Source organism: Onychostruthus taczanowskii, unplaced genomic scaffold (assembly GCF_017590055.1).
Source record: "Onychostruthus taczanowskii isolate IOZ18803 unplaced genomic scaffold, ASM1759005v1 scaffold17, whole genome shotgun sequence".
Taxonomy (NCBI): Eukaryota; Metazoa; Chordata; class Aves; order Passeriformes; family Passeridae; genus Onychostruthus; species Onychostruthus taczanowskii.
Window position 1 is genome coordinate 10,617,809 of NW_024498906.1, and position 144,179 is coordinate 10,761,987.

The following is a 144,179-nucleotide window of genomic DNA, read 5'->3' on the forward strand; positions in this document are numbered from 1 at the left end:
TGAGCTCCAGACCGTGAGCTGTCCGCAGTATTTTACTATTTGCAACTCAAACTAGCCATGAACAAAGAAATAAAGATAAATAAGCTGTTATGCTATTACAGCCTGTGTGTAGAGCAGGGGGAAAAAAACCCTAAACCAAGTGCACTTTTTAAAATGGACTTGGCTGTGTACAGTGTGTGTGAATCAACTCAGCCCCAGCTATGTTTTACTGCAAGATAAAACAGTTCTGAAAGCAAAACTTGAAGGATCCAATAAATCATTTCAATATTTCCAATTCACACAGCAGTCTTCAGTGCATGAGAAACTAGAATGCAGTGAGGGGAGCTCTGCACAGGACATATATACTCCTGAGTATCACCTTGCAGCTGTTAGCTATGTATAGACTTGCAGAAAACAGGCATCCCATTTAAAACTCTGCTTTCTACAAAATAGGTGTGCCACTAGGCCATTGTTTAAACCCACTGAAACTGCACTGAATCATTTCCCTGCATAGCATCACAATGAAGTGGGTGTGTTGTTTTTGAATCAAGGTGTCTGCTAAGCAAGTTCTTTTAACAATTTCTGATTATCAGCACATCCCAGAAGCATAAGACCCATCTCTGAAATCCCACAGGAATTAAACTTACAAGCATAAGATGCCAAAGAAGCAGCTCTGCACCAAATAGATCAGGGAAAGTAAAGGTGGGATTCCAGGAAGAAAACGCCTTTGGTCTAACTCCAGAACCATGCTGCTCAGGATATCCATCAGAACCTTCACTGCTCCCATCTCACTGGGCTACTGAATGCACCCCTTTACAAGCAGATTTACCTGACATCCCAGGAACAGTTTTCCCCATGGGTTTGGCTCTCCAGGCTATCACAAAGAAGCAATTTTATCTACAACATACAAACTTTTTGTTTGGGGTTTTGCCTCCCTCCCCTAAATGAATATTCAGCTAAGCATCCTTGCCCATATCCAGGCACCTTTTAATTGATGTGTATTTCTGTGGTATTGAATTGCACACTGCTCCTCTACCATAACATTTCTTTTAACCTCAGCCACGAAATAAGAAAGTTACAGTAAGGAAATTTATCAGGCAGCAAAAGCATATTGGAGGTGTTCAAACCAAACAAGTCAATCCCTGAAGTTACAAATTATTAAGGAGCATTCTGACTATAACATGCAGAAAATCTTGGGGAAAATATAGCATTCATCTTGGTAATACAGCTTTTTTCCTCCCTCTCCCTACCAGATCAGGTAAGCAAGAAGATGAATCCTGACAGAAGAGCAAGACATGCCATTGTACTTCATACTTAAGAGGCAATTAGAGAATTAATTCAAATACATTTCCACCTTCTGTACTCGTTTTCTACAGTATGATCCACACATGTTTTTAGAGGATTTTGGTTATATAATAATGATACTAAAACACATCATTGACAAGAAAGAGACACCTAGATAAGGTAACAGTCATAAGAGCTTTCTTTTGTGGTGTTAGAAACAAGTGGTACATTTCAGTTTCTTCTTACATAAAGGTTTCTCCTACCTTGCTGCTATTACTGACTCACCTAGTGGAAGACATCACCTTCCACATTCAGGAAAGAGCCATTCCTCCCCATCACTGAGCCTACTGAAAACAGCTGAACAAAACCAATGAGGCAGCTACAACCTGGAGCAGCCCCCTGACGCCAGCACATTTTCACTAAGTTTGTATATGGATTTCAGAGCCTCAGAGCTTCATTCTTCCTACAGCCATAAGCTAGCTGGGAAGAAAGCACTTTGATTTTCTGAATGTGACAGGAGATTTTTGCCTTCTCCAGCTGCTGTACTAAAGAAGGCTTTAGTGAGACCAGACAGGCAGGTGATCTCCCAGGTAAAGTGGTGTCACTAGTGAGAGACAAGCTCACACTACACCTGCCTGACAAAGGGCAGCATTTTTATGTTCTGTATGTGAAGATTGGGTATCATCAGTGATTTCAACTTCCCAGCCATCTGAGCATCACAGAGCAGGGCTACACTCCTGTAGCTGGCAACAGTGGAGGAGACTGGACCACTGCAGCACTCAAGTGAGGAACTCCTTTACAGGACAGATAAATCACAGACAGCTTCCACCAAAAGATTGCCTGGGCTAAGCAGCAGAGTGGAAACAAAGCAGCCACTCAACTTCCAGTTCCTCTCCCCAGCCACAAGGCACATCCTCCTGTCTGCTTGCACCAACAGATGCTCCCAAGACACTGCACTGCAGCTCAGTTCAGCTGGCACCTACTAAAAGAAGTAAAAAATCCTCTAAGGATGCTCAGGATCTCTTAAACAAGGATCAGTTCCCTGATAAAGCAGCTTAATGCCTTCACAGTCCATACTGTGGTTGTTCCTGAGAGCACTGAGTTTCTAACACCTCACTCTCCTCGTGCCCTCCTCAGGCTTTCCCTATCACAACTGCAAACACTATTATGCAATGTACGTGAGTGCTACATTTCCTATAGTTTCCGGGAGAAAGAATAAACATTGGATTTCATCCTCATTCCACAGCTGCTTGTGGGGAGGGAGGCCTCCCGTCCACTCCTTCCTCCCCTGAGGAATTTCGGAGGAGGCGCGGAGCTCTCCCGGCCAGGGCTCCAGCTCAGCCCCTGGTTCAGCTGCTGCCCACCAAACCCTGGCACTTCATCCCTGCAAAATACCTGCCTGCTTAGGGAGCTGCCACCCTGGAGGCTGATCTTGCTGTTAGAGGTAAATTGGAAGCACTAATTATTGATGGTAATCTAATTTTTTTTCACTCACTAGGGACTACGTCAAGAGCAGGCTCCCAAAAATAAGTCTATTTGTAAACACAGTGCAAAATTGATTACCATTAGCACACATAAAACATATCCAGCAGAACACTTTTACCCTCATTTACTTATTGAGAAGTCAGTGCTTTATCAGGCACCTAAACATGCTCAAGCTTTACCAGAGACATGCTAAACTGATTTCAAAGACTTGTGCACTGATAAGTGATTAGTGATGCTACAAACATAGTCATTAATGATGAATACTTACATATTCATTAATTCATCCAGAAGCTTAACCAAAGCCATAGGTCTGAGGAGTTAAACATTTGCTGATGCTACATAAGCATCTCCTCCATTCAAAGGCTGTCATCTTACTAATTAGTCAATTTGGCTACCACTTGCAAGATTTGTGTGTAAGTTGACTCTTCCCACAAGTTAAATGAATTCAGGAAATAGTTCAAAACGCATCAAATTTTCAATTCTTTTCATTTCCACAGATTCCTCCTGAATCAGAATGGTCAGTATCCCAAATTTTTTCACCCTTTTTCCCCTAACTTGCTAGCACACAAGCTTCCCCTTTGCATCTGCAGGTAGATACTGCAAATACCTCCAGTTTTTACACAAAACCAAGGATGATATCACGTGATCACATTCACATGACCATCTCCCATTCAAAGCATTCAAATCCCATTCAGTAAAGCACACCTTCAAATGCTGAGCCCTCCTAATTACAACATCATAATTTTTAACTAAGCCTGAAATTTAAAGCAGTATTGGGCATAAGCATTATAAAAGTTTGTTCTTTTAAATGTTGCTATTCAGGTGTTTAATATCTGTTCCCTCCCTCCCCAAGTATAAATTAAAAGGACAAAGCAAAATGGGTCTCTCAAATGAACAACTACTCCAAATATTTGCAGTGAAGGTAGAGAATACAAATCATTGCCAATAAAAATCATTTCAGGTGTGTTGCCCAACCCCACACTTGTTAGACAAGGGCACCAAAAGATTAGCAAAATACAAATATTTAATTATTCACATGCCATCCAGATCTGTGATGTTTTCCTTAAGGTGTGAACAGCTGACTACAAAATTTAGACCAGATGTTGCTCTTAAAATGAGCACTGATTTATAAACACTCAGTTTCACCATGACCAAGACAGCTACAAAACCGAACAGCACTATGCATCTATTTATAGGAGATATTTCTGATGGTGAAGAAAAGTGAAACATCTGGTTCAAGATTATTACGAAACAGACAAATCTCATCACATAATAACTACAAAGCATAACTTTTCAAGAGCACAAGCTGATGTGCAAAAAGGAACCCAAAACTGCAGATGTAGTAGGCAGAATTATTGTAAAGATGGAGTGTAGAGTGATCATTAGAAGGCCAACAATTTTTTTCAGGATGTTGACTTTGATATCTCATTATGCAGGGAATAACTCCAGTCTGCAGATTCACTAGGAGGGTTGCATCACTGCCTAGTACTAAAAGCAAGCATGTACTGTTGTAACACCAGAAAAAGCTGACATATTCAAAATGAAGGGGGTTTTGTTCTCCCTCATCTACAAAAATCTTTGGGAACAACCAGAACTTTCAACACAAACACAGCCACAAGTAAGAGCTGGCCTAGAAAACTTACTTCTTGATGGCTGAGATGTTCAAGCATTCACTTGTGCTGTCACAGAGAAATAAAGCACATTTTAGAAGTAGGGAAGAATCTGAACAGGGCTATACAAAAAGGCTGTATTTCCTTTTGAGAAACATGCTGCTTGTGCAGTGTTTCTAGGCAATAATTCTGTCAGATCATTTGTTTCCCTGGCTCAATACCTCATAATACATAGTATGAGCTATGCCAATATAGTATTTTTTTTTTTTAAAGAATGACTACAGCTTCTTCCCTGAACTTGGATGCTTACAACAGCATATCTGGCTGTTGCATATTATAGTCAAAGACAGAAGTTTTCACCTTTATAAAGAAATCAGACTAAAAATAATTTCTAGGAGAGCATGTTCTCCTGTGCACCACACCCAGTCCCACCTTTTCAAATCTCTGTTTAGGCAACACAATGATGTGACTTTTGAGACACTGTGGGGATATAATAGTACACAAACTTGAAAAGGAGGTTTAAACTGTTCTTCTTGGACAAATAGTTTCAGTTCAAATTTATCTCCAGGAATAGTCAGATTCAGCAGCATCTGTATTGTTAGGCAAGCCTAGACAAGGCAAACTTTTTTGCTGGGAGTTGCACAACAGGGCTGTGTCAGTTATCTCTGAGAACAAGTCAGAAACACAGCCATCAGGATCTGCTTGAAAACTGTCAGCCTAACCATTTGGGCAGGATGATGGTCCAGAGAATCTCCTATGTGGCAGACAGAAGGTGTGAAAGTGAAAGAACAATTTGTGGGTCACCACTCCATCATCAACTTCAAAGACATCCAGCAGCTCTGTAAGGTTGCTTGAGTCAATTCACTCTTGACATCATCCAGCTGAACCATAAAGGCAGATTTTCTGTCCTGGGACTGCTGAACTTCTAAGATACTGCTATTTGTACCAGTAAATCACTTATTTAAATCTCTATTGCTCATCAGCCTTTATGAGCAATACTAGATCTTCACAGAAATGAGTTGATGATGATGTTCTGGCATTATGAACTGAAACCAATGATAAATCTTATTTATCATATGTAGGAGACAGGAGAATTTAGATATGCACTCCACCTCTGTCTGTCCATGCAGCAGCTTAGGTTTAAGTTATTTTTATTGGTGTTGAGGATTTTCAACAAGACATTTAAAGAAATATTAACAGCCTATCACAAGCCTATAAAATTGCTACATCTCTTACACGTGTTTTTAAAGATGTCTCATCTTTCTCATAAATCCCAAGCAAATAAGTAATGCCAGCTCAACTTTTCATCTGTGTCAAGTAATTTGTAAGAACAAATCAAACATGATAACCCCGAAAGAAAACTACTTCAATCATGTTACACTGCATTTCTAACAAGTATAGGGGCAGAAGAACTATCTGCAGTACTAATATTACAGATAGATGAACAAAGTGTTTCTGCATTTGTAAAGAACACATTCCCCATAAAGAAACCAGTTTCCAAACCTCAATACAACTAGAATATAAAGGGGAAAAATTTGCTCAAAGAACTGCAGTGAAGAAAAGTAATCTAAAGGGCAACTCCTTCCTTTGCCATGTAACAAATGTAACATATCTTCAGGGACTGGAAACATGCATCCTTGCCTATTAAAATCCTTCCCTAAGTTAAGGCTAACTAGAAGTGCAGCAGCTAACCCAGGAATTGAGGGCTGAAAGAGCAATGTCTAAGAGACAGGGAACCATGGTACTGCCAAAAGCAATCCCCCACTGCCACACTTGAGAGTGTGAATGTGTGCAATTCAGACACTGAAATGACCCATGGAACCCAACCTGTTCAAGATGCTACAGGGTGAGGGTGGTACACATCACACATCTGAAATTTCCATGGTTCACTGTAGCTATTATAACAATTTCTGATCTCCCACTCAAAAAACCCATTTAGTCACAAAAAGTTATCGACATCCAGGAGGCCGGCGTGTGTCATGTGTGAGAGAGGAGAGCAATGTGACATGCACCAGCACATGGTCTAAGAACATCCAAATTTATGAGTCTGGAAGTTGCTGCTATCTGACAATTCTGGGTGTCACCATGCAGTGCTGTTCTATCACACATGTGGAGGTATCTCCACACTGTCTTGCTGTCCACATAATCAAAATATTTTACAGAATCCAGACACTGTTCAAGTGCTACCAAACAACTGAATAAATCAGGGACAGAGGTGAACCAGCCATGTAACCCTTTCAGCATCTAAGCTGACACAGAACTACAACAATCCCTCCCCCCGAAAAAAGCTGATTTTATGCATTCCTCATGTTTCCCATGTTTGCCCTTCTCTATATCAGTCAAGCAACACCACTTGCAATAATCAGTAAGAACTGTTATTATGACACATAACAAAATTTACTTGCTGCAGTTAAAATTTCAGATTCCCCCAAGCATTTTGTAATTCCAGGCATTTTCTTTTTTAAAACAAATATTTTCATTATATACGCTCACAGAAGTCAGACAGCAAAAAGTTACTAACAGAATGAGAGTAAAATGTGGTTTTGCATGAGATCATATACTACAAAACGTAAGGGTTTTTTTTAATGAATAAACTGGAACAGTCAACAGTATGACACAAACCAAAGGACAAGTAACAGACATGAGCTAAACAGAATTTGACTGGAACATGTTTATTTAATTCTCAAAATTTCAGCTTATGCTTAAATCAGTCAGCCCTCACCTCATACAAGTATTTCAAAATAGGTGAGCGAAACCCAGTGGGAGGGGACTGATCATTTTAATAATAGACAACAAATCGACTACAGTTAATTTTTTTTTCAAGCACTGACTACTTAAACAGAGTAGTATGTGCTTTTTATTTTTGGGAGAGTGGGGGGAAGGGAGCGGGGGGACCTCTGGGAAGAATGCTAACCTTATGAATTCTTCCTCTGGAATTTTAATTGGTAAATCTATAAGTAAAAACGTACCCAGCTGCAGGGAGCTGCTCGCCAGCCCCAGCACAATCACAGAACCTCAGAGCAGTGTGCTCAAGCCTGAAAACAGAACATTTCCCTCAGATGGTGCCCAGCCACACCTGAGCTAAGGAGGGGACTCCAGCAGAAATTGGATTACGCTCTTCCCGAATGGTGAAGCCAGAGTGCCTGTGGAAGACACGCTTATCTCACCATCTATTCTTTTTATTGCTGCTCTTATTAGACATTTCCTACTCGTTTTTGCAATAAATTTAGCTACACAACAACCTTGAGCTCTATATTTATACATAGCATTGTTCAAAGAGCTTCCGAAAATTGTATTAGGAAAGAGAGAAAGGCCTTTGAACAACCAAGACAAGCTTCATAATAGAAATGTAATCTCAACACGAGCTAGTCTCTTTTTTCCCTTTTTGGAAAAACCTTCACAGAGGGATCTCAGACAGATGAAAGCAAGAGATTTAAAATCAAGAAGCAGCATTTTATGCATCAGAACCAACAGGGAAGACCATACTCTGCATGACACCTTTTAACCTGTAACCAAAGATCTATCCAAGTGCACATTGAACAAGTTACAGCTCAGAAAGAAAATAAAGCTTACAAAGTTTAACAGCAAATTTGAAACACAGGTTACAACTTCCACATAATATATCCATTTGTTACTTATTGACCAAACGCAAGGTCTACAATGTATTACCGGCACTACTGTTTCCCATCTGACTTGCAGGCAGTTTTCAATGTAGCAGCTAATGTACAGCATTTAAAAATAATTGAAGGAGTTTTTTATACGCACTCGCACAGTAACATGGTTTCTAGGATCACACTATCTTGTAAAAACTAACATTCTTGATATCTATAAGTATTTATATACCACTACATTTCTGCTTTGAAGAGAGTTGTCTCTCTGAAGTACATTACTTTTTTTCCCCCCTAAACACTGAGAGGATATTAAGTAACAGGCACGTGGGAAGTTATATCTAGTTTTAACACGCAGAACGCGAAGCGATCACGCTCAGCTCGTGATTTAAAGTCACTTCAGTTTCCACACACGAAAAACAATGGCAAAGCAAACTCCCAGCGCCTGCAGCCCCTTCCTCCCCCCGCGGCACACCGGGCACCCTCCCTTCGCCCACCTGAGCGCCGCGCTCCCGCTCCCACCTCCGGGCAAAGAGAAAGGAGTTTCCCCGCCACGAGGAAGTGGCAGACACACGTGCTAGGGGTACTTTTATCCAGACGGGGTTCCGAGAAACCTCCTCCGAGGAACTTCCCCGCTGGGCCGCAGCAGGAGGAGGGGGGGCGGCCGGCAGCACCCCCGCGGCCCACAGGTGCGCCCCTGCCTTCCCCAGCGCGGCTCCGCGGCCCGGCCGCTGCGCCCCGCACTCACCGCGGCCCGGCGGCGCTCCCCGCTGACAGGCGGCTCCCGGCAGCCCCGGGGGGGCGGTGAGGGCGGACGGACAGACGGATGGACGGTCGGCCCCTGCGCGGGGCCCGGCGAGGCCGCGGGAGCGGCGCGGAGCAGCGCCCGCCGCCGCCGCGCTCCGCTCTTATAGCGACCCGCCAATTAAGGGCGGCCAATCGGCGGGCCCGGGCCACGTGACGGGGCAGTTCCAATTACGGCGGAGAATTTTCTGAATTAGCGGGGTTACACAAAGGACACTCATTGAGGGGGAAGGAAAAAAAAAAAAAAAAAAAAAAAAAAAAAGGGCAGCGAGCGGGAGCGGGAACGCCCAGCCGGAGCCTGCTCGGTGATTTAAAGCAGGAAACTCCCTCGCCTCACACAGACACGGCCGCATTCAGCACCGGCCAGCATCTCCGCGGGAGGAATGTCTGGCGCACATTACGCTAATCCTCGCCCCCGAGCTGGGGTTTGCACAGCACCGCGGCCATCGCCTCGCCCAGGGCAGAGGCGCAGAGCGGCACCTCCCGCCTCGCCCCAGAGAAGCCCTGCCTGTTACCTATACATACACAGATATATTTTCATGTATGAGCTGGAAGCGGCTCGCAAAGCAAAGGCTGACGGTGAGCGATGTGCCGGCGCTGCCCTGAAAAAACTTCTGCGCCCGGCGGATGACACGAGTCAATAAAAAACCGGAATTAGCGAAAGGCATTATTGTGCGATTAGCAATTAACAGCCCCCCGTGCCAGAAAAGGCTCCCGCAAGAAAAAAACCCAAAAAACAAAAACAAAATACGCCTGTGCTAATTAACGCTTCACGTTTTAATTGTGAGGAATTGCTGCGAGAAGAGGCGAACAGTGTATAAAAAAACAAGCTGGCCCAAAAGCAATGCTGAAAACCTCACCTGCCCACAAACCCGTATGGAACACAGGCCAACACCTCCTAGCGCCCGCCTGAGATGCCACCGAGCCACGCTGCATCCTGGTTTTCCTGCCCTGGAGAAACACGTGCGGCCGCGAGCATCACACGGGCGCTGCAAACGCCGTCCGGAACAAGGGCCAGGCTGCCTGCCACCGACAGACCCTGCCAATCCCAATTTATGGGCAGGAAACCTATGCCAGGACAAACCAGCCGAGATGACTCAAGTCGCCTCTCCCCCACCCTCCTGTTCCACAGAACAACAGCCCTCTTTAGCAGCGGGGAGTAGGATCTCTTAGAGGAATGACTCAAAGTTGCTCTCAGGGGTAGGGGAAAAACCCCCACAGAAAAGAAAACACCCAAGTCCCTCCCCACCCCCTCCTCTTTTTCACATTGTATTAATTAAACACACAACAACTGTCTTGAGGTAACAAATACACTCAAGAGAAATCTAGTTGGACCACAAGATAAGTTTACTGAGGTCAAACCCAAGGGAAAACTAATCTAACCACATTTTCAAATTTTTTGGACTATTCCATAGACCAATAAAACCATAAAATGACAAAAACATCCTATCCTAGAATAGCATGAGGATACCAGAAGATGTTATGTTTAATTAAAGGCAGATGACTTAATAAAAATTTCACACTGTGTACATACATAACTCAGTATCACTTTTTCATCTACTGTAATTTTTTAAAAGAAAATGATCACATGTTTTAAGCTTTTGGGGGTACGTTTTTTCTTTGATTTAAAGTTGATTAGAATAAAGAGATCAGAATACTTTCTAAATCTTGTCTATGAACATTACGCCAGTAAGTGATTTTAAATAACAGATAGATTAGTTTAGGGAGAATAACATGTTCCATCTTCTTAGCAGACAGTGAATAAATCTCTCCTAAAATAGCCATGGGTTTTCTATTAATAAAAAAAATGGGAGAGACACTGTCCACCTTCACTGGAACTTTAGTGATAGATCACAGCATTGAATATGAGACCTAAGGTAACAGGTGGAGCTGCAGAAATCAGGAACTGGAAAGTAAACCAGCCAACACCCCCCTGAGAACTCCATAAATGTGACTGTATCCCCATCTTGAAAAAAGTTCCACCTTCCTCACAGCTCCTGCCATTGAAAGGTTGTTCCAGAAGTCGCTTCTGATGGTTTGGACCTTCATTTTTTTTTTCAAAATTTCCATCTTAAACTTATTCAGGGCCAGCTGCTGGCACAACATGAAGTGATCTGCATTGTCCTCTCTTTGCTAGAACAGTGCTTTTCCTTTTCCTGTGCTGTGCCACAAATGCCCCCATTCTTCCATTCTGCAGCTCGCTGGTAGGCAGCAGTCATATCTGCCTTTGACTCTGATGAGATATTTTATGCTAACAATTTTATCATGCTCCATCTCTGAGTTCTCCCCAAAGCATTTATTATGAGGTTCTTCATGAAAATAATTTAGATTGAAACAATCAGTTCTTTTTGAATGGAAACCGTGACTCAGATGAGCCAAACACAGAATATTCCACCAAAGTATTCTATGTATAGCATTTGTGTGAATTCGTGTGACTGAAGCCAGCCAAATAACATAAGTACTCCATAATGGAAAAGCTGATTAACCATTATAAATACTTCAGAAGTACATTTTAAGGTAAATCCTCATAATATCCCTGTGAAATGGTAGTCTTTAGTCTCCTTTAGAAAATGAGAGGCCAGGAATACTTAAAATGTCTTGACCAACATCACAGAAGTTTCCTTCAGGAAGTGAGCTGCACCTAAGGAGCTCTTGGCTCCCTGTGCCATGCCACATCTCCTGGAGCACACTGTGCATCTCATTCCAACCTAGTGCTGAGCTGGATCACCTACAGTCACCTTCTATGTGGCAAAAACAGAACATTGAAAACTTACAGCAGCTGGTTTCTGATGGGGTAAGAAGTGCTTTCATCGTTGTCCTCACTGTTGAGAAATACTCTTTTTGGTAAAGTCAGTACAGTTGGTGGTGGTGGCATTTTTGGGTGGTTTTTTTTGAGGGTCAGAGGCTGAGACTTTCGTCCTACTGCAGAATGAGAATGCAGAAAGGTGCATCACTGAATTGCTGGCAGAGATGGCAGCTCTAATTTCAGGAGCTTGGCCATTCAGACATGACTGAAGTTCATCTGCATTCCCTCTGTTGTGTTCTCTGGCTGCTTTAACACAGAAACCCAGCTAGGGCAGGAAGGCAGAGAACAAGGAACGTGTGAGGGAAGGCACTGTTTTCTTCACCCTGCTCTGTGCACCCTCACAGACAAAATCTCCCACCTATTCTCCCTCTTCTGACCATTCCCTCAGGAGTTTCTCTTTATTGTTTGAGCAGTTTCCTACTGAAGTTAGCAATTGTCCTCTCCCAAATATTTTTCTCTTCTGACTTTGCCACCTTTGTGTCTTGGTCCAAACATGACAGATAAATTGCTTGATTGCTTTTGAGATGCTTGTCATTGGTGTTGGACACAGGGACAGGACAACACTGGCACTGGACACTGGTCACTGGTGTTGGACACAGGGACAGGACAACACTGGCACTGGACACTGGTCACTGGTGTTGGACACAGGGAACATCCAGCTGACAACATGGACAAGAGGGACTGATCCTGTCAATATTTCAGCACTCCACAGTGCTGCCAAAGGCCACCAGCCACCACCCCTCCGGGACTCCTGTTTCCCAGGGGAGTTAGCCCAAGCTAGACCGTTCCCATCTGACATCAGGCAGGAGAGGGAGAGGAAAAGGCAGCACTGAGACCTCATGTGCAAGACTACCTGTCACGATAGGTCAGGTTCATTTACAGCAGTACTTTGTGACCAGGACTGAAGATGTGGAAGAGCTGAAGATCTCAGGACTGGGGAAAAAAGCAGACTCTCGTGTTTCCCTGAGGAAGGGAGTGAGCTCCCCAGTAAAGTGACACCACCCTCAATGCTAATTGCACTGAAGGCCCTCCTCTGCCGCAGGGGAAGAGCCCAGCCCACGGGGAAGCTCCCAGCACCACCGGGACGTGTGAACCAGGAAAATCACAGACCACGGATGCGTGTGAATGTATCATTTCCTTATAGCACCATGCAGAAGCAGAGGATGTCAGGAAGAAGAGAATAAAAAAGAATTTTCTCTTTTCTCCCCTAAAGATCCCCTTCCCCCGTCGGTATTATTGAAAAAGTAAAGCTTGTAAGTACAGGTATAAAGAAACATGCATCATTTAACTAGAAAGTGAGCAAGTCTATGTTTGTTTATTTTTCTCTTGGGTAAACAAGTGATCTGGGCTCTGAGAACCTTTTTATTAAAAAAATCCAAACAAAACAAAGAAACAAACACAAAAAAAGATATTAAAAAACCAACACACCCTAAAATTCAATCCTTTTTGATATTTACCCTCAAGGTATCTCTTATTTGTCTGTTTTAGTGAAAGTGGAAGGTCTGTATTAGTGTGCTTGGCTGAAAATGCACCTTTTCCCACCAGCTTATGCAAGTGATGGTACCTGCTGTGTCTGATTCACAGCATCAGTGTGCAGGAAGTCCCTCCGTGCCCAGTGTTATACACATAACACACGTCAGTTTTCAGAGGCACTGAGCTGCTCCTAATTTCCACTGGGATTGTTGGACTGCATCACCTCTACATTCCAGCTCTCTGTAAACATCTCTTTTTCATGTATAAAACATCTCCTCTGAATGCTGGCAGTGTCTGATCACAGAACCTGAGCTGTGCTCAGCATTCAGCTCTCAGGGAACACGGCTTGTCAGACACAATGATGGGCAGAACTGTAACATTTGTGTTTCCAGCGGTGGGTGAAGACAGGAGCTTTCCACCACCCATCCACAGAGGAATCTGGCACAAGTTTGTAGGAAACACAGCACACTGCTACACATTTGTGTAATGAAAGAACAGCAGCTTTTATCTCTTCTTGGGGAAAAGCTTGTTAAGGACACAAAATTAAGATTAATTAAGGAAAAAATAATACTGAAGTAAGGTCTTCTGGTGTTCCACTTCAACAAAAAAAAAAAAAAAAATCCCTATATATGGTTTTCTCAAATAATTTTTTTTTTCAAAGATAGTCTCATAAATACAAGAACCTGACCAGTTTTAGCATCTCTTGCTGCAGCTCTGCTGAGCTGCTAAAATCAAACACAACTCAAGACCAACGCAGTGCTGTTGTCTGCTAAAGTAACAAGAAAACCAGAGTACTGCTGCTGCCTCTATGGCACTTGTGGAAAGGAAGTCTTGTTAGACTCTTATCAACATAAGTAAAACAGCAGCTTGAAGAAGGATTTCATTTGCTCCATTTCTAAATCAACTTTTTCAGACTACGGTGACATAAATATACAGTGGGTGAGGGTGGGGGAGGTTTGGGTGGGAGAAGGGGAGGATGGAGGAGGACAGGGTTTTATGCCAAGAGCTGAATCATAACCATGTGAGTAATTTTGTTGGGGTTTTTTTTTTTTTTTTCGTAAGGGTATGAATCAAATTAAATTTGTTTTGCTGTGGGTGAAGGAAGAGAGAATATAATAGCATGAATCAGAGCTATCATCAAATATGTGGCACAGACTAAAAATTAATTACAATTACTGCGTTCTTGTAAAAAGTTTCTGCTGTAAGATGCAGCAATTTTGTTAATCGATATAATCCATTTTAAAAATTCACAGGAATTAAAACCTTTCAATTACTTTCCTCTTCCTTTTACTTTTTTTCCCCTATTATAACAAGGAAAACATGAGCATCTTTGAACAAAATCTTTCTTAATCTGTTAGAAGCCCTTTTGCTCCAGTGGTAAAAAGACTGCTGCTAATAATGAAATTATTAGATATTAGACCACATATACTCTCTTCAGTCAGGGCTAGCTCAAGGATGCAAGTCCAGGGAATTTACCACCTTAGCACAGATGCTTTATTAGAGGTTCTAATAAAGACAACTTATTTAGTGAATAAACCAAACAGAAAAACACTCAATATCTCTTTGTCTTTTCCTGTAAGAGTGAGATAAGGTCATGGAAAAATGAGTGTTGAACACTGGATATTTTACACTTTGGAATAGCCATTGAACTATGAGATACTGGGTAAAGAATAAAGAGATTCGACCATAAAACCTCTTTTAAAGAGGCCAACACAAATACTTGGGAATAAACCCATGCATCATTAATTACTAGTTAGGTAGATAAATAAGGATATATGTATTTTTGTACTAGTGTACTGATTTTGATAACTACAAAGTTTGCCTCCAAGCTTCTAGTATGGACAAAATGTTATTTAATTCCCTGTCTGAGAAACACAATAAAGCCTCAGCAAGGCATCATTTGGAATCAATTCCTCTCCCTAAACAACTCCAGATCTTTCCCATAGTAATTCTCTTGCACGTGCCCAGTAAAACTCTCTGTATAAAGGACGGGTGTACAGCATGTTCAGGAATTCAGCTGAACCACGAGCCTTAAGGACACGATTCCCAGACAGACAGAAAACTTCTGTCGAGCCCACTGCGGCTGCTGTGACTTTCCAGTGCTGTGCGTGGGGGAAGGAAGAAAACGGAAGACAATTCCCTCAGCCATTCTGGAAAACCCCCTCTGACCATCTCAAACACGAAGCTGCTGGCCCAAGAAGCTCCCTGCTGCCTCGTGGAAGCTGTTCCTCCTTTTCCATCAGCATCACTCAGTACCCAGGCTCACCCAAGCCTCTGCCAGGCGGGACAAAAGCCCAGACAACTTTGCAGTGCTTGGTGAGAGGCAGATTCAAAACATCCCATGTGGATTATCCCAGCCTTACAGCATCTCACAGTCTCACCTCACATGCAGGACATGTGAGGGGGAACAAAATAACTCAGAAGATGTCTTTGACATAACCACCTAGGACTGAAAGATTAGACAACAGCACAGGCTGGAATCACTCTCTAGAACACAGCAACTGAAACTCTCCAACAATCCTTGAAAGTCCCTCAAAACACAGCAACAGAAATTCTCCTGCAAAGAGATGAGTGTCACTGTGGCAACCAGTATTTTGAGATGGTCTGGTGGTATAATAAGAATATACAAATTTTTTTTCTTTATATTCACAAACTCAAAGAAGGCCAATTCCCCCTCACTTGCCTCAAGACAAAAATCACTGATGTTCCCTAATTTTACTTGAAATGAAGAATAAGCTCTAAGCAGAAATAAAATGCAAGCTGCCAGAAGTTAACCAGAGAAGATGCTTAATATCTCTTCCTGAAGGATAAATCAGCATTTTTACCATAGCTGTGGTCATCTTTATTTATTACACAACAGATTACCACAGGCTGTGGGTTGTTGGGCTTTTTTACATTTCTGGTTAAATTATTTCTCAACTACTGTGTAGAAACCAAACTTCTCAAATGTCCATCCTCCTTATTTTGGCATACAATGGCAGAGCTTAGTAGGGACTTTTACAGGACTGTCCTATATACACCACTTGGTAATGTTAATTCCCAGTTTTCCATGGCAAATAGCTGCCATTTCTTGCAGTTGTTAGAAAGGTACAGAAAGGAAAATAATATTTTTCTTTGGCAAAAAATGACTGTATACCAATATTGATCAGAGCAGTAACATTCTCAGCCACTAAACAGAAAAGCTCTTTCATCTCAGTCCCAGATATTAATCATGTTTTAAATATTACTATTATATGCAATATAATTTTGTATATTTTATCTATGAGGTTTTTAAGTAGCTGCTAGAACATATCTTTTCTACCAGCTCTCCTCAACCATCTCAGTGACAAATTTCAAAGAAATCCTCCTATCTAGGCACTTGGCTACAAAACCATATTAAGGGTAGCAAGTAATTTTTATCCAAGCACAGAAAATAATACACTTATGCACTTAGCAAAATCATTAGGGATTTATCTAAACACTACAGATTTTTTGTAGAAAACCTCCTGTAAATGCAATAGCTTTAAATTAGAACACATATTACTACTATTTATTTACTCTAATGGCTTAAGAAATATTTTTAAAAATAGCCTTTGAAAACTGAAATTCTCTTTTGGTTTCAAAGGAGTCCACACATCCTTCACATTTTCAGAACTGCTGGAACAGTTCAAGAAGCGATGATGGGAAATTCCATTTGAAAATGCCAACACTTGCAAATAAAATTTGAAGCATGGGATGGGATCATCAAGAACGAAGAACAAATATTACTCTACAATGGCACGTGTTGTTTCTCCAGTCCTATGAAGAAAAGCTATAGGAAGGGGCAGTGCATGGGGATGTGAGGAAATGGCAGCTGTAGTCAGGAACATAACACACCACTCATAATGAAATATAGAACTTCTTTCTTTCAAAACTCACAGGCACAGTGTGCCATGGGTACAAACTACGCTTGCCCTCCAGTGCATTTTTTATTCCTGCCCTGTTAAATTTAAAAGGCTGTCCAGGATTATGAGTTTTTGTACTAGTATAGACTTCATAATGGATGCACATGTGAGTTTTAAATTAGCCTGCAATTCCTGAAACCCATTCTTTGAAATTTGTTTCAAGGCACGCTCCAGGAGAGAGAAGTCTTAGCACAGACAATCCTGATCTGGCACCTTTTACAGAGCTAACAGGAGGCACTTGATTTGCATGGATTAGTGACGCCAGTGCAGGCTGATTCTTGTGCCTACAACAGCTTCTGCACCCCAGAACTGCATCCAGAGGAGGGTCACAACACTAATAAACGCAAAATTAATTTCACACCTCCTAAATTACAAGGCAAGTCTTATCAGTGCCAGACTGCGAGCTTCTAGGGGCAGAGACAGCCTTGCCTGTCTCTCTTGCAGAGCATTAATCATGCTGTGGGTGCTCACGGCTAATAAGACACACATAAATCTATTCTGATGTGGTTTTTTGCCACTTCAGACTCGAGGAGAGTCACACACACAAACATAATCTTACCTCTCTACCTAACGATACACTAATGCACCTAATTGAAAAAACAAGTCTTGATAGGAACAGAAAGGCTTTGTTTTTGTTTATGCCACCCAGACAGAGTCTGTGGCTATACAATGCAAATAGTTGGCAAAACCTAAACCGCAAATATGCAGCAGCACTGTGAGTAATAAAGATAATGTTTGTATTTTGTTTATGAAGAGTCCTAACCAAACACTAAAGCAAGCGTACCGAAACCAAACAACACTCAGATCTTTAGAAAGACTTCAGAGGATCCAAATAATATAATTTAATCACTTTGTTCTTTAACAATCTAAACATCACTTAAAATTTACAAGCAGTAATTCTGTGTAAGTTCTCTGAGCTGAAAAATGGGATGGAGCCAGTTGCCTTTTTCTACCCCAACTATTAAAGTTCAAACAAATGAAGCTCTATTACTGAGGGAACAAGAAAAAACACCTTACAAAATTCCCTTGCCCCTAAGGTTGAGAAATGCTGTATTGCTCAGCCAGCATGGAATTCCTCCATCTCTGGAATCATGTGAAAGTACGTTGCAGTTACTTCACTGTGCTGAATAATCTGCATACAACTTTGACAACACACCTGTACTTCTGTGTGGAGTGCACATAAGAAAGGTATAAAATGGATAAGAAATGTATTCTACATTAAAAAAAAAAAAAAAAAAAAAAAAAAAAAAAAAAAAGAGATGCTGAGGTAAGGCTTCTTGCTAAAAGATAAAAGGCAGATGGAAAACCTAGGATCCAACTGGTTCCTCCCCACAGGGTGCACCAGAGGCAGCTGTGCATGACTGTCCCTGAAAGATGTTGAGCAAAAGTGCCAACACATACCTTAAAAAGCAGAGTCTGGTCTGTAATATCACTCTTTCCAACCCCTGTGTGTGACATAATTGATGAAAAGAGCCAGCACAATCAACCCTGCAAGGAGCTGTCTGACAAAACCTGGGGAGTCTGGCTTGGAGAAGTCCCAGTAAGAGTTCACCTAGAACTGAGATGTGGAACAAAGCAAGAGTCAGCTCCTCCTGCACAGAGCTGAGACACTTCAGGTTCTAACTCATGGTTCTGAGCTTCCACAGGCAGCCCAAACCCCTCTGCAGATGCTGCCAAGCAAGACTCAAAACCAGGGCTGCAGGTGACCCAGACCTGCCCAGCAATCAGGTGCTTAAGCAGGGACAATGCTGACCTCCTGTCACCTGCCTGAACGCCAGGTCTGGGTACATCACCCTGTTTTATACCTTGGCAGCTGTGACATGACTGTGACCAAGTCTGCTTGGGCAGAACCTTTTCTCTAGCATAAAATGACCACAAATGACATCTCAAAGAACTACTCTGCACACATGTGGAGAAGATCAACAGAAACATTCTCTTCCAAACCAAAAGCACTCCAGCAATACTAAATCTTCTGCTCTAAGCTGGCTATCTTGTCCTAAGGAAAACCTTCTGGCGATCTGGCTAGGCAGGACTTGGAGAAAGAGCAGAGACTGCCTTATCCTCATGTTATCCACCCTGAAATCACCACTGTATGAGAGGTTGTGTTGGCCGAGTCTGCTTACAGGGTTTCTTAGGGAGAGCCTTGGCAACTATAGCACTGGGAGATAACATCCCTTCTCTGATTATCACCCCCACACAATAAGGGACAATTGTGAAACACTCCTGTGGAAATCCTATCAACCTGTAGCTGGAGAGGAAAGACCAGCATGGGATGTGTGTGTGTGTGTGTGTGTGTGTATGTGTAGGAGGGATCATCAACAGCAGAGCTAACCCAAGACAAAAAAACCCTAAACCAACAAAAACAAACCCACCCAAAAAAAGAAAGCTCCAGAAGTAGCTGACAGGTTCACAAGGATGATTTCCCTCCTTCTATACCCCTAACATTTCCTTTCTCTTCTGCACCCACCTTGCTTTGCAAAGGGAGCCACATCACAGCCATTACTGCAATTAAATGGGCAGACTGGGAGCTCTGCACAATCTTTTTTTCTGGCCAATACTCCCAAAAATGTCACCTTGGTAACTCCTCATCAAAGCTCTTTAAGCTCCCTGTTTGCTCAACAGCCTGAAGATGCCATTCATAGATCTCTGCTGGTAAAACACATGTGAACAGCTACTAAAACCCTCCAAGAGCAGACAAAAAGTGATCAGCACATCTTCCTTCCTTCATGTCACAGACATCAGCTCTGTTATTGAATGTCCCTTGGCACCAACACCCAAATTGCTCCATTTCACGAGGAGAATGCTTTGGTTAAACCCTTCCCAAAGCCAAAGTGTCCCTGCGTATGGATTATCAGCACTCCCAGGGCACTCTGGCACATGCAGAATCTACACATAAGGGAAGGTGGCACATTTAGGTGTTCCTGGAGCTCTGCTTGCACCTTCCTGCCCCACAGCAGCCCTCCCGTGACACAGATGCAGCACAGTTTGGCAGGATTATTATACCCCATGCCCAGGAATCTTTTGATTTCCTGCAGGCTCTGAGTGTCCTGCACTTAAGTCCAGGACAGCTAACCACTCAGACGCCTCCACAATTAAATGTTCTGGGAAGCAGGTTAGATTAAAAATACACTGTAACAAACATCTTAAAATATGTCTGCTCAGTCAAGTCTGAAAGGCAAGTGGTGCTGGTACCTTAAAGTATTCCTGTTCACAGGGTAGCTTAAAAATACCTGATTTATTGCTCTTTGGCAACATTGTGTCTAGAGATAATCAACAGTCTGACCTCTCCTACACTGAAAAGACTGCACAATATCATTCTCAGGGAAATACTGCTTCACTTTTAGATATCTTGTTCAAAGTATGAATGGTTAGGTTATTTTCTCATCTTAATAAATGATGCAAAACCTCCGGACATATGGTAGCATTTGTATGCTTTTAGGCAAGCAGTGATAACTTTCAAATGTTACTTCCCCTCCTCCTCCTCCACTGCATGAAACAAATATACTGGAACCCATTTAAATCTTAGTGACAAACACATTTAAGAGAGACTAATTCCAGTTAGAGTTTCCAAATGTCAGATGAACACGTTAAATAATTACAACAAAAATGAAGAGCAGATGAATTCTCATTCTCATCATTGGTTGAAAAAGTGCCTGTATATTTCCAATAAGGATTGCACAACTTTATGAGACAATGCTTGTGCCTAAATTAGCAAGGAACAAACAAGTGTCAGCTCATATTTACAGGGACATTTGACAAGTATCATTCATGCTAACTCAACACTACCAGATTAGAGGATTGCTGCTGTCTCATTCAGTTTTTGAGTATCAATCCACAACTGCTTCATTTTTTTCTAGTTTAAGATCCATAGCAGAGCTCATTTCTGAAAAATGGCTGCAAACTGTCTGGTGTACTAAGGCTTAGGTTTCTCTGAAGCAGAAAGCCACAAAATTCATAAATGAAGGTATGGCACCAGACATGTCAAGGTACTTAATTAGGAGGAGAAGTCATCTCCAGGAAGAACATGGACCTGTTGCAGCAAGTCCAGAGGAGGCCATGAAGATGATTATGAGGGTGGAACAGCTCTCCTGTGAGGAAAAGTGGAGGGAATTCAGATTGTTCAGCCTGGAAAAGAGAAGACTTTGAGGTGACCCAGTTGTGGCACTCCAGTACCTGAGGGGAGCTACAAGAAAGACGGAGAGGGATATTCACAGGGACCTGGAGTGACAGGAGAAGGTGGAATGGATTCAGACTGGAAGAGAGGAGGGTTAGATCTGAAATTAAGAAGAAATTCTTCACTGTGGCGGTGGTGAGGGCCTCGCACAGGTTGCCCAGAAAAGTTGTGGATGCCCTGGAGATATTCAAAGCCAGGCTGGACAGGGCTCTGAGCAACCTGATCTAGTGGAAGGTGTCCCTGTTGGGGATGTTGGGACTAGATGATCTTTCAGATCCCTTCCAAACAAACCCTTTCTATGATTCTGTGATTCTAAGCCTTTGCCTGCTGTGTTCTTTGGAAAAACAAAGGTGCATTTCCCCAGGAGCTTTTTGCATTTACCAGATTCTCTCCTATTATCTAGAAACACACATGCCCTCCCCAAAGCACGCAGCAGAGTCGTGCTGGAGTGGTTCAGGCGTCCTCTCTGATTGAATGCTGCACTGTCATCCATTATTACTCAAGGCCACTCATAGCATGCATTAACATTTACAAAGTTGGAATCTATTCAGCCTGTCCACCCAATAGCTGACTAACTGGATGTTATTACTTGAAAAATAAATCTCACAAAAAGGGAAAACAAAATAACCTGGGTACACAGAATAACCCACTCTATGCCTGCATTTTCTCTAACACAAGCATTACTAATACTGAATAAATGGACAAGCATTTAATCTGTAACAGCTTCTAAGCTTCTCACAGAACAAGAATGAAGACTACACACCTAATATTATTTTGCACTTTCATAAGTGAAAGGAAAATTAAATAGGGAAATACTTTCTACTAGTTAGGGGTTAACTAGTTAACTTATTGCTATTCCTTTAAATAAAAGAAGGTGCTGTGTGCTTCAGGGGGAAACAGGCACCAGTAGCAACAAGCTGTTCAGCACTTTATGCCAAATGCTCACAAGAACCCTGAACAGAGAACACATCCAGAGCTTCAGCAAGTCAGGCTCAGGAAACCTAAAGGTGGAAGAAACACATCTTCCACCACCACGACCAAAATTAAAGAGAATAAACCTTACCCCAAAATGTTGCTTACAAGGGCTTTGCTTGCAGCAAACACAATGCAAATTTGCTTGAAGTTAATTGGAAACCAACAAAGGCTGCACCCCTGCACGGGAGCTGGGCAATGTCGGGTTAATGCGCAGAACCTTTAGGCGCTGCCCAGAATTATTCCTGCTCCTGGAGCTCGGCGGGCTCCGCTTTAAAAGGTGTCGGGGGAAGCGCGGTCGGGACCCGCCCCGGGAGCCGCCCCATCCCGTCCATCCCATCCCATCCCGTCCCGTCCCGTCCCATCCCATCCCATCCCGTCCCGTCCCGTCCCATCCCATCCCATCCCACCCCATCCCATGGCTCCCCCGCGGCCGCCTCCGCTCCCTCCCGGCGCAACCCCGTCCGGTACTCGAGGTCCTTCCCGTGGGTTTGGGTTTGCGATAAAACCTCTTCCAGTTAAAGACCTCAACCAAACAACCCCCAAAAGCACAGAGCAGCCACCGCCGCCCCCGGGCAGTAAATCCCCATCCTGACTCGCTGGGCTGAGCTCTCCCTGCAGACAGAGAGGTTTTTTTGAGGGGGATTCCCCCCCGTTCTCAGGAAACATTTACATCAGTGTCTACAAAGCATTCTTCAGAGACTGATTAGAAGTTCTAAAAAGAGCTTTGTCTTCAATTACGAAGAATATTCAGCTTTAGCACGTAATGTATGTCCCATATCAGCCAACGTTTTGCACAAGTGCCCACAGAACAAAATGTTCAGTGAAAAAGCTTCAACTCTATGGCTCGTTTTTCTTCAGAGGAATTTGGTGTGATGATGAACAGGTTGAGCTATAGGAAAGGCTCATTACATCTTCAGAATTCTCACAGCAATGTCTAATCTCACAACAGTGAGACTTTTTAATTTTAGTGAACCCCAGCAATTATTTTCTTCAATATTCTTTTTTAAAAATACTCTCTCCTATACATTTTTCAGATGGAGTAGTCAATAAGAGATCTCACATAGCCATTGCTCAGAACCACTGGAACAATCTGAGCATGCACAGATTAAAATACAATTAAAAACATAGTTGCCTGTTTGCAAGATTTATTGCAACATTTCAGACCTGGCCACTCCTCAGGAGCAAACTTCCTGAGAATGTTATACCCTGCTCCAAAAAGCAGCAATTCCCACCCAGTAGGAAGCAGTGGGCAGTCTTGGAAAAAAGCAATGAATTTGTTGCACAGATTAAATGTAGAGATTAGAGGATTAAAATTTTCTATCATGTAGTGCACACTTGGGTATTTAATTATTACATAAATGAGGAGAAAACAGTTGGAAAAGCAGGTCTTGAACTTGCATTGTTATGACAGACAAGATGTGTCATCAAAATAGGTCTCTATTTTTAAGGGGAAAAAAACCTAATGAAAACAACAACTTGAGCAGTGACACTGTGCAGTAGAAACTACATTAACTTGTCATAATATGTTGCTTCTATTGGTATGACTTTCAATTAAATAACAAAATAAATATGAGCTTCAGAATACACAGCAGTCCTTGGGGGTGCAACAATTACTCAAGTGCTTGGACTGCAACGCTTGGGGAGCACCCCAACATGGATTTTTCTGATTCTTGTTAAGATGTCAATGATTGCCAGCCTCAGCTGCAGGTCACTATTTTGGGGTTTACCCATATTCTTGTCTTACAAATGACAAATCACGACACTATTTTAAAAAATGCACACACAGAAATAAATTCCTCAGAAAAGGTGATTCAACATAAAGCCAGCTATGATCTGAATGAATGGGGAAAAAACCCTAAAACCCCCAAAACTTATTAAGATGCTGCTTGCTTAATTTAAATTGCAGCCTTTTTTTCTTCTTTATTTCAGTCATATTCTGCTTTCTGTGAGCAGGTACTGAGTCCTGATTTTGCTGAAGAATTTCGGACATCATTAGCATCACTGACTAACTCTTCTCATACTTCCTCATCTTTTGCCATTTTTATAGTATGGGATTTTTATGATGCTTGCTATGGCACCTTCTGTGTTCAGACTCACAGAAATCCTTCTCATCAGCTTCCACAAAAGTGCAATCTGCTGCTGCTGGTCCAAGTGGTGCACGTGGTGGCAGGGGAGAGAAAAGATGGCAAAAGCTGCCAGGGACAAATCCCATGCAAGCAGCTCCACATCTCTCTGAGCATCCCCCTTATTCTTAAGATGCTCCAAAAGTACAGAGACATTTTCAGATCAAGGATAGCTCCTTGCCTGTGCCTCTTCCTCAGGGAACTGACTGGATAGTGAGTTTGTGGAACTGAGGTTTGGAGTACATGGTGCAGCGACAGCTCTCAAATGAAATGTGTGTTGTGGCAGGACTTTCGCTTCTGAATAATCATTCATCACAAAGAGTGATTAAGTGTCAGAGCTCGTGACTCTTTTAGAAGCTTATTACTACTATCAGTATATATAGCACTGAGGGAATGTTTGGTTGGTTTTTTTTTTCTTCTCAACTCCTAAGATTTTGAGTTGAGAAGAAATTGATTTGGGAAGCAGTTCATGTATATTGATATTAAATATTAACATGAAACACTTGATTTGGAAAGCTTTGGGTATTTCCAACATTTTGTTACAGTCCAAAACATAATGCAAAGTTCACAAACAGCCTTTCCAATTGATCCAGACGTGTAAAAAAATCATTCTGCTTTTGCAGCAAGGCTAAATCTGTTTTGCTAACTTTAATGTCACATTTCAGTAAACACAGACTTTTAAAAATTATTTTTTTATTGTTTCAGCACATTATAAATTTTCATCAAGATGAGTGTTTTTAATATATGTCTCCAGAGTATTAATCACCACTTACAATGCATTATGTCACACAACCTGCAGCAATACAGAAAAAAATGAATAAAACCATAGAATCATAGAATGGCCTGGGCTGGAAGGGACCTTAAAGACCATATAATTCCAACACCCTGCCATGAGCAGGGACACCTTCCACTAGCCCAGGTTGCTCAGAGCCTCACCCAACCATGCCTCGAACACCTCTGGGGATGGGGCAGCCACAACTTCCCTGGGCAGCATGTGCCAGTGCCTCACCACCCTCACAGTAAAGAATTTCTTCCTAATACTTAATCCAAACTCTTTCTGCTGGAATCCATTCCCCCCTTGTCCTGTCTCTACACGCCCTTGTAAAGAGTCCCTCTCCATCATATCACGGAAAAACCAGAAACGTTGAACTTGCTGGAGCTGCCTCTAACAGTCTCTTTTTTTCATTTTCTGCGGGTGAATAAATAAAAAAGGCGGAGAAGTGATGGATCCATCCTTGGTTTTTCCAGCCGCGATTCCCCCGGGGCGGCGCGGCCGGTGCAGTACCGCGTCCCGCCGCGGGAGGGCGACAGCCGCGCTGCCCCGCCCGCTCCCCGGCTGCGAGCGCAAACCCTCGGAGCCAAAACGGCCCCAAAAAACACAAAAAAAACCACCAAAAAACCCTCCGGGAGCGCCCCAAAGGCACCAGAAGGATCCCACCAGGCCGCAGTGAAACCTCGCGGGGTTGTCCGAGCGTTAGTATGCAAGTGGAGCCTTGAGAGATTGGTGAATAATACCAAAAAGGTCTAAGCCTCTTAGCGGAGCAGGAGTGGAAAATCCCATTTCAGGCGTTTGTGCTCATAACTAGGAAAGGGGGGAATGAAGGGTTTTGGTTTTAAGCAGCTAAAGTGCTGTCCGACTGCAAGACAAGTGGGATGTAGCACTTAAGTAATGACTGTTTTGGTGTCAAGTTAAGCCCTGAAATGTACAGAGATCTTACTAAATGAGTAACATCGGGGTCTGCCCTCTATCTAGCAAAAAAAAAAAAAAAAAAAAAAAAAAAAAAAAAAAAGCAAAACAAAACAAAAAAAATAATTTTCCAAACTTAATAATAACAATCTATGATAAATTGTATAATAAACCAGTTCATTATAATAAATATTCCATTAAAATATTGTGATTCAACTTTCTCAAGGCTTTTTTGGACATTCTTAGACCAGTTTTATTTATGAAAGTAAGCATCTCTGTATTTAAAGGTGTTAAGAGCTCATGTTCTTGCAAGTTTACTCAGTACAGCTGTTAAACTCTTAATTCTTCTTCCCCTGCTCTAAGGAAAATTAAATGCTGCAGATGTTATCCTTTATAATGCCATATACACAGAATCAGTTCCTCATTTTCAGGGCAAGTTATTTATTTTTTCCTACTGATCTTCAAGGCAATCATGATCATTAGGCATTGCCAGGGTTAAATAAACATGACCTAAAGTGATCACAAGTCAGAAGTTATGTGAAAGAGATATTCTCATGTCAATAAGTGGAAATCTAGGAACTGCACTTGAAATATTTCAAACCAATCCCTCTCTTCAGACGAAAATGTATTAAGAACACAAGTGAAATGGTAGAAATAGACCTGAAACTAAAACATTTCCTGTCTCTGAGATATATTTGAACTAGACAGTCTATATTACTAAAGATGTTAGTGGTCACAGATAATCAATAACTTAAACTTCATCAAATAAAGGAAGTAAAACCCAAAAACCAAAATGGCAACAACAAGACCAAAAAAAAAAAAAAAAAAAAAAAAAAAAAAAAAAAAAAAAAAAAAAAAAAAAAAAAAAAAAAAAAGAGAAGAAGAAGAAGAGGAAGAAAAGAAGAAAAGAAATTAATATTCTTATACTCTCTGAAAGTTTTTCCCATTTTTCCCATTCCATTTCCACGTGTCTGACCCTCCTTCACTCCACAGCAGCAGCCCTGAGTGAGGACATGAACCCCTGGTGTGCCCTGGCAGCATTTCTGCAGCTGCAGCCTGGACAAGCCCACCTGCCAGGAATTCCCCTAAGGACAACTGCAAGCAGCTTAAGATTTGTATCCATTCATAAAAGACCCCTTTGCTTAAGATGAAACCAATGTGGAAGGGCTTGCAGGAAGCTGGGCCACTTTCAGGGCTATTGCCTAATTTTCCAGACACCCAAGCCCATGGAATTCCCAGTTCTCAGGGCAAAGGGGCACAAGTGTCTCTTTGTTGGCCCCCATGGCAAGCAGAGGAGCCACTGCAGAGCAGTCCCTGCTGTCCAGAACCATTACTGCCTGGCATTGGTTCACTCCACCAAGCTTTCCTCACCTTGTGAAACCTCTCCTCCTCCCATCCCACAAAAAGGGAAAAGCACATCTCGGAAACCTTCAGTGGAGAACTATTGCCAAGGATTATCTGAAGCCGAGGAGAGCTCTCTGTGCCATGATTAGTGCAAAACTCAACTTCACAGCTCTTAGACCGTGCTCTAAATCCACTGTTACCCTCAACCTCTCTGATGCTTCCCATGCTTTTGTAATTATCCTCCCAGATTTCCACTCAAACCTGGCTTTTTCCTCAGGCTTGCACATGATAAAGCTCCACTGAAGCCAACAGAAACGCTCCTCCAACTATCCCCCAACCTCATTCCAGGGTCTCCTCCACATCAAAACTCAGGATATCCGAACATCTAAGAACAAGTTGTTGTTGTTATAAACAATACCAACATCCCACAGCCAGCTTGTCACAAGCAGAGACTTTTTAACAATGAGAAAAAGAGAAACATCATGGAATTAAACAAAAAACTGGAAAGCCACGCATCTTTATTACTCTTCTGTATAGCATCAGCCTCTTAGAAGGTATGGCTCAAATATTTTTTATTTAAATACTGCAAATTAGTGAGCAGGAGCAATGCCACCAGTAAACCATGGAAATTTGTATGACAGGTTTTCAAAATAAAGTTTTCAACCATAGACCACGAGGAGTTTTTCAGAGCTCCAGGTGGGAGGTGGGAACTGCCTGCCTTTTTCACCTTAAAAAACTCTGAACACATCTTTAAACAGGAGTTATTCAGAACTTCAGAGAGTATCTGAGCTCTACTAGCAAGGAAAAACAACAGTAAGGAAGAAAATTTTGCATAGTAATGTTAAAAGAGAAGAGAGTGTGGCACAGTAGCCACACATAAAACCAGTTAAACCCCACTCTTATCTGTCACACTCACCAGGAATTTTTATTCTGTACTCTTTCATTTACAGTAAGTGCACTTATTACTGGTTTTGAGCCTGTTTTGTTGCTAAGACATTGTATAACAGGAATTAAGGAGCCAGAGCTCTTTGAAGCATCCTCTGCACATAAGAAGACTCATTCACCAGGTTGGTAGACATAATGAAAGAAAAGATGCATGAAACCAAGAGCCCTTGCACCATCCTCCTCCCCAGTCATCTGTTTCGTCTCTGCCACCTAACTTCTAGGTTATGGTCAGCAGAGTTTAAAGAGCTTCAGCCTTGTGAATCTTTGGGGGTTTTTTTAAGACATATTTTACTACCAGCATGTGCAAAAGCAGCCACCCAAGGCAGAACGGAGTTTTTATCCTGAACTGTTGTACTGGTCCTTTAACTTTTTATGACTCATAGTTCAAGTATTTGGGAATTCCCCTCTAAATATGAGTTTGACACACTTGCATTATGGAAAGTTATTTTATTCAAAAAGTAACAAAATGCAATATTCATGCAATACCCAGGTCTATATTTAGCACCACACAACTGTAGGTTTTGCTTCTAATTAAAGACAGATTAAAAAAAAAATCGAGAACAAGACTGAATAGCAGAAGCAGCAGCATTGAAAGAGACAATCACAGTGTTACACATCCAAGCAAGTCAGGATATTTTTTAACTATTCAAACAATGTTAGAGCTGTTTACCTCCTCCCCCGGACCCCCAGGTGCATGTAGAGTACACAGCTTCTCTCTTACCTGTGTGCTCAAGTCCCTTCTTGGTGGGCTGGCTACTCATCAGGGATCACCTGACTAAAGCCTGGAAAGAAATTAAAATACAATCAGCTGACCACCCTTGCTCACTGGCTTCCAGCTTAAAAACTCCTCTCCACAGCACTTTGTCATGTGAGGCCGGACAGAACCAGCTGTCATTGCTTCAGAAAAAAGGGAAATGGGCCCCTCTGTTTCCACCTCCTTCCTTCCTCCTCGCTCACTCTTTCCTATCTGTCCCTGCCTCCAACCTCCCTTTCTCATTCTTCCACTTTGCTCATTCACTGCCCGCCTGGCTGGGGTCTCCCAGGGGAAGCCGCATTCCACAACGCACAAGCATTTCCCCTGCATCCCGAGGTTTCTCAACAAGCTGCCTACACATTTGTACTGGAGGGAAAAAAAATAAAAAAATAAAAAGAGGGAAGGGGAAAAAAAATAAAAAGGGAAGGAAAAAAATAAATCAGAGAAAAACAGAGAAAAGGCACCGCATTCCACAACCCTCAGTCAGCCCTGGCAGACTATGAGACATTTTCAGTCACACAGCACAAAATGCATTAGTCAGAGCTGAAAGACCACACACTTTGTACCACTACCATGCTGACAGAGAATGGTCTGAGCAGAGCTACAGGAAAAAGGAAAGGAGGGGTTCCTATTGGTGCTTCCATTTTACATGGGGTGGTCACCTAAACACATGAAAAATCCGCAGGAAAAGGCCCAAAGTTGCCATTCCCAGCAGAAACAATGTGGACGTGGGCAGCGGGGAAAGCTCTCCGCTCACGGAGCGCGACCTTTGCCGCAAGGACTCCCCCTCCAGCAGGATGTGTTATCCCAAAGACATTATCTAAATCAGAAACTCTATCTCCCCGATGGTTTGTTCATAGGAAACACAAGCCTAGAAAAAGTAAAAGTAATACTGCATGATTCAGATTCCCCGAAACCACATATACTTTCAGTTCAGACTTCTCTCTTCTTCACTGCTCCTTAACAGCTCTGCAGCTTTATCCATCTATGGAGTTTTGTTTCCTCTACTTACGCAGTTTCAGCCCTCCGTGGTCGCAGGGAATCTGATCAGCAAGAAACGAGAAGGGAGCTCGGAGCAAAAAAAAAACCAAAAAACCCCTCCGTCCTCATCCCAATGACCTAATCACTCATCTATCTGCTCACTGCTTCCGTCCCCCACACGCACTTCTCTCTGGCTCAAAGGAATTTTGGGAGTGAGGACACGGCTGGGGAGAATGCAGCGCTTCCAAAATCACATCAGAGAGGGACAGCGCTGCGAGGAACACACCTTGGTATCCGCTGGGAACAGCGCCATGGAGCCCCCAGCCCCAAATTCCCTGCTCCCTGTCCCAAATTCCCTGCTCCCAGCTCCAATTTCCTTGCTGCCAGTCCCAAATTCCCTGCTGTCAGCCTCAAATTCCCAGTTCCCAGCCCCAAATTCCCTACTCTCAGCCTCAAATTTAGTACTTCCAGCCCCAAATTCCTGCTCCCAGTTCCCAAATTCCCTGCTCCTAGCCCAAATTTCCTTTCTGCCAGTCCCAAATTCCCTGCTGTCAGCCTCAAATTCCCACTTCTCAGCTCCAACTTCCCACTTCTCAGCTCCAAATTCCCTGCTCCTATCTCCAAATTCCCTTCTGCCAGCTCTAAATTCCCAGCTCCCAGCCTCAAGTGCCCTGCTGCCAGCTTCAAATTCCCTACTCTCAGCCCCAAATTCACTGCTCCCAGCTCCTAATTCCCGGCTCCCAGCCCCAAATTCCCTGCTCCCAACTCCAAATATCCTGCTCCCAACTCCAAATTCCCTGCTCCTCGCTGGACTGTCCCTAACACATCCTTCCAAGACCCAGGGGCTTAACCCAGAGTCAGGGAAGTGTAGCGAGGCGGGGGGAAGATGGGGAGAGCCCTCAAGCGTCTGCACTGGAATTTCTCTTCAGGAAAGTCCATGCTTTAATGAAAGACTGATACTAGATACCACAAAGAAACTTTTATTTCTCTATGCACATGACTCAGATGCATTTTCTTTGTGGGTTATGCGGTTGTGTTATGTTTCATCTTAAAAAACTGTTTCAAAGAGACCTTTAAACATTAGTTTAAAGAAAAACTAGATGTGTTTGTGTACAGGGAGTGTTTTTAAACTGCCTTTATTGCACAATGCTGTATAAAGCAGAGACACTAATGTCTGTTTTCATTATAGACATAATTTGAATCTAATACTAAACACAATAATCTGTAAAAATATTTATTTTAAGTTACATCCCTAAATAGTTGGCAGAAAAGTAAACAAACTGAACCCTTCAGCAAAACAGATCCCCTTAGTTAAGTATTGCTATCTGTCCTCTTTCCTCATGTTCTTGATTTTGAAAATACATTTACTCACTGCGTTATTGACTTAGATGCATTAGTTTATAAAATAAATGGTAGCTGCTGCTGTGCAGTATTTCAGCAGAGGAAGGCTGTCCAGAACTGCCTCAGAGACCGAACACTGTCGCCATTATAACAAAAGCATTAAAATGAATAATTCATGAGCAAAGGAAGTACCCTACCATTAAAAGGCACCGAGTATTTAATGAATTGTCCAAAAGCTACCCCTTTTACTGCCCAGTTCCTCTTACTACTTAATTATGCCACATTTTTCTAAAATGGCATCAAGTAGTAATGAGCAGAAACACACGGATCACTTGTAGGAGACTTTACTGAGGAGTAAGAAATAAAAGCTAAAAAATGAGCCAGAGAGAGGGAGGGGTGAAAAAGGTGTTTATGTCTCAAGATGGATATATTAAGGAAATGAGACTTGAAGGCTTTTCCAAAGTGTGCTTTTGAATCTTGAAAAAGAAGAGCATCGACAAATGTTCTTTGCAAAAATAAAGGCAATCAGTTCTTTGCCTTTATCTGGTACCTTCTTTTTCAGGATCCCAAGGCATCATGAAAATGCTCAGGAATGAAAAAGTCCCATTACTGAGGACTGTCAGAACTTTCCTCCTCTTTATAAGGTCTCAAGAAGACTAAATTATTTTCTCCAGGTCACACAGGAAGGCTTGGGGACTGAGGCAAGAATAGAACTTCATCTCCTGGTTACCAGTCCTGTGCCCAACAAAAAGAGCAACTTCCTTGCTTTATGCTAACAAGCATCAAAAAGTTCAACAGTCCTGCAGGTTTTAACCTAATGAAATGAACAGTGGTGCACAGGCATTTTCTGCAGGGATAAAGGAAAATTCCGAACAATTAACACTGTATGACACCAGAATTATGTGCAAACTTAAGTTTTGAATAACATATTTAAAGGAATTTGGCCTAGAGTAGCATCTGCTCATGTTTCTTTTAGCTGCTGCACAAAACACACATACAGAGCCTGGAAAGAGATTTATTTCTAACCTACACTTTCAAACTTTTCAAGACATTCAAAATTGGTACACTAACATCAATAAACTTCTCAGATTTAATTTGAACCAACTTCCAGTTCTTAAAATTGAAGAAATTGCATCTCTAAGACATTTTGTCAATGGGACAGCGTTCTATAATGTCAAGCAAAAGCCATCCTAAATATCTTTACTTACTCGGGTCACTTTTTAGCTGTCCTACTCTCTTACACTATTGGGAAGAGCTCAAAACACAATTCTTATTCCAAGGTTCTCATTGCAACAAGTTCACCAATTATGTGGCAGCAAGCCCATTAATACTGAGATACAAAAACCTGTCCCCAAGGCATCGTGGATGGAATGAAAACACGAGGTGCTGCATTGCAAAATCAGACACTGTCACTGGTCAAAACTGATGCTCCTGGGCTTTTTATTTAAAAAAAAAAATAAATGCTCTTGGCAGAGCATTGGTAAGCACTTTTTTGATGGTGACTTTCCGATTTCTAGGGTTTTTTTCACTTTTTAAAAAATTTCAGTAGCATCTACTTGAGAGAGATGCTCTGTTGTTCTGGTATTAGATGGATGACTCTCATTCTGCCAAAAAAATTTGCCCTTCAGTCATCTCGGAGCTGCTCCCACAGCAAGTCCTTACAGGACTAAGGAAATGCTCTTTAACAGCTAGAACAATCTGTACAGTTAAACATATTTTTAGTCTTCAATCCCCAAGGAACTGTGAGTAGAACTGAACTGCAAAACTGAAAAAAAATGTTAAAAAAACCCCATAATTTGTTGTTCAATATAATTAATATAGACCAGTCCACAGCAAGCAGTTTTATTGTAACTGACAGACTATTTTAGTACACATCACCATTAATGGTTTGATAACTTGTGGCAGGAAGAAAGAGGAGGAAAACCCACAAAATATTTATGATAACTCTTCCAAAGATGGAAGAAGTTATCTTTTTTAAAATTGCACCCAAAAAAAAAAAAAAAAAAAAAAAAAAAAAAACAAGAAACCAATTAAAGAAAGAAATGCTATGAACACTTCAAGTTTATCTATCTCCTTCAAAACATTTATCTTGAGTCTACATTACAGGAGAAGTTCTGTGTTGACATAAACCAGTATGAGTGTGTCCACCAAACCAGCAACCTCCACCAGAGCATCCAGACTAGTGAGTCACTACCTAAACACAAGAGAATAAATAGCATCAAATAAATTACTTCAGAGAAAACAATGAGAAAGATCACCACTACTTCTACTTGGAAGTAGGTGGGAAAAAAAAAAAAAAAAGGAAGAAAAGGAAACAAAAAGTCATCATGTCTGTAATCAGAGCAAAATTTCCAAGTGAAAGGAACTTAATCAGCATTTTCCTACTTGGACAAGAGGGAGAAGGGCTGGAAGAGACAGGAGAGACTTGTAGAGTAGTAACAATCAGATTGGAACATTGTTCAGTGTGCACAACTGTCTCCATTATGGCTGCAAGCAAGAATGAATGGAATTATATGTATCAGTGTAATGATAAGGTGGCAATCAAGTGCAAAAGAAAAAATAATAAGAAATCAAAGGTGAAGGAAGTGTTCAGCTATCCAAGGATAACCCATCTGATCTCAGTATGCCAAAAGTGTGGTCAGATAATGTATACAAATTCATATCTAGGAGCTTAGGTATGTTTAGAGAGTTTTGCTATTTGTTTTACCTCCAGTGAGTGAATTTATGTTCCACAGAGCAGTGGTGTTTACCACACTGTTGTTTACTTGTGTCAGCAGAGTTGTGTGGACTGTGCAGTAAACTACTCCCAGAGCTTTCAGTGCTACAGAGGAGCAGAACTTATTACCTGTGCTTTCTAAAATAAAAAAGTTTTTAGACATGAATATAAACTAATTTTATAAATCAAAAAATAACTTTTAGAGGACATTTTGAGGGCTAAATAAACAGATGCAGACGCAAGAGCAGTGAAGGTAATTTCCACCTTTTTTATTGTAAAGGAGTGCCTTGAAGGAGGCACGTCAGCACATCTACAAGATCACAAAAGAGTTTAGGTTGGAAAAAACCTCTGGAGGTCATCTGTGCCCAAACAGGGGCACCTGCAGACCATTGCCCAGGGCCACCTTCAGAGAGCTTTTGAACACCTCCAAGGACAGAGACTCTACAAACTCTCTGAGCAACCTGTGCCAGTGCTCCGCCACGCCCACAGTGAAAAAGTGATTCCTAACATTCAGATGGAGCCTCCTGTGCCTCAGTTTGGGGCCACTGTCTCTATTCCTGTCCCTGTGCATCACTGAGAAGAGCCTGGCCCAGTGTGCTTTGCAACACCCCTTCAGGTATTTGAACACATTTGTGCTCCTCCCTCAAAGCCTCTTTTCTCTTTTCCCCAGCTCTCAGCGTTTGCTCACAGGTGAGATGCTCCAGACCCTTCATCACTGTTGTGTCCCTTCACTTGGAGGGCAGTCCCTGGGAGCTCCATCTCGCTTTTAGTGGGGAGTCCAAAACAGGACCCAACACTGCAGATCATCAGGGCTGAGCAGAGAGGAAGGATCACCTTAGGATCCCCCAGGGATGCCCTTCCTTCACCTGCTGGGCAGCACTCCTCCTAACACAGCCCAGGATGCAATTATTCCTTTTCAAGGCAAGGGCACACTGCTGGTTTCTGCTCAGTTTGGTGTCCACCAGCCCCCCCGAGCCTTTTTGGAGAGCTGCTTCCCAGCTGGACATACCTGGATGAACACAGGACTGTTCCTCCCCAGGGGCAGGGCTTTGTGCTTGCCTCTGTGGGTCCTGCAGGTGTGCAGGTCTTTGAGGAAAGGAAAAGTTGCATACTTGGACAAAGGTGCACACTGCTTTAATTAACACCATTATTTCTTACTTTCAGATACAGGCTGGGCTTCCTGAAACAGGTTTTGTTTTCCTTCCCTTCCCTCCCTGACAAGGAATCCCTCAGCCTCACTGTTCTCTTCCTCTCTCAAATACCAGGTGTTCCCTGGAGTATAAAAGGTAAGATTTTAGTGACAGTTCATTTCTGCTACCTTGACATTTTCTGCCTCTTCCACAGTTTTCCAGCATTTTGAGAGTGGGCTTAGAACAGAGAACTTAGAAAGGAAAGATAAAAATAAATTATTTCCATAATTAAGAGTAGTAAAGTCGCTCAGGTACTTGTTTGTAGGATGCTCTCACGGTGTTTTCCAACAGAACCAAAGCAGCAAAAGCTGAGTTTGATGAACTGGTAGAGTCCCACTGCAGTTCTGAAATGTCAAACTGTCATAGGAAGGACAGCAGAAAATGTTTTCTTTTGGGTCTTATCAGACAATCTACTGCTACCAAACAAAGTAGTAGCTACCAAACAAACAGCTTCTCTGACACAAATAAAGTAACCACAAATACTCTTCAGATTTTACAGGTGCAATTCAGTTCTTCCAGTCCAGTTTTCTGGTGCCACCTGTCCCCTGCCCTCCTGCAGCCAGTTCTCCAAACTCCAGAGGGCTCAGGATCTGCCCCAGGGCTGCACACCCCATGAGAAGGCCTGGGGCACACTGCAGCACCTCAAAGAGCACAGAGCAATGACATGCAGGCACCAAAACCCACCCTAAGCAACCCAAATTGCAATGTGACTCCTTTCCATGCTCATATTTGAATCCTTTGGGCAAGACGTGTGTCCAAGACCCTAAATCTCTTTATCACATAAATGTGTATGTTGCCTGTCCCAAAGTAAGAGCAATTATGCTCAGCCATAAACCAGAAACTACTTATAATTCAACAAGACACAGAGGCAAATCTAGGCCACCTTACCACAGCAGAAAACGGGAAACAAACTGGTTTGTTTCCAGAATAGGACAGCGAGTGATTTTTCTTACAGCACAAAGTTCATTGAGAACTCCTCAGACACTGGCAGCACCAAAAAAAAATCAGCCAAAACAGAACAGAGCCCTGCACCTGTGCCTCACATTCCCAATGAAATTTCATACACTCTGTCCCACAAAAATAATTACATTGTCAGGGCTTGGATTTTCCTCACATCTTTTCCAGTGACCTCCATATTTTCAAATCCGGTTTTATACTCTGAAATATTTACAGACCCATGATCTTTCTAATTAAGGGAAAAAAAAAAAAAAGAGGAAAGGTATCTTTTTTCTTTACTATTAATACACTTCTGAAAACAATTAAAAGCTTCTCCAGACCAACATTTCTAAGAAAAATATGAACTCAATCCCTTGGCTCAGAAAGGTGCAGGGATATTGGAGCTCTGAACTGGCTCCTCAGGGACCAGCACCAGTTTAAGTATATTGATATTTATTCAGCTTCCTCAGAGAGGCCAATAAAGCCAATCAAGGAATACAGCAGCAATAATTACTCTCATTTCTGCTGCAGTATTTTCAGGTGCTGCAGCTTCAGGCTTTGGTGCTGACATATTTTGTTTGATGCACGATAGTAATTTTGGGATTTTGCTGTGAATGGACATGCTTAAAGCCTCCTTTTGGGGCTCAATGGCTACAATGTGACATGCTGTGAATAATCTCACTGTGCTGGAGGCAGGCACACAAACAGGAGGGCTGCAACAGCTCCCTCATACCTGGACTGTTCTGTGCAAGTGAATTTTTGTCCCATCTATACAAAACCAGGAAGAATATTTACTGCATGTGTCTGTAAAAACATCTGCTTGGTACTTTTCAGCATCCTTATATCTTGTTACATCATCTCAAGCAATGATTACACTCAAAATGAAGAGGCCTGCAGTGATTCCCAGTAGAAAGGAAGGAGGAAGATTTCAGGAAGATTTCCCATTCATTGTTCTTTTCCAGTTCTATCTCACTGGGATTATTCAGGACATCAAAAACTTATCAGCAGAAACAAGACTGATGATCAGTGATCAGCACCCTGACCTCTGTTCTGTTCTACCAAGCTGTTTTATAAACAATCAATGCTATAATTAATAAGCAGTGACATTCATCAGCAAGAACTGCACTTGTTTTCAGTGATGATGTATCAAAAATTTAAGTATGCTACATAATAGCAAAACAAGTTCATTCTGGTTAGGTTTTTTTTAAATTTTAAACAGAGAAGAAATGAGAGTTGAAGTTCTCTGGTCTTTGAGAAACTGTCATTATTTTGTTCTGGTTTAAAAAGTTTCAACAGCTTATTAAAAAAAATTATCCTGTACAAATGTGAGGTATTAATTAAAATTCAAATAGCTTATTCACAGTTTTTATGGCTAGAAGCCTAATTCTTTTCTCTAGCATGTCATTATTTAAATCAAGTCTTATTTGAGAACCATGGGAAAACAAAAGAAAGGAGAGGACCTTGGCAAACTGAATGAATGTCAGATTTCAAGGAAGAGTGGGAGCGAGAACAGGACAGAGAGAAAGGAATTTTCAAGACCTAAGGAATGTTAAATTTGCTTATGCAAGTCCTTAAATATAATGTCCATTGCACATAAACAATAGGACTGAAAGCCATGATTTTGAAAGAAATTATCTCAATGATCTGTCTTTCAGGTTGTGAGCCAGATGGAGACACATGTGGGCTTGCAAGGGACCAGCTTTTCAGAAGTCTTCTTAAGTACTTATCTTAGGAGAACTTAATTGCTGAATTAGTATTCCCAGTTCCTTAATGCCTTTACAGAATCATTACAGAGGTAAAAAGGCACACAGGTCTGTAAAGCATTAGTGCTTCTAAAAATGTATGATGCACAAAAAGGTGTCTGAAAGAGTATGAAGCTGAGCACTCAAAAGGCAGATGGGGCCAGACTGAAGGACCCTTGAGCACCTGTAAATCCATCTTGCTTTGTGTGTGCACACACCACGATAAAAATCCTCAGTTATTATTCAAAACTTAGATTTCTTTTTTTTTTTTTTTTCCTTATTTTTGAACAGGTCCATCCCAGTCAGTGCACAAGATCATTGGCTGTTTGCTCAACAAGCAAAGGGATATTCCAGTTTACTCTGCCATTCAGCAGATGGCCACAGACTTTCCTGCCATCTCCTATTTAACTTCAGCTTTGAGACTTCAAATTTCTTCATGGTTTTATCACCACCATATGGATACTGAGAAAATGAGTTCCATAATATTTGTAAGCACCACCCACCTATGAAAAAAGGGAGAAGAACTATTTTAATTGCATACCTGGGGAACTGAGGCATAAAGAGAGCAAGGCTTGGATGACTGTGGTCATCCAGCCCCAGCTGTAGCAAAGAAAATGAGAAATGGTGCCAGGTGCCCACAACAAGCTGAGCTGTACCGAAATATAATATATAATATATAATATATATTTATTTATATTGTGTATAAATAAATACTGAAATGGTTCAGCTGCTTCCAAACCACCCCAGCCATGCCCACAGCAAGACCCTCCCATGGATCTGGGCTGGGGGCAACCATGTCTGAGTAAGGGGTCTCCAACCAGGAGCCAGAGACCTTCAAAATGCAGCTGTCACTGACCTCTCTGAAGGACAGGAGGCTGTTCAGCAATGCCAAGCAGTCAGATCTTCTGAAAATGGGATAAAGGAGGAGGGAAAACAGCTTTGCAGCAGTGGTGAGGGACTGGACTGTCCCACAGACCTTGGGAGAGCCCCTGGGCAGCCCTCAGCTCTCCTTAAGGGAGTTGTTCTTGCTTTGCAAACTTCTCTCCTTCACAACACATCTTTCAGAATCCACAGCTGTCAAATTTTGATGTACTTCCATGCAAATTCACCTGAGCTAGTGAGTGCAAGAAGGAAGTCCTGTGGAATAAATATCATGTGAACATGTAATTAGATCCTCTAACACGGCTAAATAATCAGAACTACAGTGAGCTAAGACAGCATAGGAAAAATTGATTCCAACTTTGGATAATCTTTAGCACCTACCTTATTATTTTACTACCTTATTATGCAATGTGCTTTTATTCAGTATATTTTTTAAAACCCCAGGGAAAAAATGTAAAACTAATGCTCACAGGGAAATGGCCCAGTGTGGAACAGTACACTACATTTTTCTCTGTCATTTGTACTAATGGAGGGAATAATTACAGCAGGGAGATGCTCTCATCCATGCAAGCCATCCTTTTGACAGTGGGTCAGCTACACAAGACATCTAGGAAAAGAAAGGAGCCTCTGCTCAGAAATCTTTAGCTCTTTGCAAGGAGCAGTGCACCTGAGTTGCACACAACTTTTGACCTATTTCCTCAGCCTTGACTTCTTTTTCTTCTATACTCTTGATATTTTTCCTTCCAGGACTTGTTCTTTATCCACTCAAGTTTCCAAGCACTGGCCCTCATCATTACCCTGCTTTCCCACTGGTCCCAGCTCCTCATTTTGTTCCAGCATCTAGTCTAGTTCTCCCTTCTGTCTTAAGACTTCTTTCTTAAATTACCTATTTTCCTGACAAAATGGCCATTCCTCATCTGCCCAGCTGATCTCATTTCCTTGCTTCTCCCCCATCTCAGATCTTTGTTCTGGACTTCTCAGGACCCTTGTCTCAGTGTTTTTACACAGAAGAAGTCCAACTCTGGTATAATAAATTCCCATCAGGACTATTCCTTCTCCTCTCTGTACTCCACAGTCTGTCTAATGTGTCCACTGCAAAGAAGTGAGGAATTTCCTGGAAAAGCCACAAAATTAACTTGAGGAGGGTCCTTGATCTCAGTTTTAATATCCAGGGTCTGCACTGCTATGCACATCAGGTTATTTCCATGTTTAATTGCATTTGTCAAGAGCAAAGTAAAAGGATGCTGCCTCACCTCCAAGTCTCAAATCCCTACCCACAGTACAGGCAAAACGGCACTAAAGGAACAGAAAACAGCCACAAACAGCTGAACATATTTCACCTGACAATTTAATTCCTCCTCCTCAACTTCAACAAATTGTGCCCAAGGCAGAGATGTGATGAACAATTGGTGTGGTGTGGTGGAGTCAAGCTCTGAAGGAGAGCAGGCTCTCGAGCACAGAGAAATTGTCCATTTATTCTCTTCCCATCCTTTACTCCCCAGCACAATAAATTCTCCTCCGTGTCCCTGGACAAGGAATTAGGCTGACACACGAGCCACGGTCGGGTGCAGACCTCCAGCAGTTGCACAGCTCAGGAGCTGCCTCTGGCTCCACCAACCACACCAGCGAGCTGCAGCGGTGGCCTCCGGGAGCAGCTGAAGGAGGCAGCATTCCAAGGCATGGATGTCAGAGTGAAGGACGAACACAGCACAGGAGCCACAGGAAACAACAAAAAAAAGTCCACTTCTCCCTTTTCCTGGTCCTGGAGCACAGATCTGTCCTGTCCCTCCCACCAGGCTGCTCATGAAGTCACTGCTGAGTGATTCCTCAACTCAGGAGCCTTTCTTTGTAATTTCTCTCCCCTGTCCAGCTGAGGAGGGGACTGAGAGTGGCTCTGGTGGCCACCTGGTATGCAGCCCAGGCCACCCCAGTCCCCAGCCCCAGCTTTCCCAGCAGGGCACTCATGGGCAGCACGCCTCCAGACACAGCTCTGAGCTGCACAGGGGCTCTCTGCTGCCTGACTTTCAGGCTCAAACCCACAGAGGTGATTACAATTAAATCCTGCAGGACATTTCATCTACATTGAAACACCTACATCCATTTCATCTACATTGAAACACCTACATCCATTTCATCTACAAATGAAATCAGGATACTTCCCAGATGAATTTTTAAGTTCAGATTTACAGCGCCACTTAAAGCAGGCTTTTATAACTTATTATAATTTTTATTGTATTTTGTAGTCCCTTTGTATCACATATATCTTTTGCAAAACTTGGTTCTTTTATAGTTTTTAATGTTCTGAAAGTCTGTTTTAAAAGTTTATATGAACCAAATTATTTGTGTATAATTACACTTTTATTATTTTTAAGAGAACTCTTAATCTCTTTGACAAAAAAAAAAAAATCTTTTTTGTTTTAATAAACAAAGAGACTGAGCCAAAATATGCAAGGTATTGTGCTGGCATTCCACTTTCAAAAAATAAAAGCTAAGGATACTTTTCCAACAAAGCTTTCACAAATTATTCCTCCTTTAATTAAATCCCTCTTTGCTGGAAACTAACAAAATGCCATTAAGAGCAGGAGACAGTTATTATCTTTCAGTCGTTTTCCTTTTGTATAATACATTATAACCTAAGTTTCAGTGATTCTTGCTGTGTTATCCATCTCTCCTTTAAAGAAAATACTCTGTAACCATAGCAATACTTTCCCACCCTGGTATTATTTCCCGCTGGTTTGTTCCAGGCTTTTTGCACATAGCAACCACAGCAATCCTTGGTCCAAGCTGGAAACTTCTTCTTGGCAACTCTTAGCAAAATTGGTGGATCTCTAAACTACCAAATATGCAGCCTCACGTTTTCAAAACAAGATCAGCACCTCTCTTCTAAATAAATTGAATTTTAAAATCATAACTCTACTTTGTATGGTATTTCTACTGCCACAAATGTGATATTTTGATAGTCTAGATGCTGTCTTGTAGTTCTATCACTTTCTGCAGAGCAATGCAGCAATCCCTCCTTAGGCAAGGTTGTGACATCTCGCTGTAGTTCACCGAAATTGCAACAAAACTTTAGGGTCCTGCTTCAAACCTGCCCCGTTTTTCACTGAATTCAGGCAGGGGAACACCAGGTGTACCACCAGGATCACAAAGGTAGCACCACTTCTGGGAGGCCTGAGACATAAATGCTTTGAATCCAAAATCTAAGCACTCAGAAGCCACAGAACAGAGGGCAGAACCTGGCCATGTGCATAAGCGTTTAATAAATTCCTTATATTATTTCACTACCAATCATGCAATGCCATTAAGGTTCTCAAGTCTTAGCAGATTATCAATGTACTTCTTGATCTCCACTTCACCGTGAATTTGAACTGAAACTTTTTCTTTCCTCTACAGAAATAAAAGGACATGAGAGAAAAAAGTGCATTAAAAAAGCACTTAAAACTAACCAAGCTTGATTTTGTTCAACACCTTATTAGTAGTATTTTAAGTTGCTGCCTAGTAAGGACAACAAAAGCACTAGTAAATTTTGAGATTAGCTGAATTTTGCTACTAGTTGAGTTAGTTTTCATTAGCTGCATATTAAGGTAGAGTCAACGAACTGTGGTGAAAGAGCACAAATTATGTTTGGGAACAAGAGTAATTTAAACCATTGGTGTTTGACTGTGACTCCTCTCATCCCACTGGAGTCAGCAGGGCTTTTGTCATTAACTTCTGTCAAAATCTTGCCCCCACTCATAATTTTCTCCTATGAATCACCCAGGGATGTTCCCTTCATATGCTCTCTGGAGGGGGAGTTCCAGAAGTGGAACTAGATGTGCAGGACAACTTCATTTGCAAATCACCTACTGAGAGAGGTGATTTTCTTCCTTTGAAGAAAAAAACCCCATTTGTCTCAGTCACAATGATAGAAACAACCAAAGGAAGTTGGATAGGTATTAAATACGTGTGTGTGTATATGTATATGCACACACACCCATGTATTTTTATTTATGTATATGTACAGCCCATATTTTTAATATATATACAAACCCCTCCCATATTTTTATGTATATATACAAACATAAATAAAACAGAAGGGATATATATAAAACAAAAATTCAAATGACCTAATGTATTTATGAGAGCAAACAAAAAATAGAAATAAAAAAAGAAACCCACTAAGGCAGTATCAGCTGGCTAGGTTGGTTTGGGGGTTTTTTTAGAGTCTGAAATGCTACAGAAGAAAACTAGGGTGAAAACAAATTTTGTAGAACAATTACTCCAGGAGGGAGAGTAAAGACTACAGATTACACTACTGCTTTAAATGTTGCTGGGTTAAAGCACAGTCTTGTTTATAGTCTAATTTATGGATACATCAGATACCCATACACACAAAATTCCTCTACAACCATGAACCCAGCTGGGGCTACACGCCAGAGAAATATAAACTACCCAGATGGGCCAAAATAGGAATATAGAAACACATTCCTGATTAAAAGAAATTAAATCTTTACATCACTGTTGCCTGTGGGTTTTTTGCCATTTTGTAGAATGGAGTCAGACGTTTGTGCATGCAGAAGGAGAACAAGAACCCAGATGTGGAAATTGAAAGGAAACAAAGGCTTTTTCCAATAAGATCTAAGGACAAGGACAAAAAGTTATATTTTGCTATTCTGGTATTTTGCCCAGCAGAGATACATATTTATGAGTAACTTAAATAAAATTTACTAAGTTTTTTTTTTTTTTAAAAGAAAAAGTGTAAATTTGAAATTAGGGGTTCCTATGATTTAGCTGTGTTCTCTGAAAGATTAGCACAAATACAGAAAATAGGAGTAATTTTGTCACCAGAGCACTTCAAAATTAAGATTTAAAACTAGCAAAGTGCCCTATCACTGTACACTAAAACAGTACTTTGTATTTTATCAGCTGTTATGCTCAATTTGTAGGAGCATTTCCAGACAGAATCTTTCAATTGATGATCACAAATAAGAAAAGAAAAAAAAGACATTTTCTTTTTCCATAAATGAATGTGGTAATAGTTTTATTAAATTCCAATTCAAAATATGTTATTTTAACATGCTGATCAAATGCATCATGAAAACCAAACATTATTTGCTTCGTTTAGCTTTATGAGGGTACAATGGGAAATGCCATTCTCTCCAATCACAGCTTTTCTGAATGTATCCACTTCACCAGTCTCTTAACAACAAATGCAATTACATTTTACTGTAAAATAATCAAATATTCACTTCCTTGCACATAACAGCTATTTTGTTTTGGATGTAAACACTTTGGTTAAATTTTCTATTATCTAAAAGATGCTATTTTCTAGAAGGCATCATCCTCATTTAGAAACTGTGGCATTTTCTGACTCTTGATTTGATGTAAAGAGAGACCTAAAGGAAATGGAATTACTGAGAATTATTTTAAATTTGAAATAATAACTAAATCCGCAATGCTAAAAAAAAAAAAATATTCTTAAAAAAAAATCTATTATTGTTTCCTATAAACTAATGAAGGATTCACAACATTTTAAATAACATTTTGCCAAGGTGCTCTTGCCCAAAATCACAGGAAATAACTTCGAAAACTTTTTCAGGAATTAAATGCAAAATGAAGTCAATATTTTTTCAATTAATTGTCTGGCTAAAACAATGTGTCTTTTAATTTAATTTCTGTTTATAATGGTTCAGGTTGACATGACTTTAACAAGACTTCAAAAATCTGCTTAATGTTTTAGGTACATCTTGTGCCTCTTACATAGACAGGTCCTTGATTGCATTCCTTATTCCTTGCAAGTTTACTTTTCTTGCTCTTACTTCATGCATTTTGGAAACTTTTAATATTTATCCCTTCTTTTAAGAGGATAACTGTCCAAAGTTTTACCTTCCAGAAGCTGTGAAAGTCTTAGCCTTAGCATTTTTGTGGTTTTGTTTGGTTTTGTGTTTGGTTTTTTACCTAGCAAATAGTGTCTTTTTTTAAATTGTAAAGGTCTCATTACAGTGACCTTCCAGAGACAATTTACATATTTCTCCATAAATTAAGAATAAGCATTGTTGTAATGCTGGTCTACTTAAAGAATGTTTCGTTTTTTTCCCTTCCAGTTTCCTGAAGCCTCAGAAATCTCTTTCAGAAAACCTTCTGTAAGTGGATCTCATACAGGGACATCAAATGGTCCAATATCCACCAGAAAAGTAAAGAAGTGTTAAAGGAATCAAAGCAGGAGCAAGGTCTGTGACAGACAGCAGGTATTTTGGGAAGTTAAAGAATACCCTTTGCGTATAAATCCACCACTTCAAAAGGAAAAAAAAAAATCATTTTTATCCCATTCTTACTGAAAAACTGTGAACCAAACCCACAAATAAACCAGCTTTAAATTGCAACCCTGAATCTGAGCAGAAGGAAGAGCACAGCCCTGTTTGGGACATACAGATTAACCATTGTGGATGCAGAGCTCCTATTAGAATATATTATCACACAGTATCCAAGTTTATCAATGCTGGCCCCAATTCAAATATGCCGTTAGATGCCTTACTAAGTGCTTCACTAAACCGAGCCTTTAATGCTATTTAAAACTAACTTAATATAGAAAAGAGCTATAGATTAACTGACACATCTATTGCCTTTTTTGTTCCAATCACTTCTGTTTAAGTGCACTGCACTCTGGGGAACATAACTTATTGGGGGGGGAGGAGGGGAACCCCAGCAAGTTATGTTTGACCTGGAATTGAAAATTCAAACAGCAGACCAATCCAGACCTCAGGCTGTCTGATCCTTCCAGTCTCACGTAATCTATTCAATAGTTAAGCCTCACTCCCTATTACCCCTTAATAGTGGTTGTGCCTTTTATTGAATTCCTCAGAGCAAATCATCTAAAACTGGCTTTGAATGACCATGTGGCTCCTGGAGTTGATTTGGAAATCCAGAAAACAAGACACGTACCAGTGTTTGAGCAGCTGGCCACAAAATGACAGCCTCGGGCAGGAAATCTGAGGTACAGGCAGCAAGGCCAGAATCCAGCTCCCTCTCACAGCACCTGATGCCTCAGCCAGGAGACCCTTCCCTGTCCTTGTGCCTTGTCAGTCACACTTCCCCACTCTTGTGACAAGGGGACATCAGAGATGAGACGTTCTCCGAGTGCGGCACACGCACCATTAGTGGGATGCTGGCTCCTTCAAAGCTATAAATGAAGGCTGCCTGCAGAGCCCAGCACCTCCTCTGGGACAAGGGCTCAAAGCAGGGAATCCCCTCCCTCCAGGGGTTTTCAGCAAGTCCCAGAGGCCGCTGCTGCCGTGAGCAAGAGGGGAGCTGCACACAGAGGCAGGCGGCAGAACTCCTGGGAAGAGAAGGTTGCCAAGGGCAAATGTCTGTTACAGCTTTGTGCAGAAAAATCCATCTCAGAAATATCTGTGGACATCTCATTAAGTGCCTATCCCTGATTCATCCCGTAAACACCATAGTTTTATCACAGGTGTATCACAGGTGTGTTTCTCTCAGGAAAAACAAACAAACAAAACCCAACAAAAGCTCCAGTACTTTCCATTTATTTTGATTTTGCTACAGCACACACATCCATGAAAACAGAATTAAAGTAACATGTGCAACTTTGATTTCAGCATTTCCCAGTTCTGGTGGCCAAGCTTTGTCACCTTAGCAAGTTTTTAAAAGTGCATGGTGTGCATGTAAAGTTTCCTCAAACTTAGGGGAGAGAAAAAAGTCACCAAACCAGGCAAATTCCTTTTTTTTTCTTTTGGGTCAACCTGTCAACAATTGCACACCTGAGAGACAGGGTGAGAGCATTAGACCCAAAACTAGGGTCTATCTTACTTTGCAGTGCCCCAGGCTAGGGGAGAAAGCAGAGCACAGAAATGTTGTGTTTCAGGCAGTGTTCTGGGGAGCAGCAGCATCCAAGCTCCCCATGGTTGCCCCTCATCTTCTGCCATCTTGCCCTCTTTACCAGTCTGATTTAATGTTTCCCTTTCCTGTGCTCACAGCAAGTCTGGCCCTGTTTCTTGCCTGTTTTGCAGCTTCTATTGCACATGAATCAGAACTGCTTCCCACCTCCATCCACCATCTTCCTCTGCTGCTTGGAGCTTTGGAGATTTGGTCTGCCTTACCCATCTGTCCCATCCTCCAACTGAACCAAATAAATGGGACATGAGGCTGCACTTGAGGTAAGATGTGCTAATACACAGAAATATCCCAGATGCATTGGTATACCCAGTCCTTCTTTAGCCTCATGTTTTTCTATCTCTAAAGAGGCAAAACTGCCTTCTTTTTACCCTGTTTTCTGCCACTCTCTGCCAATTAGAAGACATTTTCACAACCCATATTCCCCAACATACAGCCTGGGGTTTGTTTTGAGCCAGAACAAAAGAAATAACTTCTTCCAAGTGGTGCACAGTGCAGTTCTGGAGTCAAGGCAATTAGGCCTAAAACTGTCTAAAGAAAATGACTTCACATCCCAACTTAAGAGAGCATATGGAACAAAATGTAATGGAGGAATGACACAGCTGAAAACAAAACAAAGACGTGCCATATTTCATAACAATGCAGATGTTAAGATATTGAAAATATTTTTAGCATGTACCAGAGAAAACAAAAAAGAAAAAACCCATTGGGAATAAGAGTTCAGATCTACATTGTTCCCCTGTTTTCATGACGTTTACAACAGTATTATTCCCTCCCACCCGCCACAAATTTAAACAACTCCAAAACAAGCTCTTCATTTTGCCAAAAAAACATCAACATGTTCATTATTTTTAAGTCTATTCTAGTGAATACTACCTGAAACAACCCATTCAACTCTCTGCAGCTGGTTTTCTGCCTTCAGAGGCCTTAATTTTCTCTACATGGACTTCACCTTAGTCACAACCATGTTGGACCTTTCAACTCCCCCTCCATTTTTAGTTTTGAGTTCCAGTATGCTGTACACTTAAGTCCCAGAAACTCAAAGTAACTTAACTCAAGGGGCATATATTTTATTTCAAAGTCAATTTAACACTTGAGGAGTTGTTCAAGTACACTCACTCCATTGTGTCTTATCCTTTTCCATTGCCCTCTCCTCTGGAAATCCAATTTTTCTTCAGCTGGGTAACCTACACTTCCTTCAGCTGCTGAGAAAGGTAATTTCTCCTTTTCTTTTACCCATGACTTGCCCTTCTGCAGACACACAGATAAATCCTACATAAAAGGAAGACCCAGCACACCATGACAGAGGTGCTGTGGTGCCCAGCCAGAGCAGGTGACCTTGTGTCCTTAGTGTCACTCTGGGCTGTCTCACCTGAACACCTCTGCACGATGCAGCTCTGCTTTGGGGGGTCTTTGTGCCTCCCCAGCTCCCAGTGACAAGACCAATTCCTTGCTTTGCCACTCTGCTGCCTTTCTCCAAAGGGTGAAAACAAAGCACAAATGCAGCCAGTGTGGGGGTTCTGAATTCCCCCACCCACCCACAAAAATGGTTTGCTGGGGTAGGCAATTTGATGCCACAGAGGGACAGAGAAGGGAGTCAGAATTTTCTCACTATAACTCAATTCTCCAGTTTCCAAGAACCAGCATTCATGGTGACCTCACAAACTGGACCAGCTGAGGAGCAAAAACTCCAGCCCCTCAAAGCTCTGCACCCAAAAAGATGCCAAACACCACGAGGTTATACCTCCTTTCTCAGCCTCATGTGCATCTTGTGATATGTACAACACCCTTCATTTGCACTGAGGGCTCTGCACATGCCAGCAGCACAAATTCTATGAGCACAACACAGCCAGTGCAAATCCTGGATGCTTTCTCAAAGCTTTAGACTTTCTGAACTTATGTTTCACAACACAGTCTGAATCCTCACCTGCCCGATGGGATGGGAAGTCAATGTCCAGGAATGGGTTATTACTGCCTGGATAATTCACTCCACTCATAAGCAGCCTCAGTTATCCCCCAGCAACAACTTAGATGAGGAAGGGACCCACACACACACTGAATTGTGCTGGTGGTGACAACCCATGTGCAGCCACGGTGTTTCCAGAGGAGAAATACAGAGAATGACAACAGAGGGGCTGCAGGGAAAACAGCAGCAGTTAACAGGGTGATACTTCCATATCCAGGATCTGCACTGAGGAAACCTTTGGGTAAGGCCACATATGGATTTCAGCAGCTGAGCAGCCCAAGTCTAGTTTATATTGGACAGGAATAGAGAGTATGTTTTGAAAAAAGTCTTCAGGCTGAAGCTCCATAGTGCTCTTCCTGGTAGCTCACCTTGTTACAGGGAACCAGCACACACCAGGAATTCCTGGTGCCTGGCAAAGCTCCCATTACTGAAACACATAAATGGACAAAAAAGGGCTCGTGTGAAGGCAGCTGAACAGCTCTGTGATGATCTTCACTTGTCAGTTGCCCAAAACAGATCAATAGTTCCAACTTTATTCATGGAAAAACCAACATTTCCCTTCACTGTCAGGAAAGAAATGCTGCTTGCTTCTCCCCTCCCAGATTTCTCAGGCAGCTCTGCTACCACTTCAAGGACCTTTTTACCTGCCACTGCCACCCTCCATGACACTGAGTCAGAGGGTCACACTAGACTATTTACACAAGAGAAGCAGCTTTGGAAAGCCTGGTTTAGTCTGCCTGTCTTCAGCTACAAACTACCAGACACAGGTTTCAGAAAGATCTGCCAAGAAATTAAAATCTAACTTGACAGAAAAGCAGAAACAGATTGCAGAAGGGCAAACTGGAAACAGGGGAGTTCCCAAGAGGTCTTAGAGTTTGTTGAAAAAAAAAAAAAAGGTAAAATTTTTCTAGTTTTTCCCTATGTAAGAGGAAAGTACAGTTTGACTTAATTGCAAAGCATAATGATAAACCAGCATATATGTACATGACTCATTTTCAAATAATTACAAAATGCAAGGAGATACAGAAGACACAATTTAGGACTGTTTTCTTACTCTTAAGACTCACACAGTAGAATCAGGTCTACAGTAGTGTTACAAAACTCAGACACCCTATATAAGCAGATTTATATCCAGTTAGGCCTGGTATTTCCCCAAAATCCCATCTGCAGACACCAATTACAGACAATGGAGGCAAACTCTAATGCTAATGCAAGGCCATACTCCTCTGAGAGCACACAAAGCTGGTGTGTGTCTGAAGCCTGGGACCACAGCCTGGACTGACACTGCTCTCGTGGAGGTGCAGGATCACTGAACAAATCACTCAACACGTGCCTGGCAGGCAGTGCTGTGGAAAAGAAGGATTAGGGCAGTCCTCAGACACCCAGCAGACACAAGCTCACCGATCTTGCTCGTTCTTTGCATGGCCAGATCAATACTAGAATGCACAGGCATTGGAACTGTATGCAGAATGTGCTAAATGAAAGTGGAGAAGAAATAGAAGAAGCCCCAGGTGATTTAAGGGATGAAACCAAAGTGCCTTCAAGTGAGACTTGAGGATTTAAGTCTGTATAAATTATCGGCGAGGATAATTTGCTTGAACAGAGTACCAGGCTAAGTGATGGATTCTCTGTCATCCCCTTAAGTTTTTGCAAGATACTGAGCACAGCAGAATCATTGCAGAATATATTTCCGTGTCCTTTGGCTGCAGGATGTTTTAAAAGACAGCATGAGGATCTTTCTGGCCTTGAAAACAAAATTCTGAGGGCTATGATAAAGCTGAAGACTGAAATCTAAAGAAAATATTTAATGCTTTAAACAAATAATGTGTTTCTTATTTAAATAAAACTACTTTCAGACAGTAAGCATTACGAGCGGGGAAAGCGCAAGCATTTACAAATGCCAAGTCAGCTTGACAGAAATTTTAAGAAATAATTTAATTTCTATGAAATATTTTCTGCTCATTCTTTAATTGGGGAAAATTCATGCGAATGTCAGTCTCGCCTCCTACCAATTATGACCAAAATATTGCCTTTTACTTCCCATCAGTGACACACCAAGTACTGGCATTTTTATTTCAAAATTTGTATGTGAGGGCAAAGTTAACATATCAGTAAAAGGCTGTGGTTAGTTAGGTAAACTCCCCGTGGTAAATTTAGTTATTTCCTGATGTCACAACTTAGTAAGACAGGAAAGTCTTCTGCCAGTCTCCACCTTCTCGACATATGGCAACTCATTTCAAACCAAGAGTAGATACAAAAACCTCTCCTCTTGCAATAAAGCAATTAATCACTGTCTGCTAACTTTCTTTCCTGCTTTTGTGCCACTTTTTAAAGGAATTCCCCACATTTTTCTTCCAAACATGGGTTTTAGGTGTAGCATTAAGCAAGTTATTAACACCAAATAAACAATTTAATTCTATGTCTCTCAAGGCCATGGTTCTTTGCACATCTTCACATCCTTTTGTCATCCTCAATCCCCTCCCAGTAGGTGTAGAAAATGAAAACAAACAAAAAAAATTAAAATACAGGTAGAAATGTGGCAGCAAAAAACAGGTAAAGGAAGTGCAAGGTCAAGAAGTGCAAATATTAAATCCACTCGCATTAACTTAATTGCATTTCTCAGTTTTTAATCAATCATTCAGGTTTCATCAATGGGTTTCTACTTGAATCACATGAGGGACAAGTAAATATTACAAATTTGAGTTTGGAATTTAAAATACATGAGTTATGCATTCAAGGCAAACTTTCTGAATGAGATTAGACAGTGAATATGATGGGAAAGAGAAAATAACTAAGAGAGAGCACAGGCTTTGTCTGTTGTCCAGTGTCTCATTCTGCAAAAAGCTGCCCGAGACCAGAGATGCCATTTACTTCTAAAGGTCCCAAAATCCATGCAATGTGAAGTATCATGGATATCCTCAGTAGCAAACATTAACTTTTGATTTAATACAGTCTGGAACCACTCAAAGGGATGAGGAGTACAGCCTCCAAGGTCTCAAAGCCAGCTTTGTCTCCATAGAAGTCTCATTTTTTTCCAGAACAAGAACAGAGATAGGGAAATACTACAAGAACTGAAATTCATGAGTTGTAATTAATTCATTAGTGACAACTTTGTAAAAGCACCACGTAATATTTTAACCATGTATCAGCTTCAAAACTCTCCTCAGTTCAGGCAAGATAAAAACCACAGTTTTATACATGGCAGAACAGGACAAGTTCTACAGAACTGTGATGAAAATTAATGACTATATTATGAAGCAAATTATATCAGCCACCAATTATCTGCAGCTCAACTAAATGAGAGGCACCCAGAGAAAATTCCAGCTAAGCTGTTTGGATTCTGCACCTCCCAACAGCCACTGAAAGTGGAAACACAACTCAAGCACTGAAACACCTGTAGAGTACATTTCCTACCTGGTATAAAATGGTATAATACACAGTTTAAGCCAACCCAGACTCTGTAACATAACAAAAAGGTGTAATTCCCAATCACTCATCTTATTTTTCCTTTCCGGATCACTGAGCTGCCTTGGGCAGGGAGATCCAGCTCCTCACCAGTGACCACCAAACGCAGCCCTGCTGCAGCTGGAGGAGTCAGTGGCTTTCTCTGGAGGGCAATTCAGAAGAAAAACCCCAACTTGGAAACTCAGAATTGCCCTGGAAACCCCAATCAATTTCCACTAGCCAGGGAGGAATCACGGTCAGTGCTCCCTCTAGACTAAGGACAGCCTTTGTGGATGCCCCACCAAAGCCATCAAAAGCAATGCTCTCAAACCAACACTCCAGCAGAAAATAATGCTGCCTAAAAGAGGGGCAGAGGGAGGGGGAAGCCTTGCCTGAAAAAGCAGGAGCATAAAATGGATTTATCAGAGTGGGAGGAAAAGGGTGATAATGAAGAACATTTCAGTGAGACCAGCTTGAGAGAGATTAACATTCAGTGTAAAAAAAAAAAAAAGAAGAAAAAACACAGTAAAGTGACTGCCTTGGGAGAGAAAAATGTGCTAGATCTTCAAGGTGCCATGTCGCCACACGTCTTTACCAGCAGAGCTGGTGGAAAACCCAAGTGACTGAAAGGTAACTGCAATCAGCTTGTAAAATAAGAGAAGCTCCTTCATAAGGGTCTTAGACTAAAACAGCGTGGAGATGGCAAAAGTAAAAGAACATTTGAGACAATTAGAGCGGGCAACAAAACCATCTATGAACTTTAACAAGGAGGCAGAAGCATTTCTTTCCCCATATAACCAAGAAAACACACAGCTGCCACTCAAGGAAAGTCCTGTGCTATTTCAGAAACATTTGGTCTAAGAGATGAAACTTTTTATCTTCAGATGCACTTCTGCATAAAATACCAAATGTGAGGGTTGAACATCTATAACATTTTCAGAAGAAAATATTCCCCAGTTCAAATGTGGAAAATTAGATAAATGTATTTTGAACACAGGACCACTGAGGAATAATAAGAAAATAAGCAGGTAAAATTCAGATGTAAAACTGGAATCACGTAACAAGACATTTGACAAAATGGTTTTTAAATGGACTTTTTTATTAATACCTGTTTAGTTATTCAACCATTACATCTTTTGCCTGACCTTGTTGTTTGGTTCTTTATTTCCTAAGCCTTTTGATTCTTTATTCCCTAAACATTTTGATAAATTTTTGTCCTAACCTCTGACTGCATTAAATGTAAAGAGCCTGATGGACATGAAATCTACACATTCTTCTTTTCCACTGAACAATTTCAACTCTTACTGCTAATTACAAAATTCTTGCCCGAGTGCCACTGCTCACTAATTTACTTAATGTAACCCTGTGCCTTTTAGAACAGCTACATGTTTTTCTAAAACTTCATTTTTATACCACACTATTCCCCAAAAACCTCACAGATAAGTTTGTTTTAATTCTAACTACCTAAGAATTTTCCTTCTTCCCAGCTTTGAATCATCCATAGGTTTGTCACCTCTTCACTATGTTCCAAGACATTAATTACTGAAACATAAAACACAAGGAAATTTCTGTGGGACACAACTTTCTTCTATTTTGAATCATTAAAATGAAATAAAACCTAAAATAATTGTTGAACAAGTCATAAATCAGCAATCTATTTAATTAAGTAACCCACCTGGCTTCACATTCTTATATGTTTTCTAAGTTTTGCTGAATCAAAGGAGCTACAGCCGACTTCTTGGAAGGACTGCTACCTTTTAAAGGTTTCAAAAGTCATTACAAGCACTACCTCCACTCTCCTCCATTCCCCAGCCTCAGAAATACAAAGCAATTCTATTTTAGGCTGAGATTTCTAGGTCTGTTTACAGGGGAGTGGGGTCGGGGAGAGGGGAATGTTTCTTTTCACAGCCTTGTTAAAAGATTCACAAGATATTTTTGCAAGAAATTAATAGAATCATAGAATTGTTTAGGCTGGAAAAGCCTTTAAGGCTATCAAATACAACCATTAACCCACCACTCAAATGTGTCCCTGTGTCTGAAATACCTGCAGGGACAGTGACTCCACCACTTCCCTGGGCAGCCTGTTCCAGTGTCTGACCAATCTTCCCATGACTTTTTTCCTAACATCCAATCTAAACCTCCCCTGTGCAGCTTGAGGCCATTTCCTCTTCTCTTGTCACTATTACCTGGCAGAAGAGACCAATCCCTGTCAGGGGCTGTAGGAAGCTTTAAGGTCCTCCTGGCCTTCATTTTCTCTGGGAGTTAAAATTAAGAAAATCAGGGTTGATGAAGAAGGATGAGGAAACATCACCCCAGAGCAGCTGCTGTGTCTGGATGCTGCAGCTCGTTGAAATTCCACAAACCATCCAACAGAACCCCCCTGCTCAAAAGTATCTTCATCACAGTCAACAAAATCTTACACCTTTACAGACTGAAAAGTTTAACAGGTAAATGCCCTCATGGGAAAGCATTTGAGAAAACAGAGTTTAAGGAGTTGTCAGTTCTTGGCTGGTCTCTGTAAAGGATAACATGAATGTTTATCTGGTGAGGAAAAATATCTTAAATTGAGTAACCCTCTCAAGGCATTTGCCACCAGCAAGCTGACACAGCACACCACCACTTAAGAGTAGCCCAGCTTGCTCTGACTGAGCAAACAAAAAAATTTCTTTAAACTTCATAAAATAACCTAATCTGGGTCAATGGAGAGAGCATTGTTACGTCTATGTGTTTGATATGCTGTTAAATATTCATTCCAATTAGAAATTATTTGTGCATGGGGTAAAGCAACCACGGAGATGATGTTTACATGTGTCAAGAAGCACCAAGATGGATCAAAATTAAAAAAAAACCCTCCACCTACAAATTTGATGATTAAAGGCAAAACTGCTGTGAAGCAAAGGAAAAAACAAACAGAAAAATGAAACAAGAAAAAAAGGCATATCTAAAAGTTGAAAAAGCAAATTGGCAAGAGTTTCAGGGTGTGAAATTAGAGGACCTGGAATTCCTGTGCATGCTCAGGAGGCTGCAGGATGCAAGGCTGTAGGAGGTGATGTCAGAAGTGCGTCTGTGCCTCGCCACTGGGCTCAAGAGAGACCTGATAAGCAGATTTCTGGTTTGCTTTGGGCCCTGGCTTACACTTTATCAAAGGTTTCATAAGAGTTTACAACTTTTTTTGTGAGCAACACAGACTTCATACAACCAAAATCTGAATCAAAGGCAGCATGTGACTTTCATTTTGACTTCAGAATTATTATTGTTTTCATTATATAGAGCACAACCACCTCAATTATCAGGAACACTAAGAACTATCCAGATAAAAACTAACAACTACAATCAACTACTTGTAAGGCATCAGAGAATAATTACACCCTCCCTACAAAAAATGAAAAATACAAGTGTAATTGATAACAAAAGGAAAATTTTAAAAAAAAGGTATGTATGCACAAGCTTTATAATATTGAAATATACAACCTGTTTTCTCAGAGGATGTTGTATTAGAAAAATGTAACTGAAATAGTTTCCAAATAACTGATTCCATTCAATTAAAAAGAAAAACAAAAACATGCAGCAGTGTCCACTTTCTAAGATAACACTGGAATAAATAATTGCTTGGGAAATATGCTATGGCTGGTGCATCCCCTGAACTACTTAAGACCACACACTACAGTTTAAAGTATGATTTTAAATAGATATGGAAGTCTAACCCTCTGACTATGTTACTAGTGAAGTTCAGTTCCACAGTGCCTGGTAACAAATTATTTTTAGAGAACAATCAAACCTTGCTGTTATCTGTGCTGACCCAAATCTCCTTTAGTGTCTGACTGCCAGTGGTTCAGCTTCATTACCTCACTATATTAATTAGTGGATAAAGAGAAAACCAAGATTTTTCCTATACTTTTGCTCTCCTTTCGTATAACATTCCACTATAGAAAATTAAAATCAAGAAAATACCCTAAGTCTGTTTTGCTGTTGTTGAACAAATGGGAAATCTGAAAACCATTCAAGAGAATCATCAAAATAACTGAGCTAATGACAGGACTGATTCTTCTCCCATCCTTGAGAGAGCTGAGTGTCTTAGGTGGGGTAAATAATTAACCCTTTCTTTCAAACAGGCTCTACTGCCTTAATTTTGTAATTTACAGAAACTCCATACAATCTTCTTGCGCGATTCTTCATTTTATTTCAGAAAAATCTCTGATTTTACCTTTTCCTTAAACAGAAAAATATTTTAGTCTCATGTTTTAATATGGCTCTCAGCTTAATAGGCAACTATGGAAAACTTTGTGGGACAATCCGAACTTTTGTAGGAAACCGACACTTCTCCAAGAAACTCTTAAAAATGGGTTTAACTGGTGTTGTCTTTTCATGTATTTTTATCTTAGTACCACTGGGGGAAAAAAGTGACCTACAAAAACCTCTAGAAAAATCAGATCTGACAGTAACATATAGAATGGGTATATTCTATATGTTAGAATACAGAACAGCTTTGACTTAGGGAGGCCAGTCTGCTTTCTTTCCCTTGTCAGTCTGCAGCCAGTGTGGACAGACAAAACCTCCCCCAGCAGGTAATTCAGAGCAGAAACCAGCTTGGGGTGCTCCTCATCACCCACGGGGGAAGCTGAATTATTGTACCAACCCCAGGAATCCAAGGAGACAAATATTGCTGGGTTAGATTTACCTTTGTGCTCCCTGCACCATCCACTGCTGTGACTCCTTGTAAGGTGCAGCACAGAGTTTGTGCTGATTCTGTTGTGTTCACACCAAGATCTAGCACTGGGAGACTCTTCTTTGATTTCATTTATTACTGGGTTGGAAGGCTACACAAGCCTGGTTTCATAACTTCTAAATTATTTTAATATTTAAATGTCATTCTCATGTCTAATGGTCAAGTTGTTGTTTATTCTGAACAATCTATTCTCTCAAATTTCTTACTCAGTTCAAGTCTAACATAGCTTTAGTCCTTCTACATTTGGATAAGGAACAAGCCTAGGTGTAACCTCACCATTTTTACAGGAAAAGAAATTGCATCTTCCATGTTCAAAACCTGTAATTTTGATTTTACTATATCGATAAGCATTTCATCCTGAACTAAATTCTCCAGTTTATTTTTGCATACAGGTTTTTAATTCAGTCCATCTGAAGAGAAGCTGCAAGGGATAACAAGTGTCCAACTTACTTTGAACAAGGACAGAAGTAAAGGTGAATACTGATACTCCAGAACTAAGAATCTTAACTCCCTTGTATGGACATTAAACTCCCCATGTCACACAGTCCTACAGGCTGAAAAAGACCTCCAGGATCAGAGAGTCCAACCTTTGGCCAATCATCACCATATCAACTCAACCACAGCGCCAAAATGTGGTCTAGTAAACACAGGTACATTCTTCAAAGAAAATGGAACTTTTTTGCTTTGGGAAGCCAACACGCCCAAGAAAAAAACCATAAATCTGTCCTTCTCAACATGTTTTCCTCACCAATATTTCTGTTATGTTTCTGGAGGGCATTTGGTCAGCATATTCTGTATGGGATTTTTCTTCATTTTACATATTAATAACCACATTCAATCAAGTCAAAGATACACCTATCCTCATATTGTGTCTTTAGCAATGGCTGAGAGCAGAGGTCTGGAAAGAGCACCAGGACAAGGAAAGCATGAAGGGATGGACTTTGGGATCCCTCTGCAGCCTTCAGGGACTGGGCTCTGTGTTCCTCTGAGCAGGAGTTGATGCTTTTGCATCAGTCCACACCCAGATAATCCTGCAGTGGCTCACAGCTAAACTATGCACTATGGAAAAAATACAACCTCTTACCTGTTCTGAATCTGTCACTTGATAATTTTATTTGATCCCCTCTGGGTCTTGTTCTACAAGAAACACTTAATGAGCACTCCCTGTTATTTTTTTTTCCATTACACTCCTATATAGATTTTTATCATTTTCATCTTTAGCTGCTTCTTTACCAGGCTGAAGGTTCTCAATCTATTTAATTTCTCTTTATCATCACTGCCACCCATTTCTAGTTCTGTTATCTCCCTTTTATTCCCCTCCTCATTCTTCCTTTACACCCAGGACTCAGAACAGCACCCTGAGGTCAAGACAAAAGCACAGGCAGTTTACAAACTGGCGTAGCAGACTTCTGCTCTGTGAGCCATTTTTCCCTAATTTTTTTTTTGACCAGTCACAAACACTTGATCAATGCTTGGATTTGGCATGATAAACTCTCTACAACATCACTTCCTTCCATGCTAAAAATCTCAACAATGGCAGGATTGTTCTCCTCCACATGCATTACTTCATAGCACCAGCAGCAATCTTCAACCCCAGTTACTAAGCATCACAAGCTCCCTCTTGGGTTCTTCATAATTGGCTTTCATTTATGCTTCTCTCATTAACTTAGAATCATTCTGCACCCTCCCTCGCAGATCACCAATGCATACTGGTGTTATACTTAGCACAGATCCATGAGTAACTCTATCCATCCCTTCTGTTAAACAGGACATTTATTCATCTTTTGGCCAGCAGTCTAGGACAAAAAAAATTCCTCTTATGTCAGAGCAGTTTCATTTTGCTCAGCACCTTTGGTGAGTCGCTCTCACAAGACTCCCTGACACCCCAGTGTACTGCATCAGCTAAATCACGCTTACTCACAACCTCAGCAGTGCCTTCAAAGAACTCCACCAGACCTGTGAGACTGTTCTGACTCTTTCCTGGTACCCCAAACTGTCCATGAGTGCTTCAGTTTTCCTCTCCATGGTATTTACCAGAAAACTGGCTGGTATGAATGCCAGTCAAGCTTGTCCTGTTCTTTCCCACAAGTTTTCTGGAAGCCTTTTTAAAAACTGGCATCACCTCAGGCACCCTCAGCTTCACTGCTGCTGTGAACATTGTTATCTCACATGCCTTTAGCTAAAGGTGCAATATGCTTTGAGCTCTTTTAGATGTTAGTTATCTATTGGACCATTGACCATTCCATTTCTGATCATTTTGAAAGAACTCATGACAAGTTCCTCTGCCTTCTACAAATTACATATCAGGCTTTAACATGTTTTATTGTATATTTCATGTTTATTTTGCAGTAATTTCACCTTTTTAAAATTTTTGAACCTTTTTTTTTCCAGAGTATCTTTCTGTTCCCTACATTATGCTCAACTGTGCTAAATATCCCTCAAAACTATTTTAAAGAGTCAGAGAAGCAGTTTTTAAGAAATATGCATTTTTTTCTGAGCTCTCCACAATGGCTGCAAGCATTTTATTCTCTTGACAGCTCCTCTTACCAGTCTGTCCACAGGAACCCTAATCAGTGTCCTGCTTGATACCTTCTCTATGGTAGATGTGGACTGTCAATGACTCACTGCAGCACGAAGCCATCACTCCCTGCAATTTTATATTCCACTTTTCCACATTTGCATAGAAACACTTCAATTTTGGTCTGCCTGCCTGTCCTCCTGTCTAAATAGGACCTAATTTTTCCAGCAGTCCTGGACTGTTCTCTAGATGACCTTCATCAACTTCTGCCCCACATACTTCACCCACCTTGACTTGTCAAGCCAGTGTCACCTTGACCTGCGTGCCTTTCCTGCTTTCCCTCATGCAGAACACTGGGATTGCACTGCAGACTGATGCTGCACAGCTCTTTATTCTTCACCTTTTATCCAGCAACTCATGTGCTGCTTCCAGCACTCTTTTGGTAGCCTTTATGTCACCAGCACTTCTCCACCTTGAGAAGACAGCCTGGACTCCTTTTGCTGTAAGCCACTTTGTGGTTGGAAGGTTACCAAATGCTCCCTTCCAGCACTGGTTGCACTCCACAGCAGGAGATGTCTCTGCATCACCTGGAACCAACACCATACAATGGAATTTTTAGAGCAAAAGGACACTTGGCCATCACCTGACAGCAAGGTCTCATCTACAGGATGAGGTTTTTTGGACGTAATTTCAGGGTCATTTCCCCTTTGCAGGATTGATGTTCTGATGCATTACAGCTGCTCATGGAGCCCCAGCAGCAGCTTCCCTGGAGACAGAGGTGGGAATACCTGCCTGGAGGTTTGCTTTACACATTTGCATGTTGTGACTTTCACAAGAGTTCAGTTGCATTAATCTGCAACGAGCATCTTGCAGCATCATAACTATCCCTTTGGTTTAACAGCTCCATTAATACTGTTGAGGGCAAGTAAATGCTTATTTTTTATTTTTTTCTAACTGGAGATCTGATATCAACCTCTAGCCTGAGAAGCCAAAGGGTTTAGGCTAAATGGCCTCAGACACTCCTTGTGTTTTAGGCTTACTCTCATTGTATTCCATTGAAATTTTCACTTTGTGTCTCTCCCTCCAGAGACTTTGATTCAGACTGTCCTCATCCTCCTGGGAGACAATGGTTTTCTAAAACTCTAAAACCATTCTAGTGGTTTTCTAAAAATCCATCTTTAATACTGGACTGGTCGGTGCTTGTGAAAGTGTAAAGTATTTATTTATTTTGTGAAATGTTAATAACTTCTCTGCCTTCCATTCAGCATCTTTAATCCATTCCTCAGGTTCCCACAAACCATTTTCAAGACAATCCTCTGAAAGTAAAGAGGAGTAAAAAAGTTTAATGTTTCTTGTGTAACACTCTGGTATCATTAACAGACATTTCCCATAACTGCTGGGCAATCATGCTTTATAATCTAACAGATCACAGCCACTTTATGATGGCATGAAAGGACTGATTGTGCAAGCCCTTAAACACTGCTTCCCTAAGACAACAGAACAAAACCAGCCACAAGTTTTAGCTCAAAACAGAAGCACAGACCTGTTTTTTAAGATGCAACCTCTTCTGCACTGTTGAGGGGAGCTGTACTGACAAACACACCCTTCACCAAATCAAAGAGTATTCTACATAACCAAGAATTGCTGATTCAAAGTGGGACCTCACGCGTTTAGATTCCAAATTTAGATTTCTTACTATGAATTCTACTTTCAATTACACCAAGTCTGCTGCATTTTGTTTGCTCTGATGTACACAGCTTTCGACACAAAAGCCTTGAGAGCTTCCACACACACACACACTGTGGCTGCTGTATTTATAGGCAAGATGCTCAAACATTTGCATTTTATTCTAAGGGATAAATTGTGCCACACAGTACAGAAAAATTCAATACTGATTCACAAAACAGGCCTGACTTTTCAGTTGATAGAAAATGGTTCCAGTTCCCTTTCCACCATCAAATCTAATTTAAAGTAACCCACTGTAGTGCAAATACATCAGATACTTAGTAATCTCCTGTAATGGCAGGGAAATTCATCACAAATTGCTGAATGTTATGAATCATCTTGTGAACACATAACTGCCATACACTGAAAAAGGCGCTTTAACAAGTGATTTCATTCATTTATGTCAATACTTCATAATTAGCTCAGAGAAGTGTCTGTAAATTGAACTCTTGAGCATCACACTGCTTAGTTACCATTTTTTTAAAAATATTTTCAGCTCTTGATGTAATGGAAGACCCCATTAAAATTTTGTGCCAATGACAAATGAGATTTTCATTTTCTCTTCTAAATGTGTTAGCACAAGCTAATTACCTCAATGTTTAACAAAGCCATAAGCATATGCTGACCTGTACTACATAAACAGTTCAACTGACTTTATCAGGGATATTAATGCAAGTTTTTGATGGATATTTAAACCCTGTTGCTCAATAACATATAATAATAAAAGAACTGCTGGTTTATATGGAAGTTAGTGCTGATGCTCACTCAGAAGTAACAGCTGACAAGAAAAACATGACAGCCAGATGCTTAGAAGAGCTCTCTTCTGCACACCAGCCTGAAGACCTAGATTTAGCCACCTTTTCATTTGTAATTTAAGAACTTTGAAAGCTTTGTAGGGTATTCTATCCAAGGCACACAGTATTTTGAAAGCACTATGATGTACCCAAAACCAGAGATCAGGGTCCCACTATTCCCCAACAGACTCAGGTTTTCTACAGTGACATTACAATTTCAGGGCTTGAGTGCCCAACAAAGCCACACCTGAACTATGGTTTGCTGGTCACTGCTTTAAGCGCTGGGTGGAAATAATTAATCATTTCTACTTGGATTCCATAATCTCAAGATGCCAAGTCACTATAATTTAACAGTTTATTGGTGACAGCTGGTTGGCTGTACCTGTGGGGTGCACAGCCTTAGCCCATTTTAACAGCAAAATAAATCATTCTCTTTGAAACTGGGCATAACTCAAGCCATGCCCACGGCCAGTTCCTGCCTTCCAGAGGGGCTGACACAAGGTGACTTGGTCATCCATGGGAATTTGCAGCAGAACTGCATTCTCTCAGGAGCAGCTGAAAGGTTTAGACAAACTGCTCTCCTAGACCAGAAAAGGAAGTGCAAGACTATAAATATATCCATGATCACAGTGATAATTCCACTTTGACGCTTCTTACCAGGATAACTTCCCACTCATCAGTGCTAAAAAATCCTCAAGCCCCAGCTTTGAGTTTGTCTCATCCTCCATGGCTTCTTCCCAGGAATCCAGGAATGCAGACCCATGGACTAATTTCCACAGGCTGTACACACCAAGGTAAATATGCAAGGAAAGCTTTGCCTCACTCTAATGCTGCTAATTAATGACCAAATAATTATTAAAATAATCTAGTGTTTCCCTGTGCTTTGAAATAGGAGACCTAATCTTGAGCTCTTGTCACATACTGCTCATTTTTACTTTTATTTCTTAATTGAAAACAGCGTTGTCTTTTTTTTTTTCTTAATTTTACAAGATTTAACACTTAACAAGGTATACATATCTCCCCTGGAAACTTATTTGAAATTACATGTAATTCTTAATTACATCTCCTGAATTCTGCAATTTTCCTCACACTTTCAATCCTTCAGTGCTTGTTAAAAAACTTTACTGATAAGACATCCAAAACATCCAGACATGCAAACTTGCAAACATGCAAACTTGCATCTAAAGTTTCTCCTTTTCAAGGATATCCAGGCCTGTAACTGCTGAGAGGTTTATAAATATAAAATAAATATATTTAAAGGGATTTAAAAAAAAACCACCACACACACACAAAAAAAAAAAAAAAAAAAAAAAAAAAAAAAAAAAAAAAAAAAAAGAAAACCACCCAAAAATTAATCATAATGGTAACTGACGTATAAAATAGCTATTAGAAACTGTTCAACAACAACAACCACAACAAAAAAAAAAAAAAAAAAAAAAAAAAGAAAACCACCCAAAAAACTTTAGGCCAGTTAGTGTTCCAATTCTCAACAGTTAGAATAAACCATCAAAAGTAGGAAAATCCCACTTCTCCTTCCATACCTCCTTCAAAGTATTTTTTCTCCTTTCAGTAGTCAAATATAGATTTTTCCATGACATTTTGATTAGGCTCTTACTGTGAACACATTAAGTGATAATTGGTCCAAAAATACTTATTGAGCCAGGAATATCAGAATACAGTAAATACCAGGAGCACCATAGGCAGCTGTATGAATCACTTCACATACCTGTGGTTTTCCAGGTTCCTGTGCTTAGTCATGAGTACACTCTTCATATTCTCGTACACAGAACACAATTTCTGCCAATTTTTGTTCTTGGCTTCTACACTGCCACCTGTAGTCACACAAGAGAAATTAGCAATATTTTATGCTGCAAATCCTATTAGCACAATGTTTCAGCTCACTTGTTTTTCTAGACAAACACTCTAAAGCGTTCCCCTTTTGTAAAAGGTGCATTTCAATATTCAAATCAAGTTATTTGCATTTTTCCCTTTAATACATTTGAAGAAAAAAGAAAGAAGAATTACCACCAAACAATCCCAATTAATTTTAAACCAAGGGGACATTTAAAACTCTCAGATTCTTTGCAGATTTTTATTTTATCCTCTTGCTTGGTGGACACATCATAACCTTGACAGAGTAAAATGATTTCTGAAGTGGCAGTGCAAAAACATCTGCACTTAATTACTTGGTAAATACAAAAAACCTAATTGGATTTGTTCTTCCATCTGAAAAATGAACATAGTTTTACAGAAACACAATATCCATGCTCAGCTTAGTTACCTTATATAGGTTATAAGGAAATGTATGCAAATAAAAACTGCTAGTATTTGAAAGATTATCTCATAGAATTAGCAGCGATCTTGAACTTTTTTATACAATGAAAACAATTCCATTTATCCCAGGCTTACTGCACTTTGAGCAATATGCCACAGATCCTGCCAAATTAACAATTTACAACAAAATAAGACCTAAACACAGTATGCCCAGAGCCCTCGTGTTAATCCTTCCCTGAAAATGTGAAAAAAACAGACATTTAATGCCTTCCCAGAAAAACCAAAGCTTCTTGGTGCTCAGAACACGGGTTTCACCGAATAGCGAAGTTTCGGAGTACAAGCTCTGGGGGGGAAACCTGGCTTTTGCACGCACATGCCTTCTCCTTCCCTCCAGCTAAGGGCTGCTCACCATCCCTGGGAGCGGGCGCCCCAACGCTCCCACCACGCGTCTCCCGGGAAAAACGCTCCGGAGTCAGGAGCGGCCAGACCCAAACTCGTGTCCCCGCAGCACGGGAGGCTCCGGGCACCCGCACCCTGCGCTGCCCTACGGCGGCGACACCCGCAGAACACCTCACGCTGAATAGAATAGAAACCGAAAACAAACGCGATTTCCAAGAACAAGTTGGTCTTAGAAAAAGAAGAAGAAAAAAAAAACCAAAAGCCAACCAACCAAAAAAAAAAAAAAAAGCCCAAAACACCACAAACCCGAAGATGATATAATAAAGAAATAAAATTCCCAAGCGCCGGCGATGCTGCCCACGTCCCGACGCACACGTCCAGGTAACCCTCTCGCCTTCCCACCAGCGCCGGCCGCTCCCGGACGGGAGAGGCTCCGCGGGAGCCCCCCGGGACCCGGCCACCATCCCAGCCCGGCTGCGGCCGCCCAGGTGCGCCGGGCACCGCCCCGCTGCCCGCGGCCCCGCAGCCCCGAGCCAGCACACGGGCTCCGCTGGCTCCGCCGGGACGCTGCCGGGGCAGGGGGTCACGGCTCCGGCCGCGGCGGGGAGCGGGCGCTGCCCACCCACCTGCGCTGGCCGGGCCGGTGCCGCAGGATGAGGCGGCGGCTCCTCCTCGCCGGCGCGGCTCCGCCGCTCGCCCCGCTGCGCAGCCCGGGGGAGCCGCGCGTCCCGGTGCCGCCGCGCCGCCCGGGATTCCTGCGGGAGGGCGGGCGGGAGCGAGCGAGGGAGGCGGCTCATCGCTGGGCACAGCCTCCCGCTCCCCCGCCGGCTCAGCCTGCCTCCAGCCCCTCCAGGCACGTTCTGCCGCACGGCGCCCGGGCGGACCCGCAGCGCGCACCTCCGGCCCCTTCCCTTTTTATCGCGGGGCCGGGGCTCCCGCCGCCGCCGCCGCCGCCGCTCCCGGAGCCGCCCGCGGGCTCGGGCTGGGGCTCTGCGGAGGAAGGGAGGAGGTGGCGGTGACGCTCCCGCGGTGGCCGCGCTGCTCCAGCGGGGCCGCGTCCCACCTGTGCCCGCAGCCCCCGAGCGCCGCGGTGTTCGCCGCCCCCGCGGCGGGGAGGCGTTTGCCAGGCGCTGGAGGAGCTCCGAGTGCCTCCCCGCTCTGCCGCCCAAACGAACGAGGAGTCTTGGCCGCTGCAAATAATTTACGTGCTCAGGAACGTGCTGGAAGCCCAGTTGTTGATGGGTCTCTGACAGCTGGCGTTGAGGGATAACCTAGCGGGAGGCGGTAGGGTCTTAAAAATTTGAGTTGTGATGCCTAAAAAATTCGAGGAAAGCAGCAGGTAAATACAGAAAAGTGTTAGGAAAATGTCTGTGTTGTAACTAAAACTGCAGCTCAACTTGAGGTTGTGCACATGCCATCTGAGCTCTCGCACTGGTGGAAGAACAGCTCATCCTTATGAACACTTCTCACGTTCTCTGTCTTTTGCCTGGTGTATTTGCATCTTGGAAACATATGATGTATTGAAATTCTGGAGTTTGTATCTTTTTGTTCAAATGGGTGATGTTGGCATTGAAAGTGTGCCCTAGCACAACCCAGTAGAGGAGCGCTGGGAGGAGTTGGATGCATTGATGCAGCGTCACACCAACTGATACCATTTTCAAATTTGTCTACTCAAAATATACTACATTCATTCTTCCCACAGCAATAGACTTCACTTTGTTTAAGACAATCTTTACCTATCCCAAATGTTTTATTCTACTCCTAATATTTTGGGACCCAACCTTTTCAAGGTAAGCCAGAAATCCATGCAGTCATGTTACAAACTGTGATATCACCCTGTAGTCTAGACATATTAAGAAGTAAGCTACAAAAATAAAATAACTTTTTTTATCTAGTCTTCTGCAGAATTAAGGCTATTTTCAGTTCCTCTTCTTACGTCTCATAAGTGAGACGCCAGACTACCTGAATATTTAATGAGTAGTAAAACAGAAATCCGTAAAAGTAGCAAAAATAACACACATATTTTGATAGCAAAGTAGACAGGTCCTTATCTGAGAAAAGTTTGTACAGTTTAATTCCACTCGATTAATAAACAGCAATTACATCTAATCATATCTGCAGCCATTCCTAATGTAAAAATATCAAAATCAAACAAAACTTACACTAAAGAAAGTATAAATTAACCCAATAATGATGAGGATAAGAATTGATACAGGCATGTAGAAATTGTTTTTTTCATCTACTTCATCCAAGGAAACACTTCTGGTCTTTCTCTTCAAAACCTGACAACCTAGTGGCACACTGGTTCAATAATTCAGAAAACAACATTGAAAATGTTTGTGCCATAGCTCTCCTTAAAAAGGCATTTGTTAAACATACAGAACAAGCTTTTACAGCTGATAAGTAGTAAGTTTTATTTTTGTCCTCTTTCTTTTTAGCTTGTGGTACACGAGACAAAATTGTTAAGTTTTTCAGTTTTACCTCCTCACCTAAATTTCGATTAAATGCAACTATCAATATACCAAGATTTAGCAACTGGTGAATATCATATGAAATTCCATAGTTATCTGCAGTGAGCGCTGCCCATGACTTTGAGGACTGTGTCTCTTCAAACAGTACCTCAGCAACAGAAACCACATTGACATGCCTCCAGTGCAGAAGAACTCATTTTCCACTAAGCCCTTCATAAACATAATGTTTTGTCAACAGGTGTCTTTCCTATAACTGTTACAAATGTATTAAATGCTGGTAGCAAGTCCTTGTCTTTTCACTGAAGCACGGCCAGTGCACAGATTGTTCCCTCTGCAAAAGAAGTCATTGTTCCTTTCAGGTCTTACACAACACTGCTGTTAAATCTGGCCCATCACAGGAGAAATGCTCTCTCAATTCTTATTTTTAAACCAAGAAAATAAGCATTTGGTCACTTAATAATGACTATTAATCAGACACTATCATACTTGCCTTGAGTGTGTGAGATGAAGAGAATTAGATCAGTCATGCACAGACCCTTTCTTTCACCTCCACTCCTCTATACCACCCACCTCCCAAACAGTTCTGTCTTTTTTCTTCAGCAATTCAGGCTTGGAAGAATAAATTCCATTGTAACAATGATTCAGAGACAAACTGAAAGCCAAGTGAAATATTGTTCTCCCAAATCTGACAGGAAAACTTATAGGGTGGAAACACCCAGAAGATAAAACCCAGTTCTCTTATAATATGCTCCAGAAAGCATTACTTATCACTGTCCCCTCATTCCCAAAATATATACATCAACTAATGCGTTGCTGTAGTACTGAAAATTTCCAGTTTTCCAGATGATGAGGTGTGACTCAGTACTCCTACTGATACATCTCAATGCACCATCCATTTGTTTTATGTGCTGGTAAATCATCTCTCCCTTTCCTTCCACCAGAACTTACTAAGAACCCTCCTGTGTCTGCAGGTCTAATCTGCCACACCATGTCCTGCCCCGTCCATCTGAGACCAGAGCAGGTTAAAGCTCTTCTACTCCAGTATTTTTCTGGTCTAGCTCCTTGTTTCAGTTGCTACCAAGTGTGTTTAAGAACATGCAGGTCGTAATCTTAAACTTTTTAGGCTGGATTACACCTTTGTTTATTGTATAGGGAAGTCTGAGCAGTGGGCACAGAGATCCTTCACTCTGTGTCAAGAGAGTTTATAGAAACTACTTTGGAGAAAAGATGTTTTGTTTTCTACGCATGCAAAATCCTTTCTAAGAGTCAGTGAGGTGACAAAGCAAATTTTGATCCATTTTTAATCAAAATAATTACTTCAGTCTACTCTAAGGAAACCAGAATTTGGCATAATAAAGCCAACAGCTGGTCGAGGAAGAATAACAGTGTGGGCTCTTTGATGTTCACAGATGAACACCAACAATCAAAGACTGAGTTAGGATAGCACATGATGTTTCTGAGTAGTAGGAAGGAGTTAAAACTGTTTCATAAGCCCATTTATCAAGAACCAATTTTCTTATAGGAAAACCATCCATTGCCTGTAATAGCGGCAAAAAAATACCCTATAAAACATTTAGCATGCAAGAATATTGTGCTAATGAGAAATCTGTGTTAAACAGTCCTTAGGAACTATGCAAAATGTAGTGCAAGCAGCTGAAAAGTTATCCTAATTTCAGGGAGTCCTCTAGCCTCAATTTGCCATGTACACTGAACATCAGCACGGAGCAGGGAGGGTATTTTAATATCTTCAGCTTCTGTCAAAGCTCTGCAACATTCCCCAATGGACATCAGAGACAAAAACAGGCAGAGCTATGGAGTAAAAATACAGTTCTAGTTATAACTATTAATTTAGTTTTAACATCTGCTTAGAGACATTCATTAGCTTATTAGTGAGCACTGAAATTTACATCAGAGAAGTTCAGTGTTGGGGAGGAGAGTAAATGCCCTGACATGGGATTCAGAGGAGTAAAGGAAATGAGCTGGCAGTGGGAAGGAATTGCTCATGGTGGTAGTGGGAGATGTGTGGCCAGACCTCTGCAAGGGTAAGGAAATGTTATAATCCTGCACACTACATCTAAGCAAACACAACTACAAAGGCTCTGTCTCCAGCCAAGCCAGAAAATCCAGGAGGCAGCTGATCAGCTCCCCTAGAACAAGTTCTCCCTCGAAGAATCTGCTTTAGCTGAAATCACTGGGAATGAGTAACAGTTGCCTATAACAACAACCAATTTCCTCGCGTTACATCTTTCCTCCCCAGTTAAATTATCATCCTTCTAATAATAGGACCATCAAGAGCCTTTTTCTCCTTCTTTGGAAAAGAATAGCTGAGAGTTATGTTCAGTCATGAAATGTTAACAAAACCTGGACAGCATTTTAAGGCAATAGGCTGTTTCAATTTGATGGTGTTACAATCATTCCAAACTCCTTGTTTTGGAGTTACAAAATCTCCAACCATCAGGACAAGAAAATGAGATTTTCCTTCACATCAATTTATTCGTTACCAACTATTTCTGGTCTCTGCTCAATGAATATGATAATGCCAGCAACCATCTAACATGAGCAAAGTAAGGCTTAAGTGTCAATTCCATGGAAACACAATCATTTAAAGAAACTCTCCTGCTTCATCTACTGTGCTTTAAAGTATTTCCCTTGCCATCTCTGTAACAGGTTCATGATCAGTGCTGCTTGTTAACTAAAAACATAGAGTAGAATCAGTCTTATTCTTTAGGATGGTCTTCACCACTGGTCTGCCCAAACCCTTGCCATGTTCTTCTCCAAGGGGATTTCAGTAGATCTCAAGTCACTTTCTTCCCCCCTAAAGAATACATTGGTTTGCAGAAACCCTCTTCAAGAAGAAGCCAAAAAACAATACAGTTTACATTTCTATTCCAATACAGGTTAAAAAACCCTCTATTTTTCATCTAAAATAGAAGGGCTCTGTTCCTACAGACTGGGAAATCATTACAAATTTTTATCTGCTTTTAAATGGATTATAGCTAATATGCGCCTACAAATTAGATGTCCATGACCACATAACTACTGGGAAATTTGTCCCTTTTTGTCTACATCAACCATTGAAGCCATTCATTAATCTGTTTTCTAATGCAACCATTTCCCTGGACCAAACCTATTTAGAGACACCACTGGTTATTAAAAGCATCTGCAATAAAACTGACATGCATTTCTAAGAACCGCTGCGTAAATCAATATAATTTCTTAATTGGTTAACCAAATAGCTGCCACACTAATGAGTCACACAGAATCACAGAGAATCCACACAATCACTGGGTTGGAAGAGACCTTCAAGGTCATGGAGTCCAATCCAGCCCTAACACCTCGACTAGCAGAGTAACTGCAATTCTCTGCAAACATCTCTTTCTCCCTTATTACACTTCTTCAACCACTGCACAGCTGCACAGGAGGAAAAGTTCCAGTGCCCCTTTTTCTGCTCTCTGCAGTCATTTCACCTCATAACAGTTCAACACGTTGACTTTTCACTTTCCAGTAGTTTAGATCTCTTTAGAATATATTCTTAAAATTTTTTTGTAAGGGCTCTGTCTCTAACTACCCATGCAATATATACATTTTTAAAGTGAGGGGTTTATAACAGGAATGAATAGGATAATCAGATGACTGATTGCCTAAGGAAGAATTGTAGAATATCTTGGAAGGAAAGCACTGGAGCAATCACAAATTTTATATATGCAAGTGCCAAACCTAATTATGGGTCAATTTGATATAAATAAACTCCAAGATCTTTCCATGATAATACTCTGAACTCACAGATTGGGAAATTGAGTTAACTCCAATGCAGTGTTATCACTTCTGTGAGTACTAAACACTTATTGAAGAGACACCTTCCAAGATATGAGTATCTGATGCTCCTAAATGATAAGAATAAATACAAAACATTGAGCTAGACAATCTAATAGAACTCTTGCAGTTGGGGCTGCATTTCAAATGATAAAATACTGCCTCCTCACCAGCAATTGTTTCAGTTAGTGGAAAGAGTTTTGTCAAATATACAGTGTTTTGCCAAAAAGAAAAGGCACTGATACAGCTTCCTATCGTTTCCTACTGGGTAATTTGCCACTGTTTGAGGCAACACAGAATATATCTGAATTGTCTTCTCCCCTCTGTCAATTCAACATCATTTACTGGATTTTAAGTTTTAATGTAGCCCGTTCAAGAAGGGAGAGTCAGCCATGAAGTTCAGATTGTGACTTGAGTTACAGCTTCCCCACAGTCTGCTGAGTGAAGTACCTTTGGTTTAGGATCCTCTTTGGACTTCCTTTCTCCTAGTCACAGTCAGGACAGGGCACAGAGTAGGTGATAACTCCTATTTTGCTTCTGATCAGGTTGAGCCAGTGTTGCATTCCAATTCCCTGCTTACTTTGAGAGCTGCATCCATGAAGAAAATTGACAGAGCTATGGAAAATTGTATAGCAGTGCTACCTAAACAGAAGCTGGACTTCACATTTAAGAGGAGTGGCCCTTTGCCAATCATGGATTTTTTCTTTATTTCTCCATGCTGAAGGGGTGTATCTCAAATCTGTTAATACAGAGGTTATTCTTCATGTGAGTAATTTCATTCCTAGGTGTAATACAGGGTTGGAGTTACTTTCCTACCTGCATTTAATCATGGGCTCATATGCCCCCATTTACTTTACAGGTACACAAAAATATCAGGATGAATAAAATTCCCTACACGTGCTTCAGCATCTTTTTTCAACACTTCCACATGCTGAGTTTTCATTTGTTGTTAGCAATGACTGATTTTTAAGCAGGCTACAGTATGAGATGGAACATTTTATTGCCAATTATAAGATGAATTAATGATTCCTGAAAGCAGGTTGGCAAAGTTAGGAGGCACTAACCAATAACCTTTTCATCAAATAAGAAAATTAATCCACAGGGAAAAAAAAACAAAGCAAACAAAAAAAAAAAAAAAAAAAAAAAAAAGCCCAAAAAAAAAAAAAAAAAAGAAAAAGAAAAAAAAACCCTGAAAAACCCAGAAATTGCCCTCCTCTCCCTAAAACCCCAAAAAAAAAAAAAAAAAAAAACACCCCAAAAAAAAAAAAAAAAAAAAAACAAAAAAAAAAAAAAAACGCACAACCAAAAAACCCCTGAAAAAAACAAAAAAACAAACCAAAACAAAAAACCAAACCAAACCAAACCAAACCAAAAAACAACACAGGAAGAGCAAGAACTTGCAATTGCTCTTGCAAATTGCAAGTCTTAAAATCTTCAGGCTCTGTCCCTCTCCTGAGATTAATTTTCATAAAGGTTAAATCAATACCATCAAGGGAAAAAAATTAAGGCCAGACAAAGAATGAGACAAAAAATGCCATCACCATTTCTGTTTCTCAGAGTTGCTGTGGATCATCTGTTTATTGTCCCAGGCAGTGCAGAAGTGAGATTGTGGATGCCATGGGACTGTCTGCTCTGGGTCTGTTCTGGTCCCTTGACACAAAAGGAAGCCATTCCCCAAAGCCCCTGAGATATTACTGCAGTGAACTTTATTAATAACAACTAATAATGCACAAAGATGACCTGGTAAGGGACATGTACAAAGGAACTTAATGTCATCAGAATGAAGGATCATAACTGCCCTTTTTGGCTTCATACTCCATGAGACAGTTCAGGATCTGATTTCATGAGCCTGCTGCCATGCAGGGCTTTGGAAAATGTTGGAAATTCGGCATTTACTCATAAGGATTTCCTGAGAGAATCTTTTCTGTGGTCAAAACTCTCTGTTTTCCCAGAGTCACAGAGTGGTTGGGGTTGGAAGGGACATCTGGAGCCACGCTGCTGCTGGTAGATCCATCCTATGGATTATTTAAAAAAAAATTCTTGGACATGAGGGAAAATGTTAGTATTTACACTCAACAGATAAGAAGATTATGAAAAGCACTAACAACTTCAGCACAGAGAATTTTCAGGGAAATTAATGACTAGCCAAGGTTAATGGCCCTCAGCTTCACGTTGGCCCATCAACCCTCCCAGTCAGTCATTAATTCCCAGGAAATGCCTTGTGCCCTGATTGTTATTGCTTTAATACATTAAATTCAACTTAAAGACTTGACTTAATGTTTAGCCACTATAAAGTAAAATACAAGGAAATGTTCCCACTGGACATACTCACTGTCAAATATATTTTTGTTCACCTTTTTCTCCGTAGACATTTAAATAAAGGAATTGAATACCCATTTACCAATTTGCTTTGGTTTTACTACTCACAGTAGTACTCCAATCTTCTTTGTAATTTATTTTATATTTCATTAAAGATAGCTTATCTGAGTTCAAATTTGATTGAATGTGCCAAATATAAATTATTACATTTAACGATAAGATGAAGGAATTAAAATCTGATCAGAAGTAGTTCTGTTGTAGCTGATTAGTGCCATACTAATGAAAAATCTTACAGGAAAAAAAAGACACTATGGCTATTTACAATCTCCAGCTGAAAGTGAAAAATCAATTACTATTTTGGCCCCAAACCAATTGAAAGGTGGAAATGTGCTGGTGCCAGTTTTCCTTGTGAAATTTCTGCCATCATGACCTCCACCTCAGGGAAAAATGCTGTGGATAGGATGATGCCAGTCGTCCTTGTGAAATTTCTGCCACCATGACCTTCCCCACAGGGAAAAATGCTGTGGACAGGAATTTTTTCTGCCATGTTCTGATAAACCTGAGTTGGATTTAAATTTTTTTTAAAAGCCAAACCAAAAAAAGTCCCACTAGATGGATTTAGTGTGAATTCTGGTCTGAAATCATGGCTCCCAGCGATGCTGAAAATGTCCTGGCTTTTTCCTTGAGTCATTTTATATGTTGCTCATCACATATGCTTGGCCACGTATTTAAACACAGCCAGTTCATTTCCCTCCAACACGTGAAGAAAAAACTGCTTTCCTCAACATCACACTCAGACTGTCAGTGTTTCTGTTTCATTCACTGGCCGAATAATGTACTTCTTGCCATTGTGGGAAACAGTTGCACATGGGCTGAAAAGCCTATTCCTGAAACTTGCTTTAACATCTCACAGCCAAACCTCATTTCTGGTGCTGCTCCATTAGAGCCAACAGAGTTACGATGGGGATAAAGCTGACATTGTAATGTGCCCGTGTGCTAAGGTGAGGTTTGGTTTGATGTGCACATAAAAGCACATCAGAATCACCACTGGGTTCCTGTATTCAGTTTTCAGGAGTCTGGGAAACATCATGCAGTCACTGTCATGCATTGCTGAAGACAGTATTCACTTAAAAGTCCTTGGGATGTGAGATGATGCTAAGTCAGGCCAAAATATGAGATAAAAGCTGCTTATGAAGGGATTCAGGCTACTTAGTCTCTATTTTGACTGATACTCACTGGATGACTGATATTGTATAAGTCACCTTATCTCTGCATCAGTTTTGCCAGACTTAAAAATGAGAAATGCTCATAAAGTTAAAAAAAAAAAAAAAAAAAAAAAGTTACTGCCATTTTTCATTTGATCCTCCACACTAGCAAGCCTGCCGAGGCAATGCTTGTAGTGTAATTCTGGGCTTCAATCGATTCCCCCTTCCCTGGGATCAGGGGCTGGGAGGATGCAGGAATTGGAAGCACAGGGTGCAGATATCCATGGTCGTGTCTCATGGCTCCTCTGTTCATCCATGGTCAGCTTTGAGCTGGAGTGAGGAGGTCAGCCAGAACCACAGGGGTTCATGCTGGGCATCTCTTCACCCCACTGGCTGGATTGTTGACCTTGCACAGTAAGGAGCTGGCTGCAGTGATAATGTGGTTAAATCTCCCAAAAGGCCCAGCCCAGCCCTGGTGAAATGCACACAAAATCTAGGCAGGCTGTCCTCATCCCACCCCTGCAGAAGGGGAGCTACAAAAGAAAAGCTGGAAAAGAGAAAGAAGAGTGTCAGGCATCCTGAATGAAGAGGTTTAGCAGCCCCCTGACACCTCTGCACAGCTCTGCCTGCAGGTTTGGGGAGATCCATCCATCCTCTGGCTCCTGTGTGGATGGCACCTTCATAACTGCATTTAGAGCACTTAGACTGGCTGTGAGTCAGGGAGTAATTCCAGAGATGATGCACAAATGTGAGGTACCCTACAAAAAATCAGGGCAGAACTGCTCCAAATTTTCCATTCTTGAAACCAGAGTTTCTTGCCTTCTCCTGACGAAACCTTTGAGGTGTATTGGGTAATCTACCTGGGCATTGTCACTGCTGGTGTCAGCTTTACAAAACTGCCAGCTCTGCTTTGAATGTGCCACCTTCCCTCTCTCAGCTGGCTGCTCTTCCCACTCCTTCAGTGTCACCCTTGTCACCAGTGCCTTGCTGCACCAGGGGACATGGAAATTCCAGGGTGGAACTGGGGAGGGGCAGCGGCTCAGGGCAAAAAAAAGAGATGCAAATTCCTGTCTGTGTGTCTGTCACAGCCTGGCTCCCCTCAGCAGGTCCTGTGCCAGAGGCAGCAGCCTCACAGGGCTCTGGAGCAGGACAGAGCTCTGGCATGGCACGTGTGCGACAAGATGTGGAAGCAAAGGAAGTCTGGGAATAGAGAGTACAGGAGAGGAAGGGTGAGAAAGCTTCCAGTGAGTGTGGGGCAGGAGCTGACAACAGCAGGACGTGGGTCTCACCTGAAGAAATGCAGTGAGTGCAAGCAGCTGTCACAGCTCTCAGCACGTGAAATTGTTGAAATTGGCTTTCAGTGAGAAAAAGTGGGGCAGTACTGGGAACTAAACCATCCTTTCCAGCCTGTTTGGGGATGGAAGCAACCTTCCAGACACCGGGAGAGCAGGAGACCAGCACAGGGAGCTCTGCCCAGCTCCTCAGAGAGCCAGGGCGCTCTGTGTGGCTGTAAACTGACTCCATCCCTCCCAGTGGGGTGCTCAGGCCGAGGGCTAATGATGGTAATTGAAATGTCGACCTTAACAGTTTAATTGCACAGCCAACAAATATCATTCAGCTCTACAGCATTTTTACGTGTATAAAGAAATTGTTCAACTACCATGGTAGGTAGATGCAGAGTCAACCAATTGCTAGAGCTGCTACAGATCTTCACCTCAAGACCATGTCTGAATCAAGGTATTGCTTAGTTTGTGTTAAAAGATCCTCCATTTTCCTATAGATACCACTCATATAAACATTTCATAGCTGCTAATATTGTTTAGTCTCCCCTCAGCCAGCTGCAGAAGTATCTACATTTAATATGTTTTCAACAATTGGTCATTACTTATTAAAATATTATATAAGAAATTTTAATAATTTATCCTATAATAATTTACTTTATAATAATTTCTACAATATATTGAAATTTTCCTCAGTACAAATAATGGTGTCAAAACAGAGACTGAAACACAGAGGGACTCTGAGGTAAGTTGCATTGAATCTAATAAAAGCTAATGACAATAATAAACAAACAGCACAGCTACTCTCTGAAGGCACTGGATTGCATAAAGAACTATGAAAAAAAGCCATGTATGATGGCCTTTCTCGTAATTTTTCAGGTTCTCTTAATATCAGCCATGGCCATTGTGTTGCCAGGTTTTTCAAACAATACTACTGTGCCTAATTAAAGCACAGTCCTGGCTGATCCAAAACAATTTCTCAGATGATTTCTGAGGAAAATATTTCTGAGATTACTTCTCAGGAGCCACAGGGCACTACGACCACTCAGTCTCTGCCCATGGCAGGGAGGCTGGAACTGGAGGACCTTTAAGGTCCCTTCCAACCCACATCATTCTGTGATTATTCTCCTGCTTTGTGGGAGCAAACTCCGTGCCAGAGGTGTGAAACAATTCCAGGGCTTGTGGTGCACCACCAGTTTTGAAGCCAGGCCACTGTGATGTTCCCAAGGGTCTCATCTTCCGCATCTCACCGGGGACTTCCACTCTTTACCCCTCTTATCCCAACAGCTGTGCTGGGAGCTGATGGGCTGCAGGTGGGACTGGCTTCTCTTCTGTCTTCCTTTCTCTCAGGAAGGATATCACCAGCATGCAAGTCCTTTTTGCAAACATTTTGTTATTACAATTTGAAAACAACTACCACAACCCACTCATCCCTCCCCCCTTCAGCAGCACACCATCAGACACCTTTCACACACTCCCTCTCTCTTCATCCAGTCTAAGTTTTTCCAAAAGATCAAAAGCTGCTAAGACTGCTGGCCAAGTCATATTTTCCTCTTGTCAGCTAGTACTATTTTCTTAGCAGACACATAGGATTATAGCTGCCCCTTTATTTTGTTTTTTAGTTTTGGTTTTTTGTTTTGTTTTGATTTTGTTTTTTGCTTTTTGGGGTTTTTTTTTTTTTTGGTTTGTTTGTTTCAAATGAAACTTTGCTAAACACGGGCTGAAATTGTAAATAACTTGCTGGAAAGCTATAACAAGCAGTTCAAAAGAGCATTCTGGCAGTAAAATTATTTCTAGCCAATTACACTCTCTGTCTCTGTCTCTCTCTCATCATTGCCACTGCTCTTTAAGCAAGCTGCCTGTTACCATTTGAGCAGGAGCTCACAGAGCCCTTGATGTGGTTTCATGTGCTCCTTGCCCTCTAAGGACTCTACGTGCAGGTTTGTTTCATGCATCTCTCCTTAGGCTGGGTCACGCAACACCAGGGAGCTGCACAGCTCACCCAGAAGCCTAACACACATTTTTATGCAGTTTTGAATTATGTTTTTTAGCCTGCAGCCTATTACTCTTTGCCCACCTTTCTTAATATTAGTAATTAACCAACATCTAGGCGAGGGGTTTCTGGGGGTGTCGACACTGCACGGTTGAAATCTACCTTGGCAGATCATCCTGAACAGAGAGTTTGTCTTCTAGCATTCATTAAATGAAGGAAAAATAATTATAACACGTGCTCTTTCTAGGTGTCCAACACTCTCTTTGTTTACTTGGCTGGTTTATTTGGCCTCCTGAGCTTCTCCTCTGTGCCACAGCTCTGCCTGCAGCTCCCTCACGCTGTGCTGCACTTTGGCAAAATCCAGGTCTGACAGGGAAGCTCAGCCCACAGAGGCTGTGCATGGGGAGCCCACCTTCCTGGTGAAACTCAGCTCCATCCACAGCCTCTTTTCATATGTTCATATTTATACAAAGGCAGCCTTCATGCTCCTGACTCCATTTAATCTTCCACATTTCCCCTCCAAACAGCTCAGCTTCTTTTTATTCAAATCCTCCCCAGATTCACTTCCATTGTGCATTGTAGATGCAGTCCCTTGGCGTAATGAACTCCCTCACAGCTGTAGCAACTATTGTTGAATTGTCGGTTCCATTTAAAATGTCAGGATTAACTGTTACCCAGCTGGTCATCTGAGCAGGAAGAACATGGGCTCATTTGCTGTTGCCTGGTACATGGGAGACGTGAGAGATTTCTGCAGGGCAGCACCACGGCTTGGTGGGTTCAGAGTAAAAAACTCTGGTCTCTTCTTCCCTAATTAAATGCCACCTCTGCCCTACAAATATCTAAAAGAGAAAGCAAAAAATTGAGTCTAATTATAATTTTCCATTAGTAAGTCAAGGCCATGTTTTGTACAGAATAAAAAAGTTCATGCTTCAGTGCTAGAAATAGTTTGTTAATCAAAAATAAAGTGGCTGAGGCTCTCAAGCCTCAGAATCTGTGCTTTTTCAAAACAAACATTGCAGTTTCACAATACTTGCAACACAGCCTGATCAATGCTAGCACGCAGCTTCACGGATGGATCACTGGTGCTGGAACTGCTCCCCGTGGAAATTTTGATCCAGTTCTACTCAAAGTCCATAAAATGCATAGAGAATCAGTGTTTTGAAAGCAAATATTTCTGAAGCACAGACTTCTGGTTGAAAGAACATACTTGCTTGAAATGGATGGACTGATTTGACATTAAGATGTTACAGGCCCCCTGTATAAGTAAGTTCTACAAATCCTATCGTTTTATCCACTGTCAGTCTCACTTTAACATTTCCTCTCCTAGACAAGAGATCATGGCTTTGAGACTTTTGCCTCAATTAGTTTGCTTGCCAGTTTAAACACTTGTCCCAATTTAAGATAATTACGTTTCATTTAAAAATAAATTCACATAAAAAAGGCTCATTAGAATTGTTTGCAATCAATTTAAATAATTAGCCAAAGTTATTATAACATTTTAGACTGATGGTACTGCGTATGAGATCAATTTATCATTTCTTGATCATGGTTCAAAACATACATAAAATACCAAGAAATTGCAATCCAACCTTGAAAGCAAAAAATTGTATTTGTACAAATTGATCTGGAGGGGAATGCTGGGATTTGACTGCCTGAATTTGTTGCTGGGAACAATATCAGCCAGAAACCATTGTTGGGAACTCAGGTGTTGCTTGCTTTCACTTATTTTATGTAACACAAGAACCCAGAACAAATATTAGCCTGATATGAATGTGGGAGAGTCTTAAAGTCAAGAAGCCTCCAGTACTTCCAGTGAAAACATTATTTATGATCCTCTGGGAAGAGCAGCACCAGGTTGCATTCAGAAAAATGTCCAGTGAGAAATGTTGAGCTCAGACACCTCTGCAAATTACTAGAGACAATTTTGTATTTTGTAGGGCCAGGACAGCTTTTGCTGGTACATTGTCCCTGTGAAGGAATATAAATATTAGACTAAAAATAACACCAAAAACTAAAATGAAAGTTTCATATTTGTATACTTAAATGGAAATATAATTTCTTTGTGCATCCCTAAATGCATTCTGTTCTAACTGGCCTGAGAAGTGACACAGAGTAGATTGCTAAAATACCTATTTTCATGTATGCGTTTAAAATAGAAATTCTATTTCGTCTTCCCCTGTTTGTAAGACTTTAGAGGCTAAATAGGAATTGTAACTTTTAAGTAAATGCTCCTTTTGTTGTACTTCCAATGTCATGTTCTACTGGCTAGGAAGGAACACCCTTCACAATGATGTCGGGGTGCAGCAAATTCCATAATTTTTTATGCAATATTGGAAGGGCACAGACTGCCCTGCATTTTAGGGTACCAAAATTTCCTCTAAAAGATCTTTTCCAGATGTTTGTTTCTCTTGAAACTTTTTGTTTTCAAAATGTATCTTTCCAAGTCTGCTTGGATGTCTTTTGTTTTGTTTTAAGGAGAGTAAAAGTTGTCACATATTCTCATTATCAGGTGTGGGAAAGTTCTGTTAAATCTTGTCAGCAAGGCACATTTAAATTATAACTGATCCTCATTTCCTACCTCTTTGGAACACCAGGAAAACAGTGAAATTGACACTGAATTATTTTCTATTACTCCTTTCCTGATTCACCCAGTGACCTTCCCCTGATACCCAAAAGTATAAAATTCCCTGTATAAAATAAAAGTTTTATGCCTGGGTATTAATTTTGATTCGCAACTTCTCTATTCTCTCTTCTTCTGGACGAAGAGGATTAAATTCTCTTTCCATTTCATCCAGTTGCAAAACACCTGCCAAGGTCAACAGGGCCAGAATTTCACCCAGAAATTTCATTCCAGGCTGACTGTGAGGTTCCTGATGGTGATGGCACGTCCCCAGCTGGAGCTCTGCTGCACTTCAGAGCTCTGCAGGATCCCACTGGGATCACATCCAGAGGATGAAGGGCAGGGCATGCCCTCAAGTGGTTTTAGTTCTCTAACCAGTAAATGGACATAACTCAGGGGGGGTTTTACAGCAATAGCTATTGCAAATTCTCTCTGCTTTCCTTTAACCAGGCAGACCTAAATACAGATTATTATTATTATTATTACTATTATTATTATTATTATTATTATTATTGTTACTCTACTACTGCTATTATTTAACATGTAACTGTTTAAAATATACTTTTCCAAGTACAAAAATAAAGTACAAACACTAGCCTATCTGCTATGCCACATGTTTATGTCTTTTACTGCTCTTTAAGGAAAAAGGGGAGATGGACTAGTGTGATTTAGTTTTTTTACTGTAAGAAAGTGAAATTAAATATAACTATTGAAGAGTGGAATCCTGTGGTTTATATACAACTTGTATATGTATATTTCTAGTTATGCATCTATGTATATAAATAAATAAATAAATAAATAAATATATAAAGACAGACACTCGTGATTTGAGTTTGTCTAGCCAAATACTAAATTGCAGACTATCCCTCTGGAGACAAAGCTATTTTTTTGACCTTTTTTAGCTGAGGAGGATACAGCCTTCCCATGGCTATTGAACTGAGGAATGTAGCAGCAGTGTCAAGTCCGTGTCATGCCTCCATCATGGGACTTTGAGTGTCATTCAACCCACAAGAATAGCTCACTATATGCTCTACACAGAGAAAAAATAAATATAAATGTGACTCTACAGAATCAGTGGATTTAAAAATCTTTCTGTGTCAAAAATTCACTTTTGATGTCAGTCCAGCCAAGTATGGTCTCATGGTCATATGCCTCTCACAGTCAACTTCCACCTTGAGAGAGTCATGAAACCCTGCTGAAAATGAGACATTCTGTGGTGTAAGAGTGCATTCACAACTGAGGCCGAGCATTGTCAGAGCCATTATTTAGGATTTTTGAATTCTGAGAAAGCATCAATTCCTGTGCACCTCTATTCATACTTTGCCTAGGCACAGCAAAGTCCTTTTCAGGAGCCTCACTGCAGCCCAAAGGAATCTGAGCAGCACGGGGCAGCCCTTGGGTGTAGAGATGGACTTGTCATGTCCTGGGCTGTGATCCTCTTTTAGCTCTCCTTTCATCCACCAAGAGAGAGTGAACTGTATTTACAAATACCAGAATTAGCTGTACCATGTGATTAGTTAAGCCCTTTTTTAAAAACATGTGGGCTGGCCCCCTCTCCACCACAAGCCTTATAAATAACTTGCTTCCTGGCTGTTGTGTTGACAAACTGAGCTCCTTCCACCACCCCTGCCACCCCCGCCTTCTCCCTTCACCAACACATGCTACTTCTCCCAGGACTTCAAAGTTTATTTATCAAGTGTTTTTGAGGGGTGGGAGGTGAGCAGGAGGGAGGAATCAGATTGTTCCAAAAATCAAAATCATCAATTAAAACCAAGCCCTTTCTTGTTGCGTGTTGGGACACACAGGAACTAAGCCCTGACATAATTTGAAAGTAACACAAAAGTTAGCATGGAGTTGCTCAGGAAATCTTGAACTTCAGAAGTCCTGCAGGACTTTTCAGGTGGCACTGAGTGGACTGAAATCCACCCAGGTGCTGCACAGAGCCAGACACTTCCAGCCCTGTCCTGCTTATCTGGCTCAGTGATGATCACTCAAACTCCCATTCCCAGGCTTTATGATCTTACTTAAAGGCCAGCTAATGACTGGCCTCCTGAAAATCCCTCTCCAGGACCAATGATTTGATCTTCAGGACATTCAAAATTAAAATATCCCCCAATTTAAATGCAAAAGCCCAACTTTATAATGCATGCACAAACATAAAATACCTTCCAGTAAGTGCTTCACGTCCAGTGAGTTACGCACAAGGCTGAAGATTTTTTTAGGGGTTTTTTTCTGCCAGAGTAATCAGGATCCAGGAATAAGCAGCAAGAAGTTTCAAGTGACCCACCACAAGTGTGTTAAATGCATAAATTTAGAGGTAAGGGGTTATCTCTGTCTCTTCGGGAGTCTCCCAAATGCTGACTTGTTTTTTTACCTATACGAGGCATCTGATGTCACTCCTGTGTGTGGGTGGAAAATGCTGTACAAAGGTTAAACGAGTTCTTTCATCCTTGCTCATGAAAGTAGGCTCATATTGCATTTCCAGTAACCAAGTGCATTACTATAACAGGTTGGGGATTTAGTTTCTGCGTGCGTCTGTACCTCTGGTGACTAACTGGCCATGTGCTCTCACCACTCATGATGATGTTGCTTAAATTATTGCTTAATCTGAATGCTCTTTTGGCCAGAGTTTAGAAAGGTACTGCAGCCAACATTTCCTGCTATCAGTGAGCAGCCTTTCAGGCACAGCACCACACAACCTGCTCTGCAGGCTACAGAAATGAACTTTTTAGAAATAAAGTGTAAAGACTGCATCCCATAAAACAGCTTGTATCTTCAGCCAACTACCCAAACAGAAAAATGTCATTTAGTTTAAAGCAGGAGCACGCATTTTTGCATGTGAATACAGGAAAAATCCCACTGGTGGTAGCTTACAATTAAGAAAAATTTATGGATTTTGTTCAATGGAGGCCTGAAAGAACCTAGAATCACTGGAGTCGCCTCAGTGGGTATTATCCAATAGAACTATCCAAAAGACTTTGATAAAGTGGTTTTTTTTTCCCCAGGAAGGCTGTTCCACACATGGCAGCCCAGGATTCTGGAGAACCCCTCCTCATGGCTGGAATATTCAGGCCATGCACAAGTTGCACTCAGAGCTAGAGGCTGAGGAGATTTACGTGAGTCATTTTTTGCTCCCGTGCTGCAGCAGGGGAGGTGTATCAGCACAAAGATCATCAGAGCTACCTCAGGGAGGCTCTCAGCCTCCCACACTGCTGCCAGCTCCACCTGGGCCAGCCAGCTCAGAGGAGCTCAGAGGTGTCTGCACCAGCCCGGTGCCAGCTCTGCGCTGACAGCTGGAGCACAGCACAGCACAGAGGTGTGAGGTGAAGAGTAAGAACAAAAAACCCAGATTTCCTGGCAGAAACTGAGCTGGTGTCTTCTAGCAGGGCTACTGATGGAAATGAACCTGAGGAAGGGATGTGTGCTTATGTGGGAGCGTCTGCAGAACGCACCCGTGCAGAATCACAGAGGTGTTTGAGTTGGAAAAGGCATCAGTCTCAACTGTTAACGCAGCACTTCCAGATCTACCACAAAACCAAGTCCCTCAGTGCCATGCTTACACCTTCATATAAAAATAATTAATATATTATATAGAAGACCAATTTTTGGTCTTTTAAATACCTTCAGGGTTGGTAACTCCACCACTTCCCTGGGCAGCCAGTTTCAATGCTTGACAATTGTTTCTGTGAAGACATATTTCCTAATAGCCAATCTAAACCTCTCCTTTCTTCTCTCATCCTCTAATTCTTTTCATGAGAGAAGAGACCAGTGCCTACTTGTTTAAAACCTCCTGTCAAGGAGTTTTAAAGAGTGATAAGGTCTCACCTGAGCTTCCCTTTATCCAGGATAAACACTCCCAGCTCCCTCAGCCACTGATCATGAGATTTGTACTCCATCCCCTTCCCCAGCTCCATTGCCCTTCTCTGGACACACTCCAGAGCCTCAAAGTCTTTATTGTTGTGAGGGCCAGAACTGAACACGTTATTGGCTGAAATTAAAGAAAAACATGGTGACAACCCTAACAATACCAGGTGAATGGCAGCTGAGTACATGCTGATAAGTGAGAAGCATTTACAATTAGTAAGAAGAATTTGGAAAGTCAAAGGCACTTTATTGACTTATGAACTGCTACACTCTGGAAAAGGCTTGGTTCACTCCTGATGACAGCTCTGCAGGAAAGCTTCTGTAGAGTGTGGAATCTGTGGGGGAAAAATGACAAATTGTGTATTATGAGGAATTGTGTATTATAATGGAAAACATTATAAACAGCATAATGTGATAGGTAAATGAATAATGCACTGCCAACAGGGACACTGTGTTCAGTTTTGGTCAGTGCTCTTAGAGGAGATAATGAAACAACAGAGGGGATTCAGAGAAAAATAATTAAAATAAATAGCGGAATGAAGAATTTTCTATGTGAAAAGATAAAAGGATTAGGTCCATTTAATTTAAAGACAAAATAAGAAGAAATATATTAGAGGTTTCAATATGATGAGTCTAATACAAATGAAATATCCTGTGCTCCTATTCAATGTTTCTCTCATTCAAAGGTGGAAACATTACATGATAAAAATCCATAAGGAGTGATAAAAGACAGCATTTTTTCTCACAACACCAGTACAAAACTGTTCTCTGAAATTCTTTGTTCTAGCAAAATTAAAATGGACTGAATGCATATGAAGAAAACTAGAATATGCAAATTCATAAAGTTCAAGAAATATTTTTCAAAAAGTTGTGAACACCATCTCTAGATTAAACAGATCCTGCTCTGATATCACACCAATTCCAGCATACATTCAGGAGAGGGAACAGAAAGCATGGGAGGGAGGGTGCTATGAAAATGTTTTTTCTATAACAAATGGCATTATGACTTTGGATATCTCATGCCCTGTTAATACTGGGCCTAAGTTGTTCATGAAGGCAAGATTCATCCTTTTCCAATGGAAAAGCTTCTGGCCCTGTCCTTGCACTTCTGTAAGCCAATGAACTTTAAACTCTGTATGTTTGTGTGTGGAAAACCCACTGCCAGTGCAGACCCAAATCATGCCTGCCCTGTGCCTCAGGCTGGGATAACACACAGGACAAAATCCACTTCTGGTGTGAAAGGGAAAAAAAAATATCAGCCTGACAAATTATTTAAAAGCAAATAATAGTACTGAGAGCTATTTGTAACTGGAAAAAAACTAACAAGTCCCAGCAGAGACAGACTGGCAGGCAGAGAGTGGAGAAAACATTGCAGAGCTAATTAATTTATTACATAAATCCATAGCTTAACAAGTGATTAGCACTCAATATAAATGCCATAAGCAAAAAAAAAAAAAAAAAAGGAACATTAGAGTTTTCAGGAGCATCAACCAGAATCCTTTTGGGGAGGGTAGGACCAGTGCAGTATTGAACCTTTAGGAATGAGTGGCTCATGACACTCTGCATGCAGTGGCCAGATTTTTCCAAAACCAGAAGCTCTTCCTTCTCCATACCTTAACAAGCCAACAAAACAAACGAAACCCCAAAAATCTCCAAGCCCACATGCAGTACAATGAGAGAGAGAGAGTAAAAAAAAAAAAAAAAAAAAAAAAAAAAAAAAATTAAACGCCCTGGTCTTCGTAACCCAGTTCCTCCTACATGCATTTCCCACAAACTGTCAACATCCCACAGGAATCTACCCACGTTACACATCACAGCACAATGCTCCCAACAAAGGCAGCTCAACCCATGATGTTCCAGGCAGCCTTTCAAACCGCCTTCAGTGTAAGCTCACCAGCTCTGTAATTAGGTGTTAAGTTTGATCAATCCGGGGATTTTTGCAGGCAGAGGATTCTTTGGCTGTTCAAATTGATTTATGCCTGCATGGTCTGGCTGGAAGGAACAAAGGTTTGTCCCATGAAGAGAATGAGACTTTCCATACTTCTAGTGAAGCAATTAAACATATGTTTGGGTTCATTCCTATTTAAAACAGCCTTCAGTCAAGCGTGGGGACCTCAGTGGTCCTGTCAGTTCCACGGAACTCAAACAGGCAAGTGACTGCTCCCCTAAACAGGATTTAATGTATAAACATCAATAATAATGTTAATAATCATCGTCATAACAACATCTGCTCTGTTTGGCTTTACATGACAACACCAGACTTCAGGAGGGAACTATGGTAAATTAAAAACACAGGTTCTTGCCATAAACAGAGCTGAGGAGACAGCACTGGGAATAACATTGATCCTTGCCAGTATGTTTTTCTTTGGTAGATGGCAGGGTATTGCAGGGTTAAAATGACCATTCAAAAATGCTTCTTTGGTGTGTGGTTAACTCTCAGCAAGTGAGTATTCCTACTGACCCTGAGAACTGAGGGGTGTGTCATGTTTCATTTTAGTCTCCAAAATCAGGGGTTAGGACAAAAGAAGGTGGAAAATATCATTTTATGACATCAGGAGGTAAAAGACAAAATGTAAGAGAAACTTATAGGGCCATGTAAGCAGCCAGCTCTCCAGAGGGCTGCACAGCATGTTTTCAGGTGTTTTACTGGTCATTACATTGGTATGTGTTGAGAGAGTTGCTGCTCATGACTCTTCTACTGCAAATTCTCTGCCCAGAATGGGAATAACAACAAATTTGGCAATCAATTCTTGAAGTTTCAGCACCAATCATGTCTGGCACAACTCACTAATCTAAACATGCATCTGCCTCTGTTTTCACCACACATACCTTAATTACCACAAAGCCTGATTTACATTGTTACCTCTCAGGTGCATTCGATGTCTTCCTGCAGCCCCTTTCAGCTTCCAGATGAACTTTGGATACACCATCAGCCAGACAACACATTGTGGCTCTTTGGTTTCCAGTGCTCTGTTACTGATATTCTGATATTCCTTTTTATTTTATTTTATTTTATTTTATTTTATTTTATTTTATTTTATTTTATTTTATTTTATTTTATTTTATTTTATTTTATTTTATTTTATTTTATTTTATTTTATTTTATTTTATTTTATTTTATTTTATTTTATTTTATTTTATTTTATTTTATTTACCTTCCTATAGCTTTCAGTTACCATTTATGAGAGCAGTACAGAGCCACGAGCATGCAGAGTTCAGTGGTGTTCAGGGCCAGCTGCCACACTGCAGGTGACTGTCCAACCACACTGTGATAAAGAACAACAGTTCTGCTTACTGTAGAAGAGTTTTCCAGATTAATTTTTGTTTTTATAAATCTAATTTTTGCTCATATTTTTCTTGTCTTTCTAAGAAAAATTACAGCAATTTATTACTGGTTAATTTTCTGAAGTAACTTTGTTTTTGCATTTGCATGTGGTACAACCAAAATCTTTGCATCTGCTGTGTATATGGGCAAGTATATAAATACAGATACATGCACAATAACACATGTGGAGGTATCTTGATTATGTTCATTCAGGGGAAATATTTAAAATTACAAAAGAACAAATTTAGTGGTTAAAAGACATATTTTAACTGGGACATGGTGCAATTCTTTCCTCTGATTTCTACTGTGACCTTATGCAAACCACATTATTTCAGGAAATGTTCTGATGTTTCTAGTCAATGATTGTGAAGCAACATTTAAAAGGAGGATTTTCAGGCATATTACAGTTTCTTATTCCATGGAAATGCAAGGGAGGAGAAAAAGCACTCTTATCTTACATAATCATTCAACACTAGTATTAATGATACATTCAAACACCTAATAACTTTATGGGGCTTATTTTTTGTCTTAATGAAAAACATACTGAAAGAAAAATCACAAAAATGAGAAGTTTAATGTCTGAATCATCACTGAAAGGACAGAGTGACAACATATGGATGATCTATTAGATGGTCCTAAGCCTCTAAACCTTGGGCCTGGCCTGAGTGGAGCATCAGACCTCTGAGTTCATGGAAAGTGATTTAAACATGAAACATCTGGGGTTTTAGACAATTGTGTCTAAAAAGTAAACCTGCAACTCCCCCAGATATAGTTATTTTTTAAAACATAATGGTTTTTAATTCTTAAAGTACTTCTGGAGTATCTTGCAATAAGAGAGGTTGCAATGGCCCTTTGCCCAGCAGACGCACTTGGGAGGAGGATTAGGGGCCAAGCTGTTCTGTGATGGCTCCTCGTAGCTTCACAACACTCAGTGTTGCAGGGTTCCTGTCCACTGGGTCCTCTGGCTTTGTCAGCTCAGTTTTTCACACCCTTGTGAGCTGCTGTGCTTGAGGACGTGGCACAGATGGATGTGGATGAGATCCAGTGTGGTTCACCCCCATGTTACACCGGAGAGAGGCAGCAAAAACTGACAGACAGACATGCTCAGCCCACACCTTTGCCATTGTGTGGCCACAGCCCACGGGAGCCAGGAGGGGAGGGGACAGGTTGGGCAGAAAGCAAGTGTGGGGATGCTGACCTGTTCTTGTTTGTTTGCTTTTTGTAAAACTCGTGGTGTTAGAAAGCCAACATAAATTACAGTTACTCATCATATCTGCAATTATTAGGGAGAGCTGTTCCTAGTTTCAGTCCTAATTATGGTACTAGTAATTTCAGATGTTTTTTTAAATCAGTGTGAGGGACTGCAAAAAATGTCCCCATGAAAACAAGCAGTGACCATGAATGTGTAAAATGAGATAATTACAGCCTGAAACAAAGGAAAAAAAATGTTAGTATTCAATTACCTCAACGATAATTAAAACTTGCATCTGATGGCCTTAACTTAAGCATCTACTTAGGAACAGAAACCATTTTGTTCCTTGTTGGTCCTAATCTACATTCCTACAACAGTGCTGGAATAAAAAGACAGACCAGTGGCCAAATGGAGGTGTCTGTACAGCCTTGAAGCAAAACTCTCAGGATTTAAATTCCTTTTACTGCAACATGAGCTTGGTTAGGGGCGATTGGCTCTTTGCTGTCATTCACAACTGAAGCAGCCAAGTTCAGGTTCAAGAGTCTCTCAAAAGGCTCTTCAAGCCCACGTGCCTTTCTCTGGCTCAGTGGTGTGAGAGCAGTGGGCTCCTCAAGCTCTCCAGAGCTGCTGCAGCACACCTGCCATTGAAAACCTCCAGCAGGGAAGATGAACAACAAAACTGCTTCCATTTTTCAGGTGGAAAATAATCCATTGTCAGCAGACTCCTCCACAGAAAGCAAAGGAAAGATCACCAGAGGAGCACTGTAGGGTGGTGAAGCCCCCACCCACAGCAGGTACAGCATCTCTCTGAACACCAGCAAGGGAACCTGAGCCTTCCTTTGTTTGCTTTCTCCTGAGAAAGTATGTTTGGAGGCTGAAGCCCTCCAAGCACATCGAGGTGGGACCAGCCCACCCTGACTGTGGGGACCCTGCAGCCAGACCCCAGGTCTGTGCGTCAGTTCCCAAAGGAAAATGTTAGGGCTGCACAACAGAGAAGAATCAATAACACAAAATGGGGGGGAGGAAGGAAGAGCAGTTCTGAGAAACAACCTCCAAATGATCACATCTTGATGTATGTATTTACACTACTTTTCATAAATTCCGCCAGCCACATCCTTAATCCCAAAGATTCTGAACCATGCAGCACAACCATTATTTTCCCTGGACAGGGATACATTCACTTTCAAGTCGTTCCTTGGAAACCCTTCTACAATTAAGTCTTTATTAAAGCCTTTCAGAATAAATAGCAGGTAAACTTAGAACAGGCTCCCTCCATGTTTTGCCTGCAGAAATGAAAGTGCTGTGTGTCCTGAGGGACAAGAGATTTGTTGCCAATAATTTAACAGAATGCTCCTTACAAAAATATTCTCCCTTCTTCCTTAATAAGGTCCATGTCCCAGGTGTCTGCTCGTGCACACTCCTAAAATGGACAGATAAGAGGCTGGACAATCTCTGTTTCTTTAGGATTTTTTAAATGACCTTTTCAACAAAAATTCTTTTAAAATTAATTCATGCCAAAAATAAGCCAATACCTCCTCCTTTAATGCCCTTAACTCTGCAGGAAAACAAATGGTTCCACAGAACATTAGCAGCAATCAAAGGGCAAACCAGCTATAGTTAATCAAAGTAAACACTACAGAGGACACAAATTTGCTTTCTCTTAGCAAATGAGTGTATATAAATATAAATATAAATGAGTGTATATAGATATCTACTTGGGTAAATAGGCTTCTCAGAAGGTTGGGGTTTTTTCTGGAGAAAACCCATAAAACTTGGAAATTCCAAATAGATATTTTTACATCCCACTGTGTAATCACTCATAAATTTCATGTACATTTACTGTAAAAGTACCATTGCCACTGATTGCTACTAACTTATTGCAAGCCGAATATTTCTTTGAAACAATCTCATAAGGAATACATTTGCAATATTTTAAACAGCTAAAGTTAATGATCATAGATGGAATTAAATGGAGCCATTATTTGAAAGCTCTGCTACCATGCAAGGTGCTTTTCTCACTATATGTTCATCCCAGCCATGCTGGCCCCCTTTCTGCAAATTCTTTTCCTGCATTGTTCTAGCCCAGCAGCCATTCTGCATATTGACGCTCCTCTGCAAATAGACACGCTTAAAAATTAGGTTCCTTGGCATTTCCTGAACTCCAGAGAGTTTTCAAGTGCACTTCCTAATGCCTTTTACACTTGAGAAAGACTCCTGTAGTTTTAAAGAAGAAATATGAATTCTCATGGCATGAACACATGCTCTGTGATGAATATAGATTTTGCAATGTGTGCCATGCTATCCACTCAGAATGTGCCGCTGTTGTACAGAACCACATGCTTGTTTCTCTTGAATAGAATTATGCTGTGAATAAGTCACTGTGAATTAAAGTGTCTCCTAAACCAATAAAGCACTGTACCACAAGCTCAGTAACAACAGAACAGGGTTCAAAGGCTTGCAAGCATTAAATAACAGTGAGATGGAGGTGGTCAAACACAAAAAGTGTGTGCTGAACTCTAGAGTCTTTAAGAAACTTTCAGCCTGGTCTAATTACTCATAAAAGATATTTTAATGCTGCTTTGCAATACGTCTTTATCTTGCTGCATGTTATCTTCCCAATAATTTCTCTTGCCCCTCAGGCCAAACAATTTCAGAAGGAGTGCATTGATCAAGTAGTGTAATGATTCTCTTCCCCCGCACCTGGCATTTCTACCATTTCGTTTTTACAGGTTTTTCTTTGATTTTCTCAATCATTAGCTGGTTTTTTATCTATGAGAGTATATGACAGAGCAGAGGGGATGGATACTTAGGTTTATTCAGCACAGCTCTACCATCCTGTTTTTACACCAACATAAAATTGGTTTAACACAGTGATAAACCAGGCCTGTAACAGCCAGTCCTTCACATCTCAGGAAGACAGAGCTAATCTCTGGGGTTTGGGTACCCTTAGCTACTATATAGTTGTTCTCATAGTTGCTTTTTGTTTCATAATTAAGCTCACTGCTCTGTTTTTCCAGTCCCTCACATCTTGTGGAAGCCTGTGTGATATCCAGCGCACAGAAGCCTGAATGTGCTTAGTTTTGAGAATATTCATCAGACTGGGGGATTTGGGTTTGCAGATTCTCTGTCAAAGGTATCTCACAGCTGTGGCTTGATAAACTCAAAGCTCACATTTGCTCATCATCCAGAAGGAAAGAAAACTGAACTGATATGTGCAGCTCAAGAAGCAAGTTTTTATAAAGCAGATGCAGAAAGACAGCTCTGGCTTCTGGGATGCCTGTGTGAGCAGGAAGGATACCTGCCATCATGTCAGGGTTTGACGAGTGCCACTGCACTGAGTCCGACTCTCTTTCAGCACTGTTTCAACATCCAGGCAGCCATCACTGTTAGAGCTGCAGTTTTGTCATAGCTGTCACATGAATTTTGTTTTCAGCTGGCTTCGTGTGTTTTTAAATCCATCCACAGCTCCTGCCATAAGGAGACGTTTGTTAAGAGGAGAAAGATGTGCTGAGTGATGTGGGACACCATGAACACATTCAGAGGGGCTCCCAAGGATGCCAATCCCACAGCTAGAGCTCATGATTTCTTCTGGATATCTCAGAGGCCCTTCCAAAGTATCTCAAGCCATCTGTATCCTATCTATCTGCTGTGGTTCCATGTCCCTGCCCTGCCCGCTCCCTCCTGTCAGTGTGGGTGGGTTCTTGCCTGCCTACCCAGCAGTGAAATGCATTTCTGCCAGTGCAGCTGAAACAAGGACTGTGAGGAAGTGCCAGGTTTTTGTCCAAGGCAGCTCCTGCAGCGGCTGGTGCAAGGACAGGACAGGAGGATGTGACAGGAGCAGGCAGAACATCAACCTGCCAGTGAGCTTCATCTTCTGGTTATGGTTTCACATCTCACTGAGTCCTGCCAAGGAAGAGAGAGGAGACCCTGCCCCTCACCCTCTCTCCTCCCCCAGCCACGCTCTCCTGCACCATTCCCTTGGGATGGTTCTAGTGATCAGGTAGCCCTGGGGCAAATCAATGCAGAGAATTGACCTGGTGGAAATCCAACACCTCAGATAAATAAATATGCAAGTAAAAGAATAATTTGCTGCCAGATATGTCAACCTGTCAAGTGAGTGGGCTTGCCCTGAGGCCACACAATTTCCAAAGCCAATATGGGGAAGCAGAAGGGAGCTGCAGCTGGGGAGAAAGGGAAGGGGAGATGGAGCAGGACCTTTCTTTTCAGTGAAAGGTGGGCACAGACGTGCTAGGGCTGCTGTTACTATAAACCCACCCCCTCTGGTTCTGTACCACCTGTGCTTAGAATGGAATGGCTTAATAGGGGACAAAATTCATAGAGAAACATTGTAGTTGCTGGAGATTCATTTATCAGGGTTGATTGATTAATTAGCAGCCAGAAATAGATTTCTCTGAGCAAGTGGTTATGCTATCTCAGTTGTGAGATTAGTTTATCTCACCTGTATCAGATTATCTCAGTTATGATCAGGGAAGGAGCCCAAAGACATCTACAACCACCTGAGGGGAGGTTGCCATGAGCTGGGGTCTGTCTGCTCTGCCATGTCTCAAGTGAAAGAACAAGAGGGCATGGATTGAATTTGCACCAGGAGAGGTTCAGATTACATACGTAAAGAAATTCACTGACACGGTGATCAGGCATTGGAATAAGTTGCCCAAGGAGTTGGTGGAGTCTCTGGAAGTGTTCAAGAACCATCTGGATCTGGCACTTGGAGACATGGTTTAGGGGTGATTATGGTGGTGCTGGGTTGCCAGTGGGACTGGATGATCCTGCAGGTCTCTTCCAACCCTGATGATTCTGTAATTACACCCTCTAGGGACAAGGCTGCTCTGTGGAAATCTGTAATAGTGATGATTTTCACCTTGTCCATCACAGATCCCTGGAGCTCTCTGTTAGAGGGCTGGAGGCTGGTAGAGTGACCCACTGGATGTGGGCTGGCTGCCTCACCCCTGGCAGCCCCTAGAGAAATCATCTGTGCACTCAGAAGCTCCTGACCCCACAGAACTAGGAACTCAGCTCCCTCTGCACAGCCAAAGCAGCAGAAATGAGGAGGGGGCAATAACACCACTCTGCTATTCCTACCACTGAAGTAAAGATAAATAGTTGGGGTTTTTTTATTTTTCAGTATGTGTATTAAAAAATAAATAATATCTATGTATATTTAAAAATAAAGAATATTTGCATTTAAATAAAATTACCAATGTTTTATAGTACATGCTCATGATGCTCACCTTGCATTTTTCCCATGAAAACATGTATGGTTTATCCTGACAAACCCATATCCTTAGTAAGAGCAGACCCAAATCTTTGGATTTGGGAAATTATGGTACTTAATTTAAAACTGTTTTATACTAAGCATGCACATTTTCAGTCTAATGCAAGGTAGAAAAGCCCCTACTGTTTTTCTTAAATGCATAGGATATTTCTAATTTAAGAAAACAAAAAGAAATTTCTGAACTTTTCCTACTAAATTTAAAATTCAAATAAAGTTAAATAAACAAACTTTCTCCAACATTCTGCAAAGAAATTGTTATATATTGCTATTGTGCCATTTCACCAGGACTCACTGAGTGCTTTCAATTCTCATTTTTTGTACAACCAGCTCTTTGTCCTTTAGCTTGCACTGATTTGAATTTACAGGGTTTGCTGCCACATTTTCAGTTACTGAATTCAGAAATATTCCTCTTTAAGCAATCTTACCTGTTCTAAGCATATTTTGAAATCATTTAACTGCCTATTAGTTGAACTAATAACTTCAGGATGGCTTTGCATGTGCAGTATGTCAATAGGTCCAGTTCTCTATCCTTAATAAATATACCTAATGAAGTTGCTGAATATTTTGTGTCTCTGTGTGCATAGAAGGAAATGAGCTCCAAAACTGGTAACATTTGGAGAGCAAAAAAATACAGCATCTTTTTTCCTGCTTTGTGAAATTCTTAGGTTCAGCCGTCATGCACATGGTGCATATGGTCTGTCAGTATAATTTACCTGAGTTCATTCACCATTTTAGTCAGTAAAAAGCTCACCACCTGTGCTAGATGCTAACATATTGATAAATAATATATGTGGAAATTAGTTAGTATTAATGTATAAGATGTTGTTATATTAATAAGTTCCCACTAGGCAGAAGGAATTTGTATAATTAAAATCATTTATCTGTAAAAAAGTGAGTGTTTGAAGTTGCCAGTGATATGTATCACAACATTATCAGAAATTATTAAAAAATCCACACTGAAAAAAAGGGAAGGAAGCTGTTCTCTACAAAGGCAACATAATGGAACTTTGGAGCTTCTAAAAATTCTTAAATGCTAAATACTCATATAAAATGTTTTGTTTATTCAAGATTTGTTATTCAACTCAAATAAAATGCTTTGTTTATTTAGATTTGCCATCCAATGTAAGTATGAAGACTGACAAGAATGTTATGTGAGTAACTCAGTGAAACTTGCAGGACCCAGCATCATCTTATTTACTTGGTTTTAAATGTCTGCTCAATGCCATAAGCATACAAGACCTGTGCTTTCTTTAAAGTTCTGATGGATAATTCAGGGCAAGTAATTCCATCTCCCTGTGTCTTCATTTTTTCACACTCATCTCTGTGCTGGAGGACACTGGGTTGTAGTATTGGAAATATAAAGGGTTTAATTATCTCTTTCTGAGCATCACTGCTCTTACCTCAGGACAGCACAGAAAAGAAATGACACACACAGCTTTCCAAGTTTCTGAAAAAACATTGACTCTTCTTAGAAGAGAAAAAAGTTAGTTAAAAGGTGTTGCTCACTGACACACTAGGGTGAAATTCTAGTTCCATTAAAGATGATTTGGGTTTGCCACCATTCTCAACAGGGTTAGGTTTCATTTGTCTTGGATGGGATTTTGCACACTGCCTCATTTCAAATTATATTTATTACATGTTTCACTAATATCTCAATTTGTAAGGGAAAACATCTCAATTTGTAAAGGTAAACCTCTCCTCTGGAGGAATGTTATGCATGAAGGAAGTGACAAGGGAAAACCATTTCATCCAGAAAGCTCTAATTATGAGAGTCTGGCTTTAAATTTATCACAGAAATAAAAAATATCACAGAAGAACTAAAATAGCCACCTAAACTGTGGGCATTGTTTTGACTATGAAATATGCACCTTTGTCCCATGCCTTGGCTGCCATTGAGGTATCAGATGTTGGAGGTGCTGCCCACGATGAACAGGCTGCTTTATTGCTGCTCCCTGCTTCTGTTTTTCCTGAGCTGCAGCAATCAAACAAACAAGGAAAGTCGTTTCTACAAGGTGGAGTAGATATCTGTTCACATGCCTGCTGATTTTATGGCGGAGGAGAAGGAACAGACCTGTAACTGCTCGCTGTAGAGCACTCTTAAACTTGCATTTATTTACATAGCATCTATGGCATTGAGCCGACTGAAGAGAATTGATTAGCAAGGAGGCTGTTAAACAGCAGTGCCATAGCAGGCACTGCACCGAGGATTAGAGGTTTATTTCACTAATTGCCCTCCTGTAGTCTTTATGAGTCAATTCTAAAAAAATAAAGGAGCGCTCCAAACTGTGTTTGGAATAAAAGCAGAGTGATGCTTTTCACAGCACAGAAATCCCATAGATGAGCTCTTTTAGAAATGGGTTTAGGATTTTGCAGCCAAATTTTTCCTCTCTGGTGAACTCCTGCTGTATTCCTACTATGCTGTTTAACCCACAGCGTACTGAAAACCAGACCTGCAGCAGGCACATTAAGGATGATGTTGTCTTAGCTGTCCACCACAGCTGCCTGAGATGTAGGAGCCACACACCTTTGTTCTGAAGAATTTTTTTTTATCAGAGGAAGCAGAAATAAAGCCCTCACCTCTGTGGATTTAAAAGCTAATCAGAAAAAAGTAGATGTGCACGCTGCACCCTTAAGAGCAGTGTTGGTACTCGCGGGAGAGGCTGCCCTGCTCCAGCTGCCTCCCGGAGGTTTCCAGGGCATGGACAGCACCACTAGAGGGCTCACAAAGTATTTAAAGGGTTATTACATGTATTACGTGAAAAATAGTCCTATTTTACTTTCTGTTCCCCCATTTTTACAAGTGACGAATTTCAGAACTGAACCTGCTAGAGTGCCTTCATTTTCAAGTCACCTCCACGCACTGTCACAGGTTCACCTCCACATGGGCACACTTCCACCTCCTGACCTCTCCTGGGTAAACAGGGCTTCCATGGAAAACAGTTTTAGCCTGATAATGCTGCAGTCACCAGCCAGAGGCAGCTGTTCTGCAAAGCAGCACCTGCCCTTGCCAGTGCTTCCAGAGCAATGGAGGAGTTCAGGGCATCAGATACAGAAATACAGCAATATTGAGGTATTTTATAAGTCAGTGACTCAGGAAAAAAAAAACCAAAAACCCCCACCATAAACTTTTTTTCCCTTTCTTTTCTTATAAATTCTGGGATAACAGACTGTCAGGCATATGAAGATTTTTTTTATATTGTTCATGGGGTCAGGGAGGTTGGCCACCCCTACAATTAGATATGAAAGCTATTGTGGCTACTAATAAATAATGTTAACTACCCCTGTGTAAAAATGTGTAAAACCACATTTCTTGTTAAGAATCAAGATCTATCTTTGTTGATGGGGGAGAATACCAAACTAGTATAACGAGTTTCTTTTTTGTCTTAGCCCTGAAGACCTTGTTACAACATTTGGTGTTGAGAGTAGAAATGTTCTAATATATAGCCTCAAACTAAAAAATGTGAAGGCAATAATCCTAATATCTCAATTTGTAAGGGAAAACATCTCAATTTGTAAAGGAAAACCTCTCCTCTGGAGGAATGTTATGCATGAAGGAAGTGACAAGGGAAAACCATTTCATCCAGAAAGCTCTAATTATGAGAGTCTGGCTTTAAATTTATCACAGAAATAAAAAATATCACAGAAGAACTAAAATAGCCACCTAAACTGTGGGCATTGTTTTGACTATGAAATATGCACCTTTGTCCCATGCCTTGGCTGCCATTGAGGTATCAGATGTTGGAGGTGCTGCCCACGATGAACAGGCTGCTTTATTGCTGTTCCCTGCTTCTGTTTTTCCTGAGCTGCAGCAATCAAACAAACAAGGAAAGTCGTTTCTACAAGGTGGAGTAGATATCTGTTCACATGCCTGCTGATTTTATGGCGGAGGAGAAGGAACAGACCTGTAACTGCTCGCTGTAGAGCACTCTTAAACTTGCATTTATTTACATAGCATCTATGGCATTGAGCCGACTGAAGAGAATTGATTAGCAAGGAGGCTGTTAAACAGCAGTGCCATAGCAGGCACTGCACCGAGGATTAGAGGTTTATTTCACTAATTGCCCTCCTGTAGTCTTTATGAGTCAATTCTAAAAAAATAAAGGAGCGCTCCAAACTGTGTTTGGAATAAAAGCAGAGTGATGCTTTTCACAGCACAGAAATCCCATAGATGAGCTCGTTTAGAAATGGGTTTAGGATTTTGCAGCCAAATTTTTCCTCTCTGGTGAACTCCTGCTGTATTCCTACTATGCTGTTTAACCCACGGCATACTGAAAACCAGACCTGCAGCAGGCACATTAAGGATGATGTTGTCCTAGCTGTCCACCACAGCTGCCTGAGATGTAGGAGCCACACACCTTTGTTCTGAAGAATTTTTTTTTATCAGAGGAAGCAGAAATAAAGCCCTCACCTCTGTGGATTTAAAAGCTAATCAGAAAAAAGTAGATGTGCACGCTGCACCCTTAAGAGCAGTGTTGGTACTCGCGGGAGAGGCTGCCCTGCTCCAGCTGCCTCCCGGAGGTTTCCAGGGCATGGACAGCACCACTAGAGGGCTCACAAAGTATTTAAAGGGTTATTACATGTATTACGTGAAAAATAGTCCTATTTTACTTTCTGTTCCCCCATTTTTACAAGTGACGAATTTCAGAACTGAACCTGCTAGAGTGCCTTCATTTTCAAGTCACCTCCACGCACTGTCACAGGTTCACCTCCACATGGGCACACTTCCACCTCCTGACCTCTCCTGGGTAAACAGGGCTTCCATGGAAAACAGTTTTAGCCTGATAATGCTGCAGTCACCAGCCAGAGGCAGCTGTTCTGCAAAGCAGCACCTGCCCTTGCCAGTGCTTCCAGAGGAATGGAGGAGTTCAGGGCATCAGATACAGAAATACAGCAATATTGAGGTATTTTATAAGTCAGTGACTCGGGAAAAAAAAAAAAAAAACCAAAAAACAAAAACCCCCACCATAAACTTTTTTCCCTTTCTTTTCTTATAAATTCTGGGATAACAGACTGTCAGGCATATGAAGATTTTTTTATATTGTTCATGGGGTCAGGGAGGTTGGCCACCTCTACAATTAGATATGAAAGCTATTGTGGCTACTAATAAATAATGTTAACTACCCCTGTGTAAAAATGTGTAAAACCACATTTCTTGTTAAGAATCAAGATCTAACTTTGTTGATGGGGGAGAATACCAAACTAGTATAACGAGTTTCTTTTTTGTCTTAGCCCTGAAGACCTTGTTACAACATTTGGTGTTGAGAGTAGAAATGTTCTAATATATAGCCTCAAACTAAAAAATGTGAAGGCAATAATCGCAGGAGTATTTCAACGCTAACAGAAATTAATTTCCTTTTTTTTTCTCTCTCTCTCTCTTTCTTTTCCCTTTCCTCTCTGAAACAGACTGCCAAGGGAATTATTATGATTACTCTGCATGTTTTGCAGATGGTTGGCTGCTGCACAGGGTTCTCAAGAGAGGTCAATATCCTATAGCATCCAGCTTGGATGCTGCCCCACAGACCAGCTGAGCTATGGAAGCCCTTAGTCAGCAAAGCTTTTGCTGACATGACTAATTAAAGCCTCTGGTACGTGTCACCTCCTCAAAGCTCAGACTGAAGCCCTTTCATGAGCTGGGACCTGATTTTACTCTCCTATTAAAGCCAGTGGATGTACTCTACTTGTAAGGAATGGAAGTTGAATTGGACTTTTACCTTTTAAAAATATTTATATGTACATATACAGATATACACATAAAGCTGTAAGTGTGATGTATTCAGAAGTCATGTTCAAGGATGTTTTCAGAAGCTTCAGCTACACCTCAAAAGGCTTTTTCTAAGGGATACTAGAGACAAGGACATTGGTTATATCATGTCACTGCTGTGAGGACAGGAAGTTTTCCTGTTTTTTGGCTTTGCTATGTGGCATTCAGTCAAACAGGTCAGAGAGACCATGGTGACAGGCTGGTGGGAGGCAGCAGGCTGTGTGTTTATTTAATCTGTAGTTTTTTGGGACATAATTGATAGATTCACCTTTCTGGTACAGTGAAGTGGAAGAGAAAAAGGGGCAATATTGACATAATCCTGCAACACCCACCTGGAGGTTCCCCTGCTTTCTTCATGAATGCCAGCAATGCAGACATTCTGCTTCCATGATTACACTGATTAAAGATCAAATTAGGAACAGCAACTGCCCCAATGGCTCTGTTAGGTTAGGATACTCACATCTGCTCCTCCTTTCAAAGAATGAGAATGGTACAACAAACCCAGATTTCAGACCCAAGGAAGGGCAAAGGATGAGCTGCTGCAGGTTGTGTTGGAGCCAACCAGCCCCCCTGACAGGAAGGCTGTGGCTGGGGCCAGGAACAAGCATTGCTGCTTGTACTGAGAGTTTGCTCCTGCACGTGGCATCAACTCCAGCTGTCCAGACCTTGGGGAAGGTCTCCAGGGCTTTAGCCTTAGAGGGAGACAAAGAATTCTCTGCCATTTGAGGCCTTCGGAAGACCACTCCATTCTCCCCCATGTGCATCCTGAAAGAATACTCCTGGAATTCTCTCTTCATTACAGCGGCACCATCCTTCAGGACAGGAACATGTTTCCCTGACACATCCAGTTCGCAGGGACAAATGCATGGAGGTGATAATAAACAGAATAAACAGTCTGAAATTTTCAAAGCCACCTTGAGTAAAAACTGGATTTTCACATCCTTTAGGAAATTAGAGCCTTTGCCATCATTGTCTGAACTTCGCCCACCCCAGCAGTCCCTGCAAATGTGGCATCATGCAAGTTCGAGTTTCGGATTTATTGTTTAAAAGTATTTTGGAACCAGTGACTGACACAGACACATCTCCTCATCTGTGTTAACAAGCCACAGTTTTTATAATTTAAGGTTGCAGGCATCTTGGATTTGTAAAATGCAAATTATATATTTATGCTAGAAATTGATGTGTTTAATATCATTTATTTCAAGGTGGGCTTTTTCATTCTGAACAATTTTCACAAAGTTGCATACCACTATTTATGCATGATGAGGTTGTATAGACGATTAAAAGCAAAGAAATTACAAGGTAATGTTGATGATAAATTGATGATCCATTCCTAGCTCATGCTGTTGTGCCTAGTTATTGCAGGACTGATAACCACCTCATGATAATTACATATTGCAGAGAGGGAGGGGAATCTGTGCTCTGGGGGGGGGGAACTGTTTTGGGTTCATGTTACTGTCTCTGAACTTTATTTGCATGTTTGATTAATATCTCTTTTTTGTATTTTGAGCTCACAAGGCCTGCAAACTGAAATGCAAACCTCTTGATGGGTCAGGTCAGGAAGAGCAAGGCTGGTTTTGTCTCTTGTCAAAAATACAACAACAATCTGAATTATAGAATCAGAGACTGTTGGGGTCAATCAGAGAATTGTTTGGGTTAGAAGGAACCTTAAAGATCATCTCATTCCAACCCTCCTGCCATGTGCAGAGACACACTAAACCAGGTTGCTCAGAGCCCCATCCAGCCCGGCCTTGAACACTTCCAGGGCTGAAGAGTCCACAACCTCTTGGGGCAAGTTGTCCCAGTGTCTCACCACCCTCCCAGTAAATAATTTCTTCTTAATGTCTAATCTAAGTCTACCCTGTCTCAGTTTAAAGACATTGTCCCTTATGCTATCACTGCCTGCCCTTGCAGAAAGTCCTGACTCAATTTTGACCACAAAAACAGACAGTTCTTTCTTCTCTTTGCTAATCATTCTTGACCAAGGTCATTATTTCCAGAAGAGACCCCAGCCAGTCTTGTTTCTGTTTGTGAGCGAAGAGGGGCTTGGGAGAGCACAGGGAAGGAGCTGTTACACACAGTGACCACAGGTTTCTGTTGGTCTCTGTTTTTGCCGTTTCCTAGAGTCCAAAACCAAACATGTCTTTTCATTTTTCACTAGATATCAATGTAGTTTCAATCCCAGAGAAGCGGTGGTATCTAGAGAGGAGTTTAGTAATTTTTGCTCTCTCATTTTACACTCTTATGTCCTTAACCCAATTTAAATGGTCAGAGCACTCTGGGCCAGCGATTCTTGTTCACTCGATATGCACACGGTCCCCAGCACTACAGGGTCCCACTCCAATGAAAACATTAAGTGCATCTCTGCTAGAAATGCTAAATAATTGATCACAAAACCCTAAATCATACAAAGCGATGTAATTTCTTTTCCCAGATTTTCTTATACTGTTATTTATATCAGCTTACAATATCGATAAAAGAAATTTGTAATGAAGTCCCAGAGATGCTTTGATTTAATGTGGTTACAGAGGCTATCATTGCAAGTGGGAACAAATAGCTCTAATGGATTTTCTAGTACCTTGTTTTCATCATTCATAATAGACTTTCATCTGGGCTGGTCGGAACTGTAGGATGTCCGTGTGTTCTGCACCCAGACTTTAACAGATCTATATTTTATGGCCCTACAGTAAAAGTAATTGCAGGTTTTATAATGTGTGTGTACTGTTCCGACTGAAAGCAATCCATTTAGAGACTTCTGGAAAGTTGAGTTGTTTCAGTTACAAGTGCATGAGCTGAGACGAGTTCCAGTCATGCAGCCAGCCAGTTACCTGCCTCTTTTTAACGAGGGCACATTCCAGAGATCTAACTTTCTTTTCCTTTCCCTGTACCAAAATAGAATAAGTTTTTTGAACATGAGGGGTTTGAGCTGAAAGAATCCTGCCCCTGAGTTTCATCAGTTCAGAGGAAGTAGAGGAAGGTGGAGGCCAACACAGAAGGTGCTGGCAGCTGGAAGCAGCAGTGAGGGCAGGATGCCAGCGTGGATGTTCACCCCCTTCCCAAATCAGACCCTTCGGCTGCAGCTCACACTTGACAAAAATCAAGAATTTATTTTGATTCACTGTCTGACCTCAAATTAGCTTTCAAAAGCTGTGTAATGATTCTTGGCAATCTCATCTTAGGAAAGCAGGAACTGAGGCAACCAGAAAAACAAAATCACTCCTTTTTTTGTTTTTTTTTCTGTTGTTTTTTGTTATGTTTTGTTTTATTTTTAATGTTAAGTGACAGGTTAATTATACCCTCTACCTAACATTGGAGGGTTCTGCCAAACATTTGTACCTACACAGCCCTGCACAGAGCTGCCTCCTGCCCCCATGGTAACAGCCAGCCCTGCAGTAAGAATCTGACCCAAGAAAGGGAGAAGGTAACAGGGGAATGTGTCTTTTTAAAGGCACAAATGCCCTCTAAATGCCAGTTCTGCCATTTGCACCTCTCAAGACCAAGAATAACTCAGTCTGAATGTTAACAGTGCCTTTTTCACTGTATGTGATGAATGGATTAATCCTGCTGTTATCAGAATAATTAATCTAGCTTGACACTCCAGGAGAAAAATCCAATATGCTGGATTCCACAGACATGGCAGTGCTTCATAATGTTTTGTTATTTTTCAATGTATAATTAATAAGCAGAGTAGGGAATCCAGAAGAATCAACCAGCATTAAAATAAGCAGAAAAAGATCGAGCTATCTGGAGTTGAGTCTCAGCTATTTCAATGACAGTATCAATTGAAAAGAAACTCCACAACTGAGAGACAGACAAGATCCAGTTGCAGCTGGCTACAACATATATGCCACTTCCTAAACTACCTAAACTATTTTATGTCATGACATGAATTATTTCTCTCAGTGATTAGTCTAATTTTAAAATGTTACTATTTTCACAATATATTCCTTGACTGACACATCCAGATGTATCAACTGGAGAGAAAAGGGTAGCCAGCCTTTACCTTTGGCATTGTAAATCTCCCAAAAGCAGCCATTGAGCACAAAAACTTGTGCATAGCTAAGTAGAGAAAAAAGTATTCTTTAGTCTTATGGGTAGACAATTAGAGAATGCTTGTACTAATCATGTCATTTTATATTTTCAGAATGGCTCCCCAAAGACTTGCCTTGACTCAACAATACACACCCCTCCTCTAGCTCTAGAAAAACATTTGAATCAAACCGTTATTTCCAAACACCATATTTTTTGGCTTAAAAATTACCTCCCCTCCCAACACATCTACATTATCTTCTTATGTGCTTTTTCCCCCCCAGGTTAAATACTCAATCTGAGGTTGCAGAGATGACTGTACAGTATTTGCTCTGTGCGTGGTTCACCTCCCTACCTGGTAAAATAAGCAATAACAACATGCTTGGAGCTCCTACATGGAGCAGTGGGGGCTGACTGATGCAATCTTCACTTGGCCCAGACACCACTGACCTGCTGTAGCTCAGAACCTGTCCTGAGAGACAGAAAACCTTTTATTTCTATTTTCAGGAGGAAAAAAAGTGTCACTTCAGAGGGAGTTGCTAAATGACATCTTCACTCTGCAACACCCCCAGCTGAACGTGCCATAGAGCAGTTCTGTGTCACTCCAAGCTGCTCGTGGGGAACTGGTGTGCTGGGGCACAGACCTGATCATGGCACTTTGGGAAATTAGGGAATGAGAAGAATTTTCCTGAGTTTTTAATCAGAGAAGAAAACAATCCACGAGACAGATACTTGGTTGTAGTCACTCACCATGGCCTTATGGACTTCAGCTGAACAATTTTATGTAGCAGCAGCAGCAGCAAGGTCTGGGCCCTGAAGGGAGGTCAAAGGAAGAAGCCACAGTCACAGGGAAAAACAGTGTTTAGTCAGAAGTTCTGTGTGTTCTTGGATCAGTGTGAAAGGATGTTACACTATTCAGAGGTGTGAAAATGCATTCTTGACCCACAAATCAAATCTGCCTTTAACCACCGTGATGGTACTTCAATCTTACTGGAGCACTCATGGAAATATACAAAGCAGAATCACTGCTGCCCATTCAAAGCTTCCCTAAAATCAAAGGCATTTTTCAACCTAATGACCTATTAGACTTCTGGCAGGGGTTAGACACTTACATGTCATGATTAGAGGTGATCTACTGGAAGGTGTCCCTGCTCCTCTTAGGGAAGCTGGACTAGAGGTTCTTTAAGGTCCTTTCAACCCAAATCATTCTATGGTTCTTTAGACTGGGATTTTGAGGCAAGGTTTTTGAAGCTGGGGGACTACAGGGTTTCTTCTATGAGAAGCTGCTGGAAGCTTCTCCTGTATCTGACCCAAACTAGAACAGGGGAAATGTGTGAGGAGTCCTCCTCTTCCCTGAGGAGGAAGGAGCAGCAGAGATGAATGATGAACTGACTGCAGCCCCCATTCCTTGTCCCCTTGTGCTGCTAAGGGGTAGGAGGAGGAGAAATGAGGGTGAAGTTGAGCCAGGAGGAAGGGAAGGGTGGGGGGGAAGGAATTTTAAGGTATGCTTTTCATTTCTCATTATGCTACTCTGCTTTTATTGGTAATAAATTAAACTGATTTTCTCATGTCCAGACTGCTCTGCCTATAATAGTAATGGGTGAGTGGTCTCTCTCTCTCCTTATCTCAACCCATGAACCTTGTGTTGCATTTTTTTCCCTTGTCAAGCTGAGGATGGCAGTAATATGCTTTTGGTTGGCACCTGGCATCAAACCAGAATCAACCCACCAGAACTCATCAGACATTTCCTAGAGGAAAACTTCATCAGCAGTGAGAGACAAACCAGACCCCCAGAAAGTGTTAGTCATCCATGGAGCTAAAGCAAAGGTCCTACAACTCTCGATCTGACTAGAGATCAAGCTTTGCAGCAGAGAGATTGGAAATTTCTGGAACATTTATTTTAATGGGATCTCTTTGGGCGATCCAGTGCTTTCCTGTAGGACCAAAGCTGGATTCTGGAAATCCTCTCTGGAGCAATGGACATGTTGTCTGAGCCAGCTGGTCTGAGGCTCAGCACACTCTCAATCCTGCCATGAAGCAGTTTCCAAAAGTGTGGTGCCAGAGAAGGACAGACTGGGAGCACAACCACCAGCCACAGAAACAGATTCATTCTTCAGCAGTAAGGACCATGAGATGCAAGACCATGTTTGCTAGTACCCTATTTTAATCACTCTGCAAACACTTTTCTTTCAATTGCTTCATCACCTCAAAACCTTTGCTTCTGTTTGGCTCACAAATATGGTGTAAAGTTTATGTTTGGGTTTTTTTAAGGAGCCTTTTACAGTTTAAAAATCCTATGTTTTCAGCTGAGGCAGTCACAGACTAACCCAACCACTGATGGCTAAAATATTATCTTGTTTTTTTGCACTTGTTTTAGTGTCTCTAGCTGGTATTTCTCATTGTACTGTTCATTTTATAACTGGACTACCCTTCAGCATATTTGTGTACAGGGCTAACCACAATAAGGCCCTGTTTCATAATTGTGTTGAGGTAATACCCAAGGCTCTCAACAAGAATAATAATAAATGACATGACACAACTGTGCTGAGTCACACCTTTTTAAAGCCTAGCTCTTTTTGGGGGACACGAGAGCATAGATGAAAACAGCCACAGGCAGCAAAGAGCCCCTTCTGAACAGCTCCTGGTAACTCATTCAAGTCAGTGGTCATAAACAACAATAGCACAGCTGTTAGATAAATGGGGTGCTTACAACTGCACACAGAAAACCTAAAAATTTCAGCAACAAACCCATTAGCTTTTACTACATGAGTGGTACAGGACCTGCTGTTTCAGTAGTGTTCTGCTGGGTCACATAAAACCTGTCAAGAAAGCACAGACAAGTCTGGCATCCATCCATTCCTCCATCTGTCTGAGGGCAGCTGGGAAACTGCCCCAGCCCCTGCAGAGGCTCGGGCATTCTTTCATGTGGCAGCCACTGCCAGGGTATCAGAACTGTGACCAACATGTTCACAAGCCTCAGTTTGCAGTAAATGCCCTTTAGCATCTCTCCTCAACACTTAAAATAAAAGTGCCATTTTTTGCAGCTGTTCCAATCAACCCCACTCCTGGGATACATATTTTCAAAACAGCAAAATCACAGATATTCAGCACCACTTGTGGATCATCTCACCAGCCTATGACCATATCCAGCACAGTTCTCTTCACCAGAAATTTTAAAACTAATTTCTACCACACCCTATTAACATCTGTAACCCACGGCTCCATGCACAACAGCAGAGAGCACATTCTGAAAAATTCATGATGTATATTAAAGGGACAAGAGTAGGGACACATCAGAACACAAGGAAAAGACATCATGAGCCAGGCTCTGTTGTTTTGTTTCTTAGGGGATTTTGGGGTAAAGTGTTTTTCTTTTTTTTCCTTGCACTACATAGTCTTCCTAATTTGTTATGACTCTAAAAGAACAATAACCTAGGATGAAGGAATTAGATTAAGTCCTTCCACTTAGTTAATTTCCATGATCTAATATTTCCCTCATGTTCCAACATAACACTGTGCTCTGCTGACGACATCAGGGCTGAGGAAGTTTCTTAGAAATTGGTTTCAATCCAAGGGCAAGGCAGACCAGAGACCACTTAGTTCCCCAGACAAAGTATTCTTGGTTTAGTGTGCTTGTAGGTGAGCCAGAAGCTGTAATGAAAATGCTTAGGAAACCAAGTCCCCTTGGATATAGAAGATCAATAATGTTCTCAATAAAGTTGAAAACAATTCAGAACACAGTGTCTCACCAACTTGTACTGTAATGTTTTACTATAGTTTCCATGGATCTCATTTTTTGACAATATTTTAGAACAGCAATCAATACTTGCCCAGGGTATGCCTCCCCTCCCATTTATTCTATTTTCTAGCCAGTGGCAACAACAATTATTTAAGAACAACTAAGCATTGATATGTTGTTAATGCTGAGTATTTACTGTATGTGTAACAAGGATCAAGACACTTCCATGCTGGATACCACAGAAGAAAAGATCCCCAGATACCCATGCTGGAGCATCTGAGGAAATTCTGCATAAAATAAACAGCAATAGAAAATCACCAGTGGGTTTCCTACCCTTTCATCCAGCAAATAAAAATGTTACCACAAAGACAGTAGACACTAAAAAGGAATGGACTATCTACCAAGGGGGCTGAGCTTGTATGTAGAAAGGAAGAGAAGGAATTATTTTAACAATATGGGGATAAGAGTTTGTGGCAGCAAAGTGAAAAAAAAAAAAAAAGTTGGGTTTGTGGGACTGATTCCTGGTATGTGCTACTTTTGTTTTTCTATTGGTCTGTATTTTACGTTTGCCAGAAATGTCAAAGCCTGAGATGGAAGACTTTGGTTTATGCCCGTATATTATGAAGGAAGCAAAGCAAAGCAATCCATCAATTCAGTAGCTGGTATTTAATCTCCTTTCTTCCTTGGGCCTTCTTCTCCTGCTCTTCCAATAGGATGGGGGACTGTCTCATTCCCAGGAAGTATAACAAACCCTCGAATTCAGAAAGAAAAAGTCTTATTGAGCCTTTGGGAAATGCTCTGAACAACACTGTCCATCTCCTCCTGCGGCAAAACATTACAGCAGAGGCAGTGCTGGTGGAAATGAGTGGCAGAGGAATATTGCAAAATACGTGTGACTGTAGAGCCCAGTATGACTGAGGGAGTTGAACACAGGGACACACTGGGGAAAGCACTGCAAACTGCTGGATGTGATGGCAGTACTGAATACTGAGCAGCAGCAAGAACAAGGCATATGCAGCATGAGGAAAAGAAATGTATCACCTGAAATAATTAAGCCAAGTTATACATTCAGTGCTATTGTAACTGTGACACACGATAAGGAGCAGTGCTATCCTTGTGCCCAGAACCAGCTCAAGTTTTTGGTTTCCAGATCCTTGTTCATAGACTAGTCAAAAGACCTTGTAAGCAAACTCTGGATGTTGTTTACGTTTGATTTCTTGGCCTCAGCTTTCCCATCTCAGTACAACTGCACCAGCAGGAGCAGCACTGGCAGAGTGAGCATGGAAAAGGTCTCTGGGATGGTGACACCCTCACCAAACCACCACTTCCATCTGCTGGGAACAGGACAGGGCACCTCTATTGCCACATCCTCACCAACACTCAGCAGTCACAGCCTGTGGGATTTCCTCTGGCTTATGATCTGATCTCCAGCTCACAGCAAAACTGAAACATCAGGGTTACAGGTGAGGGAAGGAAAAGTGCTCTTTTTCTCCCTTTGCATCCCTCTTCTTCCCACCTCCCAGCCTCCCCCCTCACCTGAATCAATCCAAAGCTGCAGGAGTAGAATCACATGTTAAAAAGCAAAAAATAGGGAATATGGAAAAAGCTTGTCATAAAAAAGGGTTACTCATACCATCATGAGGAAGCAGGGTGATTATACACACTTTACACAGAGTGATAGAAACAATAGGATTACTCACACCATTTCAAACCCTAATGAAGTGCATCAGTTACACTCCCACAGCAACCTGGAAAAGGAAGAAGAGGGAAGTCTGCTGGTGTAGCCTAATAAGGACTTTGTGAGAGAATCACAGTTAACATGTCCTCCTCATGGTTTGCCACAGGCCTGCTGGGGACTGTGGTCCAGGCTTTCTGTATGTGCTCAGCAACCCAGTGGAGGGAGAGGAGGAGAAGCACAGATGTGTGTATTTTTTGTATTTTTCCAGCCACCTCCTCTTCCAGAGTCATCCTTAACATAATCAGATCAGGAGGGACAGAGTAGGTAGAGGGAAGGTAGTAACAAAATCAAAGGAGGAAGTTCACCAACAGCTATTTTGAAACTTTGAAGAATACACTTTGTATTTAATTTTAAATCACTGGTGATGCACCAAAAAGACAGAGGAACAGGACAGAGCTTCTTGATTGCAATTCTACAACTGGACCTCCTGGAAAGAGCAAGAACTGGATCAGCTTTGTGCCTGTGAAGGCAGTACCTGCAAATGGAACCAATGAAAGGAAGCATACCCTCTGCAATTTGAAGATTTCCCACCCAAGACCACCTCATGGGAAAGTCCAAGGCTTCAGAATCTGTAGTTCTTGACTTTGTGTGAGATTGAAATAATTAAAAATTAATTACTCACATCGTACTTACAAAAATGCTTCACTGCTGCTTCATATAATTTTGACTTTTCTACTATAATGTTACCAAAAAAAGATAAATCTAAATGCAAGCATAAAAATAAAATTTAAATTGAACATTACACATCTTAAATGTATTGAAATAAAGCAAAACTTTTCTTAAAAGTGTTGGTGCAATTATTGTGTTCTGTGTTGAATCAGCACTCTAAGCCTCCATCCAGCTCAACAATTTGTATGCTTTGTACATCTACTCCTTTTCAGCAGAAAAGCTTTTCCAATATATTTTGATGGCGCCATGATAACTTCTTCATAGCATTTCTGCTTAAAATTCCCTTTGCTCACATTGAAAAAATAATCACGTAGCTTAATTTTTTTTTTTTTTTTTTTTTCACTTCTTGCCACTGGAGCACCATCAGCTTCATAAGGAGCTTGGAGCTATTCAGTTTGAATAATCTCAAGCAAAGTTGTGCAGAAGGCTCCTCAGTTTGCATTACCCCTTCCCTGAGTGTCTGAGCTCTCCAAAGGCATAACTGGAATCCCCAACATCAACCAAACTTTTTGCAGAAACCCGTTGCTGTTTCTGTTTATTATCATGCCTGATGTTACAATACACCCTCCCTTAAGAAAGGCAGTGTTTAATTGACCAAACAAGAAAAACAAATGCTTCCCCAAGGTATAAATTCCATGAACTGTTTGGATGCTTTCTATGAAGCTAACAAACCCTTCTGTCAGTATTTGGAAGACTTAGACACTGGTTTTTGAATGGACTGAAGCAAAGAAGGGAGAGCGTTAATTGGATTTTACAGTTTCAACAAGTTTAAAGACATTCCAGGGTAAATACTACTTGTTTTATAACACTGCTCATAAATAAATGAAGTTTTTAAGATAGACTTTATACTCTGATTAAAATTATTTTTTAGTTACATTAATATGGCTAGAATAACAGGAAAAATGTGTGATCATATTCCAGATTTACAGGGAAGAGTGTCAGGCCTCCTCTTGAAGCCTTCTTTTTAATATATTTGTATTTAATGTGTCCCTGCAATCAGACTACATGTGGAAACACTAAGTGCAGTTTTATGGACTTTTGGGGGCTCAATGCAGCTTCAGAGTTATAATCCACAGATGATTCAAACATAGGAAAATAAATGGATTCAGTTTTTAATGCCAACCTCATTTACTGACTTCATGCTGGTGTAGTGTAGGTGAACACAAAACTATAGAGAGGAGGACTAATTCTTGTTTTTTCCAAACAAATGAAAAATATTAAACCAGCATTTTCACTGCCAGAGAAGAAAAAACAAAACAAAACAAAAAAGCCCCAAAAACTAAACCAAACAAAAAACCTAACAAAAAATCCCACAACAACAACAAGAAGAAAAAACTCTTCAATTTTCCATGGTTTTAGTATTGAAAAAAAAAACACTGGCAAGCTGGAATTCAGGCTCCAAAGCCATTAAATTCTTGAGGATGTCTCAGCACTGTCCTTAGGATCAATGAATCAAAGGCATACCACTGTCTCACAGGCAAGTTCCCTGGTTTTCCCCCTTGCTCTTCCCCCTAAGGGGGAGCATTCCAGGAAGGATGTTGACTTTTACACAGAAACATGATACAGTGAGCCTGGAAGGAAGAGATACTTGACTGGGACAGGTTTGGGTTACCCAAGAGCTGATGTTTTTCTCGTCATATCTGAAATGATCTGTAAGTGTTCTGATGTGCATGATTGCCTGCAAACTGAATGCTTAATGCACACAGTCAAAATGTGAAGCATGTACGTGCAATTTCAGCTTAATCAAACCCAGGGAATAAAGTTCCTAATGCAGGAGTTAACTCAAATACTATTCAGACCATATTCAGAAAATAAATATGGAATAGCAATCCATATTGTCCAATCTGTACAGTGCCAGACAGAGTTAATACCAGGGAATAGATTCATTTTGAATCCTGCTTTCCCTAGCATGATTTAATCATTTCAGTTTATCAATTGCTTTTAAGCTCCAAGCCGAAGTCTACCAAGGTGGAGTTGTGAGGTTTATTGGCATAAACTCTTGGATACTTTGGACATCTGCAATCAGTTGTGATAATAGTTTTTAACAACACAGAACTGCTGCAATCCAGGCCTGTTGTGAACAGGTGAACCTCTCCAGTTCAACCAAGACTTAGAACCCTTCCCTACTTCAAATATGCCCTATTTGTCTGAATTTTTGGTTGAGAAAAGAAATTTACTTCTTGGTCTGTAGATGGGTATCTACTAGAAAATCTGATAACCCAGCTAGTCTTCATTTTGGAGAGGCTACTGAGCATATTTCCTCAGAAGATGATCAGTTTAAGCAACATTCCTTTAAATTTAAACCCACAGACCTGAAAACTACATTATCCTTCTTGACTGCACTGTGAACTTCTCAGCTGTGCCTGAGTAATTTAGGTTTCCCAATGCTGCTCATTTTTGACAGAGTGCTAAAAAATACAGTCTTCTCACCTGGGTTTTGGTTTTGAACAAAATCAAAATTTGAGGTCAGGTTTTGCCCTCAACCTTTTTCATTTGCAGTTGAGTTCATGCTTCTACATAGATTCACCTTGGAAAAGAAAATAACCTTCGGAATTCTGAACAGAATTTGAGGAGCAAAAAACTACTCATGTTAAAGACAAGAAAACAGTCCTTCACAAATCTTTACTAAGGAGTTAACTCATAATAAACAACCAGAATTTATAAAATGTAGAAAAAAGAAACCTTGACTAATTAGGCTTTCTAGTTATTGGTAACTAACTAGAAACAAGCAATGCTGTTAAAATGCCACTTGGTTTTCCATGAAAGATTGGCACATTAAAAAAAAGAAATTCCTTTTGTTTTTTATTACAGATTATGGGAGAATTGTGTTATTTACTGCCCCAACTATTCAGAAGTACAAATTAGATTTTATGTATTAACATGACACCTAGAGTTTTACAAATTTTAGTTCAAAGGACTAAAACTGTATCATAAAATTCAAAGCCAAAATTGCTCTACTTAGAGTTTTCCTGTTTTACAAGTATCAAGCAATCCAAATTAAGAAACCCAATCCTATGCAATCTGTATGACCAGCTGGCACAGGTATGCAAACAAATGAAGAACAGAAAGCAAAAGCTAATAATTTGAACCAAATGTAATTAATTATTGAATAATTAACCTTGATACTGATAGTATCAATACCAAGAGACTCTTCTGCTCTTTTTGTAATAGATGGTAAATTCTAGGGTTTTATAGGACATGAGTTTGGGCCATATAGATTGGCGTGTTCTCAAGGTCAGCATTTTGGCTTCAGAGTTTTGTGATTTGAAAACAAAAAAATTTGCAATCTAATTCAATTTTGAGCTCAGATCACATCTTCCAGAGGCTATACGTGTTCAGATCTACCAGGTTTTTGGCTGTAATCTATATGCAGTTAGAAAACAAGCAAGTGAAAAAACACTCTGTAACATAGCTGCATGAAGTTCCCCAAAAGAGTTTCCAGATTTAAGGGAAAATCCACTTCATCAATACGGCAAATCTTTTAAAAATCTTTCTCTTTTTCAAGGGATGAGAAAGAATAAAAGATAGTGTTGCTGTGTCATGGACAGGATGTTGAACAAAGATGTTTTAGTGGTAGTAGTGGTGTAGATCTCCCACCATATCTATTTAGTAGTTATGCTTAGGTAGCAATAAAAAATGAGGGCTGGATCATTATTGATTATGGAATAAAGGCCAGACTGGAGTCTGAGCAGTTGGAGTAATCTGAACTCTGTAGACTGCTGGATGCTCCTCAGTGGCACAGAGTACAAGCTTCGAGTTTAATGGAAGGAGTTACTATAAATAACATCTCTTCTTCATCTCAGGCTGAATAAGTGCAGCCACCACAGCAAACCAGTACTATATCCACCTGAAAATGCTGATAAGATAAATTATACAAGTTATTTGAGGTATCTTTTTAAATATTTGTAGTTCCAGCTTATTTGGCATTGGCAAAATTTGACACAGGCACACAAAAATGCTATAATTACTTTCATATCTGATTTTAATGGAAAATAAGAGTCATTGAATCTACATTACCTTCTTTCCCAAAAGCTCTCTATATCTCTTTTCCTTGCATCAGGGAGATTTTACTTCTGTTCTTGTCGGGTTCAAAGATAATAATTAGCTTTGCTGTATCATTTACTACACAAATCAGTTTGAAGTCATGTCTTCATTTAATTAAAATGTGTATGTATCACTATCAAAGGACTATTTGTGTCTATGAGCAAATTCTGACTGGGGCATCTGTGTCCTTCTAAAGTCCCACTACCAGGAGAGATATGTGCAGGGAAAATAGGTATTTCTCCTGAGAAATCTGTATCTCTTAAATAAAGCCAATTTGTTTTTACACAATTTAAGCTGAAGATTAGTCAGAGTGCAGCCTGTGGAAAATTATTATTAATTTAAGAAAAAAGCTTGCTATGTCATTTCTAGACCCAGAAGTGTCTGAAAATCTATTTTCATCTCTCCCTCTTTCACCTGAGCATTGAGAATATAGAGGAGTTTTAAAAGTCTCAGCAAAAGACCTTTTTATTAATAATACAGACTTACTAGGTTTATGGAGACAGATACAGGCATTTAGTTAACTACAGCATTATGATTAAAGATTCAGAATATGAAAGCTGAAGTGTGGTGTTCATATAATTGTGCTACTGGCTTAAGACTTGATATTAATCCAAGATGTTTCACCTGCCAAGGGCCAAAAGCATATCTAAAGACACATTTCAATCTCATCCCACAGCAAGACACAAATAAATAATGTGTCTCATAAAGTCAAATAAAGTGAAGCTGAATACCATAACTGGCTGCATGTTCCTTCCTTCACTCATACTTTAATTATGTAATCAATAATAACATGTTTAAATCAATAATTTTGAAGCTGTGAGTTCAAAGCCAACACCAGAGGAGGAGGTTCTGCAGGCTGTGCAGTGCTAGAGGTGCATTTTCATAATATTTGCGTCCTGCATTTAGCACATAAATTTATAGATCAGGACAAATCCACAGGATTTTCCCATGCACCAAAATCCCTTTTCTACTCCTTTGGATTCAAATGCTTTTCTGTCTTAACTGAATCCTTTTACAGGGCATGAACCTGCTCAAGGGGAAAAATCCCTCAAACTTCACAAAGATACTTCAATCTAGAAATAATTCAGAGAGAGCTGGGCTCTCGAAGCTCTCCCAGCTCGGTGCTCTTCCCTTCCCCTATCCTAAAATGATTTCCACACACGCAGCATTGAAATGCTTGTAAACGAAAGCAGTTGCAAAGGAGAGGGGCAGAGTCTGTGCAGACTGAGCTGGGTGAGAACAGCTGGAAGCAAAGGGCTGAGAGATCAGTCCCTGCCCCAGCAGCACCCCTGGGCTGGCTGCAGCCCCTGGGGTCCAGGTGAGGGGAGAGGCTGCAGCCCCCAGAGAACTTTTCAGCAGCCCTGATCTGAGGGAGCAGCTCCTTTGTCAACCACCACCATGAGTCAGACTGCTGCTGAAGGAAATAGTTTTGTTTACATCAACGGGAAGGGAATTGCTAGGGCAATTAAAATAATTTCTTGTTTCATAATACAAGCCATACCAAGAATGCCTGCTAGCTGCATTTCAGTGTCAGGTACTTAAAAAACAAACAAACAATCAATCAGGAAAAGCAGGTGCTAATTTCACGGAGGATTGTTAGTAAAAAGCAATCTTTATTTTCAATGCCCTCAAATCTTCCATGCTGCTGTACCCAGTCCACATTCTTGCTCCCTGGAGGCAGTGGATGGACCAGGACACCTCCAGGGGTTACTGTCCTTTGGTGCCCACCTGAGGCTTTCACTGCTGCTGAAGGCTGTGAATCAGGGGGCTTGCAGATATTTGTGAGGGGAAAGAGAAGACTGAAACTTGGAGTTGTCATCCACTCCTTACCAAGGCTGTGATTGGCAGGGAACTCTCAAAACTCTCCTGGCCATGATGCTGCAGGTGCCCCGGGCCAGCCTGACTCCAGTAAAGTGCATCCTTTTCAAGATTTGTCTGTGGATTTCACCACCAAACACAAGATTTGCAAAACAGTATCTCGTGTAACTGACTGACTCAAAAAGGGGAGATTTGTTGTGTTTAGTTTCAATTTTTTGAATTTTCTTACTGTGGGTCTGCATGGCAGAGCTGAAGCCCAAATACATTCTATCTGCCGATAGCACCTGCCAAGTCCAGAAAGAATACCAAAATACTGATATGATCCATCACAGTTAATATTTGTCAGGACCCAAATATTTGCAGGGAATTTGCCAAGCTGTTGCTTGGGAAGGAATAATAACCCTCCTTTCTCACATACACACACCAATGTACAGCTCTTGCAGCAATTCTGAAGAGCCACATTAAATAATGTATGTGCTGCTCATGGACATTTTGCAGCAGGGGAAGTGAAATCCACAGTGCTACATATTTCATTATTTGTTCAGCCCTATTGCTTGTTAACTCTTTAGAGAAGTAAAGCAATGTCCCCTAAAACTCTTTGATGTGTTCTGGGGTGAATTTCTGGAGAAATACAATATCCTTTGGGATGGAGTGGCATAGCAGGAGGATACCTTCATCCTGGCAGGCTCCTAAACTGAGCAGATCTGATTCATCTGCAGTTCTGAGTAAACAGACAGGTAGGTTTTGATGTGGTTGTTTTAAGGAAATAATAACGATTGATAGGAGTGTTGATAATTAGCATTTATCAGTTGCAGAGGATTGTGATGGATTCTCTTCCAATGGAAAATATTTAAACCACAACTAGATTTATTTTTTTTCCCTGAAGATTCATTGCAATTCAAACAAGGTCTGTTCAAAGTCTTCAGGGATTTGTTACTACAGGAATCCTAAACAGATTGCCACAATGGCCTTTTGGTATAATTGTTTGTGTCATCAAGACTTCATAGGGAAAGACAACCCTGCCGTGGGCACAATGTGAGAAGCAAGGTTGGTCTGTGTCTGAAGGGGTTTTCAGTGTAAGACTGAGATAAGGAGCAACAGAAAGATGCAGGAAAACAGGACAAACTGATCTACACAGCAATACCAGGACAAAATTCTGAATATGTAGGTGTTTTGGACACAGCCTCTGCAGCCTTAGGAAGTTTCAAATACTTTGTGAATAAAATATATCAACATTAACTTCCCAATGTTTTCTTTCTGGAGGAATAAAAAGTTACTATTACATAGTAACTTTCTAATTCAGTTCAGACTGGATACACCAACCAAACATTTCAGGCAGCAGCTGCAGAACTTCTGTTTTCTTTTGAACAAATACAGACCAACCAGAATTGTGTTAGATCTCACAGTCCAGGTAGGGCCAGGTCTGGACAACACTTGGAACAAACACGCATGATCTCTGTGATCTTCTGAAGGGATCCACACCCTTCTTGATTTCATTACAAGGAGACATTAAACCATGCTGGAAGACTGCTAACAACTATCTATACATGCATTTCTTGTGTCCTGTCAGGTTAATTATAAAAAATCACACAATGTCCCTATGAATCTGCAGAATATGTTTTATATCTGCTCTAAAGAAGATGAAATTAAATTAGATGTCAACTTATGTACTCAGATGTAAATTATGTAGCAGGATTTCAGTTTAACTACCAAAATATTAGATATAACTGAATCTAAAGAAAATAAAATAGTTTAAATGAAACATATCCCCCAGTATTATTTTTTATTTATAAATCCTTATGCAACTCTGAATCCCTGAAACTAGTTTTAATTGATAAATATTGCATAAGATCTGTCTTAAATCTGTTTTTTAGAGATGATTTGCATTTTAAAATGGACTCTAAATCTATAGTGAGGGCTTATTTATAATAAATATTTTAGCAGACATGTATCTTCAAGAATTAAATATCATTAATGGTAATTAAAATGACACAGCTTGTGAAATGTATTTGGAAATGTTTTTCATTTGGCAAAAACATGAGGCAGGGGGAAGAGGGTGATGATACCCAACCTCAAACACTGCAGCCTGAATTCCCAGTATTTTATCATGATGGTTGGTCACACTGTGGTCTGTACTTAGGGTTTTTGGGGACCAGCATTACATCTGTTACCCTGCAACTGGGGCAAATCCAAAGAGCTCACACCCATCTCCCCACCTGTTAAAAAACAGCTGCAGTGTTTGTTCCTGCACCTCTGGGTCTTGCAGGTGCAGCTCTAACCCAGGAAAGCCTGGATTTGCCTGTTTGACAATGTGAATGTGTTTAGGGAGAAGTTAACTTGTTAAAAGACAGCCTTAGCTCTTGTTCCAGCCTTGGAAAGCATTTGGGGATGGTTTAATTCATCCCTTTATTTCCCATTGCAGATCTGGCTGTTTCTAAGTGCTGTTGGAGCCCTATGGCCTTTTGCAGCTCTCTGAGTACAATTCTCTTCATAATAAAAGAGGCAATTAACAAATTGCAAAGGAAATATTCTGTCAAGGGAGATATAATTCTACATGTATATTATAGGGAAAAAAAAGAACAGAAATCTGATCTTGACTGTGGTCACCTAAGTTAATAATACTGTTTTCATACATTGCACTAATTACTTGCTTCATATAGTTGAATATAATTCTACATGTATATTATAGGAAAAAAAAAAAGGAACAGAAATCTGATCTTGACTGTGGTCACCTAAGTTAATAATACTATTTTCATACATTGCACTAATTACTTGCTTCATATAGTTGCTAAGTTTATTCCTACAACCAAAGGAAAGATTTAAATTGGAAGGAGTGGTGGGAAGAAAAAATAGTAGAGAGAAAAAGAAACACTGTATTTTTTCCTCAAATATTCATTGCTTTCCTTCATTTCTTCTTCCCTTTTTCTTTCACTCATTCTGTATTTAGGTTTTCCTCACAGTCACCAATATAATCCACTAGTTTTATAATTCTTATCTTTAAAGTATGGAATTTTCTTTCTATCTACACCCACCAGCTAGAACAAGAGGGAGTAAAAAAACATTTCTTTGCCTCAAAGGGCAGCATTGCTGTGAGGAAATGACTTTGTAAAAGTGAAATCCTCTCACAGAACAAAATTGATGCTTTTTGCACTAGGGGACATTCAAGCTATTTTTTTGGAAAGCAACATACTTCTTCACTGGCTGTTTGCAGGAGAGAGCTGGTGTGGCTGAAGGAGCAAGAGCAGACTTCTGATTCATCTTGTGGCTCATTAACAGGGCCACTTGTCTGGCCTCACGGGGTGACATTGGCTGCTGACTCAGTGAAAGGCACTGACAGTGCCGCCACCACACAGGGAAGATGAAGGAGTAGCAGGACCAGAGAAGACCACAAAATCGCAGAATCACTGAATATGCTGAGTTGGAAGGGACCCACAAGGATCATCAATCCAAGTCCTGGCCCAGCACCATCCCCAAAGGTCACACCATGTTTGAGAGCATTGCTTGAACCCTTCTTGAGCTCTGCCAGGCTGGTGCTGTGACCGCTGCCCCGGGGAGCCTGTTCAATGCCAAACCACCCTCTGGGTGAAAAACCTTTTCCTGATACCCAACCTAAACCTGCCCTGACACAACTTCAGGCCATTCCCTCGGTCCTGTCACTGTCCCCACAGAGCAGAGATCAGGGCCAGCCCCTCCTGTTCCCCTCATGAGGAAGTTGTAACTGCAGTGAGGTCTCCCCTCAGTCTCCTCCAGGCGGAACAGACCAAATGCCCTCAGCTCCATATGACTTCTCCTCAAGGTCCTTCACCATCTTTATTGCCTTTGGCCACTCTCCAATAGCTTCATGTCTTTTTTCCATTGTGGTGCCCAAAACTGCTCCCATCACTCGAGGTGAGGCTGCCCCAGCCCAGAGCAGAGCAGGACAATCCCCTCTCTTGCCCAGCTGGCCTAATGTCCCTCAAGACAAGGATGTCCCTCCCGGCTGCCAGGGCACTGCTGACTCACATTCAACTCCCCATTGAGCAGGAGCCCTTTCCTGGGCACTGCCCCCCAGCCTCTCATTCACCACTTGTACAATGCTGGACTGGAGGTGGCTCCTGGTGGTGGGGGCCAGGAAGGGACTCAGGGGATGGGGGGACTGAGCAACTTCCAAGTCACATCACATGGCATGAGATGGCTTGATGTCACCAGAGATGTGATCCCTTTCCTCCAAGGGGAGAGGGATGCAGATGATGGATTTCTACTGCAATCTTCAATCCCTGGTCTGATTTAATCTGTGTTTACTGCCTGTGATGACAGACAGGATGCAAAAGCTCAGCTTCCCTCAGAGACTATGATAAAACTGAAAGGTCTGGCAGGCAGTCACACTGCATTTTAACTGGTAAACCAAAGCTCTTTATATAGAAACCATTAAAACCATCAACATGAAACTCCACAGAACTGTTTTTACAGTCACCTTTCAGAGGGAGCAACAATCTAAAGTTAAACCTCTTTGTAAGGAGGAGTTTTATGACTGCTGGACTTCAGTCTGTTTAGATTATCCCCAGAAAGGTAAAAAAGGATCTGAACATGGTCTGTAAATACCTCTGATAGCAAAGGGCTTTTTAAACTAATGGATTAGGGTAGAGCAAGATCCAACATCTGGCAACTATGCTAACTGCATTCAGGAGCAAAGGCATGCATTCCTAACAGCCAAGATCTCCAACCAAATCACTTGCTCAAGGGTACACTGGATTCCTTCTCAGGTGAAGCCTTGAAATTGAACCCGTGTACCCTACCAAGGGTTAGAGGCTCAAAAGAGAAACCAGTTTGATAAAAATGTATGGCTTTTGTCAGGCGAGATGATCATAAATAGTCTTTTCTGGCATTAAAACTATATTCCTAGCATTCAATTGAAGTGTCAGAAAGGGAGGAGTATTTAATTTAGAAATTCTTCAATGAAGTGTCTCTCTTTTACTCTCTTTCTCAAAACATGCCTGTTCAGGAAAAAAGGTGAAATGGCCACAGTGTTCACACAAAAATTTAGAATTCACTGGGTGCAAATTCCTATTCTACACTTCTCCAGAACACTTAGTACCTGTTGAGGATCCACACTTTGACCAGAATATTCACTCCAGAGAAAAAATAAATTAAAAAGAATAATTATAATGATGGGTGAAACTTTTTGATATTGGGTAAAAATAGCTCAGGTCAAAACAATTGTTCACTTTCCCTGTCCTCTCACAGGAATACTCCCTGGCTTTTGAGGTCATGTGCAAACATCTATGGCATGAACCTCAAACTCCTGTAGAAATTCCACAATTCATGTGGAAAAGTAATTTCTGAGATATTTCAAACTCCTGGGAACACACTGAAAAGTCCTGGAACTAAAAGTGTTTTCATTGCTTGCCATTAGAAATCATCATATTTTCTTGATGACAGAGATGCAGTGCCAAATACGGATCAATTTTTCTCCAGGTTGCTATGACTTCTAGCAACTTCATAAACAACCATGCACTATCTTTTTCAATATCTTAGATTTGTGTACTGGATTCTTTGTGCAACAGGCTCCCTTGCTCTGGGAGAGTCCAACACTATCAGTGTCTCACATACCAGTTACGTGGGTGTTGTGGTAAATGGTTTACACTAGAATTAATAATCTATAAAGATGTCTTGGTTGTATTACGCAGATAACAGCAGCCTTACAGCACCGATAGCCCCACATCATTATGACAGACTAATTCAGAAAACAGATTAAATTTCTTAGTCAGGATTACAAGAAGCTTCTGTAAGTGTGACCAGCACAGAGATATGTGGATTGACAGCCTGAAAAGCATGGCACATAAACAAAATCTGCCTTTTCCTGCTCTTCACCATCCTTTTCCTGCTTTAGGATTTGACTTCTTTGGGAATGGATAAAAATTTCAGTGACACCCCTGTGGACAGGAGGACGCTGAACAAGTGTGTGCAGTTTGGTCATTTTCCAAGCTGCAATCCTCCACATCGCAAGGAATTCCACAGCGGCCATTTTCACTTTTGCAAGCTGCTCTTCCTGCAGATGGACCTGGGGAGGACAGACATCCATGTGCACAAAAAGCTTTCCATGAGCTCTCTCCCAAAGAGAACTCATTCAGTGAGCAGCCCATACACCTAGGAGTGGTGTTTCAGGCAGTCCAAGCCCACAGTTTGTTCCACTTTGGACTGCAAATTGTGCAAGCCACAGTCAGCATTCTGAGCAGCAGCTCAGCACTAAGCCTCACGTTCAGCCTCCTGCAGAATGGACTGCTAATTATTCATAGGGAATAATAGCTTTCACATGAAGTAATGCATTGACTGTCCTCCAAAATCTAGCTTGGAATTTAAAAGATTATGAATAGTGCCAACAAAACTACTCCAGGGGAAAACAACCCTGAATCTTCAAGTTTAGACAAGAGCTTTACTATAAACAAACAAAAGTGTGATATTGTTAAAATTGGTCTTTGAAATTGTCAGTGGGCGATCCACTTTTTTTTCTTTTTTTCATGGAACCTTTCAAACAGGAGGGGAACTTTTACCTTCATATGGCAAAGTTAGCTTCCAAATATTATCGAGGGAGCATTTCATAAAGCATGTTGTGATATACATATTCTGTTGCAGAGATATTGAAATAATCACTGCACGCTCTTTTCTGTAATTACTACTTAAGGCTTAAGGATGTCCTTGAGGCCAAAGAGATCTGGCTATAGAAAACCCAGAATTTCATTCCACCTTTCACTGGGTTGCCTTTGAACAAATCATTCCTTAGCTCACCAAAACCAAGCTTTCACTTTTTGAGGACAAATAACTTGAACATAGAGAGTATTCTTCCCCCATGCACTCTATAGCAGGAAGGAACACTTAAGGAGATTTAAGGAACATTTTGTTTATACCAAAAGCTCATGAAAGTTCTCTTTGCACAAGTCTTCCATGTAAGAAACACCTGATGCTGATAGCTGAGATTCTCAAGTACCTGGTACTACATCTGCCCAAAAACAAACAAAAAAATCAGAATATAAATATATCTATATCCATATCTATATATCTATATCTATATTCTTTTTTTTTAAGATACAGAAGTTGCTGAATGTCCTGGTTGTGTATAGCTGAAAATCAGACTGAGAAAGGAAGGAACACAACAACTTTTGAGCCTTCTTCTGTTTTGCACTCATGAAATTGTGAGAAGTTCAGAGATGCTCACACAATCACAGTAAGTTGGAATCACCACTCAGTTCCTTTGAAAATACAAATTTTACTGTGGCACTCTGTGTCTCACTGACTCAGATTGTGTCAGCTATGGGCAACTGCAAATAACAAGCAAGTGAAATGATGCTGCAGTCCAGAAAACATTACCTCCTTGTCACAGAAAGATGCTTCAAGGTGACACCATCTCCTGTTTCACCTGTTTTTTCTCATGAAGTTGCTGTCATTTTTAAGTTCTAAAATGCTGAACTTGGCAGTGATGAGTCATAGTTAGGCTACAATATTTGACTGCTTCAAAATAAATGTTCCTTAGCTATTTTACCTTGAGATTATTCAGAAATTTCTTCAGTATAAACAGTAGCTTCACTTTTCATCTCATCTCTTAGAAGAACAAAGACAATTTTTCAAGCCTTGCTGGCTTCAAGTTAAGATCAAGACAAGCAAATCACAAAATAAGTAGCTCAATGCTGCACATATTCATGTATTTCATTGCATACATGGAGGCTGTTCCACTGACATCCACAAAACTGCTCATGCCTCACTGCACATGTAAAGATTTTGTAGGAGAGAGGCACAAGGAATTTGGTTTCCAAAGAAGTTCAATGCATGTAGCTCCCACTGCTCCAAACATCTCTGGCCATGGAGTTACTTGTGTAGCTACTAGTCTGAAAATCTAAAAGTCTTGACCTAAAGAGTTGATTTTATGTTAAAGCTTGGATTGTGAATGAAAGCTACACCCTCATACACAGCTACACCAACCTGGAAAGGCAGCACTCTACATAACAAGCAGTAGAAGGATGCTTGGATTCAGACCTTCAGATGATATAAAATGTGAGTACTTTACTGGACACACTGAAACTACAGCCTTGCAGAAAAATGTGTGGGGAGTTCTCCTGTTTCTAAAAAATCAGTAGTAATAGCAATAATAGTAATTGTCAAAAGATGTGTTTTGAGATCTCTTTGGAAAGCTTTCCAAATAAAGAGCAGTTTACCCACAGAAACCTGCAGGTCAGCTGGTGCCTGTTGCTGTAAGTCGTGTTACCAGGGAAAGGACAAGGCCTGATTCCAGCCTCAGGATACAGAAGATGTGAGGGAATGATCAAAATCTGCCATATTTCCCTGTCATTCAGAGTATGTGGATCAGTCTGATGTCAGATACCATACCAGGAAGAACATGTCATTATTGCAGTGCAGAAAAATAGAGAAGAAAAAAACAGGAGTTACAACCTGATGGTTGGAGTGGAGCAATTTCACATGACATCTTTCTATTGAAAGAATATTAGCAAGCAATTTGTTTCACTGTTTTTCTTTAACCATGAGTTTTTCTAAAGGAAAAATTCTGTCTCTCCACGCCTACTCAAAAACCTCTTAGTGAAGCAGTACCTACATATTGTATGTATCCTGAGTTTGTCTGGCATTCCTAGATACCCTCAAGTGAGAATCAGTTTATCTGTTTCATTTCATGTTTTAAAAATATCATGAAACTATCCTATTCATTTTAACTTGTAAAATATCTTATGCGAAAAGTCTTTTAGACTAAACACAAAATATCTGGATACCCATGTTCGAAACTTCTCTACTCCTCACTGACTGCAAATGCAATTTTTTGCTTTATGGATGTCCAAAACTTTTCAATTTTCCACAACTATTCCTGTGCATAGATCACTCAAGAGCACATATGAACCTTCTTTACTTATTCACCTTTTCCTGAACCTGAGGAATACTTTGTGGACCATGAAGCATTCATAGACAAAATGCTGAAAACCATGGCACTAGAGGAAAGGGTCATAGCCCAAGAAAACTTCTGTTAAAAAAAAAAAAAAAAGATAAATGCATTTTTTTTCAGTACTTAAAGTGGAAATTTTCACATTCAAATTTTGCGGTTTAAGAAAATTTCCTCCTTCTTTATTATTTATGTTAATTGGCCCCTACATTCCTAATGACAGTAGCAAATGCAAAGGGATGATGATTTTTTTTCTCCTTTTTAAATATAAGGTTAAGTACAACCAATATCCTGAGCATTTCCATAGCTGAAAATTTGACTCACCACACCATTATCTCATCTATTCTCATCACCAGTATCCAATTAATCAAGAAAATCTTCCCTTGGGAGAGCAAGACAGATAAATACAAAGCAACTTTTCACAGACAAGGAAACAATCATCCTCTCTGAACTCCTTACTTGGCTTTGGAAGGCAGAAACCAATCACTGCTGGATAAGTTTGGGATTTCCCATGATGGTGGAAATGGACAGACAAACAAAGAGTGAGTTACATTTTAGCCCTCTGGTCTTACTTGGTGGGTCTCATTCAAGGAAAATACTTAAAACCTACAACTGTATTTTTAAAAATCAACTGTCTCCTCATGGAGCATTTGGAAGAGGAAAGCAGTGTGTGTAGGATATACACTGTAAAAGAAACACTGTGTTTTCTCCTTCTCCTTCTCCTTCTCCTTCTCCTTCTCCTTCTCCTTCTCCTTCTCCTTCTCCTTCTCCTTCCTTCACTTCCTTCTTGTCCCAATCCATTTTGCAAGATCACAACTGGTGGCTCATTAGCAAATTATTAGGACATCCTAAGTGGAATACTCAAAGTAAGCAGCTTTTTCCCTTCCCTTCCTCATAAGGAATTTGTATACACACAATATCAGAAGGACATTCAAAGCACATTAAACTAAATTATCTCCAAAAACTACTAAATATGTATTTTCCTATTAAAAATATCAAAATAGAATCTTTCATAATTATTTTCCCTTGAGAAAATAACCAAAATGACACATTATTATAGGATATATCATTTCTTGATCATAACTATAAAATAGATTTTCAGAATTCATTCTTTAAGGAAAGAATGCTGTGTATTATCTCTTATTGTTGCATCATTCTACTTTTTGGCATATGTTTAATCTTGGCTGTTTATGAGTGTTTTGCAGGCCAAATGAAATTTTAAAATGAGCATTAAAATTTTTAAATATACCATTTTCAGAATGGATTTTTTTAGGAAGTTGTGGAATGAAAAGTTTGGAATTCCTGATTTTTCTGTGGAATTGCAATGCAATTCCAAGTTTGGACAAGCATACCTGCTTCATCTGGGAAGGAGAGACTGATGCTATCAGGGATCCCTGGTAAACTGAGTTGGCTTTGAACTGATGACATAGTAATGAATGTTTTAAATTCCTAAACCATCCAACTGTCTATTAACAGCTCTTTAAACTTACTGCATACACACTGATACTGATCTGCTTATTACTGCAGAAATTCTAAACATAAACATTATTATGAAATCTTGTTTTAGCCACCAAGAATGAAGAGAGAGTGAAACACTAGACAGCTTTTCTTTGTCTTTTATTCCATGTGTGAGATTGGAGTTAGACATAACAGCCCTGTAACCTGCTCTGGGAGAAAAAGAAGCCCTTATAGGACAAAATGACCAGCGTTATTCAAACAATTTGACCCAAAAGGTTTAGGAAAATGTAGGTGCAACACTGGGAGGAAGAAATATCACAGCTGAGAAGTATAAAGTACAGAAAAGTGTGGCAAGGACACAGGTGTGTGTGTTTTGTCGAGAAACAGGGGGTTTTTTTTAAAAGGTTAATTAATGGGATAATGCTTTTGTAATGCATGTTAGCTCCATCAGCCAGAAAAGAGTTGCCCAAATGGACAACCCCTTCATACTGTGGGAAAGAAGGCAAATCCCTCCGACTATAAGCAATTTTGCACCATCAGGTGCTCTCTTTCAGGCTCTCCTTCCTACACCGTCTGAAGCAAAGGACAATTACACTGTCTATGTGGAACAAATGCCCTCTTCCCCTGGTTTGTTCAGACCTCTAAATGTGTCTGCCTTCCCTCTTTCAGGTTTTGTCTCTGGACTGATTGTGCTCTGCAGCCTGAATTCCACTTGAGTCCACTCAGGACTAGGATGCTGAAACATGATTGTTTCCACTCCTGGAGGCTGCAGGGTTTAGTGCCACACACTGCCTTAATGAGCTTCACCCCGAGCACGCGACCCAGCTGGCAGTGAAAAACAGGAAGCATTTTGGCACACATTTTCCCTTTGTGGGGTGAGAGAGGAAGCAGACGTGAGCCCTGGCTAACACTGACACAATTAAAATGGAAACAGAGTGCTGCCTTGCCCTCGGTGCAGTGTGAGATGAACCCTGGGTCACCCCTTTAGGCTGTGTCCCTGCCAAGACCCCTGGCTTGGATTGAAGACCTGCAAGGAACATCCACGTTAAAATGCACATACAAGTGGTCTCCAGGGGCCTGAGGCAGCAAAGTCAAAGGGAAGTCTGTCTCCCCATCCCCACAAAATCTGGATCAAGCCCCATCTCTTCCCTTCTAGAGAGCAAGGAACCTTTGAATTAATTGGTTAGAAAAGATTGTTAGGTGAAGGTCACTGCTGTATTTGGGGCACCAGGTGTCTTCTAACACTACAGCATTAAAGAAATAATGGCATTTGTATTTATACTGAGGCAACTGTACTGTGTAATTTACAAGTGCAGATATTCTGGGCTTGACAAAACATGGTGACTTTTGGTGGCAATTCCTCCAAATGATCCCATTTCAGCTGTTGACAAACAGAGAAGTTGATTCCCCCAGTTCTCTTGGAACTTCCCAAGTCTTTCTCATAGGTGTGTTCAAATGTGCTTAATGTTAATTCATCTTCATCTTTGCTTCATTTCTTCATTTGGATATTTTGTAAGAGCAGCAAGCATAGAGGAGGGGGTGAAGGGGTGGGGAAATCCTTCTCACCTTCTTTTCTTTCATTGGTAAATAACATTCAAAACGGCTTGGAAGCTATGTAGTCATAAGAAAAAAATATGATCCCATTCCACACCTTGGGACATGTTTTCTTGTTATAAACTTAGCGAAGGTACATGAGAGAACATTTTAGCATGAAAGCATTAATCTGTGTTTCATTATGTCTGTCAGAACAGGATTCTGTGCTGAGCAGAAGCATTTACCTTTAACTGAAGTATGACATTTCTGAAAGATGCCAAGGTGAAATTTGCATCATCCTCATTAAAAGCCAAATCCTACGGTCCTTATCAATGGCCAAACAAAATTTCAGAGCAAGTGCTACAGGGACCCTTAGAAAAGATAGCAAAATGCAAACTGATATTGGTGTTCAACACAGTCAAGATGGCATCTCTTTTGTTTTCCAAAGGGATACACTTTTTGTCGTTGTGTCATGGACAGTGCTTACCTAAAGCAGTGTCATTCCAGTAGCCAATTATTCCCACTTAGTGAGCAGAATCTGCATAATGAGATGTGATGGCTTCTCCTAAGATGCAGAGGAAGAAGTAATTAAACAAATCCCACTGGGTAACGCTCATCAGCTTCTACACATTTTTCAGATGAACTGCTAAATTTTCTGAAAAACTTCACCCCCTCGTCCCAGTGGTCAGAATTCATCTGCTCTAAGTGCAAGGCCTGAACACTCATCAAAAACTGTTTAGTGCTTTCTTGGTGTAAATAAAAGAAAAAAGCATTTTTTACAATGAAAACCTTTGTCATCTGTAGAACTCCAAGTAATTTACATAGAAGTCAATATTTCCGCCTTGCAGATGGAAGACAGAAGATGAGGATGAGTTGGTCAACCCATGGTCATGCAGAAACAAAGCCTGGAAAGCCCTAAAATCTTGACCCCTAAAATAGGGTCTACATTCAAAACCCTCATGCAGAAGGGGGCATTTTAGGGAATAAAATCCAGCTGTGCTTTCAATATTGTAGCAGCTATCTCCTTAAAAAGAAAATGACTGATAGATACAAAATCAGGTACCTGGAAGAATGTTGGAAAGATGACATTTGATCACCTTAAATGGAAAATACAAGCAATGTAGACAGTCTGCTCATAAGTCATTCACAGGTATGAGTCTATACAAGCCAGTTTTGCAAGAGTTTGTAGATCTTTTTTATGATTGTGTTTCAGCTTCAAATCTTACTGGCATCTACCCACAAACTTGTCATCTCTGGAAACCCCAGCTTATGCTAAGTGTAGGCCCTCTGAGGGCTCTGAAAACACATGGAATACAAAAAAAAAAAAAAAGGGAAAAAAGAAGAGGGAATGGAAAGGAAGCAGAAGCAAAAGCAGAAAGAGTAAAGAAAGAAGAATAAATTTGAGAGGAAGGAAGCAGTAGAATGAAGAAGATTAAGAGAAGGGAAGAGTCATGAGAAGAAATATAAGAGAAGAGATAGGGAAATTTGGTTTTAATTATGTTTATTGTAGTTCTTGATGCACAAAATTACAAAGTGAAAACAACATAAACAGCTCTGCTGCAGGCATGCTAGGAAACAATCCATAAAGCAAGGAAACGTTACACAGGAGCTTGGAGTGACTTACTGCATTATTCACTATGTAGTAATTGCCTAAAAGAAATTAATGGGACTTTTTTTAATTAGTTTGGCAGATAGCTGGAAAGACTTATAGGATTCTTTGCTGTAGATTCTTTACCTAAATAGCAGATAAAAGATAACCAAGACATTTAGAAACTAGTTGTAAAATAAAAAGTTAGATATGCTTTGTGCAGGAGAAGCACCCCTGCCCCAGAGCAGGACTCCTCATACAAGAAACAGGATATGTTAATATCGCAAGAGACAATCCCCACTCAGAGAACTTGAAGGAAACATTGGAATGAAGAGACAAGCTGTGGTGAAAAACACAAAAAATAAACAATTTTGCAAGTCCAAACCCTGAACCCCAACAAATTCCAAAATCCACCAATAAAGCCGGGCCAGCTTTCATCTACTCAGATATTGCAAGGGACAAGCATAACAGGAACAGTTAAGTAATTTAGGTGTGACAAGTTTTGTCAGGGTAAAGTCATTCCCCCCAAAGAAAGGGACCCAAATACCACAACATTTGCAAGTATTCCCATTTGCATTCCACATTCTCCCTGTATTTCTAAATCCATGCTCATTTTACTTTCTCTCTTCAAAGAAAGAAACTTCAGAAAATCTTTGACCTGAAGGGCTGAATGGAGAGCACCTCCTATCCATAGCAGATTTCTTTATTTCCCCCTAGAGTTTGGATGATGATCACAAAGATTTTTCCTTTAATTTCCTTATTACCCATTTCTACCTTTGAACATTTCTAATTTAGAAATCCATGATTCTTCATCTTCTTCATCTCAGACCTCTAGCTGCTGGATCTTCCCTGGTAGCCGCTAACAAGGTTGGGATCATTAACCAAACAATCAAGGAGAAAATCTAGATACATGTTAATAGGAGGATATTCTTTCTTGTTATAGCACTGACAATGTATCTTAAAGTTTCCTGTCAAAATGTCCTTGAAATCTGCTGAGTGCTATCCTTGCCAAACACATTGTCACAAGAATTCTGCCTGTTTCTAACATAAGCCTCTGAGCTGCTTGGTACAATTTCTGACTAAAAAAGTTAAAAACCAGGAAGCTATGTACCCAGAAACAATTCAATATTGTAACAAAGTGTCTTTGTAACCATGTGCACAGTTCTATCTGTGTGTGACCGTGTCCTGCACGGTGTGACTTGGCACCTGAGCTCTGAGCATCTGGCACAGCTGCAGTGCCAGGAGTGCAGCCCATTGTCACACCAGTAGTGACTAATAAGCTCAGCACGCTGGCAAAACTGGGGCAGCCCTGCACTGCAGGGATGGGCACATTGCACAGCCTTCATCCTGCCAGCTGCCTCCACACCTTCCTGCCCCACTGACCAGGCAAACACAACTCTCTGGAACAGTCCATCCTCCCTTATGTCCTTAACCTGCTCCACTCATGCTGCGTTTCTCCCCTAAAGCCTCCTAACAGAGCAGAAGTGTGTCCATGGAAACCTTCCTTGCTTTGCACTAGCTGCGCAGTCTGTTGCTACACTTTTGCATCGAATTTGTTACTGCTGCTTATTCACTTGGACTGAAATGGTAAACTTGTCTGGAGATGTCCTGAATTATTCATAGGCAGCACGTACCAAGATAAGTCAGGGCATGAGATGCACCTCGGTGCTGAAGTCAAGGTGGTGTGTGAGAGTGAATGATGTTGTGTGGCTTTGTGGGGGAGCTGCTCTCAGCCACTGGGAATGATAAGGGATTGGGTAATGGCCATTAAGACCTGAAAGCCAATTTGCCTTTGACAATGAAAGCTGGGGGGAGTTTTTTGATACAGCAGCTGCCTTTGCCTCACTTTGATTGTGAACACAGCATTATGGCCTGGAGCTCCTCCCAGATTTGTGTTTTGACTTTCACAGGAGCAGTTTTGTGGGCACATAGGGGCAAGTATATCTGATAGAGCTTAGGCAGCTAATTACTTCGTTATGCCTCTCCAGGAAGTAGTTAAGATGACTACATATTGACTATGGCTCTGGAGCTACAGCTGGAAAACTGTCCATGGAAGTTGGATAAATCAACCAATCTGTCATCCACCATCAGCTTTGAGCTCATCTTTCGCATAGTGAAAGAGTATTCACTGTGAAGTATTTGTGCTTTACAAAAAATTTCTACCTTCCTCTGAAATCTACCTTCCTCTGATGCCAAAAGAGCCAGGAGCCAGTGTGTGCGAACTATGAATGGACCTGGTTTGAAAATGCTGGGTCCAGCTCTTGTTGCACACCACTCCAGTATGCATTGTGAGACTTCCAACTCTAGTCTGAGTCCGAAGGATCAGAAATGGGCCTTTTTATAAAGCCATCACTTAATCAGGTACTTATGCTTTTCTAAAAAAAGGTGTACTTCTATTACTCAGAGAAAAAGGCAGACAAGGTAATTCCACTGAAAACACTTCTGTAAGCCCTGGATTAAATGCTCACTTAAGCACTCAGGTTCATCCTTGTCCAAAATGGGAATTTTGTTTTGAAAACACAAAATCTTTTAAAGAGGAGAATCTTGCTATAGCCTTTAGCAGACTTGGGAAGTGTCCTGATTTCAAGACATAAGTCACAAAAGCGAGGTGCCACATGCCACAGCAAAAATTAATGGATTTAAAAATAAGAGAACTGCCTTCACAAACCACTGTTGGTTGACCAGTTTGACCATTGGAAAGAGACTTCTCTTCGTAAATGGCATGTTCCTATTTAAGTTAATTCAAACTTCTCTTTGTGCTGTCTTTATTTTAAAATCAGATTTGTACCAGTTAGTAATTTTTCCCTAAAGCACTTTACAGATCTATGCCATCACAGTTGGTGTCTGACTTTCAGCTGTCAGTAATGTAGTACTGCAAGATGTCTTAACTTAAATTATATATATATATAATATTTAAATTATCAGACTTGTGCACAGGGCCTTGTTTTTAAACACTTGTTCTCTTTCTGGAGATCATGTACACGTGCAGAGTTTGTTAGGAATCCAAGAATTTTCTGATTCTAATACTCCTACAGAACATGACTAAATATTCAGCAATGCTTCAAATTAAGTTAATGCCCCACCCGAGCAGATCAGCTCTTCAAACAGCCTACATTCCTTCACCTGGGAGTGGAAGGAAATAATGAAAAAAAAGTAAATAAAGGAGTGAGATGGAAAGCATTTTTGCTGTGCAGTTATCCTGATTTTCAACTTGCACTCCCTGAGAAAAAAAAGGGAAGGGCAACCCTTGAAATGTCCCTTGGCCATGGCAGGGAAAAATTGCTTGTGGATCAGTTCTACCGTCTGTACTCACCTTAACCAGTATCTTACTCTGGCAGGCCACTGAATTTGGAGAGAGATCTCCATGCCTTAAGTTTTAAAAGCAAAGCAGATATAAGTGAGATGTCCCTCACAGTAGGACTTGTGCTCAGCTCTCACTGGGGGCTGGAGCAGAGAGGAGGAAGAGTACCCAGAACATCTTCTCTTCCATTTTGCAGTATAACCTTCTTAGCCAATTTTCCCCCAGTCTACTCCATAAGGTAGCACTGAGCTTGAGTTTCTGGCTCACAATATAATTTTCACACATAACCAACCTGTCTGGGTGGAAGGGCTGGGGAGGAGCACATTTCCACACATATACTTGTTGAGAGTACACTCATCCACCTCAACTGATCATTTCAGAGTTATTAGACAAATATCACGATGATACCAGACCTTCCTTCCAAGCCATCTGGAGGGAATAACTCAGAAATTTTGCAAGACTTTTCCATTCTTCCCACTGCCTGCTAGCAGACAAACCAGGGAATTATGCACTGTGCTGAGCAAAGCCTTGGTGCAGGGTCCATATTTTGCCATTTAGCTCACGACAAGACAAACATGTTTATCAGTCATACTTGGGAGCATTGCTGCTCTTCAGCAGAGATTTTTGCCTTCTGAGGAGGTGGTTTGCTCCATGCACCCTCTGAATCACATTCTGCCTTTTAGATTTTAATACGCAATGATGACACAGCAAATTACACCCCTGTAATAGGAAAACATAATATTTTTCTAGCAACAGTTCATAATGCTGTGACCAGCTGGTCCAAAATGGTTAGCAATAACACATTCTCAAATTCCCAAAGGCATGCTGGTAATGCAGATCCTCAAATTTCTTAGGTTTAGGATGAATGAATGGAGCATCTTACATGAAGGCATTCCACTCTGGATAATACAGTAGAGGGAGTTTCAGAAGAGTTGAAGCCTTCTTGAATTTAAGCAGCTCACCTTATTTCTGGTTTCTTATTCTCATGATGAGACATCTTTGATCACATCTCTGTATGTATGCTGATGGTACAGGAAGATAGGGTCACCCCTAAATTCTCTGCATCCCTGAAAATGAGAGAAATGTGAGCAAGGGAAAGTCCATTGCACAGCATGTGCTGCTACTTACTTACTTCGACTTGACATTGATGGATGCATTCAAGTATTTACAAGCTGCCTGATGAGATGACTCAGAGAAAGTTTGAAAGAAACAGCACGGCTGACACCCCTGCTTGAAGGGGGAGGAAGTGGGAGGGAAAGATTGCCTTGAGATCAGAGTTTGTGGTTTTTTAAAATGCTGCTGCTTCACAAGCCCACTCTTTGTGCTGGAGTAATTATGTGGGTGTACTAGGAAAAAAAAGCTAAGCAGCTTGAGAAAGGTCTGGCTGTGGGGAAACCCAAATTTAAAGATCTTGAAGAAGCAGAGCAACTCAGTAGTCCTGGAGGAGGACTTGCAAGCCACATTTGCAAGAGCATAGAGCAGTTACTGGGCTAGTCCTTGGAAGTTTGGGATGCAGGCCAGCCATCAGTGGGCAACAAACCCACCTTTCCGTCACCCTCCTGTAAAACTCCTCCCTGCTGGGGTTGTCCTCAATCAATTACACAAGACCTAGGTCAGCACATTTCTCCCAGAACTCGAAGACCACTTTAGTCAAAGGTTTCTCTGACCACACAAGGATGTAAATAGGATTAGGGACTAGAGGGTCAAAAGACCATTCAAAGCTCTTCCTTCTGCCCCCACAGTGTGTGGCTGGGCCCTGGAGATGTGTCCTGGTACTCACCAGCACCAAGCCCTCTTGTTTGGGGGAAGGCCATAGCCATGGCAAGGCACAGAACAGCCACTCTGGAGATCGTGTCTGTCATCACTGATTTTTTAATGAGCAGAGAACAGATAGAAATGTTCATCCTATTCCATGAATTACCATTTTTGAGCTGTCAGTCAGGAAATACCTGCACCAAGTTGGGAAGGCACTTCCAAAAGCCATCATATTTAACTCTTTCCATTTTTCTAACAGCTTGTGCAGGTCACAGAGCAACAGCGTAGAAAATATCCCACAGAATCTGACATTCTCCACAGTTCGATATGGGAGTGATACACCTCCACCTGTTTTTATAACACCTCCCCATGGCCCAGGGAGGGGAAGTGCTCTTGTGAAGCCAGCATTGCAAGGGAAGGGTGTGGTTAAATTTTTAGTTCATCCCCATCCTCAAGAGAGTCTTCATCAAGAAATCTTCACCCTGTTACCAGTATGGTAAGAAGGACAAAGTCCCAGAGCAACCAGGTGGCAGAGTTCCCCAGAGGGAATGAAGAGGAGGAAAAAGACCATTTTACCTTCAGAGTCCTACCAGGGATTTTGTAACTTACCTTTGTACAAAGAAACCAAGGATCTCAAAGATGTGAGCTATTTCTTGTATGCATTGCTGCTTTAGCTCACCAGATAAACTCTTTTCAGAGTCCATTTCAGGCAGGTCTAAACACAATGCAGGGATGTCTTGAGCATCTTTTTTCTGCAGCTCACATCCAGGTGAGCTCCACACCAGCAGTGGGGGCCTGGGTAGAGGTGCTGCTGTGGAAGTGGGACTTTGGTGTGGATCAACCACATCAGCAACAATCAGCTGCTGTAGCAGAGGCGTCCCCTAACTTGAAAAAGGAATGCAATGCACAAGAATTATTCTCCACCCAAGAAAATATCACATGCTACGATTTATATTCTCTAGGGGCTTGGGTAATTCTGGATGCTTTTTGTTCCATTAAAAAATATTTCAAAAAACTTTAAAAAGGGGGAAAGATTAAGAAACTAATGGGAAATCCTAAAATGGCTGTCATTTTTCCTGAAGAAATCAGAGTATTTCCCTCAAAAGTTTTTTGCTAAAATCTAATTGCATTACACAATATTTTATTTCCTTGGAATTTTGTTTTTCTGTCAGCCTTTGATGAAAGGGATATTTTTCTTGTCAAATCTTGTGTAATTACAACAGTAAAGACACATTTTCCACTATAGTGGTGAAATTTCATTTGGAATAAAGACATTAAAGAAAGGTAGGTGTATTAATGTTGTTGAAAATAGCATTATGTAACAGACATTTGAAGGACTTGCAGGTCTTTATTGGAGGTCAGATTCAGGTATTACTTATTCCCCAGTGCTCACAGAACTTGATGCCCCTTCTAACACCAATGAAAAGACTCTAGTGGACTGCAAAAGGAACTGTTTTGGGACACTGGTATAGCAACTTAATTCCTCCTTTCTTTTGGGAGTATAAAGGAGCAACATTCTGACTGGCAGAGTGCAGCGAGGAAATTTGCTTAATTGCTAGAGCAATAATGCTTAATACAAATCATGACACACGAATAAAAGAACAGGAGAAAGGAGCCTCTAGCTGCACAAGAAAAAAGCTCGATGAGATTTTAAAATGTTCCCTTGCATGCATATATGCAGTGTTTTGTACAGTAATCATAAAAATGACATGTTTTATACCTTTCAAGCACAAGCAACCTGTTTTGACTTTGTAGCACTTGGTGAGTCATTAGAGAAACTGATCTTACTAAAAGCTCTGCTATTTCTCTTGTTCTAAATGAGATCCCTAAAAATAAAGGCTTGGTTAAAATACAGGCTGCAAAAACAAAGTAATGTGCATGTTCATTGTCTCCCCATCTTTGCAATGTGCATCCAGCTTGCCTTTCCTTTGCCATCCAGGACAAATCCCAGCTCATCTGACGTGGGGCCACACTGCACACATTAGGCTTCTTCCTTTCCTGCAAGTGCATGTGGAGGGGAAATGAGGGTTTCTTGCTCATAGAACTGGGTGCTGGTGTAGCTGGTGTCCATGATGACACCTGGCTGAGCTCACTCCACCTGCCCATCCACCACATCTTGGCCACGACACTCCTGGCAACACTAAGCCTCTGGAGGTGGAGCTGCAGATCCAGGCACCATGCCTGTCACAGGTCCTTGGCTCATCCCCTGCCTGGGACCTGCCTGCTGGGCCCTTGTGCCTCTGGCCTCTTTGTGCCATCCTGAGCCCTGGACACCACCACAGCTGGTGCAGAACTTCCCTCTGCAGCTGAGCTTGGCAGGGGAACAGCAGAAATTAGAGCAAGAAGACAAGAGACACCAGAAAGCTTTTGTCTGTGATAATGGCATTGCTCTCCTTAACAATCAACCACCAGAAGTGAAGGCAATTTACAGGAGGAAAAGCAACAACTAACCTATAAATAAAGAATTGCATTCCTTCTCAATGTATTTTTCCCCAAAGAAATCAATAAATGTTTCTGCAACAAAGAGATTATCAACTCCTGTGAGTGGGAAAGTGTCTGATGTGAGAGTAAGGGGGCTCTGCTGCACATGACACACTGCAGAAAGAAGCACCTCTCCTGCAAGATGCAGCACATTACATCCAACAAATGGGAGACATTCCTGCACTGAGGAATCACCTTACCTCTGAATCCAAACATCTGTGAGTTTTATTTACTTGTTTTGAAGGCTGAACAAGCAGCTATGTGTGCAGAGAGGCAGCAGGGTATTCATTTGCTTTGTTCATGCCTTCAATCTTCCTCTGGCTGGTTGTGAACAGTATTTTGTTGCTGAGTACCAGTGGACTCTCATGGTGTCTGAAAGCTTGTCAATAAAAATAACTGCAACAAGAAAAGAACAGCTTTCCTATCATGCAGCACTTTCAAGTTATCTCTTGATAGCAAGCGGTCAGATGTCGCCACTATAAAAGCACAGTTTTCTGGGATAATGTATAACCCGAACAATAAATCCAGTATTGTATTCCTAGTCTTTCACATCAGATATGCAGGGCCTAGCGTCACTGCTTTTCCCTTCAGTTTAACCAGGGTTGGTCTGTCTGCTTAAGCTGAATGTTCTTCTGACTCCTACTGCTTTCTAAAACTAACCCACTTCATCTGCTGCCTGAATAAAAAGCTTCGCGTTAGTCACGACATCTTCCTGCACTGTTTTATTCACAAAGTTTGACAGAAAAATACACGTTATGAAACCAGCTTTTAATGCTTGATGGAAATAGGTCCGAACCTGCCTGGGCAGCTGTCCTGTGAAAACTGAAGGCAGCACTAAGAGCAGCATTTTCACCTGCTTGATGTGTTGGCAGGCTTGGGTCACCCCAGACCAAAGACATTCATGCTGGGTGAACCAGAGACCCTTCAAAACCAATACCTGACCAATAGTAGGTGTTTCAGGGCAGAGGAGGACAAATAAGTTATGGTGGGAATCATGTTGATTCCTCAACCTGCTGCCTCAAGCCAGATGTTGTGCTCACAGTTTCAGTAGCTCAGGAAGCATTTTTCATTTTGTGTTTTGGTCATCTTATGAAGAAATTCAGACTTTCCACTCCATAGCATCTTATGAGTAAAACATATCCAATGATCTGATTTATGCATTGATTCACTTTCTTAATTTGCTTCAGATCTTTAATCTGATAACACTAGAAGAGGTTGCCCAGAGAAGCTGTAGGATCTGCATCCTACATTCAAAACCAAGGAAGAAAAATGCTGAGCTAAGCTGGGGGTGTTTAGAGAGGGGTTTGGACCAGATTATGTCTAGGCATTCCTTTCAACCCAAATCATGCCTTTGTAACTTGTCAGGGTGTTTGCCCCCCATTTTAGCAAGTAATAGTGAAAGACCTCTTTCTTCACTTTCTTTTTACCCATGAACCACATCATTGATGATCCCATGAAGGACCACAAACCAACAGCCCCTGTCTGCCCTTGCCAGGTCTCTTTTTCAAACTCCACTTCTAGCGATTATTCTGTTTTGCTTCTCCCCTTAGAAAAGGGTGAGGTGCCCTGAGCCTTCACTCATCCTTGCTGCCCTTCTCTCAACCTTTATTAATTCAACTTCATCCCTTCTAAAGGAGGGAGGAAAGACCAAAGCTCCTTGCAGAGTTTAAGAGGTGAGCAAATCTGGCACTTTCTAATGTGGGAAAATGGTATATCCAGACTATTAATAACCCCAATCTGGTCAACTTTGCAGAGCCATGAAACAGCATTTTCCCCATGGTACTTTCAGACTCCTATTTCTCTCTCTTAAAGTAATTCTTGATTGTAGTACCGTCTTACAGCTTCCTCACTCCTCTCCTTTCTCCTCTTCATTCTTGCACTTCCCCAGCAGTCAGGGCAACACTGGTGCTTGTGGGGCTCTAGGGAAGCCAGGCAGTCTCAGCAGGAGCTTCCATCACACCAGGAAGCTTTGGCTTGAAGGGAAAGGCTATGGCTCCTTGGCAGCCTCAGTCACTGTGTCTTCCATCCCCCACAGCTACTTCTGCTGTCCTGTCCCACCACCCTGCCCCTCTCCTGCAGCACCTTGGGGCACCTTGAGTGTCCTGCCACACTTCAGAGCCTTCCTTATCTCCACAAACAAAAGGTCACAGGTAGCTTTCTGTCACAATAACACCTTAAAATGGCTCCACAAAGGAGCAGAGGACATCCAAGTGCAGGGGATGGAGGAAATAGAGTGGGGCTGAAGGAGAGGGGAAGATGATGGCACTGCACTGGAGAGGCAGCTGTTCCATCAGCTGAGGCTGCTGTGGGACTGCAGCTGTGCTCACACTTCTCAGAGAGGAGCCCCTGGAAGATCAGAGCCTGAGGAAGGAAGCTGCTAATGAGCATCTTTCCTTCTTCCCTTTCTCAAATGCCAAAGTACAATTCTTCTAATGGCAAAAGATAATAACTCTAAGATGTTATGATTACTCCACACATTATTTTCCCCCAGCAAATCTTTGCTGGCTTTATATAAAGCTTGTCCTCACAAGGTTGTGTGAGGTATCTGACACTGAAAGCAGAAGGCTGTCTTACAAAAAAATAAGGTGAAGTTCAGGGATGTAAAACTCTGTGATTGTGTTCATGCAGTTTATTAGGAGCAGTCAAGAAACAGGACCTAAAGGTCTGTCTCAGACTTCATTAATGTCTTTAACCACTAGAAAATTTCTTGTACAGAAGGAAGCATTTCTTCATGGAATACTGCTGGGGAAGAGATTGAGGGAAAGCCTGATGTATGTCTGAAGGAGTCACCTAATTTCTTTTCATGCTTTTCAAGTATCTTATCAATAGCCTTATCTATTAGTATCCAGAGCCTTACTTTAACTTCCTCACCCCTAAGTAAGATGACTCAAGTTAGATGCCCTCACACAGACTGGAAAAACAAATTTCTGTCTGGATCAGACTATTCCTCTTTTACATATCCTATTTTACATGCCTTTTGCATGTCTTCTGAAATCCTTCCAGGCTTCTCTTCAGAAATCTGAAAAAGATAAGCCCTGCTCTTCTAATACACAGTGATGGGACATCCTCCTCCCAGCCAAGGTTCTCTGCTCTCAGCTATGGCCCCTGCTAGCAATCTTTATGGGCTTGAGTGAGGAAAGCCTTTCAAAATTTTAATACATCTATCCCTGTTCAGGAAAGCACTGTAGTCAGGAACATTTGAAGTCACTTGCAAACCTCCCGTACTGTCAGTGAACTGTTGTAGAAAATGAGTGTCATACCCACAAGGGCAAAAAAGCAGAGGAAGAGTAACATAACTGGTGGGACTTTCATGTTTGTCTAAGGTTTTAAGTAGTCTATGTTTTTATATCATATGATTTCAAAAATGATATTTTTTCATGTAATTAGAGACTGTACTCTCCCAAAACAGCCAAATTGAGACTCTGTGTGCAACATGAATGTTGTTGTTTCCTGGTATCTGCATACAATATATTCCTAATGCATTCTTTTATAGGTTCATTTTCCCCATCTTATTCAATATTTCAAATTATTTTAAAAGGTAAAAAAAAAAAAAAGAAAGATGAAGAGAGAAAACGATAAAGCTAAATTTCTAACAACTATGGCAATGACAATCCTACATATCTCTAAGGAGAAGGTTTTTCTATGTACTCTGGGAGTTGCAATTACAAGACAACATCAACAGCAACCCCTTCTAGCTTTGCAGAACCTGATCATAATCTGAACTGCCATGCCAACAGGAGCTTAGACTGTCCCACCAAAACACTTCCTACCAGTCAATCTCCAAGTGAATTAAGAAGGACGGCAATTATTACTCAACCATTTCACAGTCACACAAAGATACTGGTTCCCAAAAAATTGAAAGGAGACACCTCGAGGAGAGAGGTCAGGAGCAATAACATCATGAAACAGCACAAGGTTCACTTACACCCCAAATGATGGTGACGGCTCCCATTACTCCTCCAAAACAAGCAGACAGTGACAAATCAGATTTCAGTTTCATTTTGATTTCACACTGTCCTCCATGTGACTGCATATTGCACCTCCCTTAAGAAAAAGGAAGAGCTTCCCTCAGGCTGTCCCAGGAAGACCTTGTCCTGAAGCTGTTGCAGGGAAGACAGCTGTAGAAATTGTTTTTCTATGACAAGAACGTGATGTGCAGAGCAGCACATTTGGCTCCAGAACCCAGTGAAAAAGCAGGATGCTGGAATTGCCTCCCACTCTGGCCATGAAACCAGAACCACATCCTCTCTCTCGGGAATGACCCACTGTTTTTTCCTCTGCTGCCTACTACAGACCATGAGGATGGTTGACATCCCACAGGAGCCTGAAGTGGATTGTTTACCCTGTCATGAATACCATGCCCAGGAAAAATGGGACTTTACAGCAGCCCACAAGTAGTCAAATCCCAGCCTCTGTAGCCTGAGTGCAGAGATGCATTCCTGCTCTTCCCATCCTGCTGCAGTGTTCTGCTTCTGGTAGCTCAACCATGTGCTCTCCTAAGAAAAGAAATACTACTGCAACCACTTCCCTGACACTTTTTTTTAACAATGGTCTTTTCATATCCCCTGTATTAAATCTGATGAGATGGCTTTGCTTAAACCTGTACACTCATATACATAGTTTCATGCTGAGACAATGTTTAATAAGCTCAGTCCTGCCTGAGCTGAACTATTTCTATCCAGCAGGCATTGCTCAGGTAGGTTCACAAACCTTGAAAGGATGAATACCTTTCATTATTATGGCAGCATCCCTAGTAAATAGGGAATCACGGTTGGAGTTCTAACGGCTCTATGATCATTCCCATCTTCCCATATCAGCAATCCCACTAAAAGCCAGGGCAAATCTGCCCTGAGGTGAGGACCTGGTGAGCATTCAACACCACCAGCATTCAGTGAGCAGCTTGAGCAAGCTCTTGGGGGGGCTCAATTTCTACAGGGAGAACTGTTCCTCCAAAAACAGGACAAATCTCCATAAAGAACAAGCCTTTTTACAGCTGTGATGGAGTTGTGCTCTCAGCTATTCTAGCAAAAGGATGAAGCCCAGAACAGTCATAGTTGACAGTATAAATTAATACCTCTTAATATTTGCCTTGCAGTTTAATCTGAAATGCCACTAACCTACATATGTTTGAAAACAATCAACTGGTGTCTATTTCAATAGTGATTGTGTATGCTTTAGAATCAATTTTCCCTATTTGTACCTCTTCCATGCCTTCGTGAGTTTAATCACCTTATTAAAAATGTGAAAGAACTATAAACAAGAGAAAAAGCAAACCTTTCAGCCATGAGGCTGAGTGGAGACATGTATATCAGTGAACACATTTCCTGAGTAATAGCACACTACACAGTTTGTAAAATGCAATTATGCTGTAGCAACTCTTATCAGGAAACATATTTACACTGATTTCTTGTGGCAATAGATCAAAGAACTTATTTTACTGACCTATATCTGTTTTTAGTTGTACAGCAGTTTCTTATATCAATAAGCAAATTGTCTTCCTTTTTCTGAATAATTTCCTACTAATGGACAGCAGTTTGCCTGACATAGATGCTTTGCAAAGATTAATTTTTGAAGGCTAAAACTGGTGTTTGAATTTAAAATAACATATGAATGGAAAATTGCAGATGTGTGGAACACTGGCTGTCTGTAGAGGAAAAGAGAGCAGCTCACACAATGAGGCCACCACCCTGAGAAGACATGAGCAGGTGGCCTTGTCACAGAAATAGATTTTTTTTTTCTACTGTCTATTTTCTCCTTTGTCTCTACCCACCCACAAAACTGCCTAGAAAAGTATAACTAATATTCATCCAGAAGAGGAGGACCAAGGAGCATGTAAGGATGACAAATCCTGGCTCCTATTCCCTTAGTAACCAGGGGTGTGCAGATTTACTTCCCAACCATCCAACCAGACTTCCATTGAGACAGGACCTCCAGTACAGTTGAGCAGCTGATGGTGACTCCTTTGTGGGGGATTTTAAATATTTTGTTTCCATTCTGCTTTTAGAAACCATTACCAGCTGTGTAAGGACTCCATACATGAGACAGGTCACCTCTGGGCTGCTGGCCTCTGTGCAGCCCTGCTCATATAGGGGCCCTGACTTGTTTGGCTGCTTCAGGACAGACAGGAATACCTGCAAGGGCATTTACAGATCTTAGCAGCATGTTCCAGACAGCATCAGCTGTGGTGTTCTATGATTAGTTGTGTGCCAAGACCAGCTGGGATGAGAAGGGGAGTCAAAGGATTGAAGTTTGTTTGAGGGCTGAGTGAGAAAGTCCACAGAGCAGCCCAAGGAACCAGTCCTTTGACCTCCTATTCTCTAGAGCTGCTATGGAAATTTCTATAAAATACCTTTTTTTTTTTTACAAAATGTGGACTTGCTAAAAAATAGAGAATCCTATGGAAATATAGTTGTTAAAACAAAACTTTTTGTATAGAAAAAGTTATTTGTCTCACTCTAGGAGACAATATGTGTCAAGGCTGTTTGATCTGATGTAGGGATTTCAATTTCAGGATTAGGTGTTCTCGTCACCAGTGTCGTTTGATAGAAAGGAAAAGGCATTTTCTCCAAGCCCACCCACTGGATAAGTCTCCACTTTTTATAAATAAAAAATACTTGGCTCAGGAGCAACCATCTAAGTGTCCCTCATCCCAGAGCAGTGCTCAAACCAACACAGACAACATCTCTTGGAGAAGCACAAAGCAACTTATATGGCCAGACCCATTTAAGGAGAGCCATCACAGAGCAGCTGATGGAGTGGTGTCAGGGGAATCTTTCCTGGTGTGAGAAACCCCGATCAAGCCAATGAAGGGTTGAAATCTGTTTTTTCAATAACCTCAATGTGAAAAACAAGCACCAGGCTACCACCTAGTCCAGAACAAACTTGTTCTTTTCCATATTTGGAGAATACTTTTAGAGCTCTGTTTCATGCCAGAGAAGCACGGAAACACTACCCAGCCAACTTTGGTGCCTAAATTTGTTCTTGAAAATGGCAACTAGTTACAATTAGATTTCCTTAGACAAGTTTGAAACCAGGTTGGCAAAATGATAAATCTTGAATTATCTTGTAATAATTACAACTAATTCATTAAAGCTAACCCCAAAATGCAGGCCATTTATTTGTGACAACTCCTCTTTTAGGCAAGGAGTTTTCTATGTTTGGCACAGATTTCATTTAGGTGGAAAAATAAATTGTTTAACTTGTTTAAATTAATAACATGGAGAAAGAGAGTAATCAGTGCAAGTCCTCATTGGGAAGGAACCTTGTGGAATTGAGTGTTACATGCCAGCAAAACCAAAAGATCACCTGCAAGCTTCACAAACCCCTAAACTCAACTAGTCTGTGGTCATTACGGGGAAAATCATGATACATTTATTATTGAATTGCTTGTGGAGGCTGATCTGTGTCAGCAGACACTGCCATGTGGCTGGCTGCCCTGTCATTTCCTACAGAGATGCTCACAAGTCTCTGAATGA

General features: G+C 41.1%; 1 protein-coding gene and 1 long non-coding RNA gene across 2 annotated transcripts; both read right to left on the reverse strand.

Moving 5' to 3' along the window:
* Window positions 1-28,818: 28,818 nt before the first annotated feature.
* On the reverse strand, window positions 28,819-66,717 carry LOC121333415. Its single transcript, XM_041399706.1, has 5 exons — window positions 66,661-66,717; window positions 65,562-65,769; window positions 65,125-65,358; window positions 63,552-63,657; window positions 28,819-29,002 (listed from the first exon to the last, which is right to left on the reverse strand). The coding sequence occupies exons 1-5, from the start codon at window positions 66,715-66,717 to the stop codon at window positions 28,996-28,998; spliced, it is 612 nt and encodes a 203-aa protein (XP_041255640.1). The 3' UTR covers window positions 28,819-28,995.
* A 9,608-nt stretch (window positions 66,718-76,325) lies between these two features.
* On the reverse strand, window positions 76,326-82,561 carry LOC121333545. Its single transcript, XR_005952306.1, has 2 exons — window positions 82,365-82,561; window positions 76,326-76,961 (listed from the first exon to the last, which is right to left on the reverse strand). It is a non-coding gene; the product is annotated as an uncharacterized LOC121333545 (long non-coding RNA).
* Between the last annotated feature and the right edge of the window lie 61,618 nt (window positions 82,562-144,179).

Excerpts from the sequence above, each read along its gene's own strand:
- LOC121333415 (XM_041399706.1), bottom strand. The coding sequence starts at position 66,717 with ATGCCTGTATCAATTCTTATCCTCATCATTATTGGGTTAATTTATACT. Across the intron at positions 65,770-66,660 it reads TAATTTATACTTTCTTTAGT|GTTATCCCTCAACGCCAGCT; the intron begins GTAAGTTTTGTT and ends GCCTCCCGCTAG. Across the intron at positions 65,359-65,561 it reads CTCGGGGGCTGCGGGCACAG|AACGTGCCTGGAGGGGCTGG; the intron begins GTGGGACGCGGC and ends GCCGTGCGGCAG.